The 144,179-nt window shown below is 33.1% G+C and overlaps 8 protein-coding genes across 16 annotated transcripts; 4 read left to right on the top strand and 4 right to left on the bottom strand.

The window, feature by feature from the left end:
- Window positions 1–4,029: 4,029 nt before the first annotated feature.
- LOC133676310 (protein SOB FIVE-LIKE 1-like) lies at window positions 4,030–5,177 on the bottom strand. Its single transcript, XM_062097967.1, has 2 exons — window positions 4,780–5,177; window positions 4,030–4,676 (listed from the first exon to the last, which is right to left on the bottom strand). The coding sequence occupies exon 2, from the start codon at window positions 4,672–4,674 to the stop codon at window positions 4,240–4,242; it is 435 nt and encodes a 144-aa protein (XP_061953951.1). The 5' UTR covers window positions 4,675–4,676; window positions 4,780–5,177; the 3' UTR covers window positions 4,030–4,239.
- Window positions 5,178–37,423: 32,246 nt separating this feature from the next.
- On the top strand, window positions 37,424–43,262 carry LOC133675525 (ASC1-like protein). 3 transcript variants are annotated; one of them, XM_062096934.1, is made up of 6 exons: window positions 37,425–37,729; window positions 38,103–38,332; window positions 38,506–38,661; window positions 38,954–39,139; window positions 40,485–40,669; window positions 42,890–43,262. In XM_062096934.1, the coding sequence occupies exons 1-6, from the start codon at window positions 37,592–37,594 to the stop codon at window positions 42,919–42,921; spliced, it is 927 nt and encodes a 308-aa protein (XP_061952918.1). In that variant the 5' UTR covers window positions 37,425–37,591; the 3' UTR covers window positions 42,922–43,262. The 3 variants fall into 3 exon arrangements, with proteins under 3 accessions (XP_061952917.1, XP_061952918.1, XP_061952919.1); XM_062096933.1 differs by lacking the exon at window positions 42,890–43,262 and having other exon boundaries at window positions 37,424–37,729; window positions 40,485–41,226; XM_062096935.1 differs by lacking the exon at window positions 42,890–43,262 and having other exon boundaries at window positions 37,592–37,729; window positions 38,084–38,332; window positions 40,485–41,226.
- Window positions 43,263–49,358: 6,096 nt separating this feature from the next.
- On the bottom strand, window positions 49,359–53,454 carry LOC133675126 (uncharacterized). The gene is made up of 6 exons (XM_062096404.1): window positions 53,083–53,454; window positions 52,164–52,306; window positions 51,330–51,473; window positions 50,983–51,168; window positions 50,458–50,582; window positions 49,359–49,922 (listed from the first exon to the last, which is right to left on the bottom strand). Exons 1-6 carry the CDS (start codon window positions 53,309–53,311, stop codon window positions 49,697–49,699), a joined length of 1,053 nt encoding a protein of 350 aa, XP_061952388.1. The 5' UTR covers window positions 53,312–53,454; the 3' UTR covers window positions 49,359–49,696.
- Window positions 53,455–64,386: 10,932 nt separating this feature from the next.
- On the bottom strand, window positions 64,387–70,410 carry LOC133676198 (agmatine deiminase). Of its 3 annotated transcripts, none has more exons than XM_062097812.1 (11): window positions 70,258–70,410; window positions 70,055–70,150; window positions 69,333–69,446; window positions 69,140–69,229; window positions 68,933–69,017; window positions 68,379–68,434; window positions 68,190–68,268; window positions 67,476–67,610; window positions 66,292–66,524; window positions 65,202–65,360; window positions 64,387–64,697 (listed from the first exon to the last, which is right to left on the bottom strand). In XM_062097812.1, exons 2-11 carry the CDS (start codon window positions 70,142–70,144, stop codon window positions 64,596–64,598), a joined length of 1,143 nt encoding a protein of 380 aa, XP_061953796.1. In that variant the 5' UTR covers window positions 70,145–70,150; window positions 70,258–70,410; the 3' UTR covers window positions 64,387–64,595. The 3 variants fall into 3 exon arrangements, with proteins under 3 accessions (XP_061953796.1, XP_061953795.1, XP_061953797.1); XM_062097811.1 differs by having other exon boundaries at window positions 70,242–70,400; XM_062097813.1 differs by having other exon boundaries at window positions 70,312–70,330.
- Window positions 70,411–80,077: 9,667 nt separating this feature from the next.
- On the top strand, window positions 80,078–93,070 carry LOC133675810 (inorganic pyrophosphatase TTM1-like). Of its 4 annotated transcripts, none has more exons than XM_062097300.1 (12): window positions 80,091–80,519; window positions 80,864–81,208; window positions 82,815–82,929; window positions 83,235–83,430; window positions 83,578–83,691; window positions 83,798–83,971; window positions 84,957–85,151; window positions 90,257–90,379; window positions 90,446–90,558; window positions 90,933–91,053; window positions 91,489–91,761; window positions 92,695–93,070. In XM_062097300.1, exons 2-12 carry the CDS (start codon window positions 80,869–80,871, stop codon window positions 92,902–92,904), a joined length of 1,974 nt encoding a protein of 657 aa, XP_061953284.1. In that variant the 5' UTR covers window positions 80,091–80,519; window positions 80,864–80,868; the 3' UTR covers window positions 92,905–93,070. The 4 variants fall into 4 exon arrangements, 2 of the variants coding, with proteins under 2 accessions (XP_061953284.1, XP_061953283.1); XM_062097299.1 differs by having other exon boundaries at window positions 80,095–80,519; window positions 90,930–91,053; XR_009835503.1 differs by lacking the exon at window positions 92,695–93,070 and having other exon boundaries at window positions 80,078–80,519; window positions 90,446–90,581; window positions 90,930–91,053; window positions 91,489–91,712.
- Window positions 93,071–93,893: 823 nt separating this feature from the next.
- Window positions 93,894–97,072, bottom strand: LOC133676234 (protein MIS12 homolog). Of its 2 annotated transcripts, none has more exons than XM_062097871.1 (7): window positions 96,603–97,072; window positions 96,469–96,526; window positions 96,261–96,380; window positions 95,642–95,734; window positions 95,404–95,542; window positions 94,401–94,538; window positions 93,894–94,293 (listed from the first exon to the last, which is right to left on the bottom strand). In XM_062097871.1, exons 1-7 carry the CDS (start codon window positions 96,722–96,724, stop codon window positions 94,232–94,234), a joined length of 732 nt encoding a protein of 243 aa, XP_061953855.1. In that variant the 5' UTR covers window positions 96,725–97,072; the 3' UTR covers window positions 93,894–94,231. The 2 variants fall into 2 exon arrangements, with proteins under 2 accessions (XP_061953855.1, XP_061953854.1); XM_062097870.1 differs by having other exon boundaries at window positions 95,642–95,737; window positions 96,603–97,071.
- Window positions 97,073–104,717: 7,645 nt separating this feature from the next.
- On the top strand, window positions 104,718–107,933 carry LOC133675063 (plant cysteine oxidase 3-like). Its single transcript, XM_062096337.1, has 5 exons — window positions 104,718–105,033; window positions 105,410–105,558; window positions 105,934–106,096; window positions 107,259–107,459; window positions 107,638–107,933. The coding sequence occupies exons 1-5, from the start codon at window positions 104,805–104,807 to the stop codon at window positions 107,763–107,765; spliced, it is 870 nt and encodes a 289-aa protein (XP_061952321.1). The 5' UTR covers window positions 104,718–104,804; the 3' UTR covers window positions 107,766–107,933.
- A 28,639-nt stretch (window positions 107,934–136,572) lies between these two features.
- Window positions 136,573–137,666, top strand: LOC133676050 (tetraspanin-8-like). The gene is made up of 2 exons (XM_062097618.1): window positions 136,573–137,085; window positions 137,355–137,666. Exons 1-2 carry the CDS (start codon window positions 136,573–136,575, stop codon window positions 137,664–137,666), a joined length of 825 nt encoding a protein of 274 aa, XP_061953602.1.
- Window positions 137,667–144,179: the final 6,513 nt, after the last annotated feature.

The following is a 144,179-nucleotide window of genomic DNA, read 5'->3' on the forward strand; positions in this document are numbered from 1 at the left end:
AAGGAACACACCCTTTAGAAAAACTTTTATGCCTTACTAGACATAAGCTTTTCCAAATTGAAGCAATTTATGAAAAATCGCATACGGGTTAAAAATGTCAGTTTGCTACAATATGGATCTTCTTTTATTTACAAGGACAACCGATGTGAATGACCTTCAAAGTAAAGTAATCAGAGTAGTCAAAGAAAACATCTTAGTGCCACTTCCAAGATATGTTTCCTCCAAAGAACCTCTCCTATACCTATCACTTAAATCACCTTAAGATGTATAATTCTTGATAAGAATAGAAGTTTCTTGAATATGAATGACATATTAAAAATGAATTTTTATTTTTTTGAGGTGATGGATGAAGGTCCATCAACACTTATCATATGAAAGTACAATTCTCCTAGGAGAGGATGGACTTGGTCTCCCTAGTGCTATTTGCGCCACTTTTCAAGGGATGAACATGGTCTCCCCAGTGCTATATGCACCCCTCTCTAAGGGACATACTTGGTCTCCCTAGTACTATACGTACCACTCTTCAAGTGATGGACATGGTCTCCCTAGGACAACAATCTCACTCTCCAAGGGATGTATTAAATCTCTCCCTGATACAATAACAACAACGTCCAATCACCACTCGGGGCTCTCATGCCCTGAAAAAAAAAATGATCATGATGACCACTCTTCAGTGGAGGGTTCTTCAGCCCCATGGAGCTGGGAAAACAATGGGCTCCCACTCTCTAAAGAACTTATAATCACTTAGAAATTTCTAAGTATAGGTTCATCCTCTTTAGGTTCCATACAATAACTTAGAAATTTTTATAAATGATAGGCATGGTACCCTCAATCTCTTAGAATTTTTCTAAATATAGATTCTTGATATTTTTTTTATCTGAAAGAATTTCTTTCAGTTTAGATTTTATACGAGCAAAACTCACCTTCTTACCCGAAATGATATTGCAAAGACTGGAGGCTATTAATGAACCAAGATTTTATTAGTATATTTTTATATATTTTTTTCAAAAAAATACCGGATAAAAAAAACATAAAGGTATAATTTATTGCATTTTCGGGCGTGTTGGACTGGCATGCATCAACACTAAATGCGCTCCAATGAATGCGCCCTAGGTCTGGAGTTGCCAGATATAAATGTTCCTAGACTAGTAGCTACTGCTAGGTGCATCAGCTTGACCTGACATTGCCAGACTAACGAGTTGGGTATGGCACGCGACTTCTGAGGGTGTTGAGCCCGAGGATTTTCTACCATCGTGCCTCAAGCATGGTCAGATTCATTACACCCGTGGATTCAAATATAATACCTGAATCTAATGCCATCAAAGTCTATAGATTTTTACTTCAAATTTAGATGAATTATTTCTCAACAAATAAGCTTAATTAAATAAGTCTCCACTCCACCAACACCATTAGGTGTATTAAAGTATCTCATGGCCTTCTGTGTCTCCATCTTTTAGCTGGATAAATTGAGTGGAATACAACTCATAATACAACTTAAAATATCACAAATGTGAAATTACACTTAATCCTTTCCTCTTCACAAAAGAACAAGACTGAACTATAAATATACTATAAAACCTTACAAATAAAAGTTTATAATTTTTATTTTCTACTGCATGTATATTTAAGAGCATCTCTCTCTAGAATATTATTGTATATTTTCTCTCTAAAAAGACACTTACTTAAGCATTTGAGAGTCCACACATCCACCAAAAGGAAATTTTTGCAGGTACTAATCACAAGTTATCTTAGCCTACCAAGCACCAAGTACAAACTATCAATCACTTTGACTAAGGAGAATAGATGAGATTGTTAGAATCAATTGATTAACTGATTATCTAATCTGAGACTCATGTTCCTAAACCACTTGTATTTTTGGACATCATCACATATATTTGATTTATTGGAGGTCTAGGGTATTAGTCAAAAACAAAATAGCTTTATTCCCTAATATATACTTATACTATTCTCACTCATTTAATTAGTTATTTCAACATTTGACAAATTCATTGAAAATTATAAATAATAATATATTTGTTTTCTATATGTGTGTGTGTGTGTTGGATAGAAAATGCTAACCTAATTGGTCATCTCCCTTAATCAAATGATTTGAATGGGCTATTTATTTTTTAAACTAGTTTTTAGTACATACAAGTAACTTCAAATTTCCATGTCTTTTAATTAATTAACTTGGTAATAGATCTATTATTTTTAGACAAAAATAATAAAGATAAAAAATTGTTTGGTTGACAAGATAGAGATGAAAACATAAAAATAAATTTATTTTTAGGACAATTTTGGAGTAAATTTATATATTTTTAAAACAAGAGGTACATAGAAAACATGTCTTCATAGACAATATTTTTTTTATTCTTGAAATATCCTTGTAAAAACTCTTAATTTTAAAATTTCTCAATTAAGATATGTTAGAATAAAAATAATTATTATCAGAGTTTTAAAACCCAACTTGAGAGTCGATTTGGGAAAAATCCATGGTCACGGGTCGGGTTGACCTAAATCAGTATAAAATAAAATTTATTATTATTATAGTTTTAAAACCCAATTCAGGGGTAAATCTGAGGCAAGGTCTGGGTCACAAGTCAGGTTGATCGTTGACCCTGTTGACCTAGGTCAGTGTAAGGATAAAAATGATTATTATCATAATTTTAAAATCCGATTTAGGAATTGACCCTATATAAGGCATGAATCACGTGTCGGGAGGGTTACCTAGGGTTGATTAAGATCAATATAAAATAAAAATGGTTATTATCATAAATTTAAAACTTAATTCGGGGTTCAACCTATGATAAGTCCAGAGTCACGAATCAGGAGGGTCAACTCGGGTTGACCTGAGTCAATGTAAGGATGAAAGTTGTTATTATTATAGTTTTAAAACCTGACTTAGAAGTCGACAGGGCAAGATCTAGGTCACAGGTCGGGAGGGTCAACACTTTTTAACCCTGGTCAACTTATGAATAAAAAAAATATTGTTGTCATAGTTTTAAGACCTAACTCGAGAGTCAATTTAAGACAAGGTTCAGGTCATTGGTCGGGAGGGTTAACTTGAATGACTTAAAATTTCTTTAAAAACCAAAGCAACTTTGTTTTGATCGAAAAAATTAAAAAACAAAATCAAAAGGTTCTTGACCCAAGTTTTATCTTAGGTTAACTTGTTTTTTTTGTCTGGTTCAGGTCGAGTTAATCCTTTCTATATTTTATCTTAAACTTGGACTAGTCCAAACTTTGGATCAACCTGTTAAGTTAATCCTGGTTTTATAATTATAGTTATTATATTATTATTAATTTCAACATTCAATATAAACTAAATTAAAAAAAAATCAAATTATTTTTTTAAAATATACAAATTTGACAACAATACATATTTAGAATAAAATAAACTTTTTTATATTTTATTATGTTTTATCATACAACAAAAATCATTACTATCAAATACAGGATTGTCTGTCTCTTTTTCTGTTTTCTTTCTATATCTTCATTGTTTCTGTTTCTTGTATCCGGAGAGAGTAACCAATCTCTACCCTAAAGAATACTCGAACGCTCGCAATCTGACTTCGATAGTGCAGATTAATTCATTTTCCTAGCTTGAACTTTCGTTAGAATGGTAGCCTTGGAGGCCTGACGTCATATGGTACTACTTGCAAGATCTCCTTTATCTAGGGCAAATTTGGCTTGTTTCTTTCACTTCTCTGAGGGTATCTTGAAGCATCTGGGATTATTTTCCTTTCCTCTTAATTGGTTTTGAGATTAGTTGATTTAATTCCCTTTTATAGATTTTAAAACTTGACTACTTGAGAATTATAGACTATGATCATCTACAGAATATCTATTATCTGGAGATGATATCATTTACGTGTATGGACAGCAAAACACACCCACCAAACTTTTAATAACCAAAAGCACATTCTAATACATCAATCACTGGTATGGCATCAATATTTACCAGCAAAATGTAGGAGTATGAGCATCACTGGTATAGCAGCTCATGCAAAGCACATACACAATCATGTCTGTAGCAGTAGAATAAGCTAGTTAATATTATATTTCTTGAAGGATCAAGTACTCTTACACCGAAAGATTCGGAACACATAACATAATCATAAGTAGGAGTTCATCAGATGTATTTTTTTTTCTCACTGATCTACATTTTGAGCCCTTGCATGCTGCCATCCTGCAAAATCAACCAAAAGAGAACCAACACATATCTAGCTAGCTAGCAAGCTATTTCCTTTTGCTCATTAAAAAGGTTTTCCTTACCTTGGAACCACTTTGAGCTGAAGCATTATTAGCTCTTTTTTCCATAAACGCCATTGCCTCTTTCTCTTCCTTTCTCCCACTTTCAGCTTTTTTGTTTTCCTTCGGTTTGTTAGCTTTCATCTCCATTTGATACTTGCCAACGTGCTTATCTTCTTCCTGCTTCAAATGAGCTATGCCATGATGGCTTGGGCCAGAAGAAGCATCAGAAGCCATAGAATCATCACTGTCATCATTGTAACTTTTATTGTCACTTCCACCACCATCAGAACTATCTCCATCGTCACTGTGCTCATCGTCATCACCACCACCATCATCCTGTGTTGGGGAGCCAAGATACATGGTCCACCCAGATTCACTACTGTGACACTCTTCCGCGACAAAGATTTGGGAAGACTCCATTACTGCAAGCAAGAAGTTGAAGAACAGGATGTTTGTGAAGGGTTTGGCCTTGGTGAGAATTAACAGACAGGAGAATCGTGTGTTCTTATATAGGAACTTGAGGACCTGTGTATGTAGACACCTGAAAAGGCCACTTAAGCCTTTTATCTCTCTGACCAAGAACTGCTTTTCAATACAAAGAACAGATATACTCTTCTCATATATATTTTGAAAGCTACACAAATCCACTTTTCTTTAATGGCTAGGATAAATATCACCACCTGGAAATCTAAACACAACCCATTAATTCTCTGACTTGAATCAGCTGAAGACAGCTAGAAGCTGTCAAGGAAAGTGAACTGCATCTTTACAAAAGGCATAAATATCAAAGTTTCTTGAATTTGAAAGGACATGAGTTGTTCACTTGGTCATTGGGTTGCACAAGTGAAGATACAATCCATCTTTACTCCTCTGCGTTTGTCATTAATAAAAAAGGATGCTTTAAATGCAAAGGGCAGATTGGCTCAGTCCACAAAACTAGAGAGAATATATATATATATATATATATCTGCAAGACTCGATGTTTTAAAAGCTAAATAGCTAGAGGAGTACCTCTTCAGTCTTCACTACCAGCTCATTTAACTCTCACTCCTTTATAATTTTGTCCTGTCATTAAAAAATGAACAGGCTTTTACCTGTGTAAAAATTGCAAACAAGCCAACTGTGAGTTAGGTTTTAGATAAAGCTATATGAGAGGAACTTGTCAAAATAGCTTTCTGCTTCTACAATCCTGTCCTCCAATATGCTGGCGCCTGTCCCCTGCGCAAAGCAGGATTAAGTCTTTGGTATGAGAGGTACTGCGTGCATATATATATATAGTCCAGTTATTAGCTCCTCGATAGACACATTTCTAACTCTGTCTTATAAGTTAAACAATTTGGTATCAGTAACTTGTATCTCTCCCCGCGTCAATGGAATATGTTTTTCAGCTTGTTAGAAGTGATATCTAATGAAACAATATCGGACTAGATTGGTAGAAACTCAAGGAGATCCATTAATATTTCTGCTGGGAAGTTAACGAAATCTTTGGGCTCAATTTGAATGGTCATTCCCTTGTACATTAATGTTTCAATTTCTTTTTTCCCTGGAAAGTACTGCTTTGTATAAAATAATAGTGATCAGACAGATAACTTCCAGAATTTACTTCTGCATTAATTCATTTCTGAAAATGAATTTTGTAAGATTGGAATGACCCTTTGAATGGTCATGGTGTATTTACTGAGCTTTCATGGGTTTGGTAAGGAAATCTGTCCTCCTTACTGGGGTGGGTTCAGTTTATACTCTTGCTGTACAGCATATTCATTGTGAGAGACCCATGATATATTTTATTTACTGCAATGTAAAATTACTCCTTGCCATGATCGTAGTATAGTCTTCATAGCTTCATCATTAACGATTTGACTCTTGCTTCTTTAATGATCATTGTAATGCAAATCAAGTAAAATTCAACAAAGTGATCATCTGATGCCACTTTTCCATCCCTTTTTACTAAAATTATATATATGGCCTTGCAATTCTACCAGGCAAAGCCATACCTATCAGGAAAATACATAAAAAAAGGGTCTCGTTTTGCAAGGAGCACATGCTGCGCTCCTTGGGCACTCGTGGATTTGATGACCGAACACCGAGTAAGATGAAGAACATCTGGTTACTGCTACAACTACGTGTTTGTCACTGCTAACCCTAGATAAAAACAAGGAAACAAATGTGGTTAATTCGCGGTGATGATTGACTAGCCCGTCGATGGGTCCTCCATGTTTTAGAGGTTAAAGAAACAAAAAGAACTTGAAGAGTTCAAATCCAGTAGGTCTGGGCACCCCATGTCCCCATACTCGAAAGCATGATTTTGATGGTTCCCCACTTATAATTAGTCTGTGACTTAATATATGGTATTACCAGACAGCTTTGGCCCATGAATTATTCTTGCTTGCTTGTCCTGATCTTTTCGAATTCGCACCTTCATTCAGCTGCTCATCTCTCTGGCCCCCACGTGAGGATTGAAAGTATGCATGGTTTATTACAAATGGGGAAATCCTTTCTAGGATGGAGATCTTATAATTCTCATTACTTTTAGTTTTTACCATGAAGACGACGAGCGTGTGCATTCCAAAAAGAAAAAGAGAAAGATGCTGTTTATTCCCGCTTTCTGTTCAAAAACCCGAGTGTTTCTGTATTTTAAAAAGTATTTTTTAAAAAAAATAAATTTTTATTTTATTTCTTTTGTTTTAAATTAATTTTTTTAAAATGTTTTTAGATAGTTTAGATGTAATATGTTATGAAAAATAGATTTTAAAAAATATAAAATATTATTTTAATATATTTTAAAATAAAAAAATATATATATATATATGCATGTGCTTGGCTAATTTATTATTCCCAGAAACTCAGCCGGCAACAAAGCACCCGCATGCTTAATTAGACAAGTACAAAGCTTGTAATTTTCAAACACTCCATCCGTCCTCAGAGGAAGGTTGTGGGATTAATTTGAAGGGGGCGGCCGGTCGCCCTTTCTCCGATTGGTAAATTATGTGACTTTTATCCTATTGTGGGCTCTCGATCTAACTATAACTTCATCGACTGCCTAAATCAGGCAAAATTGCACTCACTTGTAAGTTGACTACCAATTGTCAAATATGCCTAAGAAACAAAACAAAATAATTTCTCTTAAAAATCAAAATTTCCCATGATGTTTGAGAAAAAAAATTATAACGACCGAGTTTTTTATTTCCTATAAATTTTTATTTTTAACTCTTCAACATTGAAAAAATAATTGTTGAGAAAGTTTGATATTTTCTTTTACTTTTGGAACTTGTAATTTTTTTTTCTTTAAAGTTTTGAAAAATCTTAATTATTGTTGAGTTGTTTTGAAATTTTTTAGTTGTTTGATAAATCAATCTTTTGACTAATATTATATTTGTTCAATTCTTAAAAAAAGGTTAAAAAAAGTTATGGTTCATTATTTTCTAATTGTTTTGTTAAATATTTTTAACATTTTGACTCTTTCACAATTTAAGATTTTCTAAATTATATGTTTTTTAAGAAAAATAAATAATTAAATTTTTAACAAAATTATTGTCCGACAATTTTTTTGATTTTTTTGAGTAATTTGAACTTTTTTTAATCCATAGAAATTTAAAAAGTTTAGTGCCCGGGTATTGTTAGAATTTTTTATTTTTTAAAGTTTTGAGAATTTATTTTTTTTAAAAAAAAAAATTTAATCCTCAAACATTTTCAAAAATATATTTTAAAAACATACACTTTTCAAAAACCCTAATTTGTAATCTTGTTACAATGTAATGTATTTTAGTTTAATGGAACTGAATTGACTAAAGTTTTCAAACACATTAAAATTTGACCAAATTTTTTTTTTAGAAGCATATTTGTTGAATTGAAGCAAATACATGGATGATTTTGAGGTTTTTTCAACTAATAAAACTTATTTAATTAAATAGATTTGAAAATAAATATTGCAAATAATACAGGGAAAAAGTTTAAAATCTTCAAAAAGAAAAGAAAAAGAAAAGCCAACCTCATATTTAGAACAAAATGGTCACAATAATTGTCCACTTACCAGACACACACATACACAAACACACACACACACACACATAAATTATATGCAAAAATATAATTAAAAGTTTTTTTCTAAGATAAATAGTTATGGGTGTATTTGCTATTATTATAGAATGAATATATGAGATTTCATTGGACTTGAAATCCACAACTGTGGAGTGCTTCAAGGCGCCCCTTTCTTGGCTAAAATAACTATTTATTGTTTTATTGCAGTAGATGTTGTATTAGTATAATTAACAATACGTAAATAAAAAATAAAAAGTATCAATTGTATTAATATTCACATTGTAAAGTCCTTATTTTCCACATCCAACTTATATTGGATTTGAATTTTAAGTTTATGTGCAATTTTGTCTATATAACGTTATAAAGAGGTTATCCAATAGATAGAGATCATGACCAATTCTGTACCAACAATTTATTCACAAACTTTATGCAATTTACAAGTTTTTGTTTATTTATCATTTTTTTATTTATATCTCTTTACAATTTGTTTTTTACTTTTATTGCTTCATTTCTTTGCATTTTTATTTATTTTATTGCTTTTGGCATTACCCTCATCTTTCTTTCTATTTACTTGTTAAAGTCACAAGGTTACTATACTTGTCTCCCCTCGAAATTAAGTTCTTAATTATATTTCTCTTTGTTGGGAGGAAGAACCAAATAACATGTAGTATATTGATTGAAGAATCAATGATCGATCAACAAATTATTAACTGACAAATCAACAAATTATTGTCTAATGGGATTAATTTGTTAAAACAACAATAGAATAGCTAGTGATTAGTGATTAGTCATCAAGTCATCAACCCAACGATTGAGGTCATCTCCTAGCCATGAGGAGGCCAAAAATAACTCACAAATATATATAGAGGTCTATAGAGTAGCCTCCATCAGACATGCCATTAGATGACTTTTCATCATCTAATTCCTCATATCAATATAGAATTGCATTAGGAGATAATAGTAATTTCCACATACAATCCATAAACTCTTCCATCTCTTCCAACAACATAACCTCCACTCAAGTCTAATAAGTATGTTAATGTTTTATAGCTTTGAAACAACCACTTGGTTATAACTTTTAGAGGTCAGATGGTGTAGTCAAATGGTCATAGCCAGTTTGGACTAAACTCAAATCAGTTACAATTAGCACCTGCGTGTCTTTTTATTTGAATTTAAGTATATCTAATACTTATTTGAGGAATATTGAATTAAAGATGGAAAATACAATCAACACAACTTATCATAATAATATTATACTAGTCAATAATATCATAGACATTATAACATATCAACTAACTCAAATTCCAAGCTCAATAAAGTCGATTAAGTACTCTTTTTTTAATCCATATACATAAGGGCAAGTCTAAGGATATATACTGTAATAATGAGAACTCAAATTAAAATGTTTGGAAGTTCTCAACCTAAGCCTAGGTATCACATTCCTACATAACATGCATCATAATAGGCTTAGTTTGATTTGATCATGATCGATCATGAGATACCACCTACTCCATAAGTGTATGGTTAGACTTATGACAATTAAATGACACAACAACCTTATCTACAACCACCATAACCTTTAATCGAGCAATTTAGTGCTCCATAAGCTGTAATTCAACAATGAAATCTTAATCTTTCTATGCCCTAAGTATTAGTTGTTAACTAACAAATAAGAGGAATAATTGATAAGCTTGAGTTAAAACAATGCTTAAGAGAGATGAGTTTAGAAGTTGGACGATGCGAACCCTATGGATATAATAACCTAGAAACCCACAATCAAATTGCCTTTCCAGGAAAGCTAAATTCAGGCTTGTGATTGATCTTGACACAACGATAACCTGTACCGTGGCACCGAGACTATATGTAACCAAACTCCTACCTAATTCCTATAAGAGACATGAACAAGAAGTATAATAGATGCCACTGTTGCGATGTCGCGGTCGCACAAATTAATTACCCTAGCTTCAAACACAACACACAAGATAGTATAGAGCAAGCAAGGGGTCGATCCCACGAGGAAGATTCAAGTTAGATTTTTATGCTAGATGATATGTAATTTGGGGGGGGTTTGGACGTTATCTAGGCTAAAGCAAAAGAAAATAAAAAATTATCAAACTAAATTTAATAAAATCAGAAAATTATCAAGAGAACAAACCTTGGTCACAAGCACACATCCACCTACAGAAATCAGAACTGATCATGGAAATGAAACATCAATTTATATTCTGAATATTTATCTCTTCTTAACATTGGTTAGTTAACGGATCCGCCGTATAACTAGCCCTAACCATCAAACAACCACAGTGTCCGCACTAGTAATTTAATTCAATGGCAGCCTTAAGAACTAGATAAGTTGATTAATCAAGAAAACATAACTATCCGCAGTCTATGTTTGATTTGATTGAATGTTCTCCCTAAGATTAATAACGTAGATTCGCCACAATTATTAAACTCAGTTGCTTCACAAGTTCATATACCACAACTCCGGTTTTGATATCAAACTTAACAATAGATTGTCTACAATAATAACTTAGAGTCCGCTCTAGCAATTAAAATAAACAATCATAGGAAATATAAGCATAGGAGAACAAACATATTCATCATATAAACTGAAAAGAAAAGGTAAAATAAATCTCACAGTTCTTGAAATCTGAAGGTTTCCGTGTCCTTGCAACCAAGAAAAAGTGTTTAGTCTTGCATGTTTGTTGAACAACTAATCAAAAAGAAGGAAGAATGCATAATTTAGGGTTTCTTAGAGGAAGGGGGCGTTTTTCTCTCGTTGGTTGGCTGCCCCACTTCTCTTCTCTCATTCTTTTTATATCCTAGGAAACCCTAGGTCTCTATTTTACAAAATAGTCCTCCATTAAGTAGACTGTTTACATTTAAGTACTTCAATAACTATTTTCCTAAAAAAGAAGAAATAGCCTTGCATGAAATCTTCAAGCTTTGACTTAGAGGAGCTAAATTTCTGAAATAAAAACTTGGATATCAGTTTAGATGCTTCGGAACGTAATTTGGACTCGTTTCTTCACGAAACCTGTTTGCTGGCAGAATTCAGATGTCATCTTTGAAAAATCATATCTCCCTCATATGACATCGTTTTTGGCTGAAATTTTGAGAGTTTATATAACTTTTAGTCATGAATCCAACAAAATTGAGTTTGCATCAATTGGACTTCTGTAGCTCTATATATTCAAGTTGGAATGGCCGAAGGTCAACACTGGCAGATTGCGAGATTTGACTTTGAAGGCTGCGATTTCCATGCTCTTCCTTATTTTATTTTCTTGCCTTAGATGTCCAGAAAGGTATGGATGTTACCTTTTTAATTCCACTGGAATAACTTCATTTCAACCTCTAGAGCTCACGCTCTGCACAAAACATCGACTGAAGGTCAAATCTGCCAATTATCTCCAATTTACTCCTTTTTGCATCTTTCATCCAAAAGTCCCTTCAAAACATAAAAAAAAAATATCAAGACATTTTATATATAAAACATAGGCAAAACACTAGTTAAATGTGGGTGAAACTATTGAATAATATGGTTGCATCAGCCACAAAGCTTGATTAATTCTTTGATAAGTCATAGTAGTTTAATGAAGAATAAAAAAGTATAAGAAAAACATAACACACATAATAATTGCTTAAATCAAGGTTTATCTCTAAAAAAACCTAAATACAAGCTAAATAACCATATTTATAATAGATAAAAACATTCTAAAAAATATTGAAAAAATAATAAAAAGAGCTATAAATAAAATAGAAAAAGAATTATAAAGCAACTAGAAAACTAATGCAATTCTCTCACAGTAGCTTCTGGACCTTATTACAAATCCTTTCTTATGTTGATTGCCCTAAAATCTTAACCCAATAGACCTATAGAAACCTTTGGTAAAATTCCAGCTCAATCCAATGCTCAGATAAAATATTATGCTTGTTATAGTAAAACTGTATATTAAAAAAAATAAACATCCAATTGCCAAAATTAATTAGTCCATGAAGTAGCTAGATTAGGCCCCTCTTGTGCTTGAATTAAATTGACTAAGGTCTGATATTCATTTATTGATGTTACCTCTTTGAAATCCATTTTGACTTAAATATTTTAAATAAACATATTAAATGCATCTTTGAGCTTATTTGCCATTAATCTTGTAATTGGCCTAATTGTAACTCTCAATATATATTTTGGTGTAATTTGAATCGTATATTTAGACATATAACCAAACTTATATATAATCATCTATACCTTAAATGGATTGATAGGCTACATCCAATTCCTGAAGAAATCAAGATAGCTAACTCTAAATAATTTTTTGAAGAGGATAATCAATCAACAAGGGAACACATTACTAAGTTTACTAATCATTGTAATGATGATGTTGTTAATACCTTTGTGAAATAAAATTACTTGGTTCATAACTAACTAAGACTACCTTTCATTAGTTCTTTATATTGCCACCTAATTAGGAAGAATTCAAGACTTATTTTCATAAGTATTTTTATAGATGTGAGCTTTTGATAACACTGGTTTACTTAGCTAGGATATTCCAATATCTAGAACAATCCATATAAAGTTATGCCTTTCATTTCAGAAGTTTAAAAACCAAGTGCACTCCAACCATAATGGAGTAGGAATGCATTAAATTAATTTTACAAAGAATGCAATATATATATATATATATATATATATATATATATATATATATATAAAGGTTTGTAGAAACTAAATATTAAGATATCTATATTCTTATAAGTGATGTTGCTCGATATGAAAAGACACTAGCAAGACAAAAAAAAAATCCACTTAGAGGAATATACTTAGCTTGCTACTTAAACAAGGTAGCAATGATTCATTTTATGGCTGATTTAAACTTTGAGAAGGATTTTGAAGTTTAAAAATAATTAATATCAATCCCAAAACTCAAAAGGCATCGCTATATTAAGAAAGACAAAATGAGGCTAACAAGACTATTGATAAAGAAATAAAAGTGGTCAGAAAAAACTAATGGAAATAAAAAATACATATTCAACGTTAAGAGAGTTAAAAAGAGATATATGATCATTTGATACGAGGACAAATCAATCTCTAGGGAAATCACATTGTTGTTGAAAAAAATAAAGGAGAAGAAATATTATAAGTGATATAACTTATGAATAGATGATATTAATAATTATGTCATCTTTAAAAATCAAATCTAAAAAGGCATTAGAAGCAAGTCGCATTCGCTTATTGGATAAGATAATTAAGTTAGGTAACAACCCCTTACTTAAAGTAATAATAGTAATAACTACTCCTAAATCAAATGGACTTATTGGTAAAGGAGAAATACAATAGACAATTTGATCAACCTTGATAAAGGTTGGAGTTGGTCACTAATGTTACCACAAGTAAGAGATATATCGATCATGATAAGACTAAATGATTGGCACTAAAAGATCATGTAAAATCACTTTATAAAATATACAGGTACTCTACTTATCATTTGATCATACATAAGAGAGAAATATTTGAAGATAAAATTGAATATATTAGCACATATCAAAAGTAAAAAAAAAAAAATAAGGCCAATTGACAATGAATGAAATAAACTTTAACCACAACATTAGTCATCCAAACTTAGAGATGAAAAATTATCTAGTGATCACCAGCATCTCTTAAACATTAAAAACTGATGAAAACAAAGTCAGCTAACCAAAACTGGATTTAAAAGGATGTATTCTTTGAACATACAAATATGAAAGGATTATGTTAAATCTTACAATATACCAAATAAATAGGTTTTGTAATTAGAAAAGACTAGTCAATAATAAATAGCAACAAACATTTATTAGATTACTAACATGTGATATTAATGATCTACCACACATATGATTAATGCTATATTGGATTAAGGTAAATCTAGTATGGAAATAGTTATACAACACTACCTAATAGTTGATTTATGTAAGGACATACCAATTTTATATAAAAATAAATACCTTGGTAAAAAGGGTGGTGAAGGTTCCAAGTCAAACACCATCTTCATCCATTCAACAACTTAAGAGGCAGATTTTAAACAATCTTTTAGAAAAGTGGAAAAAGGCGATCACAAAAATGATAAGGAAATCTAAATAAGCCAATCAACACAAGAAAAAAAAGGAAGCTAAAATAATGTTTAATCATGGGAAAAAATAGAAACATGAAAAAGTCATTCAAAGAACAATAGCTAAAGAATTAAAGCTAAAAAGATAGGCAATACAACGATGACCTAAAATTATACCACTCAAGTAACATACTCAAAATATCTCCTTGATCATTCAAAGAGAATAAAAGGGGGCATTCATGTTTAAAGAATCGAGAAAGTTACCCTAATAAGAAGAAAGCATCAAATTGTTGCAATTATGGTGAAAATTAAACAAAACAACAATTTATCTAAACTAACCTTTCAAAGCCTAAATAAGGTTTAATTGGTATCTTCATAAATGAAGATACATAACTTTAAATAGAAAATGACCTTATGTATGATGATGACACTTTCTTATATTAAAAAATCATAGAAGAATTGATCTCTAAAGCTATACCATTAGACCCAGGAATTTTTAGAGAGAGAAGGTATAAAGAGAGTTTAAAGAGAGAATGATGTTATTGGAGCCATAATGCCTCCAACCATTATTAGATTTAGCTCATTTTCATATATGTTATTCATCTCACTATGCGCTACAATCTAATCAAATGGATCTCAATTTTGATTATTTAGCAAGGGGTTATTGCCCTTGTGACATTTTAGGTTATTAGGGGAGATTTTTCTTGTTAAAAAAAATCTCCTCATTGGCTTTTTTTATAGAATATAATTTTTGGATTTGGCCAAGATTTCTATCGTGTTCTCATTGCCCTGTTTCTTGTTACTGAATGGTAGAAATCAGATTTGAAGTTTCGATTGAAACTCCTTTCTTCTTGAACAAAGGTTGTCTACATTAATGTTGTCTAACATCGTAAAGGCCATCTCTCTACAATCAACCATTGGATTTAGATAAAACATCTTCTAAGGCAACCCCCATACCCTCCTCATACCACCCAAAACAACTTGAAATTAAAACCCCCATTACCCCCACAAAAAACCTATAACACCACCACGGTGTCTAAAACCACCAACACAAACAACTCCACCCCTAACACCATTAACCAACTAAAAGGCTCTTGGGTTGATAAAGTAAGAGTATCAAACTCCACAACTCAATCTAAGATTGCATCATTCTCAATACAAACCATTGGTATAATTTTAAAATCTTGAACCATACAATTGATGAGAGCACATCATGATGGAACCATTGTATGGTGGGATTTTTTCTGACTTCAGCCTTGAGAGTGTCATGACGACCTAACAAGGCTTTATGATTTTTCAGTTTAAGAGTGAAGATGAAATTCATCTGGTTATAAAGAAAGGTTTGTGGATGTTTGAGGGGAAAAACATTGTTCTTCAACCATGACACCCTTATTTTATCTTAAATAAGAACAAATTCTTCGAGGTTCTAGTTTGGATTCGCCTTTAGGGATTATTGTTTCCTATATGGAATGAAATAGGGCTTGGAATAGCTGTGAGTATATTAGGGTGACCATTGTCATGTGATGAGCAAACCCTTAACAACACCTATCTCGATTATGCTTGAGTTTGTATTGAGCTAGATGCTTTGTTGCCATTGGTTCATAGTCTCCAGCTGAGATGTAGGTTGTCTTTAGAAGCCATCATGATTTTGGTTAACTATGAGTGGAAACCGAGAGTTTATAATTCTTGCAAAGTATTTGGACACTCATGCAAGGCTTTGATTGAGATTATAAAATTACATGTTAATAATATGCTTAAGATCATGAATAGAAATGATTATTTAATGACATGTAACTCACAAATTAATATTATAGTAGTTGCTTCAACTTTGCCAAGGACTGTAGTTACTCCTAAGACAGTAGCCTTAGATAACATTACCCCATGAACTAGTTAAGTGGTTGAAGAATCCTAGGAACCAGCCAACCAGTTATACATAATAGTAGCCTCGATTGCCAATGCCTTAGGAATTGATCGACTAGACTAGGAGTCAATTGATCAGTTCTCTCAGAAAGCAATTTTAGAAGTTGTTAAACCTACTAACTTGATCCTTGTTGTTGGGAAGGACATATTGGATGATGAATGTGGGTCAATTTATGACTTGAATACTAATATCTCACATTTAAAAAGGGACAAACTAATTTTGCTTACAAATGCTTAGTGTAAAAGCTCGGCTTCATATGATAAAACAAGGTTTTCAAAGACTTCTCCTCCTCCTCTTGTTACTAGAAAAGGAAAAAAAAAGGAAGGGGAAAAGTGTCTAAGGACCATTGATTATGCTCTTTTATTATGTCTCCACTTTCTATTTTTATGTTTGGTTGTTGGAATATTTGGGGTCTTAATGGTAAAAAAAAAAAAAATACCAGTAAAGGTTTGGATAAATAAATACAGACTTACCTTTGTTGGTCATCTTAAAACTAAGATTGCTTATAGCCAAATAGGGAGAGTTGATACAGCTATTAATCCTTCATCATGATAGTTCTTTCTAATGTTTTAAATTCTATTAATTGTTATATTCTTGTTAGTTGGGATTCAAAGGTGTATAATTGTCTACTTTCTTTACTTAAATGGATAACTTATGAGGTGTCTAGTTTGGTTGATAGGTGCTCTTTTGTTGTCACTTTTATGTATGGCCTTAATACACTTGCTTAGTTTCATGATCTATGGCATTATTTTAAATGTAACTTTATTGCATTTTAGTCTAGAACGTGACTTATTTTGGGAGACTTTAATGCTATTTTAAGCTCTTCTAATAAATATAGGGGTGGTTCTACCTAGCATGGTTACATGAATGATTTTGGTAGTTGTGTGCATGTAATAGAACTGGTTAAAGTTTTTTTTATTTTGGTTTGAGGTTCACTTGGCATAATAGCTGACAAGCCAGCGACACTATCTTTGAGAGGCTAGATTGGATATTTGGTAGCTCATGTTAGCTCTCTAACTAGCTAACTACTCGCTCTGAGTTTGTGTCTAGGGACTTCCCTGATCATAGTGCCTTGTTTGTTCAATTTGGTTATACCTTTTCTTAGGTAAAAGCTCTTTTTAAGTTGAATTTGTGAGTTATAGGGATGATTTTCCAGCTATAGTTATAGATGTTTGTCAGGTTCTTATTGATGGTAACCTAATGGTTAAGTTCACTAAGCTTTTGGGTATGCTTAAACCTAAGTTGAAGAGCTTACATCGACATAACACTAACCACATCTTTAGTCATGTTGTTGAGGAAAAGGCCTAATGGACTGTAGTATAAGTTCTCCTTGATGTCTCTTGACACTCTGAAAGGTATCTGGGCTATATGAATTTGTGGGTTATATGGCTTCTGAAAAGGAGCTTACTGAGTTCCTTCAATAGTGTGAGGATGAGGAAACCTTTTATAAGCAAGGATCACGTGTGTAGTGGCTCACTTTGGGTGACATAAACATTAAATTCTTCCCACGTAACTCTTTTTCATAGGTAGGTTAGGAATATGATACATGGTCTAATAATAAGACAAGGATTCAGTTAACTGAGCAGAAAGATTTGGGTTAGTTAGTAGCTGGATACTTTTAGATACTTATTTCAGCTCCTTCAACTTCCTGCACTGATGATACAAGCCATATTCCTCCTGACATGATTTTTTCTTTGGAGTCTTTTATCACAGATGATGAGATTAGGGTTGCCTTACTCTCTATTCTGGATAACAAGGCTCCTGGTTTGGATGAATATACTTCATTATGATTAAAAAATGTTAGGAGATTATTGGTGGTGACTTCATTACAGCAGTGAGGTTTTTCTTTGACACATGACTCTCTTAGATGTATTAATGCTACCAGGATAGCTTTAGTTTCTAAAATTGAGAATCTTGTTAGTATGAATGATTTTAGGCTTGTCTCTTACTACAATGTTATGGATAAGTGCATATTTAAAGTCATTATCAGTAGGTTGAAGATGATCCTACCACATGTTATAGGCCCATCTCAAACTTCTTTTGTGTCTAGTGCTAGATATCATATGCCATTTTATTAACCCAAGACTTATACAAAATTATCATTTAACAGTTCCTATGCCTAGATGCTCCTTGAAGATAGACATAAGGAAAGTTTTTGATATTTTTAGTTAAGAGTATATCTTTTTAGGTTTGAGAGCCATTGGGGTTCCTAGTTCCATGGTTAAATGGATTAAAGTCTGCATGTCTACAACATATTTCTTGGAGGCAATAAATGGAGAATTAGATGGTTTCATCCCATCTTACTAGAGTATTCAATAGGGTGACCTTTTGTCCCCGTATCATTTTGTCTTGGTTGTATAGGTTCTTAATGGCATTCTTAGATAAGCCTCATAGGGTTCTAGATTCTAGTTCTATTAAAGGTGTCAACAAAATATGATCACTCACATTTGCTTTACTGATGACCTTATGATTTTGTATTAGGTGAATATGGACTTGGTTGGTATTGTGATAGGGGCCATAAATGATCTTTCAAGATTATTGGGATTGGTCACTAATTCATAAAATAGCCATATTTTTTTGATGGGTGTTGATAATGAGATGAGGTCTTCTCTATAAGCTTATTTGGTTTTTAGACTAGGTTTCTTACCAATCAGGTATCTTAGTGTTCCTCTGATCACCACTCATTTGAAACATAATGACTGTTTGCTTTTGGTTGAACGGATTATCTCAAGGATCAAACTATGGACCTTGAAATCTCTTACTTATGTTTGTTGTCTCCAACTGATAAAATAGTTTTATTCTCCATTAAGTTATATTGGTCTACCATGTTTATTCTACCAAGCTCAGTCATCTAGAGGATTGGAGGTATCTTAGTTGCATTTCTTTGGAAGGGTTCATCCTTATCCCACTTAGAGGCAAAGCTACTTGGGCCTCATTTTGTTATTCTCCTAAAGAGGGTGGTCTGGGGATTAAAGGGATCAAACCATGGAATAAAATAGCTATTCTAAAACATTTATGGAGACTCTTCTTTAATAGATCCTAGAGGAAGATTCTCCTTAGTTGGGATTAGTGCAAAGGAATGTTTATCTATTACGTTGGTGATGGAACAACTACCATTCTTTGGTTGGATTATTTATTGTTGGATAGTTAGCAGATCTATGACCTTTTGCCTTTTAGGGTTCTCTTTTACATAAGGTTGCCTTAGGATGTAAAAGTTTCGAACATCATTGAGAATGATACCTGGGCTTTTCCTTTGAGTAATTAGGACCTTTAGCCTATTTGGGACTATGTTCTTTTCCTCCCTATTATGCCTTACCGGATCACTATATTTGGAAGAGTCATTTATTAGGAAGATTTTTTATTAACTCAAATAAGGATTTTTTTTATATATAGATTTGAGACATACAGGCTCTATGCATTATCTCATCTAATTTCCATATCACATCCTGAGACATTCACTTATTTTATGGCTTGCTACTTTGGGTCATTTTCATACCATAAATAGACTACATGTTTATCAAATCATCACCTCCTCGGTATGTATCTTTTACAGGTTCCATGTTGAGACACATGACCATATGTTCTTTTAGTGTATTTTCTCAGCTTTGGTATGGGGTGCTATTATGAACAGGACCATTTTCAGGTGGCCTACTATAACATGGCAACATTTGCTTCAATGGTTATCTTTGTACCTCAGGAAAAAGATTAAGTTCTTACATTACTTGCCTAGTTAGTCCTCTCAACCATGATTTACTTCATCTAGTATGAGAGGAAAAACCGAGTCTTTTATCAGATTTATTAACCTCACCAGAATGGTAGTGAGGAGATCTTTTAGCTTGTCCAGTCCTGCTTAGTAGATTTGGAATCCATTTGGCATTTTCCAGTGTCATAAGATTTTTTGTTTTAGCTATTATTTGGGTTCTACATAAGAGGTTTGTTGTTATTTGTAGAACTGGTCGATAGGTTCTGGAGTTTCCAGGAATCAGTTACCATTTCCTAGACTCTTTAGAATAACCAATCAATTGATTTTAGGGTTTCTAAATATCAGTTAACTAGTTCAACTATGGTTCCAATGTTGTTTTTTATTTTTTTACTCTTTTAACTTTTGGGCATTTCTTTAGCTTTTGCTATTTTTTTTTATGCCCTTAGGTCCTTTGACTCTTAGTAATGAATCTTTGTATTTTTCATGGGGTATGCCCCTTATATTCTATTCAATTATTCTCTTTAATGTAATTTACATTTATAAAAAAAAATATCCCTATAAAAACTAAACATCTTGGATGTAAAAAGGTCCTGCCACATTATTAAATTTATATAAGCGCGCACAAACACACATATATATAATGAAATAAAATTGAGATCATAGTACAATCCATATAATTAACTTATATACTATGTCTCATACCTTTTTTACAAATTATCTATCGTTCAATATGAATTCCTTTAATCGTTTTAAATCTTGTTAGATATTCTTGATTATCCATATTTGGATATTATTAATATCAATTAAATTTTCTACGTGATTCTGACTTAATTTCAAATACCATTGACTTTCATTATTTTTATGTAAAAACTCTTGGCCATCCTAATTTGGATGTCATTAGCCTTTGCTAATCTTATCAAATTTTCCTGATCATCCCAACTTGGACATTATTGGCTGAAGCTAATTTTATCAAACATTCCCGACCATCCCAACTTGGATTCCATTAGCCGAAGCAAATCCTATTAAATATTCTGGTCATCCCAACTTGGATGCCATTAGTCAAAGCTAATCTTGTTAAATATTCTCGGTCATCCTTATATGGATGCCATTAGTTAAGCTAATCTTGTCAAATATTCCTAGACATCCTAATATGGATACCATTGGTAAGCTAATCTTGTCAAATATTCTCAGTCATCATAATATAGATGTCATTAGTATGAGTGAGCAAAAAAATAAAAAAACCAAGAAAACTGGAAAAAAAATAACCGAATTGTGAAAAAAACATATTATAATTTTTAAAAAACAAACCGGTTTGGTTTCGGTTTTATAAGCTTGAAACCAACAAAACTGAACAAAAAATACAAAAAATACAAAAAACAATCGAGCCAAACCAAAGCGAACCGGAACCGGTCTGTTTGAACCGGTTTTTGTTCTAAAATAACCGAACCAAAACCGGTCGATTTGAACCGGTTTTGATTTAAAAAAAATGATTTGGTTACTTTTTTTGATAAAAACTGAACCGAACCAATAATGATCACCCCTAGTCATTAACTGAAACTAATCTTATTTAATACTAAATTACTTTTCAGAATTACATTGCTTTCAAAAATAAAACATCATAATTTTGTCAATTTAAATAAGAGGTAAGTCACCAACCTGCTCCTCCTATATTGTAGTCTCTTTTAATAGAACGTCCAATACATGTCCTTCTTTCTGATTTATAAAGAAGCTTTTAGTTTATGTTTTGTTAAAGTCATTTTCTACAATAAATTTGTTTTCACTTCTTGTACATCTATTTTTTTTTCCCTATACTTGTCAATTTGCTTTGTCACAGTATACACACATATACAAGGTATATTTTCAAGCTTAGTGTATTAATGCTCAACTATTTCTTTATTCATAACATTAGTCTTTATTTCTATAAGTGGCACATATATAATGTATATGGTTCGTAATTATACATTCCAATGATTCCTGCATTTATAATAGTAGCTTACACAAAGGCTAATATATAAAAAAAATCACATATTGGATTCTTTTCCCTAATTTTCTCCTTTTTGGTCGTACCTTACGTCTTTTAATATGGACATGATATACTTGCTTTTCACATTTATTGTCATATAATTATGTTAGTGTGATCTTTTACACCATCATCCTTTAATTATTATTAGCATCATTAATTGATTCTAAAATGTCAAGGTGTATTTGATATCACCATTAATGTCTCTCTTTTCCAAGTCCAAGCATGGACTTCAATTAATGATTCTTCATCATGTCTTTTTTCTTATGCTTAACATGCCTTATACTTTTCCATTACATATCTCTTAATGAATTATAACATGTACATCATCATTAACAAAATTCTCTGATCTCTTAAGTTTTGTTCCAAGAAAAATAATTTTTTAACAGAGGATATTCATCATCATTGAATATATTCACAAACGCCTATAAGAACCATTTTCTTTCATATTTCTTTATCTGGGCCGAAATATAAGCAATTATTAAACAAAGTTTTATCTTTTATATATTCTTAACCATGTATAATTATCAATCACCAATTAAATTCCTCTAATTGTTCAAGTCATTTTTCATTATTATTACCTTTTGTTTAAACTATCTATTTACATAACACATAGCTATCAATACATACACATAATCCATTTTCTTCTAATGTTCTCTAAGAGTGGCTGAAACTCAATCTTGATGCAACATCTATTCTTTTTTTTTATTTATTTAATAGAGTCAAATCCTCATTCACATCAAAATAACACAATATATTTCACACTTTTCAAGCAACATAGCCACACATAAATATAAGCAATATAAATTTAAGATCATGGCGAGTTTCTTAACTATTAATATCATCAAAATAATGGGTAAGGAGTTAAATCATCAATAATATGCCTAAACACACATGGAACAACTTTCTTCTTCATTTTTTTTTTGGCCGAATAGGTGAGGTTTGATTTCACTCTCAAATCTTCATGGATACTAATGTTATTTTTCTAAGTTACTCTCTCTCTCTCTCCCTCTCTCTATTTTTTCTAATCATGCAAATTCTTCATTTCCCCTAAAATGATTCAAGAACCATAACAAAAGAAATCTGAAATTTCTGAAAATTACTTACAATTTCTATTTAGAAGAAGCCTAATGTAACTCTAACTTGCATTTTTATCTCCCCTTGACACCTCTTCATGTTTTTCTTCTTCATTTCTCTCACTTCTCTTGTTCTTCTCCTATTATACACCAACAAGTCTTTTCTCTTCTTTTGGTGTAAGCTCAAGTATTTATTTTAAGGCTTTTAACTCTTTTCTCTTATTGTTTTCTCTTTTTAGAGGTGGAAAAGTGGCATGCATGACTAATTTGGTGAGGGTAGTTCTAAGAGAAGTTGAAGATGATATAGGTTTTTCTCCCCCTTCCAACCATCGATTGTTTTCTTTAAGAGAGGATTGACTTTTATTTTTTTAGTCATTTACCTTGTCGCACCAGACATCGCAACGACCTTAAAAATATGGTGTCTTGATGGAAAAGGAACAGATATCTGGCATCTTGTTTTTTTAGAGAAATGTCTTATTTAAGGAGTCGCCACCTAGTATTACTAGGAACCCTAACTGGTCAACAGAGATTCTATGGTTCGGGACTGGTTGTGGCTATAGAAGGTATTAACACCCCTAGCGCACCCTACCTGAGGTAAGCTGCATTGCTGGTTTTGTCTTAAGTTGTTAAAAGTTTGTTGGTTTATACTTTGATGGTTTGCTTATGATATTCCTGACTCTGGCATCAGTAATTGTCCCTTGTTTAAGCCCCTGGTTTAAACTGTAATTGCCCCCTGCATTTCTGCGCCATTTTCAAGCTAGTCCTTGGATTTTAATATTTGTAATTTTGACCCCAATTAAACCCCAAACTTAATATTTCTTCAATTAAGTCCCTGAAAAAATTAATTCCATTAAATCCAAGTCCAATTAAGTCCTAAACTTATCAATTCATCAATTAAGCTCTTGATTTTGTCAATAAAACTAATCCAAAGTTTAATTAAATCCCAAAACTTCCAATCATGTTGCCATTAACCCCAAATATTAATTCATTCTTCATTTATTTCATTTTCATTTGTTTTTCACCATCATTTTTTCATTTTTTTAATAATTTTTTCAGTAAATAATAATAATAATAGTAATAACAATAATTAAAATAAAAGGGTAAAAAATTGGGTTACGACAGTTGCCATCTCTTTATAATATTTACTATGCAAAGATATTAGAAAATTTTGTTTTCTCTTGGCTTTGTGTAGTAAATTTATAAAGAAAAGTAGATACAAAACGAACATTTGTTTTTTTTCTATTTTTTTAGTCTTGAAAACTTTGAAAATAGTAGATTGACATATGACCTTTACAGAGAGATGTTGAAATCAAGAAATAAATCATATAGAAGGTGACCTTTTTTTTTTTAAATGGTCAAATTGTTTTGGGTGACCTGCCCGAGGATAAAAGAACGCAAAGGGTTTCGCGAGTGGTCTAATTGTTCCAGGTGACCTGCCCAATGAAGAATAAAACACGAAAAGGGTTTCGTGAGTGGTCTTATTATTCCAAGCGACCTGCCCGATAGGAAGAAGAAATGCGAAGGATTTCGCGAGTGGTCTAATTGTTCCAGGCAACCTGCCCGATGAAGAATAAAACATGAAAAGGGTTTCGTGAGTGGTCTAATTGTTCCAGGCGACATGCTCGATAGGAAGAATAAAACGCAAAAAGGGCTTCGCGAGTGGTCTAATTGTTCCAGGCGACTTGCCCGATGAAGAATAAAACACGAAAAGGGTTTCGCAAAGGGTCTAATTGTTCCAGGCGACCTGCCTGATAGGAAGAAGAAACGCAAAGGATTTCACGAGTGGTCTAATCTTCTAGACGACCTGCCCGATAGGAAGAATAAAACGCGAAAAGGGTTTCGCGAGTGGTCTAATTGTTCTAGGCGACCTGCTCGATGAAGAATAAAATGCAAAAAGGGTTTCGCGAGTGGTTTAATTGTTCCAGGCGACCTACCTAATAGGAAGAATAAAATGCGAAAAGGGTTTCATGAATGGTCTAATTGTTCTAGGCGACTTGCCCGATGAAGAATAAAACGCGAAAAGGGTTTCACGAGTGGTCTAATTGTTTTAGGTGACCTACTCGATGAAGAAAAAAATGAGGATTTTTTTTTTACAAATACAAAGAAAGGGTCTCATTAGTGTCTTATCCTCAAGATGAGAGCTCAAATAAGCACTTGAAAGTAAGAAGATGGCTCAAAGGCGCACTCGAAAGAAAGTAAGGACTCAAAACGTACTTAAAAGGAGGTGAGGGCTCGAAAGCACACTCAAAAGGAGATGAGGGCTCGAAGGCGCACTCGAAAAGAGATAAGGGCTTAAAGGAGCTCTCAAAAAGGGAGGTAGGGTTAGGAAACACACTACCTCGGGAATGGAAAATGAAAAGTGGTGGAAAAATACAGAGATTTTTTCAGGTGGCCTAATTCTCATGGACAGCATGCCCAAGAATTTCAATCTTGGCCATTTCAAGGTGGCCTTCCATTTCATAGATCCCGACAAAAATTTGCAAAACTTATTGCCTAGTGTTTCAAAGTTTAGATGATATGCATGCATCTTTACCTGTTTTGAAATATAGGCCCCTCATTTCTTCTTGATTTTCTTGTTGCTTTGATTGATGAGAACTTGCTATCTGTGATTTTGGTCATCTTCATCGTTTGGCTTTTAGTCCACTCGAGCTGGCCCATGTAAGTCTTTTTCCAGATTTGTTTACACAACTCAGCCTTCATGATGCTTATCATGTCCCACTATCTTGCTAGAAATTTTCTATCTCATCGTATAATTTGAGAGGATCATTCATTACCCAGTCTCACTACTACAAACCATTCGGTGTCACTTGCTAAAAGAATCAAAATGCCCCATTGTCTTGTTGTAGGAAATGTTCCTCTCTTTTTCCTAGAAGGGATTGATTTTTCTTAAACACAATGTTGCTCCCTTGTACTGATCATTGCCCCCAAGTGTGCTCTGTCAACGACTTAGACAAATAATGGTTTTAAAAGACCATTCTCTCATTTCTCTTCTTTTCATTTTGGTGAAGGAATATGGGTCGAGAATAAAGCTTGAAGTCTTGATCTTGCATTTTGAAAACAAAAATTATTTCGATGTGAGTCTAAAACAATTTGCTTTTGAAATCTTGCAACTCCTTAGTTATTTTCTTTCTTGGAAAAGAGATTATTTGCTCTCATGTTTAGCAATGAGGTGACTTTCTATTTTTATGAGTCTTCAAAGTGAAGGGCTTGAAGAAAAGCTTGAGGTTTGGTTTGAGAAAAACTTGTCTCTTTTTGAACACTCATTTTTATCAGCATGAATAATAATGAATAGTTTGTTCTTAATGTCATGAATCTTATGAAAAGGTATTCTTTGCATTTTGAGAGCATTGTTTATTGTTCTAGGTTGCTTGCTTGCTTGATTAGAAAAGATTTTTACAGGCACATAATGTAGGCTGTGGTTTTTGGCTACGAAAGAAAAGGAATCATAAGGCTCAAAGAGTGTTTCAGGTTTTCAAAGACTAAGGACCACTATCAACAGTTTGACTCTTGATGTCGTTCATCTTTTCTTTTACCGCTCTTCTTTGATTTGTAATTTTTCTTTTTTTCTCTTGCTTTTCTAAGGCATACTCACGTTTTCTCAGATGTCACTTTTTTTTGTGATTTGGGCATACCCTACAGCATTTAAGTTTCTTGAGCTCTTATGCTTTTTCAGCTTTCTCACGACTTTTTTTTCTTTTCTCATTGAAATTTTCTCTTGCCCCCCCAGTGTGGGGTGCGATCCTAGTCGGGAATTTTTTTCATGAAAGAAAAATTATTCAGGCTCAGAAAAGGATCGCAAGGGATGCACTTATTTCATAACGTGAAAGGAATAACAAAGATGACCTTTTCTCATTTCAAGCGCAAGCAGCTATGATTAATAAACTTTGACCTCATCCAGTGTGATGGTTTGGTCTTTATAAAGATGCATTTTATGAGTCATGAGTAACAAGTTCACTACATATCGTTATTCATACATTTAAAAACACATAATTCAAGAGTCATAGGGTAAGGGTGCTTATTCATTTCTTTTTTCTTTTTTATCCAATATTCTTTGGTTTATAATTTAGTCACCTCAATGATGGAGTTGCTTGATTCATGCGTCATTCTACAAGTAGAATGTCAAAATTATTATTTTGAATAAACATCAAATTATTTTTTTAAATCAAAATGCCAGATCAAATTTTCAAAACTTCAATAGGGAAACTGTTTTTGGTCAAAGAGATGAGCGTCTATGAGATCATGCGAGGCTTCAAAAGTATATTTGTGAGTTCTTATAAGAAAACTCTTTTGGAAAAAGAATAGAGTTTGATCATAAACACGATTGAATAACAAACTCATTATTTCATTGAAACTTTGGAAAAGAAGTTCAACAACAAAGAACTTATGCCAACATTTTGGGCTATAAATACTAGCATGGTAACACATAAAGGGGCTAAACATTTAGCGATCATTGATTGGAATTCCTAGAATTTTTCAATCATTCATTCTCCTTGACAAGGGTATCTTTTCAGCAGTTAGTTGAAGCCATATGCAGACCATTCTTGGCCTAATACCACCATAGCTTTTTCTTCAAGATAATTGATTTCTAGAAGTCGGTGTAAAGAAATTAGTTATAGGAAGGGTAGGTGCCTTGGCAACCAACTTCAGTGTCCTTCCTTTTTCAGCTAAAACTATCTTCGCAATCGGGTCAGCAATCTTACCTATCCCAATGGCTTGTTCAATCCTCTCAGCTATAACAACCAGGTCAGTGAAATGTTGTGCAAATCTTCTGACCAGGTATTCAAAGTACGGGGCCTTGAAAGTGTTGACAAACAAGTTGAGCATCTCCTTTTCTAACAAAAGAGGGTTAACGTGTACGGCAGCCTCACACCACCTTTGAGTGTATTCTTTTATGGACTTTTTGTTGTTCTTTTTCGTAGCTTGTAAGCTTGACCTATCAGGGCCCACATCCATATTGAACTTATATTGCCTAATAAAGGCATCAACTAAGTCCTTCCACTTTTTTATCTTGGTATTGTCCAACCACATATACCAAGTAAGGGTAACATCACTCAAATTGTTTTGAAAGAAGTGAATCAAAAGTTTCTCGTTATAGACCACCTCAGCCATTTTGTTGCAGTACGCCTTGAGATGAGTTACAGGGCATTGAGTTCCTGTATATTTAACGAATTCTAACACCCTAAACTTCTTAGGAATGACTATGTTAGGTACCAAACACATCTCGGTAGCTTTCACTAGGTCACATAAATGGTTTCCCTCAACTGCCCTTACCCTCTCTTTTAGGGCAGTCTATTTTTCCAGACTCTCTTTTTTTTATCATCTTGTCCTTTTGAGATTCCTTCTCTATAGAATCAAAGGTAGATGAAATTCTCATGGGGTATGCTGGTTGGAAATGCATGACTTGTTGAAATTCAGAGGACACCCCATTTGCCCCCAGATTTTGTGGATCGAAATGAGTTACAGGCATAAGTTTAGGTTGAGCTATAAGTGTTGTTTTTCTGGATTTAGATCTCAAAACCTGTTCAAGTAAACTGGTAAGCTTTGTGACTTCTTCTCTTAGACTTTCCAACTCTTTTGGTGTTGAGCTTCCAATTGAGCTCTTTTTTCATTTTTCATTTATCTTTTTCTCAAACGAGTGTTATAGGTGGGTTTCAATGAGAAACCTATATTTCAACCTGCTAAATATAAATCATGCAATTATACAAAAATGTTGAAAAAAATGCGTATGAAATGCGGACTCACCCTTCATGGGATGACAACCTAATAGGAAGATCTTAATTGTTGAGTGCATCAAGGGGTTGGTCATTATCTAGTTTCAAAGGGTCTCTCGCATGCTCAATGATCATCATTTAAAGGTCGATATGAGGCTTACAAGTAGTGTGAAGATAGAGGCCCTGAGTAATATCAGTTTGGCATATCAACCACTTCCAAGTAAACAATCAAGCGAGAGTTGGATGGTTTCACAAGTCTTACCCAGGCTAAAGCCATTAGGGTACCGCTACTTTCCCACTTATCCTAGATTGTAAAGTGTGTGCTCTCAAAATGATGCATGGAAATATAATCAAGGATGCATGTTAAAGTAGTAAATGCAGGAAAAATAAAAAAATAAACATAACAAACAAGATAGCAATAATAAAACAAAAGGTTAAATCCATTATGTCACCCGACATCGTGGTGACCTTAAAAATATGGTGTCTTGATGGAAAAAGAACAGACTCCACCTAGTATTATGGTCACTAGGAACCCTAACTAGTCAACAGAGATTCTATGGTACGGGACTGGTTGTGGCTAGAGAAGGTATTAGCACCCCTAGCGCATCCTACCTGAGGTAAGCTGCATTGCTAGTTTTGTCTTAAGTTGCTAAAAGTTTGTTGGTTTATGCTATGATGGTTTGCTTGTGATATTCCTAACTCTGGCGTCAATGAATATTCAACTACGAATATTTCTAACTTTGGCGTTGGAAAATATTACGTAGCTAGAAAACAATAAATTTAAATCAATATTTTTATTCCTGACTCTAGCGTCAGTAAATAAACCAATAAAATAAATTTATATTATTTTTATTCATGCATACACATATTTTTTTATGTTATTATTTTTTTTGGGCTGAGTCCAGCTCAGCTTATGTGGGCTGGGCTGGACCCTGCTAGCACGACTTAGTCACTGGCCCAAGCCAGTGACCTAGCTGAGCCAAGCAACACACGTGCGTTAATCCACGTGTGTTGCTGCACATTCACTTACACAATGCAAAATACTAATTAACTGAAACAATGTGAGAGAGGAGAAAAGGGTTGCTTACCTGGTCTGCTGAAGGTGATGAAGATGATGGTGAAACTCTGGTTGGCCGACACTACCTCCTCTCCTCCATTCCTTCTTCTTTCTTTCTGTTCTTGAGTGTTTTCCTTCACTTCTAACTCTGTTCGTCGCCCCGGTTATTGAAATGAAGGGACGAGGATGATGATGAAATGCTGGTTCTTTTCTGTATACCTTGTTTTTTGGGTTTCAACCTCTGTTTCCTCCGGTTCCCTTTTCCAGTTCTTCCCTCTATTCCCCCCCTTTTTTTTATCTGGTCACTCTCTAAATACTATGTTTATCCCCTGTTTTTCTTCATCTTTTCTCTTTTTTTTTTTTAATTTGTATGTTATGCTTGAATTCTGGGACTAAACCAAAGCTGGGTTTAGCTCTTTGTGTCTCCGCGGTTCCCCCTTTGTTTTCTTCTTCCTCTCCTTTGTTTTTTTCTCTCTGTCTCTCTCTGCCTAGCCTCTGTTTTTTTCAATGCTCCTCTATTTTTATAGAGCTCGACCGGTGGTAACAGACGGTATGCAGGGGGTCGACAACCATTAAAACACCCATAACCGAAGCAAACGAATGATTACTACTGCAACGTTTCTCAGCTTTTACTGCTGAAAACGGTCTCTAGTTAAAGAAGAAGAAGAAGATGAACAATGTTCTTTCAAACGACGTCGTTTTGAGATATGAGGTGGCTATTTGCGTTTTCACCCGTGAAGTTTTGAAAGTTTTGTAATTAAGTCCCTGGTTTAAACTGTAATTGCCCCCTTACATTTCTGCGCCATTTTCAAGCTAGTTCTTGGATTTTAATTTGAGTTTATTCATATGAGTTTATTCATTTTTATTTTCTCTAGATTCATAGTCATTTATTCAACTTTGCTTTCTTATCCATTTCTTCTCTCTCTCTCTCTCTCTCTCTCTCTAGATTTTACATTCTTCACCTAGTAAGAAATTTCATCCTCAAAATTTAGGTGTCATACTTGGGTCTAAAAATAAGCTGGGATATTTCTTCCATATTTCAGATTCCCTCTTCCATGTTTCTTCTTTAATTTGTGAACTTCACAACATGACTCGTAAGATGAGAATCTTCTTACTTCAAAGTTCTTTTTCACCACACTCGAGTATTTTTACCATTTTCACTTCGAGTATTAAATCTTCTTTCACCTATACAGGTACTCGCGATAGTATTTATATAGGGTCCATTTTCGATTTTCACACTAAGAAGACATAGAATACATTGTGAATTTGGCTAATTGCAAAGGTAGGTCCAACTCATATGTCATAAGTCTGATTCATCTCTATATTTCAAATGGCCCAATGAACCTCGAGGCTAGTTTTTCTTTCATATAAAATCTCAACATATGTTTCTATAGGGCCACCTTCAAAAACACTTTGTCTTTCATACAAAATTCGAGAGGACTTCTTCATGTGTCTACATACTTCTTTTGCCTATCCTAGGCTGCCTTTATTCGATCTTTAATAATCCTTACCTTTTCAGTGGTAACTTGGATTAGTTATGCTTCATACAAATTTTGGTCCCCTATGTTCTCTCAACATATCAGTGTTCTGCACTTTCTACTATATAGGGCCATCCCTATTGTTGCCTGATAGTTGTTATTATACATAAATTCCACTACAGATATGTGTTTCTCATAGTCCCCCCTCTAAATTCCAAGGAACATGCTCTTAATAACTCTTCCAAAATTTGAATAACTCTTTCGGATTGACCATCAGTCCGTGGGTGGGAAAGTAGTGCTTACATTCAGTATCGTTCCCAGGGCATGTTATATGCTTGGCCAGAGACATGACAAACTAAATGTATAGAAGTACCAATCAATATGGAATGGTCCTTCAATAATGATTCTATATATGCCAACCTACACAACCACTAGTAACTATTATGTTTTTCCCAACAATTATGGATATGCCTTTCTTAATGAAGAGTCATATCCAATCATGCAAATCAAGGTTAGAGGTTTGACAGGAAGTGAAAGGTGTTTTACTCTAGAAGAGTTAGAAAGATAAATGAAGGCAAAATGAAATGTAGTAGAAAAACCTGTAAATGATGATAAAGTCAATAAGCCAATAAGCAATGAAGATGTCATTGAACTTATCAAATTGATATAATATCATAATTATAGCATGGTTGACCAACTAAAGAAAACCCCATGTCGGATATCCCTACTCTCTCTTATTTTGTGTTTAAAACCATATAAAAAGGCACTTTATAAGGTTTTAAATGAAACATAAGTTCTTGAGGATATCATATTTGATACCATTAAACATATGGTGGAAAGCATTTAGGCCACCAACTACCTGTTTTCTCTGAAGATGAACTAGGTTTGAAAGGCACTAGACACAACAAGTCGTTGCATGTCATGATTGAGTGTAAAGATTACATCACAACCAAGGTACTGATAAATAATGGCTTAACACTTAATGTGCTTCCAATTCACATTTTAGACCATTTTTGGTTGATACATCACATATGCATACAATCAATATAATGACAAGGGATTATGGTGGTTTACTAAGGCAAGTGATCAGTGATATTGACATATAATATTTTTATAGTTGTCATTGAACCATAACAGTTTCAGGTCACTTTATAAGTTATTAATATTCAGACTTCTAGTAACATATTGTTAGGATAACCTTGGATCTATGTTGTGGGAGCGGTGGCATTATCTTTCCATCAAAGGCTCAAATATGTGCTCAATGGAAGGCTAGTGACCATAAAAGTGGAAGAGGTGCTTTCTATAATAAAGATTATATCACTACCTTATATAAAAGCTGAAAGAAGTTAAGAAGGAGATCTTCATACCTTTGAGGTTGTGAATGTGGATTTTGTTCTTGAGAAAACAATACTTGTTACCCTAAATTTTCCAACCATGTTGTACATTTCATAACAATACTTTACATGAAAAATACCAAGAATTGTTTTTCTTTGATTATTCAATAACCTTTAGCCACTTGATTAATTTCATGCAATCTTTCTATGTTAGAAATAATTCTAATGAAATTTTGCTAGAGTTTCTCCAAAATCTCACATCCTGCAATTGACACATTAACACTTTATACACATTAGATCCAACCCTTCTGGATCACCATATCAATCTTAATACATTAGGCAACCTTAAGCCTACCCTTTTACCCCCATCATCTTTTATCAATCCATATGATAATTGATCATCAGCATAATATATAGCAATAACAATAATAAAACCTTTTGAGCATACATTACAATTTTCAATACACAAAATAAAAGTAATTATTTAGTTAAAATTACACACTTGATAAATCTAGTTCCAAATTACATATGCATTTAGTTTATATTATTCGTTACATAACCAAAAAGGAATTTTTAAAACATTTACGTACAAAGTAGATACCTAATCTATAAACATAAACAAAGAATTTATTACTTATGTCTGGTATACGAGGTACCTAAAACACAATATACATTAACATAAATAAATATTTATATTTCATTAAAAAGTTTATTTTACATATGTATAACCAAGATTCCATTCCAAATATTTCCCTGGCAATAAGCTTGTAATCTTCCACCTTTACATATAGCCAACCATTCAATCCTGATATCAGTACGCCTGGTATCATTATTCACCATCTCGAGGCAAACTAAATTAATATCATTAGCCTCCACCACATGGCAAACTAATCATAATAAATCATGGCATCAGTATTAAATAATATCATTAGTCTCTATTATATGACAAATTAATCATAACAATTCTTGGTATGAGTATCAACTAATACCATCAGTCTCTACTATGTGGTAGACTAATCATAACAATTCTTGGTATCAATACCAACTAATACCACTAGTCTCCACTGTGTGGCAGACTAATCATAACAATTCCTAGTATTAGTACCGATTGATACCATTAGTCTCCACCGCATTGCAATTTTGTTTAGGATTTAATTAATTTTTAATTGGTTTGTGATATATTATTATATGGTTATTGTTGTCTCATGACTCGAAGTCACTAGTTAGGTAGGTTGGCCTATACTTGACTTGCGGTGTGGTACAGGCCAAAAATTGTCTGTTTTGTTTTTGAAAATAAAAAAAGAATTATAGCATAGAGACACATAGACAAGGCCTCTTTTCATGGCCAAGTGTGTGGGTAAGCCAACGCGCCTAGCTTTTTATTATTTTTTTTATCTAATACATTTTCAGTCAAGCTTAAGAAATCATTTTGTTTGTTATTTAAAAGTCTCTTTTTGTTACTTGACTTAAAAAAAAGTGGTATTTAACTTTAAAAAACACACTTTTTTTTTAGCTCTGCACACCACCCTTTTTTTAATAAAAAAACATTTTTGTTGTTTGATATAAAAAAAGTCTCGCACACCTAATTGATGTATAATTAGATGAAAAAGATTTAGATAAAGTATATGATCTAGAATGTGGATTTGGCGGGTTAATCCAAGTCTACTTGAGTGTTTATTAAATCAAATATTTTTATTTCTAGTTTCGTCCTTCAACATTGAGTTGATTGGGAATTGAATATCTTAAATTATTTTGGTTTGTTTTTTTATGAAGTTATCACAGTTTCATTATTGGTGTCGCAAGTTTGGCACGTTAACCTAGGTTGACCTAGATTGATCCAATATGTTGGCCTCTTAATCGTTTTTTTAAGTATAGTCCAATATATTATCATCTTAATATTTACAAAAAAAAAAAATCATCTGAGATGTGTTAGATTTTAAATTCATGATTAATTTTTTTCTTAAACATATTAGTAATGCCTAAACCTATTTTTTTAGTTTTTTTAAAAAAGATTAATATGACGCACGATGTCACATCTAATATCATGGTGACCCATCCTCTTCTTAAAAGAGAAATATTGTTTGGTGTTTAGTGGGGTAAATGTTTGAAACTTATAAAAATAAGTCACTACCTAGTATTATGATCATTATGAATCCTAACTGATCTTCAGAATTCTGAGGTAAATGATTGATTATGCTAAAAAAAAGATATTATCACCCTAAAACATGTTATCTAAGGTAAGCTGCATTAATACTTACATTTTATTTATAATGGTTTGTTGTGCTTAATTTGTTAATAGTCTATCTACATAAATGATATCGAGTCTACTATAATGAGTTAAACCCTTGGTGAATCTCAAGGTTAAATCTATCCAATCTAAGGTCCAAGTTATGTTTTCTACTCCTAAATACTTGGTGAATTGACATATATCTATGAAAACTTATTTGTGATCATAACATGTGATCCATAGTGGTCTATCAAACCATAATAGTGAATAATTGGATGAGTTTTTATTAGGTTTATTGAATCCAACCCAAATTCTAAGAAGAGTTGTTACTAAACTTGTTGTTTATACAATAGTGGCCCATGGATAATGATTGGTTAAGGTTTATTTATTCGATGGTACCAAGGTTTACTCATATTTTTATTTAATGAGGTCTTACATCGCTACCTTAGATATATAAATAGTGACCTTTTTACATGTTCGTTTACTTAAAAGTAGGGTCTAGTTACATTAAGTTATCTTTTTGGAAATGTTTTTACAATGACCTTTTTAGGATTGATTTTTCCTTGTGGTGTGTTATTAACAATCACCTTTTATAATTCAATTTTAGTTTATTACCCTTTATTAGTGTTTATACATATTTGTGCTAATAAGTGGACAAGTTTGTTCAAGAATGATCAAGAACATGTCAAGAACACAAGATGAGATCAAGTATTGATCTTGGTCATATACGCAAAAAACATTTAAACTTGATAATGTATAGGTCTTTTAAAAGACTTACCTTGGTGTGCGGTTTGACTCTACTTATTCAAAAGAAACTATCCTAAAAATGGCATATTCCAAACTCAATAAACAATGATAAAAATATGAGCAATATAATCCCAAAACACTAAAAAACTAACAACCAAAGAAGGAATCCATCACTAGTACCATACTTGAATGCACATTCTTATCATAAAAAAAGGAACTCAAACTACCCAACATACACACATTTAGGAAATAGTAAACTCTCAAAGTAGCTTATGAAAGGTGAGCAAATAAGCTTTTTCTATCTAAATTCAATATGTATTTTTTCAAATTGGATCAGAAAGGGTGAGCCTCCTCAGTCATAAGCCATTCATAACAAAATCCTCACATTTAAAGCATATCAATATAAATTTAATTATCTAAATATTCCCCACGTGATCATATCATTTTTACCAAGCATCAGTATTCACAAACATATAGCCATAACATGCATTCACAAGCATTTAAACTTAAAAATAAAATCATAATAAATAAAAAAGTACAAATATACTTAAACTTGAATGTTGACTAGTCATAGGTATAATCACTCAAGATTTTCGGAAACCCTAAGCCTTATATTTAAATGCTAGAATGAGACCTTACAAGTTGCTTAGAGTCTTGGGGAAACCCAAAACCCTTTTTTTTTAATTAAGATCACAAGGCTAGCATTAACATCGTTAAGGACTACGAACTAAAAATAAACAACTAGGCTATGATAAGCCAGTATGAAAGCCAAAATGTTTTTTTTATAAAAATCAATAGAATAATTATTGAAGACAACAAGGATAACCACTTTCTATTTCTACATAAAGGCTAGCAAAACACATCAAACGACGCCAAACATGTGAAAGAATGACATTCAAGTTGATTAAAGTGATGCCCAAATTAGGCCAAACAATGACGACAACAATGTTAGGTCAAGAGAAGATGAGAAAGAGCACGATTAGGGTTTTTGATCTTGGGGGCTAGGTTTTCTAATCGCTCTTGGAGAAGAAGATAAAGGTCATGTAAGCCTTTTATATCAAGGCTTTGAAATGGAGTCGTTTGACCCTGATAAAATTCAAGTTGGTCATTGAATGCCAGCATCTTTTTGGTTTTAATACCCTTCAAGTTTCAATTGTGCAATATGGCCTAAAGTCGAAGCCAAATCAATAAAAATTCCTAAATGGGTCCTTTGCCATATTTAAATGAAACCCTTTACTTCTTCACTTTTTTAAAATGGTCCCTAGATTTTCAAATCTTATCAATTGAAGTTATAATCAGTTATAAAAATAAAAAATATTCAATTAAATCCTTAATTAAATTAATAAAACTTCTTAAATTTTATCAATTTAATCCTTAGTTTTTTAATTTCTCCCGTTACAACAAACTCAATGTGCCTTTTAAAAGTTTGTGTCGTCAAAACATGAGAAATTTTGATCAATAAAATCTAAAAATAATTTTTGGATTATATTGTTTTTGCTATGTAAAAAAAAAATACATGTTGGGGGTAAAAAGGAGTTATAATACGCGGAATAGTGCCAAATGATATAGTTTAATAATGGAAAAATAAAACAGGTAAGATGCAAAAATTTAATTAAAAGGAGGATATATATAGGGGGACTGAATTGAGGATATTTAATGCTGGTTAAGGGCCTACGTCATTATTTTTGGACTTGGGTTTTTCAATTTTGGGTCAGGTCCAATTGCATCACCCACAGCCACAGTCAAATTCGCTACGAGTCAAAGTTGAGGAGCCAGAGTCAAATTCCAAAGTCAATTATTTTTTGTGCTTCTTTCCAGGAAAACATCACCAGCCAGCCACAGGCAGATATTGGCTAAAGTTTCAAGCAACAATCCAAGATTCTAATCCTCACTATTTCTCTATTTATTATCTCGCTGTCTCTCTAAATTCCATCAAAACATTCAAATGGGTGTTCTGGGAATCAACAACTTGATCGATTGGGAGTCAGAGTCATACCCAGTGGCCACTGACTTCATTGCCATTCCATTATTTGCTGTCTTCTTCTTTTCAGTTAGATTTGTTCTTGACAAATATGTCTTTGAGGTATCATCTTACTACTCCCTTACGTTCTTACTGTTTGTAATGGTGGACTATGTTTTTTCATGCATGTAATCTGAGGTTGAGTAGTTATACTAATGGCTGGCGCCATATCAAATTGTTGTTGTTAATTATTACCATTTATTTACCTGCTGTTGGCTGTTAGTTCTGCTTTTGATTTTGAAAGTGCTTTGGGAGAATGAACCTTTTTGTTTCTTTCATCCTTTGCCTTTTTTATTTTAAGGGCAAATTCATCTTGGATGGAGCAATATTGTTTTTTCAAGTTTTTCATTGTATGCGAAAATATTTATCTTGCCAGTTAGTTATTCCATGGTAAATCAGAAGCGTGACAACAAACAGCTGTTTATTTCTGTTGCAGTGTTCAGCCAGAAGATTTATTTTTGGGAAGGGGCATGTTACAGTGGATGTTGGGAAACATGGAAACCGGAAGAAAGTTAATAAATTCAAAGAGTCCGCATGGAAATGTGTTTATTTTCTTTGTGCTGAGATTTTGGCTCTTTATGTTTCATATGATGAGCCTTGGTTCACTAATACTAAATATTTTTGGGTAGGACCTGGTGATCAAGTTTGGCCTGATCAGAAACTTAAGTGAGCTCTCCAACTATTTAGAAACATCTTTCCTATTATTACTATAGATAGCAGAATTAAGCTAGTTTTAGCATTAGATTTTCCTTCCATCGATTTTGTTAGGTTTACAAGTATACAATTTCATAGTTTCAGATGATCATGCTTAGCTGACTGATTATTCTCTTCGTGCACAGATTCGAATTGAAGGTATTGTACATGTATGCTGGTGGGTTCTATACATACTCTATATTTGCTTTGATTTTTTGGGAAACCAGGCGTTCAGACTTTGGTGTATCCATGGGCCATCACATTGTAACTGTCATTCTCATTGTTCTGTCCTACATACTTAGGTATGTTTCAAAGGGCTTCAACTTCAAATTTGTTTACCACTTCCTATGTTTCAAGAGCATTGATACTGATTATTTATCCAAAAAAATAAAAACAACCCAACAATAATGTAATACTGATTATCAACAGCTACAGTATAAGAGGATCACTCCGTGCAAACACAAATACATCTTTATCCCGGATAAGAACAGAGAAAATGTATAAACAAATTTAACACAATACATCCATCATACTGTCATACTTTTGTGCTAAAGATGCCTGCACGTTGTCTTTACAATCTGCTTCCTCTTGCAGGTTTGGTCGTGTTGGTGCTGTTGTTTTAGCCCTGCATGATGCAACTGATGTGTTCATGGAAATAGCAAAGATGTCAAAATATAGTGGCTACGAATTGATGGCTAGTGTTTTTTTCCTTCTCTTTGTTCTCTTCTGGACCATACTCCGCATCATTTACTACCCATTTTGGATACTTAGGAGCACAAGGTGAGTATCTGGCAAGGCAATAATTTATCAATAGTCATTGGTTTCCTCTTTTCCTTGAAATGACACAGAACTTGAGAAACCATGAGATTCTTATGATGCAGGAGGTCTAATTTGAGAATTTATAAAGATAACCTCAAATGAGAGGACCTCTATAATTTTCTCAAGCCATTTTTATACAAAAAAAATTGAAAGTTTGGATCTAAATTTCTTTTTGATTAGATATCGAAGTATATCTGAGATTTCTACCTATCTACCCTGAGAACACTATCATCCTCTGCATTGCTCCAATTATTTTGTGAGGTTCTTTAGGTGGATAAATAAATACGCTTCATTAGAATTTTTCCCTGTGAGAACTGAGTTAGCAGGAAAAATAGGTAGATTCAGTTATTTGCCATTTCAGCATTGCCTGGCTATTTCTAATATGATATAATGTCGAAGTTTTTGGTGAGACAGTGCAATTATGTATGAACTCTTCACAGTTTTTCTCTTTGTGACCTTGCAACGTAGGCCCTCTCGCATTTTGGTTGGCCAAGTGTTTCTGTTATTATGTGATTGGTTTCACTTTCAGTACCTGTGGGACTTGTTAAATACTCTAAATAGAAGCCGCCAAAACAATCCTGCTGAATTAGGAAAATTTGTAATTGTGCTAATTTCTGAAACATGTCAAGACAGTCTTTTCTTATTCAGCCCACAATCTTGCAACTATAGTTATCTTCTGGCCCTATGATCTTTATCATGAACACTTGTGGACCAATTACCAGAACAGCTCTTTCCTTGTGTTGTTAATGGAGGCATTCATGGCCAGGACATCATGAATCTCATGTCTAATCTTTTCAGTTTGCTTCTTCTAATTCCCTTCACTCACTGCTTCTGTTTCTCAGTACAGTCCAACACCCTCCAATCTCAATATTCTTTCCATTCCAGCAATATAAAACATGTTTTTTGGGCCATAATTTGAACTTTCCATATATTCACCGGCAAAAGAGTTGAGCTTTTTTAACTATAATTTATTAGAGATACAGATACAGCCTCCAACTCTGAACATTCTTTTTGTATAAATATGTCTTAGTAGTGGATTTTGAACTATTATAGCACTGTTAAGGATTGCAGTTGAGAGATAATATTTACTCTAGTAAGCATTTAAATCCAATAGACAGAAAAGAAGGAGAAAAAAAGAGAGAAAAAAGAGTAGAACTCTAGGTGTAAATAGAGTATTAAACAGTGGCAGTTCATTTTTTAACTCCTTATTATTCATTTTATCTTTTCTTATTTTTCTGAGACGAAACATAATGCCTGCCTGTTATTTTTTTTTTCTGGTATTAAGTTTTTGCATACTTCATCACAGCTATGAAATTGTTTCGGCCCTCAACAATGAAAAGCAAATGGTGGATGGATCTATCTATTATTATCTCTTCAACACTCTTCTGTTTTCCTTGCTTGTTCTTCATATTTATTGGTGGATCTTGATGGTTGGGATGGTCATGGCACAAATCCAAGCGGGAGGCCAAGTTAGTGATGATGTTCGTTCAGGTAAGGAGCATGATTTCCAAACACAAATTTGCAGCTTTTTCTATACACAAGCACAAGCGTAAACACAATGAAAGAAAACAAAACTCAATTGATGTAAATGCAGGGTGAAATTTTCATGAAAAAAACAACTAACCTTATCATTGCTTTGCTAATATTATACAGTAAGACTTGCATTTAGCATCTGTTTCTTGCAGTATGTGGGACATAGTAAAAATGTTTGGGATTTGTTGGTTTTTTACCCAAGGAGAGCTTGGGGGAAACAAAAGATGACTGAAGATTGGAATACGTCTGCATTATTAACAGTACTCTCCATTGATTTGTTAGAATTCTATGATGTGATAGGAATGCAGTAGGAATTCTTATTGCAAGTAGAAGCCACCATGCTCAAGCATTTAAGGTTCCTGTGAATGATAACCTAAATGCCTTTTGAATATTCTAGGGTCAAGAATACTTATTGTTCAATGAAAAAAATTGTATTTCTCATTATATATTTATTTTTAACTACATTTTAAACATTTTGTGGGTAGAGAGCCTCTAATACATTGCTTTTTTATTCATGTCATTGAAAAGTTTTATGATTTGATGAACATTATCTATAACCTATTAACTATGTTTACACCTGGAAAAGTGATTTATCCTTATCTTAACCTTATGGGATGCTGATACTCCTTGATTACTTTCCAATACATATAAACTTCTTCTGAGCATGCCCCATAATATTCTATATTGCTAACCATTAAAACATTTTGGAAAATTCACAAACAGTACTTACAAATTGAGTTGCTCGCGCAACGCTGCGGGTATGGATTCAAAGTGTTAGCAATGTTCTTGCGGGCATATTTTTAAAGAAAACAATAGGCGTAAACTCATAACATGACCAAGACGACGCTATTGAAACTTGATCTGATTAAAAATATAATTTAAAGACAATGCTAGTTGATCTTTTTTAAAAAGAATGTCCAAGCTACAAAGAACTTTTTGACAATGTCATTAAACTCGGCATAATGAGTTAACTTTGAAATCTTTTGGCCCGACTCCTTGCCTAGGCTAGGCTTCAAATTAAACCACATGAGAGTTTGCCTTGACGTCACCTAGTCTACTTATAGGGTCCAAAAATAACCTAAACGACCGGTCAAAAGGTGGTTTTCCTTTAAAAAAATTTCAATATGATATTTTTTTTAATAATGAGATATCGACATATTGGATCGATCTAAATCAACCCAGGTTGCTCCACAATCCAAGTCATGAACATGACCATAATGAGCTAACCTGGTTGGGTCATTTTGTCTCTTTTTTTTCCCTTCTCTTTTCTCCTCGATTGGCCTTCATCGAGCTCGGGTGGGACAAAACTTGGGACTGAATTAAAAGAGTTACTAGATAAATAGGGACGAAATTGAACAAAGAGATAAATAATGGATTGTGCATGGAACACACACAAACACATGAGGAAGGCCTTAGTCGAATAGTGGAGGCACATGCAAGCCTCTTCTGAACTGTGATGGATCCTTTTTTGGTGTTGTTGGAATCGTCTCGAGTGGAGCTTCCTTTCATAGCGGCATGTGGTGACGATGTAGCTCCAGTGTGGTTCTTATCCTTTTTTCTTTCTTTCTTTTCCTCTATTTTATCTCCCATAACCTTGGTTTTCATGCATGATTTCTTCTCTTATTCCTTTCAAGGACAAAATGGCTTCATTTTTTTTCCTCATCTTCAATTGTAGTCCTTTTATTTTCAATCTTCTAAAAAACAAAAAATCTGAACTTTTTTTTGTAAAATCGAGTGTCAAAAAATTGGCAGGATTTTTTTATATTCTGTGAAAGACCTACAGGGAGTTCATCGAAACAAACTATTAAGGCTGAATTCTAATAAAATCAATGTGGAAGGATCAAATTGAAAAAAAAAATGCATGACTAAAATAAAAGCAAAAAAATAAAAATAAAATTGCACTGTGTGAATCCACAATGTAATTGAGCATGGGGTTACGGTGGAATGAATGGTGTTTTACCCAACTCTTTTACTATTTTGTTAACGTTAATGTGTGTAGGTCATTTTTCAACGTTTAATGGAAAATTAAATTATGTTCATGTTTGTAGAGATTCTAAGACAAACTGAATTGTTGTGATTACAACTACAACAGAGTTATTTAAGAAAAGTATATGTTCAGAATATCCTAAATTTTTGTTGTTGTATCTTTTTAATAGTGAATGTTTTGCTTATACACAGATTCTGAAGGTGAGGATGACCATGATGATTAATAGAAAGCATAAAACATGCACATGTAGCCAGGTGATCCAGAAACCATATCTTCATCACTTAAATCGTCTGCTCTCTTTGATGGCATTAACAGTGTCTCAGTTCTGCCTTAATGGAGATGGACATCAAGAAAAGACACCTCAACTTTGTCAATAGTACTCTGTTTCCATTTGTAAGTAGGTATTCTGAGTTAGTTTTGGCGATAAACAAGTACATGGATTGAAGGAATTTGTATACTATATTGGGGACACATGAGGGGTTGGTTAGAAATATATAAACTGGCAGATATAGTTGATTTGTGGTTCATGATTTGGTGAATATAAAACATTTTCATGGTTTCTCACCTCACTGAGCATAGGAAATTTGTTAGTGGAAACTTTTAACTGCATGATTCTGTTATTTTTTCTGCTACTTGCAATTGTTCCCTTTTTTTATGGATTGAAGAAAATGAACATGCTGCTTTTCTTTTCTTTTTCATGCCTAACAATCAAGATGCCTAAATTCAATGATAGTTTAGCCATGGGAATTACTTCCTTTTATGCTCACTTTTCTTGTTTACCATGGGAATTGACATATATCCTTGTTAGTATAGCATATGCTTGCAGGAAGTCTGCTTTCCTTTGGAGAATGTCCTTTCAGGATAGTAACATAGTAAAAGGGACATTTCCAAGACAAAAATCCTGGAATGGGATGGATCTTTTCTTCACCTATTTTTATGAAAACACCATTATCTTCATTCTTATCATTTGACAGTCTGAAATATCTTTAGGAATTCAGATGTTTATTTTTTTGGTAAATTAGTGGAAGTTCATAACTTCATATGCAAATGCATTCTAGTCTCTCTTTTTTAAAAAAAAAAAAAAATACTGCATGATCTCATTGGAGCATTTTCAGCTAATCATACTGCATGATCTCTTAGGATAGGAAAGTCAATTTAATTATGTGGCATCTTCGATTCAATCTGTCTGCCTGGTAACAACTATCATGTGGAGACTTTTCTGAGGGAGTCTATTCTGGAATCTTCAATTGAATGAGCAAGCATGGCTTGAACCCCAGAAATTTCAGTCAATGAAAAGGATTCATGTGGTTGGCCCCTACTAGTTTAGGATGAAGGCGTTGTTAATGAGTTGGGTTGGTGCTTGTATAGAGGAATCTTTCATGAAAAGTAAAGATTGAGCAGTGTCCTTGGAGACAATATATATGGATTCTTTTGATGTCCTTTGGAGAATTTATGATGCATTTTGTTTTATAAGAAACGAGAGAGATTACTAAAGAAATGCAATGCGGAGGAAAAGAGAGTTCTTAAGACTGGAAAAAGTAGGAAGCATTCACTATTTGCTAGTGCAGTCAATCAATCATAACGCCAACGCTTTCTTGCCTCTTCGGTGTTATAATGATTTTCTTTTCTTCTTGCTCTCTCTTCCTTGGTTTTTTTTTTTTTTTTTTTTTGGAACTCCTCTCTCCCCGTCCTCTTCATTTTCTTTTCTCGTGTAAGCAAAAAGTTCTCGCCATTATTTGAAACTCAAAAAAACAAAAACAAAAAGGTTTAAAACGTTCCCGTAAAGAAGAAAAGAAGCGAGGTTAGAAACTCACTGGGGAGAGTACATGTGGCACTTTCAACCTTTCTTGATAGAATGGAGACTGTTGTTCATGCAGTCATTTTGGTGGCTTCAGTTGTAACAGCCATCATCACAGTAAAAATAAGAATCTGATGATGAGTGCTTTTGTGAGTGGAAAAAAAGAAGAAAGAGCAGAGCAGCCAATAAGATTGATGAGTAGATACCTCGGATAGAGAGTGAGGTCCAATAACGAGGTGCGACCCTTCCATAGCCTGAAGGATGGGACCAAAAATTCGTAGCTTTCACTTTGGATAAAAAGGAAACTGAGAAGTTTGGACGCATCATCTCTCCTTCCCCGATTCTTTCCGCGTGGTTGGGCTTGCTTTGGTTTATGTGGGGTATCTTTCCCACCAGAAAGATGGAAAGCGCGTTTCTCCTCTCTAAAGCTCCCTGCAATTAAACCTTTTTTCTTGACAAACTATCATTTCTTCATTACAGTAAGATGAGTCAGCTGGAAGGCATGAGAGTAACGAGATATCTGATGTTCACACATGACAATGAGGTGTCAGAATCAGGTCCTTTTGCATCACATTGTCATCCATCAACTGTATCCATAGCTCTACTTAAGCCTTCCCAAGTGTGATACAAAATGTAACACTGTGATGTAGTTAGGTTATACAGTGGTTAGTACAGAAATTGGCATCCTTGGATATTATTCTAGGCCTTAAAGTTGTTTTGAAATTTGGAATCATTGGACATTACACATGGCTACACTGATTAGAAACTGGAAGAACCGACAACTCTTGTTGGGTGCATAGTGTAAAAAAAACATCCTGTGAAAGTTATCCAATGGCTGTGCAGGAAAGGATACTCAGTCAGGATGAATAGGATGAGACTGAGGGCCAACTAAGATCCAAAGAGAAAGGTGGAAAACTCATATGAACCCTCGAGTAATAAATTCAATAGAGGCTGGCGCTTGAGATGCAACTGTGATTTACTCTCCTCCTATCGTAGCTCCTTGTTAGAACTGAGTCTAGGTTTCTTTATACGAGGTTGAGTTCCTTTTTCTGCTTTGTGGACCCTTCCTATCACAATATCTAAGGCATAAAAGTGCAATCAGCTTTTATTAAAGATCGGCAACAAGACTGGATTCTTGTTGTTGACCTCGAGCTTCAGAATATGTAACGATGCTGCTAGTCTTTTTTCTCTCTCTTATGGGGGAAGGGGTTAGGTAGGGTGCATGAAAGAACAACATCAAACTAGAAATATAACATTTGACCACAATACTCCTAAAACCAATTGAGAAATTAGCTCCGGTGGTATTCATCTTCAACGTATATAGAAAGCATAATGGGAAGTACAAAAAGATTTTAATTATGAAATATAGGACCAAGTTTTATTCTCGTTTACCACTAATTGCTTAATCTCAGAAGTAGTCTATGTCAGTTAACTTGCTAGCTCTCATGTCACTAGCTCATTTTCTGTGGCCTGAATGTGATTTTCATTCTCTCATTGTACTTCAGATAGAGATGCGAATTTCATGAGTAACTTCTCAGAGAATTTGTGATATAAGATGGAGATTCAACTAAATTTTAGTAGTGTTATATCATCCTCGAACAAATAAGCAAATGAAAGTGGTGAACCGGAGTTGAACCGGAGTTTAGTGAGAGACATGTCAAAACATTAGAATATGGTTTTATCATAGGCAAAGTTTGTTTATAACAGGTCTTAAAATCAGGCTACCCAACTGAATCCACTCGAGATTATTTATAAATAGGAACCCCTCTGAAGAGCTAAAGTCAATGCATATTCCTCGTATCAAACAATTAAGTGTTCAAGTGATGGTATGATAGATTATTTACATGATATCCATGAGCTTATCAAGAAGACAATCATAGATAACAATGTCTGGTATAAAGCCTTGGCTGATATTCATCATAAGAGAATAGTGTTTGATGTTGGCGATCAGGTATAAGCAGTTCTTACCCATGATAGGTTTCCAGTAGGTGAGTGTAACACGTTTAAGAAGAGGAAAATTAGGTCCTATAAGGTGTTGCAAAACATAAATGACAATGCTTATAGACTTCGTCTTTCTATTCATCTAAAGACTTTTGATGTCTTTAATGTTAAACACTTGACACCTTATCTAAAAGAAGAATAGAACTTGAGGACGAGTTCTTTCCAACCCAGAGAGAATGATGTAGTCGGGCTTGTAAACATGAGCAGTTCTAAGCATTCGAGTGATGATCTGACATTGCTAAATGAGAATCTAGCCCCAACAAACTATATAAATGGCTTAGCAGATGTCTTTATAAACTAGTGGGATAAGTCTAGGTCCAAGAAAATATTTAGAATAGCTAGGACTGGTTAACTTCTTAAAATTACGATAACAGGGGATATGATCATTGGATTGGGCTCAAATATTTATAGGTGATTCTACAAGCAATTTTATTTAGGGCAACCACTATATCACCAAACGAATCATCAAATCTTTCAAAATCATATTTTAAGCGTTGATGCTCTTGATATGATAGTTTTTATTATTTTTCTATGTTTTTTCGGGATTCATGTTTTAATTCGGATATTTTGTTTATTTCCTTTATGTTTTTGAATTCCTAGTTGTTTTCTAGTAGACGTAAGGTTTTTTAACCTATTTAAAGGTTTCATAAACTTCTTAAGAAGACAACTACCATATTTTTTATTTTTTAAAGAATAAAATTATGAATTCAAAGTTCATGTCCACAACTCTCTTCGTTCATTAAATATTCTATTTTTTTCTTGTGATTTTCATATAATTCTTATCTTATATGGCTTTCGCTTGCATCACAAACAACATCAAAAATAGCAATAACAGGAGCAGCTTTACTTCATCTGGGAACATGAAGCTTCTAAAGCTGTTTTCATCAACAAAGTATTCAATGGGTAATTAAAGTTTTATATCAAATTCACTCTTTCTTGAATTGACTTATGTCAAGTTTCATGTTCTTGAATTTGCTCATGTAGCTAATATTTGTTCTTTCTAAGTTTGTAATTTCTACATGTGAGTATGAAAGTCATGATTTGTTCTTTTGTTATCTGAGCTCCTAATAACATCTATATGTGCAAACTTGAACAAAAAATAACTTGAGATTTTCAATTTTTAAGCTTAGGGGTCTATAAGTTCCAAATTAATCCTAATTTTATGTATTTTTTGTTTCATTGAGTAAATCAAACAATATTCTAAAAAAATAACAATAATTTAATAACAACTAAACCTATTAATTTATTTGTTGAAGTCTCGATTCGAGAAAATAAGTGAAATGATATATCTTTTTGTTGTCTTGTTTTCTATGATAGCAATACATGATAAAAATTCTATAACTTGATGATGCAAATAGGCACTTGGTTTCCATGAGAATCAACTACGAATCCCCAAACTTTGATTTTATAAAATTTTAGGTTTAATTGAGCTGAAATTTGTTCAATTTCTAGAAAGCTTTTGCATAGAGATCAAAGGTAGACGAGACAGAAAAAGTGGGATAGGGTTGTCTGTTTTGTTTGTTGTGTTTGTGGATATAATATATATAAGGTTAGCTTGTCATTTCATGTGATGTGAATTTTTTATTGAGCAATGATGTTTTCAGTAATTTATATATAAAAAAAAAAAAAAAACAATGTAAGGTGTAAAATAGGTAATTTTCCCTAATAAAAATCTTGCACCAGCAAACTTGTAAAATCTTGCAGAATAATCTCGGCTACAAGATCTTCCAAGCACAAAAGAGCAGAATTAACATCCATCATCCTTCGTCAGAATTGTTTTCTTCAAGTATTGGTCGTCAGCTGTCAGTTCTTCATGCGATAACTTGTGCCCGCATATCCATGGCATCAACACAAGTGAAGTAGGAGGAGGTAAGCAAACAAGAAGGGAGGTAGTATCAGAAAACGTGTAATATCAAGGAGCTGCAAGAGGTTGTTCTGTATCCTGTGGTTGACATGTTTCAGGTGAGCTGCAAGTAAGCTTTTAAGGTTCTTCGTGCGTCGCTCTCTTCGTTACTTTTTGGAATCTTTTTGCACACCAAAGAAAAGAGTGCTTACTCAACTGGCCAGGCAAATCCTACACCTCGTATCTAACTGGCTCTCCGATGACAGTTAAGGTTTTTGTTTGCAGTTTAACATGGTACAAAAGGGATGACTGTTATACAATTTTCATCTTGCATATTATGGAATGACCTTCAAAGGTAATTATTCTCCTGGTAGAAAAAGCCCTGAGCTGCTGTCAGCTAGCTTGAAGCTTCTTCTCTCTTACCACATTCACTCTCTTTAGGTTGGTTCTGAAACTTACTTGGCTAGTGGGCTAAGAACTCATGATACAGCCGTCTGCTCCGGGTAGAAAAAACTAACCGAACCAGGAGTTGGTATTCTTTGAAAAGATGACCTGGGTTGAACCGAAAACCTATTAAATGAACTTTAGTTGGCGGAGAAAAGGTGAAGAAAGTTGTCTTCAAGAAACTTCGATGGCTACATTAAAGAAAACCAACAGATCAATTTCCAAAGGTTTTATTCAAGTTATAATTTAGAGGATAAAGGGTATTGTGTTCTTCGAAACTCTCTTCAAGAAAGGCTGGTTGCTCTTTAAAAAGCCTTAGTCTCTTCCTTGTCAAACCGTTCTCTTCATCATCATCCTCTTGAAGCCTCTATAACCTCCTTTTTTGTGAATGAAAAAGACAACTCCCTTGCTGGCTGCCGCTTCCTAGCTTAGCCTGAGCAAAACCGATCAAGCCTCGAGATATCCCAAGATTTTGTTTTTGGTTTTTTTCAAGATGGTATCCCAAGAAAGATGCGCTTTGTTGAATAGGCTTATATATATTTGATGATGATCTTGAAAGCCAGATAAGCTAGGATTTGTTTGCTTCATCCATGCTCTGTCACCATTTATTATCCTTGAAATAAAACATTGAATATTTGTGTGCAAAAGACAATCCAGTTCCGTAAATTACAGATTGTAAAACTAAATACAACTGTGACAACGATGCACTAAAATTAAGCCACTGCACAACTGACAAAACTATTGCCAAAAAAAGGAAATCATCTCTCTGTAACCGTTTGAACAAACTGCTACTACTTTGTTCCGCTTCAGTATTTTGAACATCCACCATCACGGGTGTATAGGAAGTTGCTGAGCTGCACAATCATCCGCTGCATTCCCAATGTAATATTTCTTTTGTTCTATATTATTATCTCAATTTGAAAACTTTGAGATCAGCTTGTCAACATGAATTATGATATCATCAATGCGAGGACGAACTGCTGCCTGAGGTTGAAGCATCCATGTCACAAACTGATGAAGAGCTTCTGGGTATGGAGGTTTGGGTCCAGCTGGCCACTTTATCTGTGCATTTACAATGGCCAATTGAAGGCTTCCTCCAGACTCTCCAAGTGCATATTCAAATGGAGATACTCCATACCTGTGGAATCAGCCATAAGAAAAGTCAGAAACATGTAGCTGCAAGTTGAGACATAAATGAGATCTTGCTTCACCTTAGAGGGCAAGGCAACAGATTTTGAATTACAAACAACAGTTAAAAGGAAATGTGAATGTACAAGAATATGAAGTTTTGGAAAACATGATGCACCCAGGAACATGCTTGCAGCAAACACATCGAGACAAAGCATGCATGTGCTCACACTCACACAAAGCATGCATGTGCTCACACTCACACACATGGTAACGCATCTATGAGTTATATATGCAACCATATAAACTAATTTCAATACCATTGTAAATAAGAATTAAGAGGGAAAAAAAAGTCAATAAATACTAAACCTAAAATTATACAAAACAGCAGATGGACTCCATGTTCCTCAATAGTGGGTAAGCACAGGCATATATAAAATCAAACAGTTTTCACTGCAGAAAGTAAGAAGTACACAACACAAGACTAGTTACAAATGATTTCTGATAATAGAATAAAAATTATGACTGAAGCAAACGATTCTTACATTATTGCATATAGTGTGCATCCTAGTGACCAAATATCAGTTCTCTCATCAATGTCTGCATGGCTGGGGCAATCCCACAACTCAGGAGCTCTGAAAGGTGCTGAACAATGCTCAGACGCCCATTCCTACATTATAGCCATCAAAATCTAGTCATGATACAGTGGTGGATGCAAATATCTTACAGAAATCCACATATGCTAAACAAACTAAAAAGTAAAGGTAAAGGCTCCCTTGTGTGGTGATAAATTCATAATCAAATAAACTTCAAGAACATTTTAACTTTTATTATGAAAAATAGATGAAGAAATTGAACAAAACATTCAATCGAATGAAGCTTTAAAGATCACATAAGTATGCACCAAGAAAAAATTGTACAAGTACATAACAAAAACCCATAAAAATATATATTGGTACATGGATGCACTAAGAAGGTTGCTGATAATGATACTGATGAAGAATGAACAGAGAAGAGTAAAAGATTACAATCTGCAAGTATGAAAAGAAATGGAGAATAAAAATGATTACCTGCAACTGTAGTGCCTCTGAGCGAGATCGAATTTGCCTTTTTGCAGGTCGAGCACTCCCAAAATCCATCAATATAGCAAGAGGTGATTTCCCTTGCCTATGTGTTAGGAGAACATTACCAGGTTTGACATCATTGTGTGCGTATGAAGGGTCAAGATTGTGCATATGTTTTAGCCCTGCACAAAGCTGCAGCGGCATTTTTCATAAGTGGGCATAGGACACAGTACATTTGATGCATATCGAAGTTTGATATTAACGCACATGTAAAGATACTACTGCATAACAATCCTGCTTTGAGATCCGAATGTATTGAATTAACAAGAAAATTATATATCATTTCTATTCACCTGTCGAAATATTTGAAGAACATCTGTGGTAGAAAAGAATTCCTTTTTAGCTTTCATAGCAGTGGAGTTGTCCAGTAAGGTTCCATCCAAGTGAACCGGAAATAACAAATAGGCTTCATGGTTCCAAGATCCTTCTTGAGTAGCCTATCCAGTAAAACATAACAGGACAAAAAGAATGTTTAAGTAAAAGGTATGAAAGAAGAGAATTGAAAATAAGTTATTTTCAAGTCTCCTTGTCACTAATTTTGAAGCACAGAATAAAAATCAACCCTAATCTGATCGAATGACACTAAAGGATCTTGGCCTCGTGTTTGGAAAATGGTTAGTGGCTGGAATTTCCCATTTGTTAAAGCAATATAGAAAGTCCAACCCGCATGACATTTGTACATAAATTATTTTCAATTCAACATACAAGTTCCTATTCTTCTGTTAAACAACGTGCTATTACTTCTACACATAGGTTACTAGCTACGAACATGAAGGGGATTCTGCAGTGATAGTTTCACAAATAGAGGGTTCTACGCCTCTGATTGGATAGGAAAACATTGTTGGATTAGAAATCCATGTAGGAGATGCGCACACAGATACAGACACATAGGCATTAAGAAACTTCAACAAAACCCAGAAGCGAAGAAGAGAACATGGGTCCAAGTTCCTTAAAAATCTGACTTGTTACCCAATGAATGCTCTACTCTCAAAAACTTCCCAACCATGATGCAGATAGACAGAATATGTCCATCCAAGAGACTCAGATGAATTAATGACAAACACAACATCAATTTTATAAGAAATCTATCTACAATAATTTGAAAAGGAAGAACTTGCAGTTATTACCTTGACTGCAATAATAGCATGATCAAGAAGCGGAAGCAGATTGGGGTGATTGAATAGTGAAGAAACATGAATCTCTTCCCGCACCAACTCCAACTGCTCATTATTCTGAATAAGAACTTTCTTCATAGCATAAGTTCCATCACCTGCACAGTATTTAAAGTCAGACCAATGGTGTAACTGAATTCATTTCTTTTCCCCAAATGCTAAAAAAAGTTATATGCGCGCGCACACATATTCATCATACAATTCATCATTTTACAGCGAAAGGAGGAAAAAAGCTGAGATGGTACATTTTGAAAGTGTGATAGAGGTTGCTTTTCAAAGTGTTTTTTTTACTCTCGAACGCATCAAAATAATGTTTTTTTTATTTTTTAAAATTCATTTTTGACATTAGCACATTAAAACAATTCAAAAACACTCAAAAAAAATTTAAAAGCATGATTGAGCTGCAATGCCAAACAAGGTCTAATTTAAGAGATCTGATTGAGTTTCAAGATTCAATGTTTTTGCCCCAGATACAAGTAAACTGAACTTTTCAAGGTGCTTACCTCATACAAATTCAAAAACATCATAATTTTAGGATCAGCTAAATAACCTGACCAATGAAACACCGTAAGATTAAATTCAACAACAAAACATTCTAGCTTCCCTCATAAAATCAAGACCATATAATGCATATCCAAATGGCATAATTTACAACAGAAATGTTGTAGATCAGGGATCAATTACAAAACATTACAGCACTAATCACTCAAACACCAAATGATGATGTCCACATAAATGACATCCCATATGCTTTAAGATCCATATTTCAGCAACCACAAGAGAACACGTAAGGAAATATTTAAGAGAAAGGAAATAAATGTCAGTAATAAGATATCGAATCTTTTTTAATTAAGATTTGAGAATGAGAAGGTACCAGAGAGATGGGATTTGTCCTTGACTTTTTTAGAGAGGCCACCAGCAACAGCACCACCACCAGAAGCAGGAGCGGAGGCGTTGACCACCTCCTTGACCAAAAACACATAGGCAAATCCACCTTCACCAAGCTGCCTCACGATCCTGAATCTGTTCTCATTGATCCACACATCTCCCCCTCCGTTAACGGCGTCGTATAATGCATTCAGCCCCGAAAAAGAGCACCCCATCTATCTCTGAACTCTCTCTCTTTCTCTCTTCTGTCTTTCTGTGTGTGTGGAAGAGCGAAGGGGAGCGGATCTTGGACTCTCTCTCTCTCTCTCTCTCTCTCTGGTTTCTTGTTCCCTGTTTGCAGAACGAAATTAATTAATTTTCACTTGCTTAAATGTCTATTTTTTATTTGATTTGATTTCCAAAAATATGAATTTGTCCTCAAACATTTTTTTTATCAATATTTTTGTCAAATATTTTCTTCGAATTGACGTTATTTTATAATAATATTTATAAGAAGTAGGCAAAGAAAATTTTTCTCCCAGGTAAAATAACAACTTTTTATTAAAAATATATATAAAATTTTCTAACATGTATTTTATAAAAAACAAAATTCTTAATTATAAACCATAATATTTATATATATTTAATTAAATAAATTAATATTTAATCAAGAAATAGCTAGTATTAAAATATTTAATCTCACAGTACAGATTAAGCACTCCATTGTATCTAGAACTTTGTTCTATATGGTAAAAAATAAATTCAATCAAATGATTATACCCAATAAAAAAATCATCAATAAAAAAGAATTGATAGATATATAAAGACCAATTATCAATTATCAAGTAACCCAATATGAAATGACAAAACTTTAAAAAAAAAACAAGCGGAAAAAAAAATATAGGTCAATTTGGTTAACCCACTAAACTTATTATCATGGGCACAAATTAGCATGGATTCATGGAGAGGAAAGTGAAAAGAAAAAAAAAAACAAAGATCACTAACCAAAAAATTATATCTTGAATGATAAAATTAGAAAAAAAAAATGAAAAATGATCTAGGAAAGACTAAAGTTAACTAGTGTATACTTTCGAAACTCATGACTGTGGTAATGAGACCGAGACTAACCACATAGAAGATAAACCCAATAATAATGAAGAAAAATTATCAATAAAAAAATGGTTAGCAAAGAAACTAAAAAAATAAAAATAAATAAAAACAATGAAAAAAATCAAGTTAACTTGGGATTGGGATAACACCACATAAAGAAAAGTGAAAGAAAAAAAAACATGAATAACAATTAAAAAAATTAATGTTGAACGACAAAATTAAAGATAAATTAATTTTATAAAAAAAAAACCAAAGAAAACACTAAATGTAACTCAAGTTAACTTTTAAAATTTGTGATCTTGACTATAAAGTTGTGACTAACCTCGTAAAAGAGAGGGAAATAACAAAAAAACAATTATCAACTAAAAAAATAATAAAGGATTAAATTGTAAAGAAAAAAAAAAGCAAGAGAAAAGGCATTCAAAATAAAAACAAAACAAACAACAATAAAAAAATAGAAACTAAATTCAACATAAAAGTAGATTAAAATCAAATACTTAGGCATTAAATTGAAAACAAATTATAATTAATAAAAGGGTAAAATGAAATTAAAAGAATAAGGATCAAAATTTGATATGAAAATCAAATTAAACTTAATGTTACGGATGAAATTGTAAGAAAAAATCAATTTTAAAAATTATCTTAAATCAAACAAATAGCAATGAAAAAAATAAAGACCAAGTTTGAAAGATGAAAAAGTTGAAAATGGTGAAATTGAAAAGGATTTCTAATTTTATAAATTATTCCAAATAAAATAAATAATAACCAAAACAATAGAAACCAAATCTGAAGGGATTAACAATTAAAAGGCCTCTTTAAAATCTTAAAGGTACATACGTGTAAATTGAGTAGGAGAGATAGAAGAAGGGGGGAAAGGTCATTGATGTCAAACTAAATGACCTTTGGCCACATACACCTCCTCGTAGATGCGCGTCGAGACGATTCAAATATCATTGTGCAATGTGATATTTGATCACCAGGTGTCCCCACACACATTGTCCAAATAATGATGGGCTTCCCACGCACTAACAAGTCATCAACAATTTTTTTTAATAATATTTGTATATATTAAATTACATAGTTGCCCTAAACCAACCTGACAATTACAAAAAAGTCTGAGCATAAATTAAAAAATGCCCTTGAACATAAATTATAGGAAATCCAAACCCACGGGCATGCAAGCCATTTTACTATTCATTAAAAATAGCAAAGATAAAAACAACCTTAAACGTAAGCTTTAAATAATTTTGAATATATAGGCATAAAGATCATTTTTCTATGTATCATAAAATGAAAAGATGTCTTTACCCCATTTAAATTTTAGAATGACAAATAGACCATTGTGAAATTACTAAATTACCCCAATATCATCCTTTCTTGGTTATGTTTTCAATGGAAAAATAGGATTTTCACCCTAAAATTCTAAAAAGCCACCAGTTTCATCTATTTTTTTCACTTCAGTACCCTACCTTTTAATTTCATCCTCCCTAACAAATTAACCTAAATTGACCTATAATTTGGTCCAATAAAAACTAAATGAAAAAAAAATGTGAATAGTGTGTCCACAATGTTTTGTAAAGGGATCCACAATGCTTTTTGCACAGGTGATTTCGCACACCTTTTAATATTACTTATAATACTAGATTGGTTCACGTGCTATGTCACAGGCTTATCTGATTTTTATATATATTAAAAAGATGTTTTGGTGTTGTTACTTGTAAAAAAGTAAGAAAAATCTGCAATTCGAATCATAAACCTGTTTTGATCCAATAAGTTGGTTTTATTTAATTGTATGATAAAAAAATACAACAACAATAAATGAACTAGATTAAAAAATAAAGTGATGCTGATGATCTGCACATCAAAATATGCTTGCCAAAAAAAATAAATTATGAAACTCAGTTTTTAAGTAACTCAATGTTGAAGGATTGAATTAAAAAAAATCAAGAAATGACAAAATAAAAGACCTGATTCAACTCAACTTAGCATGTAAAACCTACAATCTGGGTCGCAAGTCCAGGATAAGCCCATAAAAAGCAAATCAAAGAAAATTACAAAGTCAAGTTCCCAACAAACCCAATATACAAGGATAAAATGAAAGGAAAAATCAATTAAAAAAATCATCAACAAACCACCCACCAAACCCTGCGGCATAGGACATCTAAATGGGATAGCCTAATAAAAGGCAAAATGAAAAAACAACATGAACCTTGATTCTAAAAAACAAAACTTAATTTTAAAAGACAACCAAAAAAATATGAGTTCATCCAAGCTAACACACTAAACTCGCGATCCAGGTCACGAGATTATAATAGCCTTGTAAAAAGGAAACTGAAGAAAATCATGAAACTCAATCTCTAACAAATTCAATGTTGATGGATGGAATTGAAAAAGAAAATCAGTGTTGAAAAAGGACCTAAGAAAGAAAGATATTAACTCAGGTTAGCTTTTCAAACCTTTGACCTAAATCATGATATCCAGATTACCCCATAAAACAATCATGAAGCCCAATACTCAACCAATTTAATGTTGAATGATTAAGTCGATAGTAAAAATCAATTTTAAAAAGGACCCACAACAAAAAAAAATAAAAAAAAGACCCAATCTAAAAAAAAAATGAGAGAAGTACTTTGTTGATAGAGCAATGTGAAGTTCAAGGATAATAGAGAGAAAATAGGGATGAGAAGAAAAAAAAAATGGTCCTCTATGCAGAACCAATCGCCACACACATAGCGCCGCTAGAAAGGTCTTACCGAGATGAAGTGAATGCCATCAAAGATGGCGGCATTCTAACATCGAAAGAAGCCACACACACCGCTAAAGTGTGAAGGCTTTCTTTACTCACTGGTACGTGCAATGCCCGCCAACCCATTTTCCATTACCTATCAACTTTAGTCCCTCCAATTATTTTCAATCTCAAACTTGGTCCCTCAAGCCTTAGTTCTTTTAGATAAATAAAATTGAATTTTATTTTGCAAAATAAGCATCAACCAAGCATTGGAAGTTTTTCTTAATATCATAGAATCCTCATATTTAGGCAACTAATAAACTTTATTAAGTCCAATCCTAAAAAAAAAAATCATTTTAAAGGATCAAATAAAAAAAAAAAAAAATTAAGTGACTAAAATTTTTTTGGGGTTGATCTTTCCCTTGCCTATGTGGATTTCAGTCCCTGATTCTTCCAAGAAAAAGGGCTTAATATTTTTGTATTGTTCAAATTTGATCCTTATAGCTTAAATTGTTTTATATTAATACAATTTCATTTAATTTAGCCAAACCAAAAATCAATTGACCGTTGTTTTTCCCCTGACATTGTGAGAACCTTACCCAAAGTCAATTAAATAAAAATATTAAGTCCAATACCAACCCAACCCAACCCGAATTGAAATGAATGAAATTGAAGAACAAAAAAAACTAAAGTGGCAAAAAAAAAATTGATACTATTGCAATCCATAATAATTTTGTTCTGGGTGAACAATAACTTGCCTTAGCGTTTCATTTTTTTATATAACAAGCATAACAAATTTAAAATGTTAATAATATTCATTAATTTCTTCATCAAATTTTATTCAAATATGCATAGATAAGACTTATAATATTAATTGATAGAGAAAGAGGGGGGGGGATTCTTGAAATATTGAGAACCTAATGGATATAATTTATAGATTTAGGATATAATTGATAAGAGATATAAATAGTTTTGGAACTAAATTGAGTGTTTCACTTTCTTTTCTTTTTCTTTTTTTGCTAATTATATTTTTTTATGTCTTCTTGTTTATCTCAGTTTAAGTTTTGGTCTCTCATGCATCTCTTAGAAACAGACAAATGACTTTTGTTATTTGTTGCTTCCAATGAGCATATTTAAAGACTAGAGTGGGAATAAATAATGCTTGGTTGTTCATCAGAAATTGATACTAATATTAATGATGATAACCATAACAAATTAGATTTTATAGTATTAATCTACCAAAGAAACAAAAAAAATCTATTATAATTATAATAACTATATGGTTAAAAAATTGTTTTATTTTAATTCAATTATAATTATGTTTAATTTTGTTTCTTGTGATATAAGAGTAAAATAGAATGTGAAACTCATAAACTCTTATATATAGAAATAGATTCTCATGGTAGTGATAAGAAACATTAATATTTGAAGTAAGGAAGATTGAAAATAAGATTTTTAGTGGTTAAAAATCTCATCTTGATGCTTGAAAACCAATTCAAAAATACCTTAATTACTATAATTTAAAAAATTAATGATTAGAAGAAAATTATTTTAATATTATAGTATTATCAATGGAGGCTCAAACTTATAAATTTTGTCAATTTTACTTCAATGTTAAACAATGTCACTCTTAAGAAATTTCATCCAATTTACCCATGCTTAATAAGTGTTTATATCCTATGTGTGAAATTAAATCATGATATGGCCCAAAACACAAATTTAATGTTAAATAATAACAAATTTCACTTTACTAGACTAGCTTGAATAAAAGGAAGGTTTACAAAATTTAGTATGATTATGTACTAAAATAATTTTTCAAGCATGTAAAGACAACATGCAAATTGGATAAATTCCTTCAACTATAACTAAGATTGAATGGAGCGAAGTATGACCATTTAAAACAAAATTTATAAAATTAAAAGATTTGTAAACATGTGATTAAGGGTTAAATTAATATTTTCTCAAAATAAGTTTATGTTAATTTATAGTATAAATTGCTTGCAAAAGATCTCTCCCAAAATATATTTAAACATCTCTTACCATTGAAATAAAAACAAAAGATTTTGGGAAGGGAGAACTTCACATCATATACATTTTTTTGGACATTATAAGTAAATAAATAAATAAAAAGACAATATGTCAGTTGTAAATGCTAATTTATAAAAAATTAAAATCCATCACGAAAACACTTATACTTTGAAATATAAGTGTTTTCACTGTTAACTTAAGCAATTTAACAATTTTTCAATTTGAGAAAAATTCTTAATTCATTAAAAATCAATCACCATTACAAATAATAACATTAATCATCTATAAATAATTATTCACATCAATCATGACATAATTATAGCATAATTTTATAAAAGTTATCTTAAACCTATCACTATTTATCTTCTCTGCACATGGCCAACCACCTAAAGTCTCTTTAGCCCTATAAGTTTTTCATCAATTCATCATAATGTCCTTCTTTCCATAATCTATAATGTTTCTAAAGACTCAATTTCAAAAAAAATTTCTTTTCCCTTAAATTCATATTAAGAGCCCTAAATCAATTTGCTAGAATCTGAATTAAAATCAAGCAAATTTCATTCAAATCAACATAAACAAGCTCTAAACATCCTATTAAATTGTAAATTGAGTTTTGAATGCTCATCAGCTTAAGTTTTTTCAAATTTGTTTTTAACTCCCCTCCTTTCTTTTCTTCTTTCTCTCTTCAAATCTTTCTTAATGTTAGTATTTTTGTGTTTAATGTTTCTCCAAAACCCACTCTATCACTCAATTTTACCCTTTCTTAAGCATTTAGCATGAGAAAATTGAAAAAAACTTCAAACTTTCCTCCCCTCTCTTTCATGGTTATCCTACTAGTCCCTTAGGGATTTAAGGGAGGGTGAAGATTTTTTTTAATTATAATTTTACCCCACAATTCTTCTAAATTTTCATTTTGGATTTTCTCTTAAACTTCCTTTATTATTTAATACCATTATTTGAACTAACCTAGTCCAAATCCCCCCTTTTCTTCTTCTTCTTCTTTTTTTTTTAAAAAAAAACTTTCAAAATAATCCTTCTTATCATTTATTATTATTATTATTATTAAATTCTTGGGGTTTACATCCTTCCCTTCTTATGAAATTTACCCCTGAAATTTAAATTTCATACCTATCTGACTCCCTTTCCCATGTTTGTTCTTCTATCTAGGAGTTTCTCCATAATACTTTTAGCAAGAGAACCCTTTTATTTTGCAACTCTTTTTTGCTCCGACCTAAAATCTTAACTGGTCTCGTTTCTAGAGTTAAATCCTCCTTGACTTCTATTGGAACTTGAGGCAATACTCGTGAAGGATCTATCTTTGTTTTTTAAAGCAATGACACGTAAAACATATTATGTATCTTGGCCAAATGTGAAGGTAATTCCAATCAATAAGCGACCGACCCAATTCTTTTCATGATCTCAAAGGGGCTCATATATCCTAGAGCTAACTTTCCTTTTATTCTGAAGCGAATAGTGTCCTTCCAATGTGTCATTTTAAAAAATACTTTATCCCCCCACTTGAAATTCGAAAGGCCTTCTTCGGTTGTCTTCATAACTTTTTTGTCTGTCCTGAGCTTCTTTCATTCTCTTTCTAATTATCCTCACTTTATCAGTAATCATTTATACCATTTCTGATCCCTACAATTTCCTTTCACTCACTTCATCCCAGAAGACAATGGTACAATATTTTCTCTCATATAGTGCTTTATATGGGGCCATACCAATAGTAGTTAAAAATCTATTATTGTATGTGAATTTTACTAGTGGTAAAGATCCTCTCAATTTTCTCTAAATTCTAGTATATATGTCCTCAGAAGATCTTCAAGTGTCTGAATGGTCCTTTCAAACTAACCATCTGTTTAAGGATGAAATATAGTACTTAAGTTTAATTTAGTTCCTAAAGCCCGTTATAGACTCGACCATAATCTCGATGTGAACCTTGGATCCTAATCTGATACAATTGACACTAGCACCCCTATGCAATCTAATCACTTCATTTACATATAACCTGGCTAGTTTATCCACTAAATCTGTTATTTTTATTGGTAAAAACAAGGCAAATTTTGTGAGTCTATCCATAATTACCCATGTAGCATCATTACCCTTCTTACCTCTAGGCAATCTTGACATAAAATTCATATTGATATCTTCCCATTTTCATTCCAGAATTGACAACAACTGTAATTTCTCACACAATTAATGTTTGTTATGTGTGTGGAAACTTAAGGGATCATGGAAGTATGGAAACTCCTAGGCTTGAAAGTATAATTGAAAGTAGGAACATTCATAAATATGTTGTGTTATATTTGAACCCAAATTAGTAATATGAAGATGCTAAATTGTTTGTTTGAATGTAAAATTTGTAATAAGGAATTTTTGAATTAGGTGTTTGAATGTGAAATTATAATATTGAAATATTGAATTGTGTGTTGAATGCAAAATAATGTTATGGTAAAATTCAAAAGTGAAAAAAATGGATTCATTGTGTCCATGTTTCTAATGCCTAAAATAGACCAAGATTATGCAAATGTATGCATTGACTTATGTATTTATGTGTTTAGGCTGAATTGATTGTTAAACGAATAATTGATTGTGTATTTGGCTAAACAAAAGTTAATTATTTGAGAGTTGTAGAAGAAACGTCTAGGGTGGAACTCGACTTCTCTAGAGCATATGCCACATAAACTTTAGGTAAGGGTCGCCTTTACCTCTTTGATTAATTAAGTTGTTTATGTAAATGTTGAAATACAAATTGTATATTTATATGTATTATTGGAAACAAATGTTCATCATCAAAATTATGGTATTATGAAAGATAATATTACAAGATCAATGTCGGGTGGAAAATAAATATCATTAGATATTATACCTTTAGGTGGAAAAATGATGTTTTCAAGCAGAATAATGACATTAAATAAGAATACACCCACATGACAATAACATTGTAAACATATGAAATGACCACAATAACAAAATTCGATAACGTTTGACTACAATGATAAAGATTATCTAGTTAATACTTGTATTAGCCTCAATGGTGAAAATTGATAATGTAAATAGTAAGTCGGTTGCAATGACAAAGATTAGTTAGTTTAATTCTCAAAATGGGCACAACAATGAAACTTGATGATGTTGGAAATAAGTGTTGACTGCACCGATAGAAACTAACTAGTTTAATACTTGTTTTAGCTGCAATGGGAAAAATCAATAATGTAAATGGTAAGTTAGCTACAACATCAAAGACTAATTAGTTTAATCCTCTAAATAGGTGCAATAGTGAAACTTGATAATGTTAAAAATAAGTTGACTGCAATGACAATGACTAATTAATTATATGTTAAAGTTGCTTATTTGGATAGAGACTTACTAAAGTCGGCTAATTAGATAGAGATTTGTTTATTTTATATCTTACTCGGTTGTTTAAATAGAGACTAATTAATTATAAGTTACAGTTGATTGTTTGGATGAAGACTTATTGATTATACGTTAAAGTCGGTCATTTGGATAAAGACTTACAAATTATATGCTAAAATCGATTGTTGAGACAGAGACTTGTCTATTTTATATTCTAGTCGGCTGTTTGGATGAAGACTAATTACTTATATATTAAAGTTGGCTCTATAAATGGAGATTAAATGTGTTAAATTAAAATTGGCCATCCTGACAGAGGTTAAGAAATTTAAGTTAAATGGGTTGTGTCAGCTAGGATCTTGTAGAAAATATAGAGTTATCCTTAATAGATGAAACAATATTAAGGACTAATTTTAGCAAAATAGGATTGTTATGGTTGTGTTTATGACTAAAGTTTGACATAGCATATATGTGTAAAGTATGTTTAGATTTTTATATTCATTGTCTCGATTATTATTTATTTCAGGTTCATTGTAGCTACACCGTCTCAAAGATTACACAAAGATTACACGGGTTAGATTGTTTAGTCTTTCTTTTAGATAGATAGAATTTTTTTTAATTTCAATTTTCATGTTATGTAGTTTAACATTGAGTATATATTAAGTGTTAGTATTTTGAAATTTAAGATTAAATAGTAGGATGTATTTCTAATTATTAAAGTTTTCATTGTTCAATATATATATATAATCATTTATATGGTAAATTCACCATAATTATTAAAACCAGACCGGCTCGACATGTCGACCCGATGGCTGGTTTGGTCCGAGTAAGCTACAAGACCAGGGCAAGCAAAAACACGTCAAAACCCGCCGAGTTGACTCGTGACCTGGGCGACCCGACAGAACCTAGTTGAGACCTATTTTTTTTCTCTTTCAAATGTATTTTTTCACTTAGCTAGAGACCTCTTCTTTTTTTTTTAGTTGGTTATTAATCCTTTTCAAAGTTCATTATATAAATACTAGAAAAAAATTGTATTTTTTCAATGTGAGATTTAAAGCCCTTTAGTATATATACTCTATGTTCACGAGAAAAAAAAAATATTTTTTCATTGTGAGATTTGAAATCCTATAATACATATACTTTATATTCATAAGAAAAATGTTAGGTTTTTTTAATGTGAAATAAAAAATCTTCTTGGTTTAAATATTTCAACTTAAAAGATATACTATAAAATATTAAAACTTCAATTTTGTTTTATTTTTTCGGGTTGACCCGGGTTCTTAGCTAGGTCATCTCCAAATCAGGTTTGATAACTATGAAATCCACTAGGGGTATTGATGGTATAAATAAATTGCAATGTCAACTTTAGTTGTTTTTACAGATAATAAAGTGGATTAAAATTTTGGGTACAATCCCGTGCAAGAAAAACCCTATCAAAATCCTAATTGAAATGTATAATATGATTCCTTACATGTTAACTACGTATGCAATAAATACTACAAGTTTTATAAATCAAGATGGAATTGTTTGAATGATTCAAGAGGAAGTAAAATATGAATCAAGCCAGTCCAAAAACAAATACCCCAAAATTTATGGGGGTGTTACAGTTATCTTCACCGAGATCTTTTTCCATTCCCATGATTAGGTGTTTATGCAACCAAAAACATTGCGCAGCTAAAAAAATGTGGTCCTCACGGCGTAGTAACTAGTATTATTTAACTAAGGCATTTTATATATATATATATATATATATAAAAAAACCAATTTGCTGGCAATGCATAGATGGTTCTTGATCGTCCATTTTCATATACATTGCAAGGTCACTAATGTTGGCAGAATCTTAACCCCAAAATTGTCGGCAAATGTTGCACAAGTGCAGATTTTGTGGGAGAAAAAACAGAGTGAATCATGCGTGTGCTAACACTATGGCCTGGACCAGGAATGGATTCATCTGTTCACATGGCTTGTTCAAAAACCGAGTTCAGAGAACTTACACCTGCTAATTTGCACATCTCACATGAATGACAAGATTTATCAACCAACAAGAAGAATGGCGTAGAAATGCAAATTCAACATCTTAATTAGGCAATAATATGATGATTCAAGAAGTCGATTTCTATTTTGTGAATCAAGGTCAAGGCATGCTGTTCTAGGGCATGCATTGCATTAACATCTCTGCCAGATAAATGCCACACGGATCAAATGGAAGATATAAGTTTACCTTTATGGTACATAATTTAATTGTTAGTCTAAGACTATTACCAGCGCAACTCATGCCGGCATTTATGCATAATCAACCATGTTTAACAGTTCGAGGTAGAGAGAGCAGCTGGCTGTTGCTGAGTAATGCAATGTATATTCCCCCCAGCCAACACAATTTCCCTCGCACCTTCGATTCTCACCACCTGAGTTAAGATCATTCAGATTCGCTATGTTAAACATAGGAAACAAAACATATTATAAGTAACCAATGAACACAAAACTGTCTCCTGTGAGTTTCTGTACAACGTTAGCTGTATCAAGTATAGCTTGCTAGTTTAAGATTTTTCTTTATACATGCTTGGTCTTAGGACTGCAGCTTATAAGCATCATTAAATAGTTTTTTACATTGCAGGTTATAATCAGACTCATGTTCCGGGACCATCATACAAGGTAGTAGATTATTTTACCCAAAAATAAAGATCCCCTGCCAAAGTAGTGAACTTCGAAGGAAAAAAATTAGGGGGGGGGGGATCCAGCTTGCAATCAACTACCTGAATTCTACATTAAGATTTTAATACGACCTAGGGGTGAGACAATCCAGCTTGCAAGTCATCATGTCTTTGGAAGTCAATCCGCATGCACTTAGATCACATATCTTGCATATGAAGCTTATAAATATTGATAAATTGAACGGAAGTATTCCTTACTTCATGATTTGGAAAAGCTTGAGAGAGGACACGAACAGCTTCATCATCCCACTTCTGGTCCCCAAACTGTGGAGTGATGATCCCACCATTGGCAATATAGAAGTTTACATAAGATGCAGCAAGTCTGGTACCTGGGAGTCTTGGTTTAGCATTGCAATCCTGTGGCCAAAAACCATTTAAGACCGTGATCCAATAAGAACATGCAATTTTTATTTATATGTTGCTTCATGAGGGCTGGATATCATAGAGGCTGAAGGGTGATTGTAACAACTTTAGGTCTCCAAAAATTGTAGTATGATTACACAGTTGGGGGACCTAGATTTGTGGATAATTATTGCTCCAACTAGGTAAACAGCATCAAAGAAGATTAAAATATCATATATTCAACTCCATTCCATCATTCAGTTTGAGATTTAAACATATCAACAACAAACAAAGAGTTGTCCACAAAATAAGCACTTAAATAAAAAAGAGAAACTAAGATGACATGCACGAAAAGTAAACTAAACCAGTACCAGAAATAAAGGTGCAATCAACCATTTTTCACTATTTTAACCTTTTGGACAATGAAGGAGCATAAAAGTCCAGCAGGTAATTGTTTTAATGCTTTTCCTCTTTCACCTTTTTTGGAATTGTTTTTTTTTTCTTTTGAGTTAATTCCGGCAGTTTCTTGTCAATAAAATTGTGTCTAACCTATTACAAATTTGTTAACAATTTACCCTACAAACATCACAAATTAATGAATAATTCAGAGAAATGTCTGTGTGGATGAATTCTTTCATTGTTATGTTTTCAGCAGACATTTGGGTTGCTGGAAAGTAACAGCTGAGACAGACGAATATACTCATAAAAGCCCCACATGTGGAACATTCAGAAGCAAAGGAACAAGTACGGAATTTCCTTTGAATCTAATTCCTCAATTTAGAAATGAACTGTTTGATGTGGTTCAGGACCTATTTGAAAAGCATTTTCGTGTTAGATAAAACACATAGGAAAGAAAGTATTTCAGTGTTTTACTTGAATATTCTCTAAAAAAAATGTAAAGTAAGAACACTGGCATGAAAATCAAATTTTAGGGCGGTATTCTTACTTGAACAACTCCAGCAGCTTCTTCATCTGTCATATAAAGTGGTCCTGGCACATGAAGTTTGATTATTTCTAATCTCCTACCATTAGCATCACTAGTATTGGAGAGGATTGATAAAGCTTCCATTGATCGTTTGAACTGGGGATCCTTTTCATCATCAGTCCAAGACAACAAAACAACACCAGGCCTCACAAAGCAGCACATATTGTCAATATGACCATTAGTATCATCATCACCTGTTACATCCCATGGTGTTTAGTATCACCTTTTGCAATTTTCGCTACCTTCAGGTACAAATTTATAATTGTAATTATAGTAACAACGATGTTGCAAAATAATCAGAAGAAACTGAAGAAAAGAAACAATATGACATGAAAAGAACAAAAAGGTGTATAAGTGATTATAATGCAAAATAACAACACCACAACAGAGATCATAGACTGTATATTAAAATCTAATCTATCAGAGTCTCATCTGGTAGTTGATGCAGGCTAAAATCAGCCTTCATTAAAAGAATATCAGAGGAAAAGAAAGTGCAGGCATGGAGTAGAGACACAAGCTACAGACTGTTTGGTTACAAGGGCATCATTATGTTTGTTATGTTTTATTGGTTTCATTGTGAGCATCTCATGGAGTTTAGATGATATAAAGTAAAAATGTGTGGATTTTTTTTATCTATTATAAAGGGGTTTTGGAGAACTCAGGTTCATGTGAAGCCAAGGATTCTTCCTCTTCTATTGCTACTGCAGCTTGATCTCTCTGATCGACTCAGTTCAAGGTATTTGTTTTTCAATCTGAATTATAGCAGGTTTACTTGTTCTTGTATTCTGTATATCAGTTTTTCAGCAGTTTATTAGTTGTTTAAATTACTTGTTCTGATTATCCTTATTGCAATAGGTGAGGTTCTAAGTAATTGTTAAGGTCAACCCTTACAATTTTTTGACAAAATGAAAGCAGAAATGCACATCACATGCACTCAAATGTAGGGGCACAGCAAAATATGGTTTTGCAAGGTTATATATTCAAAAGGGAATGCCAATAGATTGCAGGATATGAATTATCATGAAAATCTTCTTTATTTTTATGAAAAAAAAAACAAGAATATGAATTATAGAATAAAACTAAAAATTCAGAAGTATTCAGAGTAAAGAGAGAATATCTGAAGTGGCGTTCATATAATTACATACCATATAATCCATAAGGCAACCAAATAACCTTCTGAACTCCAAGATATGCCTTGAGTTGATCTTCTATCTGTTCTTTGGTCAAATTTGGGTTCCTGTTTTTGTTCAAGAGGCACTCCTCAGTGGTAAGGCATGTCCCTGAAACCAAAACAAAAAAAAAAAGACATACATTAGCAAGACCAAAAGAAAATAAAATTCTACTGATAATTTTGGTTAAAGAGATCCCAAAGCTACTGGAGAAGAGGTCTTTTCCATAATTTTTAAGGCAAACTGCTTTACTGTGAAAATTACTATTAGCTAGATCCACCCCTGGCAATGCAGTGTTGAACTTCTTAATAATGCAAGTTAACTTGACAATATATGATACAACCAAATGATATCCACTCCACAATCAGAGCTGTCAACAGAGTTGAATAGAGAAAATCAAATGAAGCTGTAGCATTATTATATTGCATATCCATGACCCGATACTTCCAACATGAGTGGATTCTAGGTCTACACAAGAACACACCAGAAACAGTCTTACAGAAGAATAGGATATCTTCTTCTAGTGCTGAATCTCCCAAATGATGAAATAGAGAGATCAGGTTAGAAAGTAAAGGGCACCTTTCCATTTCTATCCTGGTTGCAGTACCCTGCCTCCCTCATAGACACACATCAATATATTTCACACACAATTAAATCTCATGCATATTTATAGAGTCCACGGATCAGTACCTTCTCCATCTACATGGATGCTTCCACCTTCAAGAATCATAAAGTGGGGAAACCTTGGAAGTTTTTCCGTTCCTATGATCTGAAAAAACAACATTAATTCAGATCAAAACCCAGAAAACTAATACATGCAAGGTAATTAAAGAAAATAAGATGCACAGAAAGTATATGCAATCTGTTTTACTACACCACCTTCCTTGCCACGAGAAGGTCAAGACTCCAATCCTGGTAACAACCATCATCAACCCCTATAAGTTTCAAGGCCAAATCCTTTCAGAGAAGGTACTCAATAAAGAGTAAAACTTTACCAACAAACAAACATAATAACACCAGGGTGGTTTCTTGATATATGCAATTAAATGATGCTCTGGCACATATTCACATATCTTATCTCAAGGATTTGAAAGCAAAGATGAACATGTTCTACAATTTCAAATTTGATTCCTAATTCAATTCCTAAAACTATCATGAAGTTAGTCATCATTTTCTCAACAAAGGGCTCTAGAAATATCAGTAATCACTAAGGAAGGAAAACCTGTAAGAATTTGGAAGTCAAGATTTTAGAATTGTAATCATCGACAGTAACCTGAATAGCAGTATAACGCATTCATATATAGCAAAACAAGGCATCAGGTTGTTGCACTGTAAAGCACCAACGTTTAAGGATCATGTTGCATCATCTATGAGACGGAATACCCATGATATGTTAATATTTAACATCAAACTTGAATGTTTTAAAATCTTACCTCCCCAACCATTAAAATTCCAATCAATCCCTGCAACGTGTTGCTCGAGGTTACCATGATTTGATCCATTTTTCCTTACAACAAACTTGATAAAGAAACCGAAATTATTCAGGATAAGAAAAAAAAAAGGAACTGAAATATCAAAATAAAACATTAATTGAACAAAACATCATAGAAATGCTAAGAGAGAGAAGTAGAAAAACTCACAGTCGGGCCAATATCACGAAACCAAGAATCATTCATGCTCATCTCAAGAACTCTCACATGTTCTGGTAGCTGACTTCGTGCATTTTCCCACTAAAAGCACAGTCAATCGAATTATTTTTTTTACTCAGTTGAGAACAAATTCAAATCCCATAACAAAAACGTAAGGCGTCAATTTTTTAAAATGTCGAACAACCTGAGCAGAGCTTGCACAGACAGTTACAGGCTCAAACTTTGAAATTGCAATTGCCACTTTGGTGAAAACAAGTTGTGCATGTAATGCACTGTCTCGCCAGTTATCCGGGCGCTCCTGCAAAGCAAACCATAAATACTCGATTCTATAACAGGCTTTAGGAGCTTTTCTCTTTTTTCAAAACAAAAAAGAACGAAAGAAGAGAAGAGAAGAGAAAAAATATCCACAATTACAGCTTGAAAAGTGAGAACCTCATCTGCATTACAACCACAAAAGGTAGGGAAAATCCCAACAAGTAATGGTATGGATCAACAGATTCTCGAATTTCTACAGGAATAAGATAGCTGTTGTGGTTCGTATTACGAAAATTAACACAGTTTATCAAATGATATAAATAAACCTATTCCTCTGCTAAAAGAAAAGAAGACCTTTCTTTCTTTTCTTTTTTTGTAAAAGGGGTCTCAAGAAGAAGCTCAACAACACACTCTGGATGTGAGCATGTCCCAAAAAAAACACGAAACAAAAGAAAACAAACAGTCACTCTACTTAGAATCATGAAGTCGTCCTGCGGGACAGTTGGTTTTCCTATACTGAAGAAAGCCTAGTAATTAGAAAAGAACCTACTTTCAGTCACTGTTAAAGAAAATGATTGATCACAGCACAGTGAACAACACAATATAAAGTGGCAATTAACAAGTAAAGGTTCTAGATGTATCTATACTTACAGGCCAGCCCATCCAAGTCTGTGAGTGGGGCTCCCACTCTGCAGGCATGCTGTATCCATGAACAGCCGGTGCCTCTCCTGTCACTACCATCTCCCTCTATTGCATAGAGAGAGAATTCCGATTTCAGTTAAGTTGAAACAGATTGTAAAACAAAGAATTCTTGGATTTGAAAAAAAAAAAAGAGTACAAAATCCAAAGAGAACTTGAGTGAATTATTCTCGCTTCAGTTCAAGGAAAGGCAAAGGACAGAGAGAGACTGCACTGTGTTGATGTTTTGTTATTGGCTGGCAAGTGAACACAAATACTACCACAGAAACATTAATAATTTAGAAAGATGCCCAGTGACCTGCTCCCACTACTTACAATTAATAATTGTGGTGCTTCAGCTTCTTCTTCTCTTTTAATTAATCTAATTTGGAAAGAAAGAAAAAACCAAAAGTGAGAGTATCAAAGTGTTAAACACGAGAAAACTGCACTGTTAATCTCAAATACGTGAAAAAAGTGGTTCTGAGTTCACCTAATTTTTTTCCTCCATTTCTATCCTTTTTTTTTTTTCATTTTGCTTTTAGTTTAAAATTTTATTTGAGAAATGAGAGAGAAAATACTCGTAAAAAAATGATAAATAAGTGGTTTTTCAAGGTTTATATTATATTTTAATAGTGTTTTCAGATAAAAATAAATTTAAATTAGTTTTTAAAATTTAAAAACTCATACCTTAATTTTTCAATCACTCGAGGTAATTAGAAAGCAAGTTAGTCAAAAAAAAGTTGGTTACTAATACAAGCAACTTGTTGCCCAATTAAAAAAAAATTGACATGTAATCAGTTCTCAAGGAACAAATAAAAAAAACCCTATAGCACGCCCAAGTTTTTTATTAAGGTCATGTGTGTGAGCTTGATTTTATTTTTATTTTTATTAATTTTTTAATTAATTTTTTCTATTTAAATATTGATTTATGCCCTACCTCTTGTTTTTTTAAACAAATTGAATTAGTTTTGTTTTTTAAATAGTGATTGGTGATTTTATATTTTTTTAGTTACATGATACTTCAAAAGATTGGTTCTTTTATATTCTATATGAATTGGTTGTATTTAAATTGAGTCTTTATAAAAATAAAAATTATTTGTTATTAGCAGCAACATTAGTTGCTAAGATAAAATAAGTAAAAACATTTAAAATAAAAAAAATAGTTGGTGTAAGACATTTGCATAGGCATATATTTTTTTTTCAAATAAAAAATAGGGATAATTACAAAAATCTCCTCTAGCTTACTTATTTTTTTTACTTTGTCTCTATTCTTTCAAAAAATACATTTTATATCTAGAGTTTATAAGACATTTTATACTCTCATCTTGAAGTGCCAAGAAAAAATAAAAAATATATATATTGAATTATTTACAGGATTATCATTATATTTCAATTAATGACTAAAAAGCTTTTATATTAAATATTATAATTTTGCTACTATTTTTTTTAAAAAAAAACCCTAGACATCAAATCTTAAATGGACCATCAACTTCACTTAGCAAACCTTCCGGAAACCTTTCATTTTCTAGATGCACCCAAACCAGATCACCTTCTTTGAACTCTATATACTTATAATGCTTATTTGATGTGAGCCTTATAGATATAAAGATTTAGAATTGCACAATCAAAATCAATCATTTTTAAGAAAGTTAAATTCAGGCTTGTGATTAAGACACCGTTTGGCATTGCGTTTGTAATTGTGTTTCATCAAATTTTGAATTTTTTTTTTTGCTAAAATTGAGTGCGGTTTGTACCTTTTGGATCGTTTTAATGTACTGATGTCAAAAATGATTTTTAAAAAATGAAAAAACATCATTGGCATGTATTTCGGCACGAAAAGCTATTTGAAAAGCATTCGCAACCACACTGCCAAACACGCTCTAAAGATGATACAACGATAACCTCTACGAAAGCATCAAGACTATAAAAAAATGTACCTCCACCTAATGCCCATAAAGATACATGAACGAGTAGTATAAAAAATCCATGAAACTTGGTTAATTCTTCGATAAGTCAAAATAACTTCATGAGGAACCAAGGGTAAAAGCAAATTCTCACGCACAAGTTTTATTTCTAAATAATCAATTCATCTTGTTATAATTCAATTTTAACACCATTGGCTTTTGTTTTATTTTTTAGGGGTGGTAAATTTGAAACTAAAAGATCGAGAACTAATTTTGATTGAGTGATTTGTCAAGTTATGGAAAAATTAAAGACTATAATGTATTTTTATTCTTTTCTCGTAATCTTCGGTTTGAAAATGATCATCATGATAATTTTAGTTATTTATTTTCAAATTTGATTTTAAAATCCTAATCAAACTTAAATTTCAAAAGGATAATGAATTCGTTTGGGACTTTAAGTTTTATATGCTCTAAACTCCGGTATTATAAATACAAATCTCAAAGCATAGAAACGAGGGAGGATTTTAGACCAGATACAAAAAGGAAAAATCTATGTACATAGTAGATCTATGTTATAACCCATTTTTGGGTTACTCCCAAATTCATTTTCCTTTTCTTCAAAAAAAAACTGCACGGTGCCGTCTTGAACGGCACTGTGCTGCTTCTTCTCCCTTGCGAATGCAAAGACAGGGGAGAAGAAGATTTTTGAAATGTTTTCTTCTCGCTTTCTCTCTCCACCCCACTTGCCTAAAAATCCCGCATAACCCATACCCACACAACCATACCCTGCAACCATTATGGAAGAAACATGAGACAAACAAAGACCCATACAGACAGAGACCCATGCCCTGCACTTGAACAGGTATGGTGACCCTCTCCCTTGATATTCTATAAATATAAGGGAAGATTACAGGACATAAGGGGGGCCAAAATTTTGGAGAAGGAGAGAAGGAAACGATAAATTTAGGGGGGAGAATTTTTTAAGAAAAGAGGGAAGCAAGCAGGAAAGAAGCAGAAATAGGAAGGGGGAAAGGTTTTGAAAAGAGAAAAGAGGGGTGAACATTTTAAAACAGAGAAGGAAGGAGAGATTTGAGAAAGAACAGAGAGAAGAGGACATTGTTGACAGAGGAAACACACGGGGGAAAAGAAGAATTGCAGCAGCTTACCTCTACTCCTCCCCGTCATCCCCCACAACAACTCCACTAGTCAGCAACCGCCAGTAGCGCCACTGTCAGCCTCCCACCATCTTCCTTCCCTGCTACAACACTAAAAAAGAAAAAAAACAGCAACACTGGTTGCCACAACCACTAAGTCGCGACAACAACTCCTCCGTCGCCAGCAGCGCCACCGTCAACCTCTAACCATCTCCCTCCCCCGCTGCAACACCCTTGAAGAAGAAGGAGTCGACACCTCTGCACAGACAGAAAAACAGCAGCAGACACTGCCCGCCACCGCAGAGAAGAGCCATCATCGCTCTGCCAACAACAGCAGTCGCCATTAGAAATAGAAGAAGAAAGGAGAAGCAACAGACATAAGCGGGGAGAAGAAGAAACACTGAAAAAACAGAAACAGATTAGAACAGAGCAGAAGAAAAAAAACTTAGAGAAGAAGAAGAAAGGCCAATCACCGTCCAAGCCGTTATCCGGTCAGCAACCGCCAGCAGCACGCCTCGAAACCACCGCATGTCCACCCTCTTCCTTCTTCTTTTTCTTCTTCTTCGTTGCATTGTCTCCACTATTCTGTGTGAACAGTGGAGAGTGCTCCACTGTTCACTGGGCCAGACAACCTAAAATAGTGGGCCGGGTCGGCCTGGTCCAAAAAAAAATTAAAATTTTTTTTTTTCAAAAATTTATGATTCTTCCGCGTATTTTTCTACTAAATTTTGCTTAATAATGGTTTGTATTTTTATATCATAAAAATATAAATCCAGTATTAAAATACTCGGTTTTCGTCAAAATATTAAAAAAATATATGTTTTTTGTTTTCATGCATATGACCAAGTCTCTCAAAGCTAAAAAACTCATATTGTATTTTCATACAACAAAGAAAACTTCAAAAAAAAATTGTTTTAGCATGCATTTTGGCTTTAATAACCAGTTTATTAAAGTCATGAGAACTTGGCCAATATTTAAAAAAATCCAAAAAACTATTCTGTTTTGTTTTAATGTCTGGGATTATGAATTTATACATAAAATATATTCTCGATATTCAAAACGTAGTTTTTTTATAGACATTAGAACAGTTATGCTTTACCTGATAAGATAAGGACCTCCTTACCGATGATGACTTTTTTTAAACCGTAGATAGACTAACAATTAGAAATACAATGAAACCTTAGCATTTATTAGATAATTAAACAATGCAGCTTACCTTAGGTAGGGCGTATTTGGGGTGCTAATACCTTTCCTTTACGCAACCAGTCTCCGTACATGATCTCTGAGACCAGTTAGGGTTTCTAGTGACCAAATACTAGGTGGCGACTCCCATCCTATTTTTCCACTAATAAAAGACAAGAATTCCTTGTCTCTCCATATTTTCCAGATACACACACATGAGTATAGAGGATGATCGTCGCGATGCCGTACACGTGCGACAATCTAGATAAAAAAAACAATCCCCCTTTTCTAAAAAAAATAGAGACTTAATAGTTGCCACCACTAAGGAGAGCCTTTTATTCTACTTTTTTTTTCTTTTTCAAACCCAACATTGCATCTCAAAGTCTCCAACATACCCATTAGCAAAAAAGAAAAACAAAAACTATTACCATTGAAAAACCAGAAGAGAAACCCACATAGACCCATCTTCATCTCTCTTTCACTTGAACCATCAACAACATCAGCCAAGCAAGTCCTTCATTTCCCTTTCTCCCACTAGTCTTCTAAGTCATTGTGCCATCAACAACATCTGCCTCACGGCTAGCTCATCCACACCAACCTCCCTTCACCCATAACAACATCATTATCAACCATCGTGAGACACCATTAGTATACACCATTAGTATTGAAAGCCTCAACCCTGCTGCCGAAGACTCCATCATCAATAGCAAGACCCATCTTTCATCTCAAACTGCCAGCCATAATCTTTCCTCTCCTATCCATGAAGCAACATATGACTACCATCAAAGACAATAGCATTTAGTCACCTAAAGAAGAATAAAAATGAGAAGAAAAGGATCTAGTGGAGAGAGTGAAACCAAACAAAATCAGATCTAGAGAAAAGATAAAATTGATTATTTAGTGATTTTCTAGTTTTACAGGTAATAGTGAAGCTCACCACCGGTAGGGGGAGGAAAAGGAGGAAAAGAGCTACCTGATCCAATGATTCTCCCTTTTGGCTGGCAGCAGCGCATGGATTCACATGCCAGTAGTGATGGTAGTGCGTGGGTTTTGCTACTGTTTACGAACATCCAGTGCATCCTAGCAGCTTCTCTGACTCTATAGACCTTGTCTAGAATGTGATATGAAAGTTTTGGATAATTTTGTGTATATGAAATAAATTGTAAATATGTGTAATTGTTATGTGTGTGTTTGTGAATTAGAAAGTGTATGGAAGTGTGATAACTTTTGTTTTTAAAGTATTTTTTGTTTAAAAATACATGAAAATAATATTTTTTTTAAAATTATTTTTGATATCTACATATTAAAATGATATAAAAACAAAAAAAAATAATTTCTAGTGAAATTTTTTTTGAAAAAAAATCATGAAACACAATTTTAAACGTAAAAAGAAACAACCTTTTAGTAAAATAGATGTGTGTTGCAAGATTTTTATTTTTTACATGCGCCAAAACAAATAACATAAAAATAATAATTAAAAAGAAAATAATTTTTAAATTTTTGCATGTGTGTGTTGCATGATTTTTAATTTTTTGCGGGTGTTAAAAAAAATAACATAAAAAAATAAAAATACTATAAAATTAAAATAAAATAATATCTCTTTGAATAATTTAGCATAAAAAAATATTATGGCTAGCATAAAAAAAACAACAAAACAAAGGAGTTATTTTGTGTTTTTAGCATTAAAAAATATATTGTTTTTGCATGTATTTTTTTAGTTTGATAAAGTTTATTAAGCATATTAAAAACTTAGCCTAAAATAAATAGCCATTGGCCTACCTAAAAAAAAAATCAAAATCCATCACTTTTTATTCTTTAAACAATAACAAGGTTTCTAAATAAAAGGGTAAAAGATTATTTTTGCTATTCTCACGGGTCTAATAATTATTTTAGAACTCAAACCTGAGATTGTTCAAGTAAGTAGATTCACGATGAATATTTACCTTATTATTTATTGACGCTAAAGTCAGAAATATCGATCCTGATATTTATTGATACCAGAGTCAAGAATATTCATATCAATATTACTAATACTAGAGTCGAGAATATTATAAACAAAACACAACATACCTTAGCAATTTAAGACAAAATTAGTAGTGCAGTCTGCTTAAAGTAAAATATTTTAGGGGTGATAATATCTACTCTCTAGTATAACCAGTCTCTTGCCATAGAATTTATGAAAACTAGTTAAGGTTCTTAATGACCATAATATTAGGTGGCAACTCTTTAAACAAAACTTTTCTCCTTTAAGAACAAAATGCTAGATAATCCTGTCACAAACTTGTTCATGTAACTTCTTAAGCTGTTTCACCCTTCTTCTTTTTTTGCATCACCATTGAAATTCTAATTTATTGGAAGTAAAATTAGCTCAACAAATTCATCTTATAGGAAAACAAGATCTCAATCTTGAATATTCTTTTTCACCGAACTTCTCAAAAGACTTTCCAAACTCCGATTAGCAACTTCAGTTCGTCCATAAGTTTGTGGATAATAAGTAGTGCTGAATTGAAGATGAGTTTTGTCGAAAGTGTTTGCCAAAAAGTCATGAACTTGGAATCTCAATCTAAAGTTATTATTTTTGAAATACCATGAAATCTAACAATCTTCTTAGTATAAATCAACAACATTGATAGCATCAAGAATATTCATATCAATATTACTAATACTAGAGTCAAGAATATTATAAACAAAACACAACATACCTTAGCAATTTAAGACAAAATTAGTAGTGCAGTCTGCTTAAAGTAAAATATTTTAGGGGTGATAATATCTACTCTCTAGTATAACCAGTCTCTTGCCATAGAATTTATGAAAACTAGTTAAGGTTCTTAATGACCATAATATTAGGTGGCAACTCTTTAAACAAAAATTTTCTCCTTTAAGAACAAAATGCTAGATAATCCTGTCACAAACTTGTTCATGTAACTTCTTAAGCTGTTTCACCCTCTTTTTTTTTGCATCACCATTGAAATTCTAATTTATTGGAAGTAAAATTAGCTCAACAAATTCATCTTATAGGAAAACAAGATCTCAATCTTGAATATTCTTTTTCACCGAACTTCTCAAAAGACTTTCCAAACTCCGATTAGCAACTTCAGTTCGTCCATAAGTTTGTGGATAATAAGTAGTGCTGAATTGAAGATGAGTTTTGTCGAAAGTGTTTGCCAAAAAGTCATGAACTTGGAATCTCAATCTAAAGTTATTATTTTTGAAATACCATGAAATCTAACAATCTTCTTAGTATAAATCAACAACATTGATAGCATCAAGTGTTGATTTTTAAAATTAATTTTTTTTTCATTTCATCCTTAAACATTGATTGTTTGAGAATTGAGCTTTGTTATTTTTTTAGGGGTCATCTCGAATCTCATGTTTAAAAGGTTAACCTAGATTGACATCAATCTTCTTTTAAGACCCTTCAGTTTTACAGTGATTTTCTTTTTTAATTTCATCATTTGGCATTGGATTTGTTGACAATTAGGCTTTGTGATTTTCTTTGTATTCCTTTATGTGGGGTCATTCTGGTATCATGACCTAGATTGTGGGTTTGATAATTTAACTCGGGTTAACTCGAGTCTTCTTTTCGGGTTGTTTTTTAAGATTGATTTTTTTCCGGTTTCCCCTTTAGCATTTAGTTTGTTTGAGAATGGAACTTTATAATTTTTCCTGTTTTGTCTTCTATTAGGTGATACTTTTTACACGATTCAACTCATGGAGTTTGACGAACTTGCTTGAGTTTGTTGGTATTTTTTTTATTCAGTTAACTAATTGATTTTTTTTAAAATATTATCCTTTTATATTTGAATTGCTGGGAATTGAACATCCTAATAAATTATAAAACTTATTATAAAAATTAAGTTTTATAATTTTTTTAACAAATGATTTATTTTTTCAAGTTTTCACGGTGGCTTTTTTTATAAAGTAATTCGGTTCATTTAACATCATTAATTTTCTTACAAAGAAAAAAACTTTACTCTAATTGTTGCCTGGCATAGACCATCTAGTAACTCGCTGTAAAGGACAACATCCATGGAAAAGGAGGTAACTTGAGAGATAGATAGAGAGAGACCAGGAGAGGGAGTTCTCTTTTTGTTTTGTTTTGTTTTTTTTTTTTTACGTTAAACAAAAAGTTGGGAACTGAAAACGGTACGCTCCACTTGTAACAAGGTTTCTAAATAAAAGGGTAAAAGATTATTTTTGCTATTCTCACGGGTCTAATAATTATTTTAGAACTCAAACCTGAGATTGTTCAAGTAAGTAGATTCACGATGAATATTTACCTCATTATTTATTGACGCTAAAGTCAGAAATATCGATCCTGATATTTATTGATACCAGAGTCAAGAATATTCATATCAATATTACTAATACTAGAGTCAAGAATATTATAGACAAATCACAACATACCTTAGCAATTTAAGACAAAATTAGCAGCGCAATCTGCTTAAAGTAAAATATTTTAGTGGTGATAATATTTACTCTTTAGCATAACCAGTTTCTTGCCATAGAATTTCTGAAAACTAGTTAAGGTTTCTAGTGATCATAATGTTAGGTGACAACTCCTTAAATAAGACTTTTCTCCTCTAAGAACAAAATGCTAGATAATCTTGTCACAAACTTGTTCTTGTAACTTCTTAAGCTGTTTCGCCATTTATTTTTGCATCACCATTGAAATTCTAATTTATTGGAAGTAAAATTAGCTCAACAAATTTATCTTATGAGAAAAAAAGATCTCAATCTTGAATATTCTTTTTCACCGAACTTCTCAAAAGACTTTCCAAACTTCGATTAACAACTTCATTCGTCCATAAGTTTGTGGATAATAAGTAGTGCTGAATTGAAGATGAGTTTTGTCGAAAGTATTTGCCAAAAAGTCATGAACTTGGAATCTCAATCTAAAGTTATTATTTTTGAAATACCATGAAATCTAACAATCTTCTTGCAGTATAAATCAACAACATTGGTAGCATCAAGTGTTGATTTTTAGAATTGATTTTTTTTTTGATTTCATCTTTTAATATTAATTATTTGAGAATTGAACTTTGTTATTGTTTTTAGGGGTCATCTCGAATCTCATGTTTAAAAGGTTAACCTAGGTTGACATCGATCTTTTTTTAAGACCCTTTAGTTTTACAGTGATTTTTTTTTTAATTTCATCATTTGGCATTGAGTTTGTTGACAATTAGGCTTTGTAATTTTCTTTGTATTCCTTTATGTGGGGTCATTCTAGCATCATAATCTAGATCGCGAGTTTAACAATTTAACTCGGGTTAACTTGAGTTTTCTTTTCGGGTTGTTTTTTAAGATTGAATTTTTTCTGGTTTTCCCCTTTAGCATTTGGTTTATTTGAGAATTGAGTTTCATAATTTTTCCTGTTTTGTCTTCTATTAGGTGATACTTTTTGCATGATTCAACTCATGGAGTTTGATGAATTTGCTTGAGTTTGTTGGTATTTTTTTTATTCAGTTAACTAATTGATTTTTTTTTAATTTTATCCTTTTATATCTGAATTGTTGGGAATTGAACATCCTATTAAATTATAGAACTTATTATAAAAATTAAGTTTTATAACTTTTTTTAACAAATGATTTATTTTTTCAAGTTGTCACGGTGGCTTTTTTTATAAAGTAATTCGGTTCATTTAACATCATTAATTTTTTTACAAAGAAAAAAACTTTACTCTAATTGTTGCCTGGCATAGACCATCTAGTAACTCGCTGTAAAGGACAACATCCATGGAAAAGGAGGTAACTTGAGAGATAGATAGAGAGAGACCAGGAGAGGGAGTTCTCTTTTTGTTTTGTTTTGTTTTGTTTTTTTTTACGTTAGACAAAAAGTTGGGAACTGAAAACGGTACGCTCCACTTGTAGAGAAAGAAAGGGAAGGAAGGGAAGAGAAGATATCTTTGTGGTTATGATATCAGCAGCAGGACGTTTTATGGTCCACGTCCTATCACTTGCTGGAATCCATCCTCCTAATGAATGAACTAACGATCTCTGTTAATCTCGTCCTTGTTGCCAGCCAGTATAGAACAAGTCCACCGCATGACACTTCCTCCCACCTTCTCTGGTAATCACTCCACTCTTTAACCTAATAGTCCAGAAAAAAGAAGCCCAACAGCTTTAAAGTCCCTGTTCATAGCTCTGAATATCCAATAATCAAGGAATAAAGAAAGAGAGAGACAAAAGCAATATAAAGGTATATACATATATATTGTATTCAGTATTATTTTTACTGATTCTATGTTCACTGCTTACAATGTTTATTCCTTAGAGTTGTAGTTGAAGTTTGATTGCAAATTTAAGCGGATTGTTACCCTGTCAAAAGAACTTTTTATTCAGCATGATCATGACCCTGAAAATGATTTCTTGTAAAGAAGAACGATTTTGCTAAATAAGGGAATTCGGGGTTGCTTCAGAAACTTGTTGTTGTTGATAATGATATTTCTCTGTAGAAATTAGGATGGATGGTATTTTTATTTATTTATGTTTTAAAAGATAATTCGGTTAAATCTAAAATACTGCATGTTGTTTGCGCAACAGAGTAAATGGCTCAAGATACTACTTCTCCGGGTGTTGAGTCACCTAGGCGGCGTTCCGGTCTCTTGAGAGATCAGGTCCAAGCGGTTAAAAAGGACTCTGATCGCTATGAGATTGTTCCAATTGGAGAAACATTGTCGTTTGAGAAAGGTTTCTTTATAGTAATCCGTGCATGCCAGTTGCTTGCCCAAAAGAATGATGGATTAATATTAGTTGGAGTAGCAGGTCCTTCTGGCGCCGGAAAGACTGTGTTCACTGAGAAGGTGCTCAACTTTATGCCCAGTATTGCTGTCATAACCATGGATAACTACAATGATTCAAGTCGAATCATTGATGGAAACTTTGATGGTAAAAATCATTTCTGTCCTTTAGCCTCATTTCAATAACTTCTTCTGGTGGCTCCGTCTATTTTCGCTAATTGAATTTTTAAGGGGGATAGAATGAGTGACTTCCGTTTTGATTACCGACATGCATGGCTGTGTTTGAAAATGTTGTTAGGTGGCCTCTGCTTCTACGCAAAGATGGTTGCAAATGCTTATGTAATTTCAAACATGGTAAAAGGACTGAAAGAGGATAAACTCTTTGTAGAATTTCTTATTGTTAAAATGAGTAATGTCAGTTCTTATGTGTGATCAATAAAGCTAGCATATGTCAGTTGCTAAAATGGATTGATGCCCTGGTAGATGAGTTCTTGGAGAGTCATTACTTGGCTTATACATAGCTGGTCCGATAGCCAAAGAAGCAGGATTATGGTTAGCAAAAAAGAAGAAATGTTGTAAAAAGGGCTTGTAGAAGAGTCAAAGTTTTCGCTCTTGTAGATTTGGTTCTACTACCAAGCGATAGGGGATAGTGATTGGTATTGGTCGTGATTAAAATAAAAAATAGAAAAGTACATGAATGGTTATTAGGACACGAGGAGCTCTAGAGGATAGTTCTTGAATCTAATATAAGATTGGCAAAGTTTAGGACCTTAAGCTCGAAGTACCAGGTGTTTCAAGTGAACATTTGGAGAGCTCAATGAAGAAGTAAATTGAGGTAATTCAGGTAACAGCGTAAATGATCTTATATATAAATTCCAAATGGTGGTGGCTGCATATTGTAGCAAATATGGAATGGCTTTGGCCATATGAGATTGTGGACAATTATGGAAATTAAATTATAAGCTCTAGAAAAACTGATTAGAACTTTAACTATGGTAATATATTTATGGTGAATATGAAAATGCTCTTGAAATTGATTTCTGGTGATGTAGTTTGTGTGTTAACTCAGTTTTGAGTGTTTGTAACCAGAAATAAAAAATAGAACTTAAATTTCAGTGAAAAGTGCTGAAGCTGTTTCCCAAACTATTGCAGTCATGATTATGGCTCACAGTATCACCCCTATGTGACATGTGGTTTTGGCATTTAGGACTTCTGACAATAGTGAATTTTCTTAGAAGTTCGCGGCAAACTAAGTGCATTGTCCTACAGTGCTTTCAAACAAGTGTCCTTCATTTATTCTCTGTTGCCTGACATCCTTTTACTTAAACATCTCAAGGCAGATATCATGCAAGATATCTTTGACGAAGATTTCTTGGTCTAGGTCTCCTACACTTAGAGGAAGCATCATTCTAGTTTGAGTTTAAGGTGTGGAAATATAGTTTCAATCTCATTTAGGTGGTGGAAAATGTAATTTAAGCATCTTGTATCTATGACAATAAACTGCCGGTGCACCAAACACACAATAGAAGGATTTAGTGGGTAGTCTATGAGGTGAATATCCTGCCAATAATAAGGTTAGTTTTTAGTTGTTCATGCAGTTCAAATTCTTATGGTCCTTGCAAATTGTAATGAGAAAATTATTTGTGCATATTTTGTTCATCAGTTTAGGGCTGTTTTTAATCACTGATCCATCAACATAGTGATTAGAGAATGGGGATTCGCAGAATTCTAATGATTGTAATTTTTTGAAACAGACCCACGGTTGACGGATTATAATACACTTCTCGATAATATACATGGTTTAAAAGCAGGGGAACCTGTTCAGGTTCCCATATACGACTTCAAGACTAGCTCTCGCATAGGTTACAGGTTCTGGTTCTCTCTGGCCTGTTTTTGAATATATGAAATTTTTTTTCCTGCATGTCAAGATATCTCTACTTGTTTTACCAACACAAGGAGAGGAGCCCGGGGATGAAATGAATTATGATGCATTCATGGAGGCCCTCATTTTTTTATGATATGCCATCAAGAATGCCAGAACTGCTCATGGGACTTCTAGTTCATGCTTTCTTGCTATGTTCATGAGATCATCATCTCTGTTTTCTCTAATCTTCGCCACTTTTTCGGAAATCTATTTGTTCCTAGTAATAATTTCTCAGCTATGCTTCTAATAGGACTGTAGAAGTCCCTAGCTCCCGCATTGTGATTATTGAAGGCATCTATGCCTTAAGTGAAAGACTGCGACCTTTGTTAGATCTTCGGGTGTCTGTCACTGGTGGTGTTCATTTTGACCTTGTCAAAAGGGTTTTGCGAGATATTCAACGTGCTGGCCAAGAGCCTGAAGAAATAATTCATCAAATCTCAGAAACGGTGATTTGCTGATCCAAGCTAATATATTATCTTGTAGCCTAACTGTGTACTTTTTATCAGGCATTTCCTTGATGTGTTTCCTATGATATCCAAAATCTTTAGATTTTATGGTAATTCTTCTGCACTTATTTATTGTTGGCTCAACAGGTTTATCCCATGTATAAGGCTTTTATTGAGCCAGATCTCCAAACCGCACACATTAAAATCATCAACAAGTTTAATCCTTTCTCGGGGTTTCAGAACCCAACTTACATTTTAAAGGTAAATCTCCGTTTACTTCTTCCTGCCAAATTTATAATGGTTTCTCACGTTAAGAGCCATGGTTACATTCTTGTTTCAACTCTATATCTACTCTCTTTCGCTGCAGTCAACAAGGTCAGTGACAGTTGAACAGATTAAGACCATTCTTTCTGAAGAATACAAGGAAACAAGGGAGGAAACTTATGACATATATCTTCTACCACCTGGTGAAGATCCTGAAGCATGTCAATCATATCTAAGAATGAGAAACAGGGATGGAAAATACAATCTCATGTTTGAGGTTTGGATGATTGCAGATTAGCACCTTCTTAGACAAGTTTTGCAGTTGGAAATTATTTTTATGAAATAGGTCTTTTTACCCCTTCTACACATACAATTAGTTGTCCTACTGCCCATAATTAATTAATTAATCGTGCAGGATATAGACTCCAATCATAGGTCTAGAATCAAGTAATTCTAGGGTATGATTTCAGATTTGTACTGTCATTTTCAAAAAATTGACATTTTTCACTTCTAAGCTTTTGCTGTCTTTGCTTTTCTAGTAATGCCACACCTTATATACTTTGTTGACCATGCTGTTTTCTTGCTATTTCTTTACCCAGCCAGTGCTGATGTGTGAGCTGACCTTTTAGCCCGTGAAAAAAAATTCTGTTATGCTCTTTGAGATTATAGATCCTAGAATTTCTTTGGTCATCCATCATACAATGTTTCTATAATTTAAGAGAGCTGATGCTTTTATTTGGAGTCGTGGAATCTTGTGGTATCTGTCATCTTTCTCTCTCTTGTTTTACGGACTCATATAGGCATCATGAAAATAAGGTATACTCTTTTGACTCGGGCCATTCGTCTTAACAAATGTAATTTGAGAGAATATGGTGCTGTCTTCCATAATATAACTTTTGCAAATAAAGGAAAATTAATACTCTTCATACAATCAATGATTAGGCGATTGCGTATGTTTTGACTGATATACATCAAGAAGAAAATGGAGAAACACTTTCACTTAGGAAGTAGTAATATGAAGAAAAAGTTTCAACAAATCTTAGACAGCCCATGTGGCTGTTTCAAAACTAAAATTAAATAACAAGTGCAGATACACCTCTGAAAAGAGATATACCTGTATATGATAGAAATGCTTTGCTTTTTATTGCTCAATTAAACTTGTTCACTTGCCTAATTTCATTATTAAGATTTTTGCTGAATAGTTTGTGGATACTAAGGGTGCTAAGAAGTTTGGGTTTCTAACCTTTATGCTTCTGTTTCAGGAATGGGTTACAGATAGTCCATTTATAATCTCACCTAGGATAACCTTTGAAGTTAGCGTACGTCTTCTTGGAGGGTTGATGGCATTGGGGTACACAATTGCAACCATCCTGAAAAGAAGCAGTCATATCTTCTGTGATGATAGGGTTTCCATCAAAACTGACTGGCTAGAACAACTTAATCGCCACTATGTTCAGGTACTACATGCTGTTCTCCTTTTATTGCATTCTGTTCTATATTTCCACTTTTTGACATGGATGAACACTCTGTCTATTTGTGCTGTGATTCAATTATTAGCTTTTCTATAGTTGTTTTGCTTTCATGATCTTGCCTGCGTTTCAGTTAGTATCTCTTTTCTTAATAGTTTTCTGTTCTAATCTCTCCAACTTATCTCATAACTTGGCTTAACTAAGCTTTTTAACATAATTTGCTCATTTGAGTTTCAACTTTCTAGCCAGTTGAAAATCCAAGCCGACTGCCACTATTAAAATAGTTGTGTTGATCAACTGACCGCATTACCCCATCGCCTTACTATTACCAGGGTATTTGTGTAATTGCTTAATATATGTCTATATTGTGGGTCTACACAGTAAGGACACACAACACTTTTATCTCTTTCCTCTTCTTTCATTTCTCTCTCCTCATCCTTTCTTCTTCCTCTTCTCCTCCTTTCTCCATTTTCAGTTATTTCAATCTAAGAAAACCAACGTGGTGGTATCAGAGCACTAAGAACACTAACAAAAGTCAACCTTATGCTGACATTAGTGATGACATCGTGTTGATGTTAGATGATGTGCCTTTTCCTGTTTTTGAAAGCTCTTTTACCCAGCAACAAAAGCCATATGGTTTCAACAAAAATGATGTCATTTACTTTGCTTAGCTTGTAGAGAGATTGCTTGATAGAAAGGTATCCACTTTTAAGGATTGCTTTGATCAAGATATTTGGCATTTTTGAAGATATGCTTTGTTACAGAGATAATTTAGGGATTTGATTTGTACTATTTTAGGGATGTTTACTTACCTTGTATAGCATTTAGGTGCTGGAAATCTGCCATTAATTATGTAAAACTTCTATTTATAATGAAGGGAAACCCTATGGAAAGGGCATTCAGACCAATTTTTTCATGCTTAACTGAGTTTTTCTTGGTTTTTAAGGATTAGCAAAAGTCAAGTAGTCTCTTGTAGAGTTGAGATTGATTTTGGTTCAATTGTACTACTTTTAAACATGACAGAAGTAAGTTCAGGGGGAACTTGAAAAATGATATTAGCAAGAGTAATGGAAGTCGAGTTAGAGCTTTTGGTGATAATCCCTCATTTCATATCAGTCCTGTTAAATTAGATGGAATCAATTATCTTGTTTGGTCGCATTTATGCCTATTATTTATCAAAGCCCGAGGATTGTATGATTATATCACAGAAGAACAAGTAAGGCTAGCAACAACTGACCCATCACTTAATCGATGGTATTCGGAAAGCTCATTAGTTATGTCTTGGCACATTAACTCCATGGAGCCTTCTATTGCTTGTGGTTATCTACTCCTTGATTCTGCGTAAAAAATGAAGAGTGTTGCTAATCAGACATACTCTTAACTTGGTAATGATACCTAAGTTTTTGAGCTACGTAATAAGATACATGAGACCAAACAGGGTGGGATGATTGTAGCTTAATATTTTGCAGAACTCAACAGTTTATGGCAGAAGTTGAATTTCTATCAAGATTTTCAAGTTGATTGTCCAGATGATGCAGCTAAATTTCAGAAGTTAGTGGATAAAGAAAGAGTTTATGACTTCTTTGCTGGACTCAATATGGAGTATGATCAAATTAGGGTTTAGGTTCTTGGTAAGATAAGGATCATTTCCCTTCATTAAGACAAACATACTCATATGTTTAAAATAAAGAGAGTAGGAGGAATGTTATGTTACAACATGTGATTCCACATAGATCAACCATGATTGTCCATTGCCTACAACCATGGTGACTGAAATTACAGCTTCAGGTGGAGACTCAAATTCTTCCACTCTTTCTAAAGAGGATTAGACATCTGATGGCCAAGCTTGAATCTCCCTCCAATTTCTCATCCAACTTTGCTCATACAAGTATAAATGTCACTGCTCTAAATAATTCCAATAGCTGATTCTAGTCCATGAGTTATAGATTCAGGAGCAAATGATTACGTGACTAGATCTTCCGAACATTTTTTATCTTATTATCTTATTCAATAATTCCACTCTATGTTTTGTTTCCGAGAAAGGTTTGGTTTAATGAACTCTTACGTTTCTCGTTTTCAATTCTTCATGTTCCCCATTTTTCTAATAATTTGTTTTCTTTTAGTAAAATAACAAAAGATTTAAATTGTAAAGTCTCATTCTTTTCAAATTAATTTGTGTTTAAGGACTTAGAAGACAAGGAAGGTGATTAGCTATGGTAAAGTGGAAGATGACTTGGATCTATTGAATGTGGATTTTGTTAATCTAGTTGGGACAAGTATGGCTAGATATACTCTAAAACTTGATTCTTCAATGACTGCTCAACAATAGTTATATCAATGGGCATAATTGTTTAGGGCATTGTTCTTTTATAGCCTTAAATAGGATCTTTCCAAACATGCCCAAACACTATAATGTGAAAGAACTTATTATATGATGTATGTGAATTTGCAAAGCATACATGTGTTACATATTCATCTATTAATAAGAGAAGCATTATGCCTTTGGCATTGATTATCTAGAGACATTTGCTCTTTTGTAGTTCCTCCTAATGTGTTTGGTTGTGTATGTTTTGTTCGAGATCATCGACAAACAGTTGGAAAATTAGAATCTAAAGCTCAAAAATGTGTATTTATTGGTTAATCTGCCACTAAAAAAGGTTATAAATGTTATCATCCTCCTAGCAGAAAAACATTTGTTAATATGAATGTGACATTTTATGAAAGTGAGGCCTATTTTACCCAGTCATCTCTTCAGGGGGGAGTGGTATAAAGGAAAATCTGACTTTGTCCTTGTCTTCTTCATAGACTTCTAAATTTGATTTAGAAAATGGAAGTGAGGGGGGAGAAAGAAAAAGATAATTCTATAGATGAGGAGAAAGAGATGGGGACTAGAAGTAAAGAAGGAGAAGAAAGATATAATATCTCAAAAGATGGGGAGAAGAAGATCTTGACTTACTCTCGGAGGAAGCCAATAGATAAAGCTATTTTGCATACTCGACCAAGTCAGTAGCCAACTTTCGATTCAATGTCACAATCTTCTCCTTTTGGTATACCTCTTATCACCATTTCTGAGTTTTTTGTTCATAGTTTTGATGCTGATGATCTTCCTTCAAAATTGTATTAAGTATCCTATATGTAATTTTATTTTTTATGACTCTTTTATCTTCTTCGTTTAGAGCCTTTAAATGTTCTTTGTTTTCTACATTAGTTGGACATGCTTGGAAGGAAGCTTTAGGGGAACCAAATTGAAAAACATCTATGGTGGAGGAAATGAATGTGTTGGCAAAGAATGACTCATGGAAGCCTACCACTTTTCCTACTGAGAAGAAACATTAGGATGTAAGTAGGTTTTTGTTGTTAAACAAAAACTTGATGGGCTCAAAGCAAGACTGGTGGTAAAAGGCTTCACTCAAACCTTTGGCATTGATTATCTGGAAAAATTTGCTCCAATAGCAAAAATGATCACTATACAGGTCCTTTTATCTTATGCTGTAAATTTGGGTTGGGATTTACAACAATTAGATGTAAAGAGTGCCTTTTTTGCATGAAGATTTGGAAGAAGTTTACATGGAGGTACCCTTAGTTTTGCTTGCAAAAGGACAGAGAAAAGTTTGTAAATTGAAGAAAGCCTTTTACTGGTTAAAACAACCTCCACGAGCTTGGTTTGATAAATTTAGCAAAATTGTAGTTAGTTTTGGGACAAACAAAGTAATGTAGATCACACTTGGTTCATTAAACATTGTAATGGTAAGACCACGACTCTCATTATATATGTTTGATGATATTGTGGTGACAAGAAATGATTTTGAAGAAATCACCGTGTTGAAGGTTTATCTTGCCCAGAGGTTTGAGATTAAGGGAAAATTATGATAGTTCTTGAGAATCGAACTTGCTTGATCAAATAAGGGCTTCTTCATTTCTCAAAGAAAGTATATCCTTTATTTACTTTCATACTTACAGAGACTGAAATGTTGGGATGCAAACCTATTGATTCTCTTATGGAAACCAACCATCACCACAGAGGATGTATAGGTGAGCTAGTGGACAGAGGGAGATATCAAAGATTAGTTGGGAGGTTGATTTCTCTCTCCCATACTTGTCCAAACATAGCTATTTAGTCAATGTGGTTAGTCAATTTATGCATAATCCTTGCTCACCTCATCTAAATATTGAATATCGCATTCTTAGATATTTGAAGTCAGCTCTTGAAAAAGGACTGTTATTTTCTAATAATTGTCATTTGATGATGGAAGTCCTTATTGAAGTTGACTAGACTAGATTTCCAAATGATAAAAAGTCTACATCTAGATATTACATTTTTATTGGTGGTAATTTAGTTTCATGGAGAAGCAAGAAACAAATAACGGTGGCAAGGTTTGGTGCAGAGGCTGAATATAGGGCTATGACACATAGAGTCTGTGAATTGTTATAGCTTAAAAATCTAATGGAGAAATTGAGAATAACAAGTGATAATCTTGTTTCTTTGTTTTGTGATAACAAAGCTGCCATTAATATTGCTCATAATCTAGTTGAACATGACAAGACAAAGCATATTGAGATTTATAAGTACTTTATCAAGAAGAAAATAAATGATGATGGGACAATTTGTATACCTTTTGTAAACTTTGAAATCAATTAGCTTATATTTTTACTAAGGGTTTTTGTAGTAGGATGTTTCACTCAATTTCCTGCAAGATGGGCATCAAAGACATTTATGTACCATCTTGATGGGGATATTATCAAGGTATTTATGTAATTGCTTACATACTCTATAGTGTGTGTAGGTCTACACAGTAAGACATACAACACGTCTATCTCTTTCCTCTTCTTTCCTCTTTCTCTCTTTCTTTTCTCCTTCTCCGTTCTCTATTTTCAGTTATTTCAATCTAAGATAACCAACGTTTACTCATCATGTTTTCTTTGGCAATAAAATGTTGTAGATTTTGTGCATCAGATAGACAATAACAACTGATTTGTTATGTTGCTTTAGAGATGGAGGTTTTACCTTTCTAGTATACAATCCATTATTATTAGCTTATTGGCTAAATTTTGCAAAGCTTGGATCTAATTAAATCCATGTGGTTCATGGGAAGGTGCAAGGTAAAGAGCGTTTGTACGTTAAATATGTTGCGGAGCAGCTAGGCTTGGATGGCTCATATGTTCCTCGCACATACATAGAACAGATTCAGCTAGAGAAGCTTGTGAATGATGTCATGGTATGATTCTTTCAGCTGAAAATATATTCCGGAGTTGCGCACAATCCTTATCTGATCAATCTGCAGGCATTGCCAGATGATTTGAAGACAAAGCTCAGCATCGACGATGATTTGGTTTCAAGCCCTAAAGAAGCCCTTTCCAGAGCTTCTGCAGACAGGAGAAATAAGTATCTGGGCCGGTATTCTCTACTTCTAGCACATGGTTTGATTTATCTTCCCTCCTAAACAAGAAGACAGTTAAAAGAACAAAATAAATAAATAAACCAAAAGGAAAGACAGGAATATCAAATAGGTAGGCATCTATTTGGGTATTAATCTTGTTCCTTGATCAGATGATTGCTTGAGAATGAAATATCACTCGACTTTCAATTGAACTGTACATGTTTGGAAATTCAACTGTTTATTTCACACACAATCTCACTCACAGAGTAATCAAGAGTCCTAATTTCAAAATTGTGGAAATGGAAGCCATATCTGCAATGCTTTTATTAGGCTAATACTAGCAATCTATGAAACTAACATGGTTCATCTGACAATACATGATGCGCAGCAGTTTGTCACTCTCATATTCAAATCAACGGGAGAAGAATCTGTCCAAGCTGACAAGACTTGCTGTTAATAATAGAAGATTTGATGGAAGAACTGTAGAGTCACCTGCTGCAGTTGCCAACCAGGTGAGTATATTCCTGGCATCAGAGGCATCTAGATAAAAGGCATTATAATGGTCTATTCCCTCGGCATTCTCAGCAGTTATTCAGCTATTGACATAATTGAGAAAATATCAGTGTTGAACTTTCTGTTATTCATTATCTAGAACATAGGAAGATGATTGTTTTAAGTTCTTAAACTTCTTTTAGGTAGTATGTTCCCTAGTTCTAGTTAATAGTTCTTCCTCTTATATGGGTTTGTTATGGTTCGTGGTAAGACAATTCTTGCCAGTCAGATCCAACTTGCTAGAGAATGCACTCTTGTTCCTTCTTTTGATTTTTTCTGACTAGAATGGTTGCCTTTTCTCTCTCATAGTTGTTCTGTTTTCATTACCTGCATCCCTTCTGAATGTAACTTTTATTTTTATTTTAATCATAATTTTATCTTCTGGAATGTTTCAGGGTGTCATTACTCAACTCTCTGAGCAAATTTCCACACTGAATGAGAGGATGGATGAGTTTACATCTCGCATCGAGGAGCTCAATTCCAAGTTTTCCACCAGAAAAGTTTCAGCTAGCCAACAAAATTTGGCTTTGCAGGGCGAACCCTGCAATGGATCTGGACCAACTTCTCTATTTGTTACTGGCTTGGGAAATGGCTCGCTAACTGGATCGATACTGCCAAATTCTTCATCTTCTTCCCAGTTAACTAGGGAGTCTCCACTAATGGAAGAGGTACCGCAACTTTATCTCTTAGAGTTTTTGGCATGAAAAAGAGAGTAAAATCACGAGGTTAACCATAATATGGTGGATGTGTGCAAGGCTAATTTCTACATGATATTCATGAATATGGAACAACCTTGTTCAATAGAACTACAGTAGATATTTCTCCGTCTTTTCTTTTGAGCAAAATATGCTACAATAGTCAGTTTTTTATGTTTTACTTTTGGGTTCAAGTTCTTGAAATTTGTTAAACAACAAAGAAAATAGGTGTAAAATTCTCACTTAGAAATAGTGGAACAACTTAGCATAGTGACATTTTTTTCATTTGAACAGGATAGGCTAGAATAGTAGTGTTTGTATCGTATACTTTTGGAATCAAGTTTTGTAAACCGTCTTAAACATAACAGAAAACGTTTAATTTTTTTGTTGGGAATTGGGAGTAGTGAGGAGAAACTATCCTTGTGTGCTCGGAAAACTACATCAAGGAAATAGTGAAGAGAAACAATCCTTGTGTGCTAGGACGACTAGTTGATGATTTATATGGATTTAACTGGATATAAATTATACCTTCTGGCAATTTTCGAGATTAAAACTCAATATGTTTTTTATTTTCTAATTACCATGTTAACAACACTCTTTGCTAAAGAAATTGATAGACTAAATTCCTTGGATTAGAGGTGTATTAAGCGTCTTTAGCTCTCCCTCTTCATGCTTGAGAATTGGAATAGCAGTTGACATAATGGGGAGTAGGCTTATAAGGGTTTGGGATTATGTTGTCAAAGTGACTTACAATCGATCAGCAGTAGCGTGTTCAGAAATGGTGCGAGTCAACCTCAGCATTGCTTCCATCTGAATCTGCTTTGATTGCCACCACACATTTAACTCCCTGTTCTATTTTCCTTTGAAAACTGTTTTGTTTGATTATTGAAGCCATGGCCTGAACAGGTTCTTCTAATTGCACGGGGACAGCGTCAAATAATGCACCAATTAGATAATTTAACCAATCTTCTGCATGAACACCGGGGAGAGAGGTCTCGTGCAGATACTATAAACAGTACAGCCGACATTGATTCCATCACCTTTCCGCTTATTTTAACTTTAGCAATTGGGGGCTTAGGTGTGCTTCTGTTCAGCAGTATGACCTCCAGAAAATGATTTTTTAGGCAAAGCAGATGTTAGTCTCACCATATGTACTCTTTGTTCACTCCAGTTCTCACCGCAATATAATACTGTATAGGCTTGTTGTTCTTAAGATCATGGCTCACTACTATTTGTGCTCCTAAGGAGGGTTACAGTTCAGAAAGAAGTAATGTTCATATTATTTGTGGGTGTTAGCGAATGCTCGATTATCTCTCATGTTTAGTTTTTATTTGAAACGATGCAAAAGGGGCTTGAAGCCATGCCATCTGAAATTGAGTTAATCAAATAATCTCCCCTCAAACAACTCCATTCCACGTTGTGAGTAGCTGCACTGAAAATTGTCGGGGAAACCACAAGTGTTTTTGCAATGAGAGCGACCACACAAAATCAGACCACCCATTCCTTCATTCCCTGTAATAAATCCCCCCCTCATTTGGAGATTGCGGCACAAAATCTTGTTCTCAAGGTGACTTCAAAGAAATCAAGATCAACAAAGTCAGCTAAAACCCCTCTTCTCTAAATATAAAAGAAGGATCATATGCTAATCACCGATTCCTTCAACCAGTAGCTAATAGACTGTATCCCTTCTTTGAAGTCGGTGTTTCCTCTTACTTCCATCCAAGTTGAAGAGTTGTTTGGTAATATAATAGCAGTTGTTTTTCAAATAATTTTTTGTGTCGAAATATATATCAATGATTTTTTTTATTTTTATAAAATTATTTTTAATATCAACACATCAAAACGATTCAAAATATACAAATCATATTAAATTTTTTTTTACCATATTAAATTTTAACAAAAAAAAATTAAATTTTTTAAGAACACGGTTTGCCCGTGTTCCCAAACAATTTCCAATTAAACAGGTGATGGTGTGAGAGAAAAAATAAAGTGTAAGGTAAAGGAAACTATCAAAGTAAATTTTCCTAATTCAGAAATCAAAAGGTCGTTATCGGTATATATTATAACGTCTAATTGAGAAATCAAATAGAAAAGGATAGAGTAGATAGTTCACAAATCAGATCCCCAACTTGGGACGTTGGATTATACGAATTGGAATCTTCATATCATTGAATTACTGACAGACAACAAACTGGTTGGACCACGTTGTTGTTGTGGGGTGGGGGCTTGGTTGAGGGGCACTACAGTCTCTGGCTAAGACATTTCCACTACCAATTTCCATTCAGAGACAAACACAAGGCCTCCTTGATCCCATTTTGTCCAAAGCTAATTAGAGCACATGGGAAGAGAAATAACTACAGGTTATTATTGAGGATCGGATCATGTTAGCATCACCGGTACACATCACAGTTGCAAGACTGATTGACATCATATGAAGCTCAGATCACATATGCTTTAAATCAGCCATAAATTCTTGAATATCCTCCACTGTTGCATTTGGGAGACCTAGAAAACAAAAGGAAGTATCAGGAAACGCAAACTTCTAATTCATAATGCAATCATATCAAGCTTGCCAAGCACCAAACAACAAAATTGTTGCTAGTTAAGTTTACCCTTCCTGTAATTTGATGCCAATAAATCTCTGTTCGGATCATTAATCCTCCTTGCTCTAATGCATTCTAAGTTTTCCACCCTTCTGGTCCTCAGCTTCTCCATTTTTTCATGAAGTTCGGACATGGTTGACAGCATATCTGCGAGAAGCAATTGTCAATAGCAAATTGCAGAACTAATAAAAATTACAAAATAATTTGTCCTATGAGGAATTTCAGGGATATAAACAGCTAAATGAGCTGAGTTTAAAAATAATTATGTGATCAACTAAGAGCTGTCATAAATCCTTGCATCCATTTACGAAGTTCTTCATTAGTGGCTTTGAAGTTGCTGATAGCACAAGATAAAGCACATTCACAAGGTCTAGCCTCCTAGCACGTTGCAATACACTACAAGGGAAAGGGGAAAAAAGAAGAAAAAAGAGGCATTTATTCTAAAGAGCACTATATCAGGGAAAACTTCTTCACAAGCCAAAGTTGCAGAACTACATAAACTTTCAAGGATTTACAAGCAAAACCCCTCTGCAACCAATTCTGTGTTGGTTCCAAATACATTTTTAAAAGACTGAATATTCTAAAGACATAATTTAGAGGAAAAAATAAAATCAAGGGAAAAATAAAACAGCAGCACTGAATATTCTAAAGACTCAAAAAGTTAGAAAGTGTGTGCATAACACTAAACCTCATAGAACATGAAGCACAGCTCATGATATTCGGAATATCAGTGTGCTATTTAAGGGCTTTGGTTTACGTAAAATGTTGGAAGCAACAGTACCTTAGGCATACATGGAGGTGACACAGAAATGGGAAACAAAATTGACAACAGTGTTCTGTTTCAAAACAGTGGAGATTGTTGCCAACAATAACGACTGCTATGAGCAAACAAAACCACAAGTAACAGAAAACTGGAAAGGTCCACCTCAAACAAAAACTTGCTTTCTGAAAATGTCAAAGCATTGTAAACATGTAATCATCCACATATTTAAGGCTTCAATTCAACAGTTACCTTGATACATGTCTTGCGTGGAGGCTTGGTCATATAATAGCAGGGCCTCACTGACAAGTTCTGCACAATGATCACTTGAAGCGGATTGCCTTTCCAAGGCTTGGAGCTCATGATTCAGCTCAGAAGACTCCTTTCCTACCTGTAGAATATATTTACATAACAAAAACAATCTAGAAACAAACAGAACAGGAAACCACGCGCGGATGGAAGTTTTTGCTCTACAACAAGTTGTTCTTACCATAGTAAGCCTGTTTCTCAAGATATCCAACTGTGCATCCAGATCAGGATCAGAAAGCAAATCTTGACACGTGAAAGTTTCAGCTTGTGATTCCTTCTAGAAACAACATTACAACAGATGTTAGATCCAACTAGATCACCAGGTAAACGCGATTATCATTGCCCTAAACAAGAGAAAGAGATTATGACAAGGAAATACAAGAAGAAACGCAGAAGCGGATCGTTAAAAAACTGATCAATAGCACCTTCCATCTTTCACATTTACTGTGCTGAAATTATGCATCCCATTCGTTGTCATTGTTCCTCATCATGTCCAGTTGATGAACATTCCCCTGTGCCTTTTAAGACTATGTACACTAGGCTAAATTCTATTCAGCCAATTAAGCTGTTGACCAAGTACCTATTTAACCGCGCCTTACCTGACAATATCCTTTGGAACTGACAAGTGTTGAAATGGGGTATGACTAGAAACCTTGCAGCGCAATCCAATAAATGGAAAGTTGACACAACAGAAACTTAAAATCCATGAAAGGTTGGCGATCGTGGAAAGCGAAAAAAGAAACCAAGACAAATATTATGAGGAATGAAGGGCTGCAAGGATTGGTTAAGAGAGAACATACAGTTTGAGGTAAAGAGAAACCCTCAGGAACCGCAAAAACATGGTGAAGACAGTACTTCTCCCACATACCCAACCGCGTATCCAAGTCCGATTGTATCATATCGCGGATGTAAGCAATTCCCTTTTTTATGAAATTCAAATAACATCAGGCTAATAATTAACCTCAGATCCAATAAATTAAGAGAGGAAAAAAAACAAAAAAAAAATACCTCGCTTATAAATTGGGATCTACTAGTGCCGTCAGTTTTCAAAAGGGTTGATGCTTCCCTGTGGGGTGGCAAAAAAACAAGAATAATTAGTAACATGATTAGAGAAAAGAAAGAGAAACGGAAATGGTACTGACTGGTGGAAGAAATGGAAAGCGTCGTCCAGCAAATCGTCGACGGTGTTTAGGGTTTCGTTGATGAAAAGTTGGGGGTTCAGATTTAGGGATTCGAACACTGCCTCGCTTTCACTGCCTTCCATCTTTCAAATTCTATTTTTTTTTTAATAAAAAAAAAAATCCCTTCTCAAGGATGACAACTACAAGTATCCTTACTCTGATACTGTCTCCATTTCCAGGACCTTTTTTTTTTTTTTTTTTAATAGAAACTAGCTGAAGATGGGCAAAAACACTCAATTAATTTGAATATAGAAGTGGAGGGGAAGCCGATGGAGCTTCATTCTCTTACTTTTATTTTAATTTTACCATTACTTCATAGAAATTGATCATGGAAAAGATCAAATCAGAGGTCCCCACTTCTTCTTCTACTAGAGGTCACTGCCTATTAAAAAAGAGACGAGTATAAAGATCAGGATGCGGAGACGGAGGATGCATTATCCGCCTTTATAATCCTCTGAAATATTTCATCTTTATTTATTGTAATAGAGGTTAAGTTTACTACCTGGAATATAATATGTTGGGATAATTTGTACATGGTCACCTCACAAGAAATTAGGTTAGAAAATTTAAAAATTGATTTGATGATTCATTCTTAATAACAGCACCGAAAATTTCCTGACATTTTCTTTACATTTAAATATTTTTTTATTTAAAACTAGTATAATAAAAACAATTATAATATTTTGATGGAAATTCTTAATTTTGCATGATTAGTGTCCATTTAATATTTTTTTGGTGTATCGAAGGGCTAATACAATGTTAAAATTCAGATATATATTAAAATGGAAAAATTTGGCATATACATTAACCAATCTTCAATTAAAATTTATTTGAGTATGTCACTTTTAATTCTATATGTTTGGATTTCTCACTTTTTATTTTTTTTAATGACATAGTGATGAGTTCTACTAATTAAATAAGGATAGGGTTATTATTGTCATAACCTAATTTTGAGTTTATTTAAAATTTCTATTTCTTTTAAAATGAAAAGAAAAAAAAATAAAAAATAAAAAATAAAAAGTGAAAAAGACTAGCAACTAGACAAAAACAGGTTGAGAGAAATTCCAAATGCATGGAGGAACCAAACTAGAGTTTTGGACAAAACTAAAAGCCTATTTGTACCTCCATTATACCCAAGCCTGATGGACAATGCAGATTCAACATCAAATTAAAGGATTATTGGATGAATCTGCATAAAAATTAAAATTGAGGATTCAATTAGACTTTCAACAGGTCAATTGGATTTAATCATATGCCTAATTAAAGAATGAATTAAGTTTAAGAATTAATTTGAGTCAAATTAAAAGAATTAATTAATTGCTCTTCATCGAACAAGACAATGAACGTACCACTTACACCCGGCACATTATACTCCTTCATAGACAAAATAAAAGCTTTTTCATAACCTTGAAGGCATTGCTATAAGAAGCCAAAACTCATGCCCCAACTAGTTAAGCTGGCTATTGTACCTCTTTTGGTGACTTTGTAACACTACAAAGCCTAAGCTTGAGCCTAAATGGATTGCCGGGATTGATTATTGTACATTAATGAGAGAGAATAGTCCAGCTGATAGCCCAAAAAAAAAGGATCCCAATGAAGTTTTAAAAATGAAGGTAAAAAGCCATATAAAAAAAATGAAAGGAGGAGAGAAAAAAAAAGAAGCAAAAAAGTGGTTACCCTTTGAACCCACGTATCCTCACCATTATCACTAAGCTCTTTACCTATCCTCAGACATACAACTACATGGCCACACTTACCATCACTCAAGGAAAGATTTGTAGGAGGCAACATTTTTAAGTAAGGTAAGTTTTCAACTTTTATAAGGAGATGTAGCTTAATGAGCACAACCCCTCCCTTTCCATTATGTTTTCATTGTTATCTTTTGCATTGAATGTTCTTTATGCATTTTCTTAGTTTAAATGCAATGGGTATTTGCTTTTTTATGTTTACCATATCATGTTTTAGTGTGTATATATATATATATATATATATATATGTGTGTGTGTGTGTGTGTGTGTGTGTTTAAGTGTTGTTTAATGTTTAATTTTGTCTCTAAGGTGATAAATATTGGGTTGAGATACATTCTTAACATGTTTTGATTGTTCAAGGTAGTCAATGAAGTCTTTATAGTAGTATATGTTAAAGGTTTAGTTGTTGTCTATTTATGATATTCTTAGACCATTGTTAGAGGTTTGCTTAAGCCAAATGAATGTTTGTTTATGATTAACAATGTGAAAAACAACCTATGAAACTTTGTTGGAATATATTTTTGGCCTACTATAGGACATAGGTTATGCGTGTTTGTTTTGCCTTTGATTCCCTGTTTCATGTTATTTTAATGGTTAAAATAAGTTGTTTTGAGCATGCTTAAGCTTTGGTTGCTAAGTTTTGGTTGCTAAGTTTAGTATGTTCTTCGGGCTCTTATTGTATTTTTTAGGGGTATGGTTACATATCTGTCAATTGAATTTTCTGGGTTTCTGTATTTGTTTTTTAGGCAATGTTCTTGGAAAGAACATTGCCTGAACTACATGATTTGGAATAATTTTGGTTCATTTCTTGGCACTAGCCACTTCACATAATCCCATAAGCCAGTAATCTAAGTTTTTTTTTTTTGCCTCAATAACATGTTGTTCATAATTTTAATCTTAGAGTTTTGGTTTAAACCGAAACCCTCCATAACCAAGTCATGATGTCTTAGTGATAATTGAAGTGAATAAGTGTTAGATTTTAACCCTTGTATGATCTATAATCTCTTTGTGCCCTTGGTTTTGTTATATGTAGTCAATTGTGAGAATTATGTTTTTTGGGTTAACGAAGAACATTCATTGTGTTCTTCATTTTGCGTGTGTGTGATATGTTTTTGTCAAGATATTTTATGTTTTTTCATGTTTTTTTAGTAGAATCTGTTTTTGGATATTTACTTTGTTTTGGGATTGTTTTCGGGTTAAACCAAAGTTTTAAGGTTGCTTCACGGTCAAACCATTGATTTTAGGTCAACCCGATTGGTATGGCTTCGGGTCAATTAAGTTAGGTCTTGTTTGTTTGGCAAGTATTTTGATAAAGGGCTTGTTTTTTCAAATGACATGTTTGACAAACACACCCTTAAGCCTATTTTGACATCTTCATTTGAAAGGAAAATGATTTTTTTTTTGTCAAACAGACCCAAATAAATTTCCAAAATTTCTAAAACTTTCAAGGGTCATTTTAAAATTATTTGTGGGTCCCTTGCATATTTTTCCAATAATTTCACTTAATATCAGGGTTAGAGACTTATACTATAAGATATTGATCCTGTATTAAAAATAGTTGTTTTTTGCTAAAATTAAAAAAAATCCAAACATTTCTAAAATATTTCCTCATTTAAAAAACACAAAAAAATATATTTTATATTGTGTGCATATGGTCAAATTCTAAAATTTTCTTGCATATTTTATACAAAAAATAAAAATTTCATTTTCGTCATATTTTGAAAAATACAAAAAAATAAGTTAATGGGTATCACAAAAGGTTAGCAATTATCCTTTAGGATTTGATCAAAATTTCAAATAAAAACATTTTTTTTAATTTCTTGGGCTTTAAAATTGTTAGGTTTTAATCTAATAAGATATAAATCTCTTTACTGAAGAAGACTTTTCTTAAACCTTGGATAAACTTTTCTAAGCTTTAGAATGACTAGGCTTTAACTTAATGAGATAAGGATCTCCTTACTGAAATGGACTTTTCTCGAACCTTAGATAAACTAACGAATAGAAATACAGCTTATAACAAACAACAATGCAACTTACCATAGGTAGGGTGCACTATGGATGATATATCTTTTCCTTGCACAAATGATCCCCTTACTCAGACTCTCACAAACCATTAGGTTTTCTAGTGACCATAATACTAGATGACGACTCATATTTTCCTTGTTTTGCTGATAAAGGACAAGAATTCATTGTCCTTTACACCTACATCATTCATGACAATCCTGACCCAGAAGGATGATTGTTGCAACGCTGCACATGTATGATAGTTATTGCACCTAACATCGAGACGATCTAGCCCTATTTCCTATGAAAGGGGAAAATGGTCTTTTTATGAGAGAGGGGGAAAGGTCTAAAACTTTATGTAAATGAGTTGTCACATAAGGGTGTTCATTTTCGGTTCAATTCAGTTTTTATTAAAAAAAGTAATCAAACCGATTTTTTTTTAAAAAAACCGAAACCGGTTCAAACCGACCGGTTTCGGTTCGGTTCGGTTCGGTTCTGTTTTTTAGAGAAAAAACCGGTTCAAACCGGTTTGACTCGGTTTTTTCCAGTTTTGCTCGGTTTTTTTCAGTTTGGCTAGGTTTTTTATTCGGTTTTTTTCGGTTTGGGTTTGGTTTGGTTCGGTTTTTTCGGTTCCAGGCTTAAAAAACCGAAACCAAACCGAACCGGTCGGTTTTTTCAAAATTTTAATCGGTTTTTTTTCACTGTTTGGTTTTTTCAGTTATTTTTTTTCCGGTTTTCTCGGTTTAATCGGTTTTTTGGTTTTTTTGAACACCCCTATTGTCACCTAGTATCATAGTCACTGGAAAATCCTAATTAATCAACAAAATTCTAATGTAAGAGATAAGTTATGCTAAAGAAAAGATACTATCACCCAAAAACATTTTACTTGAGGTAAGTTGCATTGTTAGTTTTGCCTTTTATTCTTAATATTTTATATAGTTATACACTCTTCAATTCAATCCATTTTTTATTTTTATCATATCAACTAAATCTAATTTAATTTATTTAGATAGAAATATTAGAAAATTCCTATAAAAATAGGGATATATCATATATGATGAGGTTTTTCCAATGGAATGTTCTAAAATACATAATATTGATTATATAGTTTTCTCTTCTTAGCTGATCATTTAAAATCTTTGGGTTTTTATTTTCCTTTTATTTTTTTATGACCTATATAGTTCATAAAATATATCTTTTAAAGTAAGTTTTTATTTTTATTTTTTTTTGGAATTTTATTTGTGCTAAATAACTATAAGTTAAAGTTATCTTTCATCTTGACTCTTAACTATTTAAAAATGTTTTAAATTTTAAATTATGTTTAGATGCTTGAAATTGTATTTGTATTGCATAATTTAAAGTTAAATTATCTTTAGATTTGAATTGGAATAATGTATGTTAAATTAATATTTTGAATTTTATATATATATATATATATATATATATATATATATATATATATATATATATATAGAGAGAGAGAGAGAGAGAGTACAAGACCTTGTAATGAAACACCAAAATGCTTTGGTACGGAAATTTATCTTTCCAATAAGAAAAACAGAACACCAACTTTTTTTAATTAAGGGCTCATAAGAACAACAATTATTCTTTTATACTAGATCTATCACCAGCCTAAAGTAGAGCTCCATATAAGTCCGAATACTTCTCTAAACTACATAATTCTCCTATTTCTTAGCATCGATCCTTTGATACCAAGAAAATAACAACCATGTAAGACTTCTTCTCATGGATACCACAATGACCATATATTGATCACCTTTTCTTACCATGGCTAGAAAGGCCATTAAATAACTCTTAAATAAATAAATAAAACCTATGAAAAAGGGTTTTTATTAACTCTCCCTTATGTAAATTAATTAGGGGTTTATGGTTGACTAAATAATATTAAACTCATGAAAGTAGGTGGTTGCTTATGTATAAACCCATCATAGTTCTGAATAAATGTTCCCTTTAGTTATTAAAGGGTGGTCCTCACCTTTCACTTGGCACTCTCCTAATGCCCTATATGTGTGACTAAGTATAAAAGATCCTAAAACTAGTATCCTATCCTTAACTAAGGATAGTGCCATCTTTAAATAATCTTTTTTTAAACTCATAGAACTAGAATATCTAAGGTATACACACACCCAACAAAGAAAAAAAAAGATTTATGCTCTTATTGGGTAGGAAATGTCATATGTTTCTTCTCATTCCTTAACATAACACTATATTTAGGGGTATCCACTAGTAGGTTTTCAAATTTACCAATGACAATTTATATAGAGATACAAGAATCTTCACCTTTTAGATATAAGACTCCTATCAAGGCCAAATCATAAAAAAATGGCTTGACAACTTTTTATTTGACTTGGTAGGAATCCTAGACAACTAGATTGCATCAAAATTCACTAGCATTTATATTCTCACTAAAGTGTTGTGTTTTGTTTAACCACCTTATATAATCCATAGTTAGGCACATACTTCTTTTATTTGTTGAGGTTTATGTGATTGTCCTATATAGGAAGTATCATTTTCTCTCTCCTTGTCTAAAGTAAATTGATTGTCTTTATCTTTCATAATTTATTCTTGGTATAGACTAAGACATTCTCCAGTCATGTTTTTAGGAGCATTGTTGATTATTGACCAGTGTGCATGGGGGACATAGTCTAGTAATTTTGGAAGCAGGTGATAAAAAAAAGTTTTTATTGTGTGGAGCTCGAAGATGTTATTTCAGTGTATTGCAGGTAGAAGTAAGCTTAGAGTTCTTTTTTTCTTTCTAGAAATCTTTATTATTTATTGAAAAAGAATTGTGGACTTATTAAAGAAAAAGAAGAAGAAAAAATGGGTATTAATTAATGAATTGATGCATTAATTGCAACCGACTGCTACAATTCTTGAAATCTTAAGCATTGAGTTCGAGCCTAAAAGCCATAAAACATTTTAGCTTGAAATTACTTAATTAGCTAACATGTTAGACAATGAAACATAATCAACATTTCAGAGGAACAATACTCGATTTGTCATGTCATTCATGATCAATTTCTTGATTGATTTTAGCATAAATAACAAGTAAATATTCCTTTATTTATTTTAAAATAAAGAAAATAAGGGGTATTGTTTATACAAAAAAACCAAACCATCCACGTGTCAATTGTTTAAGAACAATAATTTTTCAAACAAATTAGTGAAAAAAGTTAAAGTCAATCATTAGTTAAAAGACTATGACTCCCATTAAATAATTGATCAATCAAGCCTAGCACAAAAAAATACTCTTTAGCAAAATAATTTATGGATATTATAGGTTGATATGAATATATAAAACTGCTAGAAGGATGTGTGCAAATAAAGAAGTATAAATTGTACTAAGATTAAGATTATATAGTCCTTATCTATTGTAGATTATTTGTGAAGGATTATGATTGTATAATAACATTATAAATATGACACTCAATAATTGAGAATGATTTTAAGACCCATAACCCAATATTTTTGCTATTTATTATAGTTTTTGTTTATTATTGTTTATTTCTTTATAGTTTTGATTAACAATCCTTTTCTTTATAGTTTTTATAGTTTTCTTTCTTTAAATTTTTTCTAGTTTATAGTTTTTGCATTGCCCCTCTCTTATTTAAAACCTATTAAAAACAAGTTTAGAACTTTATATTTTGTTTGATTAGGAAGACTGCTATTTTTCTCCATTTGATATTAATTTTTTAATTATAATTTCTTTTTTTTAAAAGAAATTAACAAATAACATATTGATCAATGATTAATAATTGACGGAATGATTGCTGGATCATGAAATTATTTGACATTGAATAATTAATAACTTGTTTTATAAAAAAAAAAATTGAAGTAGAAGTATGTGTATATATAAAATGATGCCACGTAGAATATATAAATTATTTTTTAGTGGATAATATTAAGGCCATCCAAATTAATAATTAATTAAAAATCAAAATAATTAAACTAGTATTATTCTTAAACACAAACTTCTAAATTAGAGCTAATAAAATTTTAATGTCAAAGAAAATCATCTTATAAAAAAATTTGGTTACTATCTATACATATTCTCATTGCTCGTATTTTATCAAACATTATTTCTATCTTTTATTTTTCTTTATGAATTCGATTTAATATTCAATTACATAAAAGATTTTCTTGTCAGCATTTATATTCACCCTTTCCATCATTATATTATATTTTGTTTTGTTAAATTAAATGCATGAGTTAGAATTTTTTTTATCTGTCTAGGATGCGTTGAAGAGAACCAGATCATGATTAAAGACCATATAAATAGTTCATCTCTAGGAATTTCCAAGCCTATATCCATCCCATACCCAAAAAAAAAAAAAGGAAAAGAAAAAAAAGCTGTCACTCTCCAGTTAAAAAAAGAAATTGACGACCAAAAATGTTCTCAAAATTCCGAAACGCAACTGATAAGGCAAGAAAGCTTGCAATAGAACACGAAAATTGCTTACTACCTTTCATTCCCTGTTTCAGAAACCTCATAAACATGGTAGAGCAGCAGAATTCATCTTCTAAAGTTCAAGCTTCATATGAGCTCTGCAGAAAGACCTTTACACCCTCGGGGACACCTCCTTCTTCTAGTGCCATCCAGAAACTCTGCTCTCTTTTGGGTATTTCTCTTTTTCTTCCTTTTTATCTTTTATGTATTTTTTCCTCCTGTTTAGTTGAGTTCTGAAGTGGGTTTTGTGAATTTGTTTTGAAGCTGAAAGTGAAAAGGTGAAGCCTTGTACAATATTTTTTCTTCTTTATTAGTTATCCCTTAAATCTTTATTTGGAATTAGAAAAATCTAACAAATTTGTGGTGTCATGATATAAGGATGAAAGTATGAAATGGCAAACAATAGCAATAGAATTGGAGGAGCCAATACATTATTTTTGCTGTTTGTCACGTCAATATATTGATTCCCAAATTTCCATTATAATCAGAGGAACGAATTGTGATTTCATTATTTAGATTATTACAAAATCTCCTCGCCTGTTGTGCAGACACATGTGGCCCTGCTGATGTAGGGCTTAAAGAGGAAACTCGAGATGATCGAGGGCATGGCATCCTTGGACTTAATCGGTTGAGTAGCGTTGCTCGATGGGCTCAACCAATAACATATGTAGATGTTCATGAATGTGATAGTTTTACAGTGAGCTTTACCTCTTCTCTCTCGATTAGAATTTGTTCTTGTTGGGATAGCTGTGTGCTTCGTCGTTTTTCATTTCGGTTATATATATATATATATATATATATATATATATATATATATATATATATATCAATTCCTTGGCAAAATTTGATAACTATAGTTAAATTAATTTAGGAACATTTCAGTTCTTATAATTGCTTCCTGGCATGTGTTTGTGCTTGCCGATTATCAAAATATTAATTCAGATGTTCTCCTTAATATTGTTTGAGCCTGCATTTTTATTTTAATTATATATTCTGGATTTTAAATCTGAAAGCAGGCAGGAAGTACAGATCAATGTTTAAAGTTTTTGACATGATGATTCTTTCTACGCAGATGTGTATATTCTGCTTTCCTACTTCTTCTGTTATTCCACTCCATGACCATCCTAGCATGACTGTTTTCAGCAAAGTTCTATATGGTTCATTGCATGTCAAAGCTTATGATTGGGTTGAGCCTGCGTGTTACCCAAAAAGCAAGGGGCCTGGTTATCCTGCAGGTTTGCCTTTTGAGAATCTTTTTATCATCTGCCCTGACAGTTTTAGAACTCACAAACTAACATTTAATTCTTTTTTTTCTTGATTATTCCGTAGCCTTCCTCCACTAACCATCAAGAATTGGAATAGTTTGTGCGCTCAAACGGGCTTCAATTCCAAATCATCAACAGTTATTGGAGTACTTTTTTCTTATAACTCTTTAGTTTAGGTCCTGCTTTAATCAATAACTTTACATTATTGAAAGCAAGATCAAATAGAAATGAAAATCCGTGGATTCAAATGCGTTTTCTGTTAGCTGTCCCCTCAATTTACGGAACATACGTAAAAGTTCCTCTATTTCCTTTTATAACCATTGGTTGAAGCGTGTTGATCTTTTAACCCTATAATCTGACCTCATTTTCTCCTGTTTTAGAGATAGAACATTATCCGTCATGCATCACCAATACATGCTCAGATATGTTCATGGTGGTTGGAGTTAGCGTTTTTTCTATTTAACCAAATGCTGAGCAGACTAGTAATGAAATTGTTTGTCCAATATATAGATAATTCTCGCTTGTTCCATGCTCATAATAGAGACAGTTTTTATTCAGAACTACTCTATTTTTCAGACGCAACATGCCTTATTATGTGCATTTGTATGTGTGCAGATATGTAAATATGTATGAATGCATTCATATATGAATCAATGCGTGTATGTATCTATGAGCATATGTGTGTATCTAAGAATTTCTTGGTATAAGTATTTTGGAGAAACCCACTGATGATGTCACTGGTAAGACGGTTGGCCTGTTTGCTAGAATATTCTAGTTTTCCCTTTGAAGCAACCCCTTTATTAGCTAAATTATATGCCATCATTTATGAACTACCCAAATTCAAACCAATTATGAACTACCCACCAAATATATTTAGGCCTTTTAAAATTGCATGATCATGGCTTTGATTATGGGACTGGCTGAACATTGTGGACTACTGTCCCTGCAGTTGTAGCATTCACTAAAATTTGATGGTAGCCATGCCTTATGCTGTTGTCTGGTTTGTTTTGCTTTAGTTTGGTATAAAAAGAGTAAAATAGGTGTCAGTGGCTATAGGGTCTCTATTTTATGGGTTTCAGTGTTCGAAATGAATATAAATAGGTGCAGACTAATGGATGCGTATCTTTGGCAGTAAGGTTGGCAAAGTTGACAGTAGATAAAACTTTAACAGCTCCATGTGAGACGTCAGTATTGTACCCAAAACGTGGTGGGAATCTGCATTGTTTCACTGCAGTCACCCCTTGTGCTGTGCTTGACATTCTTACACCTCCATACAGAGAAGATGCAGGCAGAAAATGTACTTATTACCATGACTATCCTTTTTCCACCTTCTGTAAGTAACCTTTATTTGTTTTCATTATTATCATTACTATCATCCATGCTTTTTCTTTTTTGTCCCTTGCTGCTCTTCTACTATTCTTGCTGCATATATAGGTTGAAGCATGTAACATTCATATTGAATACTTGTTTAACCATGCAACAAAGCTGAATAACTTTTTAACACATTGCAGCTAGAGGAAATGGAGCTGAGATAGATGATGAAAAAATAGATGACCTTGCATGGCTTGCAGAGATAGATACACCTGATGATCTTTATATGCGTCAAGGAGCTTACACAGGACCCGCTGTTCAGGTTTAACTCTCATCATGTTGGATCAATATACATTACCTGTAATTCTCTTCTCATTTCTGTTTTATATCTCGACCCAGTATCATGTAATTGCTGAGTCTAAGTGCAATGTCCAAACTGGAGAGGCGATAGAAATGCTAAAGTTTGAGCTTAATAGATAATTATCTTAATTCCATAGATGAGGATATGTTTCTGTTCTCTCTTTTTCAAGTGCTGCAAACGAGGTGCTTGAACCAATCATTTCATGTAAAGCACTATCTTAAATGTTGATGAAAGGAAGCCCGGAAATGGATATGATTAGCTGGTAGATGGCGTTTTCTAGCATGACATCTTGCCGAAAACTCTTCCTCTTTTGAACTGATTATTGGTCAATTTTATCAGCATTCTGGTGGTTGCTTTACCAGCATTCTATTGATATTGTGATATTCAGTACATCCAATAAAAGAAAAAATCGTTCTTTGGCGAAGGTGCAGTACGGTTCTTTGGCGAGGCCAAAATTTCCATCCTCTACGTTGGAACATAACTTTGAAAGTAAATCTCCCAAGATCTCCAGAAAATGAAGAGAGAGAACAACTACACATGGTTTTCACTTTCTTAAAAACAAAAGGGGTATAATTTGATGCGAACGAGTAAAAATTCTAAAAATCTATACACAAGAAAAAATAACTTGAAAAAGTTAAAATTATATTATAACAAAGAACTCAACACAATAATTATCTAAACTAAGGCACTAAAGTTATTAGATAAATTTTTTTTGAATCTTATGAACATAATGAATTATGAACTGAAAGTATAGGAAGAACACCATAAAATAACAGTATATGAAAAATATCACAAAGAGAAGATCTTTGATAAGTCTAAAAAAAATTTAATGAATAGCTTAAAGTACAAGTAACTTTTCACATACAATACAAACTAAATAACACTATTTATAATAGGTAAAAACATCATAAACAAGACTGATAAAATAATAAAATAGTATTTTTTGTTGAATTCTGAAAACTTGACTTAGTCTAAATATTCTGAATAAGCTCATCGAGTGTTTTTTTAATCTTCCTTATAATTAGCCAAATTAGCATCTCTAATGGATCATTTGATGATGCTTGATGATTCTCATTATTCTCCTTCCTTAAAGGATCCGATCTCAAATATTCACCTACATCAAACAAAGAAAGATCATAAATATTAAAAGTAGCACTAACATCATATTCACTTGAAAGATTCACTTTATATATATTGTCATTGATTTGTTCAAGAACTTGGAATAAACCATCTCCTCTAGGTTGCAACTTAGATCATAGGCTAGAAATCTTTCCTTCATCATATGCACCCAAACCCAATAAACTAGTTAAGAAATAACACGTCTATGATCTTTGTTAGCTTTAGATGCTTATTATTCATTCTTTTTTCTCTATATGTTATCAAACACTCTTATGGAGTGTCGTCATCATCTGTTATTTCTTATTACAATCAAGATTACTTTCATCAACAAGTAAATAAATAAAATCCTAAGAGGTTAGTAGATTAAAACCATAAACAACCTCAAATGGTGAATGATCAGTAGTAAAATACAGGCTTCTATTAAATACAAATTCAATAAATGACAAACAATCCTCCCATCTTTTCAGATTCTTTTGAATGAAAATAAAAAAAAAACTAGTTAAAGTTCCTATTTACTACTTTTATTTGACTATCCATTTATGGATGACACGTAGTAAAAAATAATAACTTAGTTCCCAACTTTCTCCACAAAACCTTTCAAAAGTAGTTAAAAAATTTAATATCACAATAAAAAACAGTGCGTATATGAACACCATAAAGTCATACCATCTCTCTAAAGAATAAATCAATAATGTTGGTTGCATCATTATTTTTATAATATGATATGAAATGTACCATCTTATAAAACCTATCTACAACTATAAAAATAGAATCCTTTAACCTTTTTAACCTAGGTAAATCTAAAACAAAATCTATGGAAATATCTAGCCATGGTTTCTTAGGAACATGTTAGTGAGTATATAAACCATGTGGTAAGACCTTAGATTTAACTTGTCTATATAAAATGCATTTATCACACACTCTTTGCGCATCACATTTCATTCTAGGCCAATGAAAGTGTTTATATAAAACATCTGAAGTCTTTTTAACACCAAAATATCTTACTAACTCACCTTTATGATCTTTATAAACAAGCAATTTAGGCATAAAACTATCAGACATATAATTTATTCTCTTTAAACAAATAACCATCAAGTCTATAAAATTATTAATAGACCGACATTTCACAAGCATCATACATATTAGCAAAACCACTATCATCAGTATACAAATTTTTCACATCCTCAAATTCCAACCACATTCAAAGTAGAAAGAAAAACATACCTCCTAAATAGTGCATTAACCACTACGTTATCCTTACCTTACTTGTACTTAATCACACATGAAAGTCTCAATAAATTCAACCCACTTGGCATGCATTACATTGTCCTTTCAGATGCTTCAATGACTCATGATTTGAATGTATGACAAGCTCTTTCAACCATAAATAATGATGTCAAGTCTGATCCAAAGTCCTTACTAATGCATAAAGCTCATTTTTGTAAGTTGGGTAATTCAAGGCGGCTCTATTAAAGTTTTTGCTAAAATAGACAATTGACCGCTTCTCTTGCATTAAAACAACTTAAATTTCTATTCCTGAGGCATTAAACCCAATCTCAAAAGCTTTATAAAAGTCAGGTTATGCTAATAAATGTGATGAACTTAACCTTTCTTTAAGAAGATTGAATGCATTATCTTGTTCAATACCCTATTTAAAGGCAACTGACTTTTTGATAATTTCATCAAGTGGCGTGGCTAGTGTGTTAAAATCTTTAGCAAATCTCCTATCAAAACTAGCCAAATTATGAAAAATTATTACCCTAGTTATTGACTTAGGTGTTGACCATTCTTGGATGACTTTCACATTTTTCTCATCTATTTCAATACCTTTTGCACTAATAACATTATAAAAAAACACAACTTTTTCAATGCAAAAAGTATATATTTTTTTCCAAATTAGCATATAATGTTTCTTTCCTGAAAAACATTAACCATAAAATGCAAATGCTTAACATGTTCATCCAAACTTTTGCTATAAACTAAGATATCATCAAAATACATAACAATGAATATGCCAACAAATGCATGCAAACCATGATTCATCAATCTCATAAAAATACTAGGTGTATGAAACGACTAAAAAATTGATGTCTTTTCCTAAGTGCAGGAGTGTCAAAGTAATAAATAACCCGGCAAGACTGGGGTCGAACCACAAGGAGGTTACTTGTATAAATTATAAGCAACAATAATACTATAACAATAGTAACAATAATAATAATAATAACAATAGTGATAATAATAATAGTGAAGAAGAAGAGGAAGAAGTTGATGAGAACTTTGAGATGAAAGATTAACGTGAGGATTAAACAATGATAACAACAAATGTCAAGGTTAGAGGATCCACTAATGGTATTTCAAACAAGTATAGTATAAACCCTTATTATTCAATTGGAAACCACACACAAGGAGGTTCCAATCAGATTATAAATTGTTAACATGATTACATTAGCTATCTTATTCGAATAATGCTAATACTTGTAAATGTTTTCAGGCATTCATGATTATAACTTATGTTAACAACAAATCAAGTTCCTTTCATAGCTCAGGTGTCGGTTATACCATACAGTATGGGCTATGAAAGTGCCAAGTATTTGTTGTACCAAGTGTTATACAACATAAATCTAGATTAACCATTTAACAAGTAAAGTATTAAAAGTGAACAAGATAACAAATACAAAGCATGTTTGTATCCAACATTAAGGTCCATGTTAAGTTTATATTATACTTATTCTTACACCATTAGTGTACCCTTTTCACCTTGACATAATTAACTTAGTTAAACATAATGAAAGAAAGAGACATAAATAAACAAGGAAAGGAAAGGAAAAGCATAAGCAAGAAATTAATATAAGCAAAACTTAAGCATTACAAAATATAAAGAGAGAGCAAGAGCATGATCTTGATCTGAAAACCAAGATGCCTAAATACATGGCAAATGCCTCCTTTTATAGGCCAAAATTCGGAACTATTGATTTGTTGACTAATTGATGAGTGGGTGGCCACATCTTGACTTGGTGACAATTCTTATCTTCTTGTCTGCCAAAAACATCATTGATGACGTCATAATTTGAACAAACTTAAATCATGAAAGTTCTAGGCAATTGTCTCATCTGTCCAGGGTAAACATTTGAGATCATTTGGACTTCTAGAACTTGAGATATGGGCTGAACACTGAACAGTGTCTGGGCTGCAGGACAGATTCAGACTTCTTTGTTGTTGCTACAATTTGGACTTGAAAACAGCCTTTTTAAATCTTGGGCTCCACATAAAAGTTGTAGGCCTATGTCTAATCTTTCCATCCATATAAAATGGACCTAAATCGAAGATCTACAACTCCAGATATGACCCAATTACCGAACTGTGTTCCAGTTTGGACTGCACCAGCATCTCGTTGGCCATCTTTTTATCCTTTCAATTTTAGTACTTCAACTCCTCAATCAATTCTTTCATTTATGTGATAGGCCTGCATTTAAGATGAACATTTACCATAAATTAAAGGTATCTTGTATAATTAGATATGTTATTATAAAACATGCTTTAGTTAAAGAGTTATTGATACTTTAAGTGCAAAATGATGATATAAAACCTTGATAAAAATGCACTTTTAAGTACTAATCACACCCCCCAACCAGCTTATTACTAGTCCCTATTAATTAAGGCGTTAAAATAGAAAAACAATTTGCAAATTCCACAAAGCAAGGCATTCATCATTCAACTTCCATTAATCTATCAAGATAAACAAACTCTCATTAAATTTTATATATCTGCTCAATACCTCTTAAACAAAATATTAATAAACCTTCCTTGTTATGTGCTCAATGTATGAAACATAGATGATGGGGTTTTTATTGGAAGAAAACAATATTTTGTTCTAATGTTTAAGGTTAACTTCCTTGGGTTGAGATTATTTTATTTTATTTTACTCTTTTTTTTTTTAATATCTATACATATAACTTAAAACACAATGCATCTTTAACCCATGTAACGAGCTTTCGGCTAATGACTCCTAGACCAGTTGATCTTAGGGCATTAGGTGTTGAGACACCCCTACGAGCTTAGTAACTCGGGTTGCAGATACTGATACGTAGATAGTGCAATGTTTGATTCCCTTAAGCTTTTCTCCTTAACCCATGTAACAAGCTTTGGGCCAATAGCTCCCAAGTCAGTTGACTTTAGGGTATTAGGTGTTAAAACACCCCTTCGGGCTTAATTGCTTAGGTTAGGGAGGCTACGAAACCAAACTTATCTATTTTTTTATTATCATCAATTTTTTTCTCTTTTTTTTGTTTTTTTTTGTTTTTGTTTTTTTTTGTTTTTTTTTGTTTTTTTTTGGAAATTATAGACTATCCCTATCCCTTAGTTGTTACCTTTAACAAAAGAACATAAATAATGTAATAATCCAATGTGCAACCCACAATCATATGTTAAAGTGTGTGTGTGAAAATGAAGGTTTAAGAATATTTGTTAAATGAGTATATGAGCAGAACCAAGTGATAACAATGCGAGAGTTTGTAAACCTGAATATTTCAAGAAGTATTATAATAGGCCTTGTTATGAATATTGCAAATAACCATTAGAAAATATTTACTAAAATGCGTCTCAAGAGTCATTCCCCCTTACTCTGCCATCCTAGTAATAACAGTTTTGCCAAATGGTTTTTAAAAACAAAAACAGTTAGTTGGTTAGTTTTTTTTTTTAATGTCGTCTACTACCCTCTCCCCCCAACCAAAACGATACATTGTCCTCAATGTCCTAAGGTAGAAAGATAGAGTATAGAAGACATTACCTGAAACAACGAACACTGACAATCCTGAAACACACTTAAACAAATATAAGAGATAACAAAACAGAAAAAAAATATTATGCTATTAATAAAACTGAAAGACATAAATTTTTACAAACTCAAACTCAAATCGTAGTTGTGATTGTGGCTCACATCTTCCCTTGGTTTTACGTCCAAGAACGGCTTAAACGCCCTCTATGGGTCAGGGATAGGCTTCCCATCCAGTTTTCTTAAAAACTAGCAAACAGGGTCTTTTTTAGTCAGATTCCCAAGACTAAGTTGATCATGTTCTTTATGGAATTGTGGCCATAAATCATGAATAGCACGATGCACATCTCCACTAGGATGCGTCTCAAGGGTCAACAAAAGATTATCTAAAGACCCCTTACTCAGGCCATCCTTAATGAATTGTATTTTATCTTCACGGTTTATAGATACCATTCCTAAAGAACGACATGTTGCATTACAAGTCCATCTGGCACATCGGTGACAGACTTTCAGTCGTTTTGCACGACGTTTCTTTGCAAAAGTGCTTTTACCTGTTCCAGGCATGTGTGAAATGAAAGAATTGGAGGACTCACCTGATAATCGGACCTTAGCTTCAATCAGCCAGCGAATATCTTCATGAATTCCATGATTCATTAACAACTTCAATCTTGCACACCTAGCACGGTAAATTTTTGTAATTGCAATCTGAGGCAGAGCGGGAAAGTACTTTTTCAATTTTTCAAGAATGGTGTCCATTTTGAAATGAGAATTGGAGAAGAGATTCAAAGAAGAGAGAAAGAGCAAAGAATTGCACAAATATATACAGATATCGGTTATTATGGGAAACTGAAAGAACCGACTGAAGTCACGGAGTACCGTTATCCGCCATTTGACCGGGATGAGAGACTAGCAAAACAAGAGTCACACCAAAAGAAAACACAAAAACAATGTGAGAAAAACAAAATAATCAACCTTTATCTACAGGATCATTCAAACCAATGGATTCATTTTCACTAGGAAAATTATCAAAGTAAGTTTTCAAACGATGTCAATTTCTCTTAGAAACATTGTCATTCTTTGGATTCTCAATATCAAAGGCCCTATAAGGATACACATGTTTCTCAATAAATGGACCGCTCCATCTTGATCTTAACTTTCCAGGAAATAAATGGAGTCGAGAATTATAAAGCAAAACTTTTTGACCAGTATCAACTTTTTGACAATTTTCACAAGTTTTGCAGAATACATGTGTGTCTTTGAACATGGTGGGCCAATAAAATCCATTTTGAAAGATTTTCGCTATGGTCTTTTTTGACGAGAAATGACTCCCACATGCTTTAGAATGACAAAATTTAATGACACTACTTACCTCATTGTCCGCAATGCATCTTTGAAATTTTGATCAGGACAATGTTTGAATAAGTTAGGGTCATCCCAATAAAATTTCTTCACTTCGTTCAAAAACTTACCTTTGTCTTCGGTACTCCAATGAGTTGGCAAGTCTCCTGAGGCAAGGAAATTGATATTTTTAGCAAACCAAGGCATTGGACTAAGAGAATGTAAGGATTTGTCAGGAAAGTAATCATCGGTTGGTGTGATGTCAGATATCGAATCTGTTGTCACTCTTAACAAAAGATTCGCATCAACATTTTCAATGCCTTTTTCATCCGTGATTTCTTCCTGAGAATAAGTCATTTGCAAATCTTCAAATTCATCAAACTCAGTATTACTCAAAGTAGATTCAAATTGATCATAAACCAATTCTTTAATAAAATCTACTTCTTGTAAATCATTATCATCTCTAGGTTGCTTGCAAATGTTGAAAATATTCATCTCCAATGTCATGTTCCCAAATGATAGCTTCATCAGTCCATTCCTACAATTAATCAATGCATTAGAAGTTGCAAGAAATGGACGCCCTAAAATAACAGGAAATGAATTGCATGCTTCAACAGGTTGTGTGTCCAAGACAATAATATCCACAGGATAAATGAACTTATCGACTTGTACTAACACATCTTCAACTATTCCTCTAGGCACTTTTACAGATCTATCGGCAAGTAAAAGAGTTACAGAAGTTGGTTTTAACTCACCTAGATTGAGACTTTGAAAAACTGAATATGGAAGTAAATTCACACTAGCTCCAAGATCAAGTAAGGCTCTTTCAATTTTATGTTCTCCAATAAAGCAAGAAATTGTAGGACAACCAGGGTCTTTATATTTCAAAGCATTAGTGTTCTGAAGAATGACACTTACTTGTTCCACTAAAAAGGCTTTCTTTTTCACATTCAGTTTTCTCTTCACAGTGCACAGATCTTTCAAAAATTTAGCATAAGAAGGAACCTGTTTAATAGCATCCAACAAAGGTATATTGATCCTTACCTGTTTGAAGGTTTCAAAGATTTCAGAGTTGTGATTGACTTTCCTTTGTTTGGTCATGGCATGAGGAAATGGAAGTGCTAGTGGAGAATCAGTCTTTTCTTTGCAATGATCAGATTCAACCTCTTCCTTACCCTCAGAGATTGACTCATCATCATTCTCACAAGGTTCAAGAATAGGTTTTTCAATAACCTTACCACTACGAAGAGTGATGACTGATTTGACCTGATCCATGTGTTGGCTTCCAGAACTACTTGCATTCACATTGTATTGCCCCTTTAGATTTTGTTGTGGTTGAGATGGAAACTTACCTTTCTCTTGGAAACTGAGAGCAGATATCAATTTTGCAAGAGTATCTTTAAAATCTGTCATGCTTTGAGCAAGTTGAGTGTTAATTGCCTCTTGCTTTTCCATAAATGCATGCAATGTTTCCTCAAGATTTCTTCTAGGAGGGGGAGCATAAGGAGGTGCATATCCATGAGAATTTTAGAAATTATGGTGTGCTTGAAATGGTGGCTGTGAAGTTTGAGCATTATTATTCTCACTCTTCCAACTGAAATTTGGATAATTTCTCCAACCAGAGTTATATGTTTGCGAATATGGGTTACGATTGGGCCTTTGAAAACTGTTTAATGCATGGGCTTGTTCATGGAGACATTCTTTAAAAGAAGGCAAGGTTGGACAGTCATTGGTTGAATGTTCGTTGGTTTCACAGATTTGACACACAATATCTTGAACAGATTTTAGTTGACCACTCTTTTTTAATTCTAGTGCCTCAACTTTCCTAGCTAAAGATGCAAACTTGGCTTGGAGGTCATGATCTTCCCTAAGGTTGTACATACCCCCACTGGATGTATGAGGTTGGGTTTTACTTGGTGCCTCATAAGTTCCTGTAGTGTCCCAATTTTGCGTATTTTCAGCTAGCAAGTCTAGGTATTCCATTGCTTCATTAGGGTCTTTATCTTCAAAAGTTCCATTGCACATCAATTCAACCATTTGCCTATCTCTAGGAGTTAACCCTTCATAAAAATGTGAAACTAATCTCCATGTTTCAAAACCATGATGGGGGCAAGTATTAAGCAAGTCTCGATACCTGTCCCAACATTGATAAAACGTTTCTCCTGGTTTTTGAGAGAAAGTAATGATTTGTCTTTTGAAAGAGTTTGTTCTGTGGGATGGAAAAAACTTCTTTAAAAATTGTTGTTGCATTTCATCCCAAGCACGAATGGATCCAGGTCTCAAATTTTGTAGCCATGTTTTAGCTTTATCTTTTAATGAAAAAGGAAAAAGCTTCAATCTAATGGTGTTCATGCTACAATTTGAGTCATTATACGTGTTGCAAACCTCCTCAAATTCCCTTAAATGCAAGTATGGATTTTCTAAATCTAGGCCATGAAAAGATGGTAAAAGTTGAATAATGCCTGTCTTAAAATTAAAATGAGATGCATTAGGAGGAAAAACTATGCATGAGGGTGCACTTGTTCTTGTGGGATTCATGTGGTCTCTAAGTGTTCTAACCCGAATATTCTCATTATTCTCATTATGAAGCGATTGGTTATCTTCTTCGGCCATGTTTTCTGAAAATGATGAGGATACCCTACAAAGTCTACCACTTAATGTACGTGACCAAACTCTCATGCACGTGTAAAAAGAGAATAAAAGGAAGAAGAAAACAAAAGAAAGAGAAACAAAACAAAAGAAACAAAGTTGGATACAAGAAAAGAGAAAAGAGAAAATAAAATAAATACTATAATTTGCACAAGAATTTACCTCCCCGGTAGCGGCGCCAAAATCTTGACACGACTAAAAGATTGATGTCTTTTTCCAAGTGCAGGAGTGTCGAAGTAATAAATAACCCGGCAAGACCGGGGTCGAACCACAGGGAGGTTACTTGTATAAATTATAAGCAACAATAATACTACAACAATAGTAACAATAATAATAGTAATAACAATAGTGATAATAATAATAGTGAAGAAGAAGAGGAAGAAGTTGATGAGAACTTTGAGATGAAAGATTAACGTAAGGATTAAACAATGATAACAACAAATGTCATGGTTAGAGGATCCACTAATGGTATTTCAAACAAGTATAGTATAAACCCTTATTATTCAATTGGAAACCACACACAAGGAGGTTCCAATCAGATTATAAATTGTTAACATGATTACATTAGCTATCTTATTCGAATAATGCTAATACTTGTAAATGTTTTCAGGCATTCATGATTATAACTTATGTTAACAACAAATCAAGTTCCTTTCATAGCTCAGGTGTCGGTTATACCATACAGTATGGGCTATGAAAGTGCCAAGTATTTGTTGTACCAAGTGTTATACAACATAAATCTAGATTAACCATTTAACAAGTAAAGTATTAAAAGTGAACAAGATAACAAATACAAAGCATGTTTGTATCCAACATTAAGGTCCATGTTAAGTTTATATTATACTTATTCTTACACCATTAGTGTACCCTTTTCACCTTGACATAATTAACTTAGTTAAACATAATGAAAGAAAGAGACATAAATAAACAAGGAAAGGAAATGAAAAGCATAAGCAAGAAATTAATATAAGCAAAACTTAAGCATTACAAAATATAAAGAGAGAGCAAAAGCATGATCTTGATCTGAAAACCAAGATGCCTAAATACATGGCAAATGCCTCCTTTTATAGGCCAAAATTCGGAACTATTGATTTGTTGACTAATTGATGAGTGGGTGGCCACATCTTGACTTGGTGACAATTCTTATCTTCTTGTCTGCCAAAAACATCATTGATGACGTCATAATTTGAACAAACTTAAATCATGAAAGTTCTAGGCAATTGTCTCATCTGTCCAGGGTAAACATTTGAGATCATTTGGACTTCTAGAACTCGAGATATGGGCTGAACACTGAACAGTGTCTGGGCTGCAGGACAGATTCAGACTTCTTCGTTGTTGCTACAATTTGGACTTGAAAACAGCCTTTTGAAATCTTGGGCGCCACATGAAAGTTGTAGGTCTATGTCTGATCTTTCCATCCATATAAAATGGACCTAAATCGAAGATCTACAGCTCCAGATATGACCCAATTACCGAACTGTGTTCCAGTTTGGACAGCACCATCATCTCGTTGGCCATCTTTTTGTCCTTTCAATTTTAGTACTTCAACTCCTCAATCAATTCTTTCATTTATGTGATAGGCCTGCATTTAAGATGAACATTTACCATAAATTAAAGGTATCTTGTATAATTAGATATGTTATTATAAAACATGCTTTAGTTAAGGAGTTATTGATACTTTAAGTGCAAAATGATGATATAAAACCTTGATAAAAATGCACTTTTAAGTACTAATCAGTGTAGTTGTAAGATTAAACAACATGACTAACCTTATACAATCCATATTTAGTCTTAAAAACAGTTTTCCATTCATCGCCTTCTTTCATCTTAATATGATAATATCCACTTTTTAAATCAATCTTAGTAAAAATATAAGAACCATATAATTCATATAATATATCATCTAGCTTAGGAATGAGATGTCTATATTTCATTGTAATGTTATTGATAACATGAAAATCAATACACATCCTCAAAGTTCCATCCTTTATAGGCATAAGTAACACTAGAACAACATATGGACTCATGCTTTCCCTTATGTACCCTTTAGACATCAACTTCTTAACTTGCCTTTGAAGTTCCTTTGTCTCATCAAGATTAGTTTGATAGGCTAGTTGGTTAGAAATCACACTTTCAAGTACGAGATCAATTTGATGTTTAATTTCTCTTATCAATGGCAAACCACTAGGAATCTCTTCAAGAAACACGTCTTTGAATTCATATAATAAAGAAACAACAACATTAAGAATATAAGGATCAAGTTTGTTTGTATTAAAATAGGTCTGTTTCTATAAAACTACAAACATAGGTTGGTTAGTATAAAAAACATTCTTGATTTCACTTTTTTTCAATAAAAAACTCTTTTTTTCTTTATTTTCCTTTAACACTCTCTTTTCTCTTACTTTCTTTATTCTCTTACTGATTTTTCTCTCCACCCTCTGCTAAATCTCTAATTTTTTCCCTTTCAGTCGGATTTGACTTTTTTTTATTCTTATAGCTCATGATCAAATTTATATTTTCACTCCTCTTGGCCTTACTTTCCCTTTTCAATATCAATTAGTCCTTGTAGACTTGTTTCGATGATAATGGTATAAATATTATGGATTTTCTATCTTTTATAAAATAATACATATTTCTAAACCCATTATGTACAACCTTCCTGTTAACTACCATGACCTTTCCAATAGTATATGACTCACATTCATAGAAACTACATCATATAAAACTTTATTGTTATATCTCTCAATAAAAAAATGAAACTAAAAGCTATTTATTAACCTTCACTTTCTCACATTCGTTCAACTAAAATTTATAAGGTTTATAATGCTTTGTAATATTCAAATTCAACTTTCTAATAAGCATAAAACTTGCAATATTAGCACAACTTCCACCATATATAATCATACTACATAACTTATTGTTGACATGACATCTAGTATGAGAAATAATATCCCTTTATTGCTTCAAATCATCCTCTTTAACTTCAACATTCAATGTTCTTCTAACCATAAATGATTCTTCCTTAACCAGATACTCTAAATCCTGATCACTAGTATTTTAAATGGCATAATCTCATCATTAGTGTCGTCACTTTCAGTTTTAACCTCCTTATGATCTTATAAAATCATAGCTCTCTTATTTGGATATTGAGAAGCTATATGACCTATTCCCAAACATAAAAATCATTTGATATGATGGTTACGATGTGTTTGAGTATCGTATTTATCTCTAGTGTTGATAGACTTTTTTTTCCCTTTATAGTTTGACCTTAACTCCTCTATTTATTTTGTTTAGGCAGCCCTATCCTTCCTATAACTCGACCTCCATGATTAAAAAAACCTAAACCTTGGACTTATCGTGCACTGCCATTTTATTTAAGTTGTCGTTCCATCTTTGTAACCATATACACCAATGTCTTTTAACTATATATAGTGTTATAACTTCACCGTGTTTGCTATGTCGTGGTTCAACTCATTCAAAAACCTAGCCATAATAGCTTTTCTATCCTCCACCATATTCGCTCAAATTATAGCGATTTTCATCTTTTTATGGTAATCTTATGCACTCCTAAACCACGAAGTTAGACTTTGTAACCTTTGATTTACATCCTGGTATTAATGTTCCAGAAAAAATCTCTTTTTCATGAATGCTTTCATCTTATCACAAGTGTCAATAATCCTCTCATGGTTTTTCCTCCTACTCAAAACAAGTTGATCCTACCAAATTATAGCATAATTGGTAAGCTCAATAACATCAAGATTTACTTTTTTATCCTTTGAATAATGGTGACAAAGGTTGTCAAAAACGCTTTTTTGACACGATACAGAATATACAATATAAACTCGGATCATAAACTCGAATCGTAAAATTATAAGAAAAATATTTTAACTAATTATATATTGACAATTTCAATCAAGTAGTAAAATATAACATGACATAATTAAAATAAAAGTGAAATAAATAATACAAATGTCTAAACACCTTAAAATACATAATTCAAATAAAAATTCATACATGGTTTAAATAATTTAAAAATACAATATAATACAATTATGTCCATAGAATTTTATTAATTAAAAATTAACAAATCTAAAACAAAAAATATGTTCAAGAATCAATATATGCATCAACAAGGATGTCTAGCGTAGAGAGTTGGACAAAATACAAAAAAAAAAAGAGCATACATGTATATAGTTAAATTCCTGATTGAATAAAGTTGAGTGGAGTTAAATAAGTTGCTAAAACCCTTATTGAATCAACCTGATTTTATTGTGTTAATATTTTATATGGTTAAATTAGAAATTCAATTCTAAATTAAACTTTCAAGTCATCACATAATGAAATGTAAAATAAACTTTCAATCACATACTGTGGAGTGGAGTGTCGGGGGACTCGGATAAAGAGGCAGTAAATTTTTAAACTTATGTCAAACTCGTAAAATTGGTTTGATTTTACCGACTTTGGTCGATTTTGATCAAGTTTGACTGATTTTGATCGAGTTCGAGTTTCTAACCTGATTTTACATGTTATATATATGTTGACTTGTAAAATCATATGATTTTACGAGTCAACTCGCAATTTTGACAACAATGATGGTGACCATTAGATATCAACTCAACCTTTTTCTCCTACTCACCAAAGTCTCTTGACTTAGTCCATTGAACTCCTTTTAGTGGGTGTTTGTTTACGCGGTAGCTTTAGCTTTTAAAGCAAACCACGTAAACCAGGCATTTGGTAACATGTAAATAGCAGTTTATTGTTTGGTGGGTCCCATAATTTTTTGCATCAAACCAGCGTTTTGCACAAGCAGCTGGGAGCTACTTCTCTTATAATTCACATGGGCACTGTTCATCATGCTAGGTGAATTTTTTTTGGCACTATTCACGCAAGTAAAATTTATTGGACCGCGTCCGACCTGGTAAAAAGAAATTTAATTTTTTTAAAATTGTGTATTACTCAAAAAAATAATGTTAATAACACTACATAAATTAGAAGAACATTGCATGATGACGTAGCATTTGTGGAATTTGATCGCAATTCCAATTCTGTTTCTGATGATATTTTACCTGATTTTATGGCACGCTAAAAAAACCATGGAAACTATAGTCCTTATCAGATGAATTTCATACGTGATGAAATTGTAGATTATTTAATGGAATAATAAAAAGTATTTGATATAAAATATTATTTATTTAATAATGTAATAATAGTAGTTAAATCTACAATATTTAAATTAAAAACCATGAATATATATATATATATATATATATATATATATATATATATTATTTTGTAACCTTAATTTGAAAAACATATTTAACCAAACACATTAAACTACTTTTTATTCAACCTCAATTTCAACCACAGTTTTAACCAAACATAAATAAATACCAAATCAACCTCAATCAAAAGTACTTTTTATAAAACAATTTTTTTCAAACCACAACCACATCAGCTACCACAATACCAAACACACTGACACTCCTAATGGATCATTTGATGTCGAAGTCAGGATTGCAACAGGAATGTACGACCAACTTACAATTCAGGTTTTTCATTGTCATGAAAGCTGAATTTCAAGAGACAAGGGGTTGCCCAATCAAAACCCTTCACTAGAACTAAAGCCAAACTACCTAAAACCAAGGTTGATGTCTCCACTAGTTCTAATAATAAATATGATACTCAGCCTAAACATATTTGTGATATTAAATATTTTAAGTGTTTGGGCTTGAGCATTATGCATTAAAGTGTCTAAACAAGATAATAATGGTTACTAGAGACATGTAGTTCAAATGTGATAGATCTGATTGTGAAGACATGCCACCATTAAAGGATTGTACTAATAAGGAGGTTGCATACCCAATTGAGGGTGGGGTTTTGGTTATAAGGCATACAATTCAAGTTCAATTCAAGGAGGATGATATTGATTAAAAAAGGGAGAATATCTTTTATACACGTTGCCATGTATAAAACAAGATGTGTAGTTTGATTATATATACTGGAAGTTGTCCTGATAGCTAGCTATCACTACCCTTATTAATAAACTAAAATTATGTACTATTAAATATCATAGACCTTATAGATTGCAATAGTTGAATAATTGTAGTGAGGTGAAAGTGAATAAACAAGTCTTGGTTTTGTTTTTTATTGGGAAGTATATTGATAAGGTTCCATGTGATGTGATTTCAATGTATGTAAATCACATCTTGTTGGGGAGACCATGACGGTTTGATAGGAAGGCAACACATGATGAGGTTATAGATAATTATATTATTGTAAAAGATAGTAAAACCATCCCTCGTGTACCTTTTACTCCCAAATAGGTGTATAATGATCAAATAAACTTGAAACTGGAACATGATGACGTGGGTAAAGAAAATCAAAGTGAGGAACAAGGTGAGAGAAGACTATTAGATTTAGCCATAATCGAAACTTCTTCCATTGCCCAAAACCATTTGGCCAATAACTTAAACCATTTAACCACTTCTAAAACAAACCCAAATCTGGCCGATAGTGGAGGCAAGACCCGAAGAGTGAAGAAAGTAAATGAGTGCAGTGTGAATTGTGTGGAAAAACTAAAGAAACAACCTGAATTTTATGCTAAAAAGGATGAGGTTAAATTCACCTATTAATTAAACCAACCGATAATCCTACTTGTTTACAAGAAAGTTTATTTTAATACTAACAAACTTGACTCTTCTATTCCTAGTATTGCTATATCTTTGTTATGGAATTTTGAGCATGGTATAAGACGATGAAATTCAGATTTTAGCTTAATTTGTTATATTGTGTAGCTTTACACCAACAAACATAATTCTCGATCTGATTGTTAGATTAAACTAACGTTTTTCCAGAAGTTTTCAAATATTTTTTTTTATTTTGGGTTAAAATTTCAGGACAATCAATTTTTTTTAAGGCTTTCTAATAAAACGTATAAGTTATTGTTCATATTTTGCTATGTATTTCTTGATGAGATCCATAGTGGTTTGCCACTTATAAAGGATGCAATTAATAACAATATGGTAAATGTTAGACTTGATGGAAATAAAAAAGTACTGGTTATGAAAGCATTTTTTAAGAAGGTATGACAATATGTTGAGAAAAAAGAATGAAAAGTATATATTTCAAGCAAACAAAAGATGAAAAAGGGTTGTCTTTGAACCAAAAGATTGAGTTTGGGTGCATATGCATAAAAAGAGGTTTCCTAGATGTAGAAAATCAAAGTTAATACTTAGAAGAGATAGTTCATTCAAATTCCTTGAAGGAGTCAGTGCCAACAAAGTGGATTTATAAGGTGAGTATAATGTTAGTACTATATTCAAAGTTTCTAATTTTTATTTGTTTGATGTTAGTGATGATTCAAGGTAGAATGCTTTTGAGAAGAGAGAAGATGATGCGATCCTGGTTAGTCTATTCTAAGGCCTAAAATGGATCCAAACAGAAAAGACATTGTTTCCTTAAGAGTTATGGATTCCATTCACTAAAAGAAGTCCTTATTGCTATTAGGAACTTATATGACAACCTTTGGGTTATTTATTTTACAAGGATTCCATATCAAACATGAAAAATTAATTGTTAGAAATTAATTCTTATTTTACAAGGTATCAAACTTTAGTTTAACAAGAATTCTTCAACAATTATTTCTCTTGAGTATTTTTCACCATCATATGTGGTAAATGGTGAAAATAATTTTAGACTATTATTTTATTATTTCTAAATCTTATTTTAATTTAATTAGTTTAGGTTTTATTTAAATTAGGTGCATGTCTGACTCATTAGCATTAGGTTTTCTATTTTATTTTTCAGAGTATAAATACTCTTTGTAAGGTGAAAATATTAAGACTGATAATACTATTGCTGCTAAATTTATTCAGCTTATGTGAGTGAGATTCTTATATTTTTTAGTTTTCAAACGAACTAAATTGACTTATCGAAGATTAACTGGCTTCGTGGCGTCTTCTTTATACTTTTCATTCATGATTTGGTATTAACAGGGTAGGGGTTTGTTTTTTATTCACACTCTTATCAAACTTCTTTTGCTTTTTTGAGATTCATTGTCAATCTCGTAATGGGTTGCGTGGTAGTGATCATGAGGTTCGTATCATGAGACCTCTCATTCCTAGATTTAAGGATGTTGGTGGGTATGCTTGTATGATATGTAATGATTGGGCTTTGAGTAATAGGAATGTAGACTTAACTACCAAGTTAGAGGTTAGACATACCTTCTATATCAAGTTTGATTTAATTACTGCAGTTAAGCAATGTTATATAAAGATTTCATTACAATACAATGTGCAATTTTCAACTACAACTTATGTATAATTACATTGTATGCATGAATCAACATGTTTATGGTATTTGTGCGAGGGATATCACAAGAATTCTAATTTATTTGAGATGTAAAAATTGAAATAGCACACCACACAAGTATTAGTTCAATGGTTATTTAATCCCACTATCATATTGACCCATATTTTATCGATAATATGATTTTGATCATTGTTAAAGCTAATATAAGTATTAAAATTACAACCATTTAAGCTATTATATATAGCAATTTTTTGTATGATGTCTCATATAAAAAAGCGTGGGTAGCTAAACAGAAATAAAAAGTTTGGGTAGCTAAATAGAAAGTATTGGAGTAGATGTTTGGTTCACATGAGAAGTCCTTTTAAATGTTGTTTAGATTTCTATTGGCTCTTAAGGAATCAAATCCAGGTGCAATTATCGAGCAAGATCACAAATTAAATTAATAATGGTAATAGAGCAATATTTAGGAGAGTATTCTAAGCATTTAAAGCGTAATTCAAGGGTTTCAATACTGTCGTCTATTGATAAGTATTGATGACATTCACTTTTATAGGAATTACAAGGCAAATGTGTTGATTGGAGTTGTTTATAACAAGAATAATAGGGTTTTTTCCATTGTGTCATGCTTTGGTCCAAGAAGAGACGAACAATAACTGGACATGGTTCTTAGATTTGCTTAGTTGACATGCACGAATATGGTTTGAGCCAATTAGTTGTCATTGTTATTGTTCGTGATACTTTATTAGTAACTTCAACAACAGGTTCAAAGTTGTGGCTTTGAAGAAAATGTTGAAAAAAATGTGTAACAAACCTTTAAAAAGGGTTGATATATTTTATGCTGATATGATTGAGATAGATGAAAAAAAAAAAGAATAGCTAGAAGTTGAACCTAAAAAAATATAACACTCTCATATTATAGTGGTCATTAATTGTTATGACAATTTAACAACTAATTTGTTAGAGGTTTTTAGTATGAAAGGTTTTCTTGGCTTGCCCATAATGGCTATATTGTAAATGATGTTTTATAGGTCAAACAAATATTTGTTGAGTGCATACACAAGGTTGAAGATTTCATAAGAACACGACACCACTAAACAGTTTTACCGACGGACTAATTCCGTCGGTGAAAGGAATGAACTCCGTTGGTGAAATAATTACCGACAGCCACACCGATGGAATACGTTCGTCGGTATAATAGTCATTGGTAACTCCCATTTCCATCGCTAATTTTGTCGCAAATAAAAAAAACACCCACCAACGGTCTTACAGACGGATATGCGAGCGCTAAAAAAAAAATTTCCCGCGGGAACATTACTGACGGAATAAATCCGTCTGCAATTTCAATGGTAATTACCGATGGCCTATCCGTCAGTAATTATGGCATCGGTAGTAATTGTTTGGCAACTCTTTGTGAAATACCGACAGATAAAATCCGTCGGTATATCCATCGGTATGTATTTAAAATATATATAAAAAATAATTTATTAATAGTGAAAAACCTTAATAAACAAATAAAATTGGATTAAACATTAAAAATATAAAAGTAATGTTAAATAATATTCATCCAAATATTCATTAAAAATTTAATGTGTTTAAAAAACAAAATTAAACTAGAATAGGGGTAGAGCTGGAGGAGGAGGAGGCTAGTTGTTCTCGGGACCATATGGCCAAAAAGGAGGTGCACAAGTATCTCACCCATCTTTGATCTCATCTCCATGACTATTTGACGGAGCTCATCATAATTCGTCGAGAGTTGTTGATATTGTTGTTTCAACGCAATGAACTCCTCAGACTGGGTGTTCGATACTGATGGAGAGCTTCCAACGGTTGAGACACTACGAGCCGAACGCAAGTTTTCAACCGTAGTGTTGGAGAGCCCGTAGACCCAATTTTTATCGGGTCCACCAGACGATCCCACCTCCATCCATAAATCTGGATCGAAATTTGGATGGGTCGACAGATTGTCCCCATATCTCTCCCTCAATCGGCTATTATAGGTCTCCTGAAAATTCCGTCGGTAAAAAAATCATCAAATGCAATTCAAGATGCAATTCAAGAAAATAATAATTTACAAAATAAAATGAATGAACGAACATACCACGAAGTGTTGAGCACGGTTGTCCACGAACTGCTGCACCCCCTTTTGGCGGTCTTGACTCCGCACATGCGTCTCAACAAACAGCTCCATTGGACTCGGTTCACGTCCAAGAGACGCAACCTGTAAGGAAAAAATAGGTTGAAAGTTAAATATATTATAAGGAACGACAAATGAATTAACGATATATTTCATTAAAATTAATCTTACCATCCACTTTGCATATGCGCTGAATGGGACGGATCCGCCAGTGTGCGTGGTCACCAAACCATGAATTTGCCAGTTCCGGTTGTCGGCGCCGGACTGTGAGTGTCGTAAGAACCGCTCTGAGGTCACGTGCTCAATATATGCCGTCCATATTTCCCCCGAGATGAATGGCGGTTTGAATTCCTGCCAAACCGCCACCTCATTCCATCCTTCAAGACCATTATCCATCTCATGTCTTTTTGATTTTTTTAGGTGTCGTACCAAAAATCACGCAACGTTCTTCTATAGTAACAAATTAAAATTTAAAACATAAAATTATGAAACAAAAATAAATATTATTTTCAATGTTACCTAGTTGCTGCGTGATTCTCCCATACCCTCCTCACAACATTGTTGTCCGCCCTATCCCACTCAAATTTGTTCTCTGTATATAAATAATTCATATAAAATAAAAATAGTACAAGATATAAAATTATAAAAATTATTTATTAAAAATAAGTTAGAAATTAAAAATTAACACCGACCTGAAATCGCTTAAACCATGCATCGATATTAGGTTTCCACTCAGGATGTCTGGAAACCTAGCTCCATTGAAACAATGGAATCTCCATCGACGATTTAAACGCCAATGTTATAGTCCTTGCAGCCTCAATGTTTGTGAACCTGAAATTAGATAAAAGTAGTAATATTAATTAGTTGTTCATAAATTATGTTATAATTATATATAAAAAAGACTAAAACCTAAACAAACTTACATTGAGAGGTCATCCTTCCATTGTGCCTGGTACTTGCAGGTGAATTGACCCCGCTGTGAAGGCACACTGCTTATGCGCTGTGAAACCGCGCTAGAAGAGGCAGCATCACAAGTTGGCGTAGATTCCTCGCCGTGATCAGCACCTAAGGATATGTCCTCCTTGCTGCTAGAAGAACTAGCTGCAACCGTTTTCTGACGACGTGCTGTAGATTTCATTCTACGCATCTACACAAATTTATACGAATAATTACATAATTAACTTCGATTATTTTAAAAAATAATCGACAGAGTCTCCCCTATACTGGGGGGTCCCAAGTTATCGACAAAATCATATTACACTTCCAATTTTATTTCACATCCCGATCCAATCATTCTGGATCTCAACCCAACTCATCATCATCAACACAACATTTTATTCAATAACATCATATATTGATATTCAAGTAAAAGAATCAATTTCAACTTGATATTACATTTCAAGTTTTAGGAGACAAGACTCTTAATTTATAAATAATTACATGGTCAAAAGCAAAAGGTAACTAAATTAATATCATTCCTAATACGATCGACCCTAATGGACATCAAAATAGAAATTAACGTGAACACATAAATATAAAAATGTAATAACAAGCAATAACAATGACATGTAAACAATAATATCCTAAAATTAAGATAAACTAATTAAATTTAATTCTATATTTCAATTAACATTTAAAACATAAATTCAACAATAACAATTATAGCAATACAAACAATAATATCCTAAATTAAGATAAACTAATTAAATGTAATTCTATATATATAAATTAACATTTTTAACATAAATTCAACAATAACAATTATAACAATACAAACAATAATATCCTAAATTAAGATAAACTAATTAAATGTAATTATATATATATATAAATTAACATTTTTAACATAAATTCAACAATAACAATTATAGCAATACCAACAATAATATCATAAAATTAATAAATAAAATGAAAAAACTAAAAAGCACTATACAAAACAACATAAACACAAAACAAACAATACACAAAACTAAAAAATACTATATCAATTCAAAATAAATTTGGGAATAAAAAATGCTTACCTTAATAGTGTGTTGAATTTAAGATTTTATCTACAAACAATACACAAAACAAAGAACAAAAAACAATAATCATAATTAAAATAAAAAAAAACAAAGATAAAGAAAAAAGAATACATACCTTTTAAAACTACCACCAAACCAATAAAATCCCGTAAATTTGCCAAATATTAATCGAGAGGAGAAGAGAAACGGAGAAAAGAGAAACGGAGCCAGAGAAAAAAATGAACCAAATGGGGGGGTTTTATATAGCAATTTTTCCAACGGTATTACCAAGGGACATTAATTGTTGTCAGTGGCATTAAATTCCGTCGGTAATACCGTCGGCAATTAATTGAAATGCACACCAATTTTTTTTGAAAATCCCACCAGACTTTTTGATCCGTCGGTATTTGTGCAGACGGACACATGTCAGACATGCGTGCATTTCGGGATGTGCGTCAATCCATCGGTATTTTATGTCGGTAAAGCCGTCGGTGACCCCATCGGTGAAAGTGGCACAATCCCGTAAATTTTTTTCAACTCTCTGTGAAATACCGACGGGTTAATGTCCGCCGGTGAGTCCTTCGGTGAAAGTGGCATAATCCCGTAAATGTTTTTCAACTCTTTGTGAAATACCGATCGGTTAATATCCATCGGTATACCTGTCGGTGAAACCGTAAATTTTTCTTATTTTTTTTATGTAACCCTGTCACAAAATCTTGAATTGCAATCATACAGCACACACAACACAATAACAAGGGCTGACAATTAAAGAAGAATAAATATTTCATGTTTCAAATCATTACATTATAAAATAAGGCTTTATAACATGTTTAGTTAGTAGGAATTTTCATCTTCGTCCTCTATTGAATTTTTATCATCAGATTCATTGCACTCTTCAATTTCGTTATCATCTTCTTCAACAAAATTCTTTTTTCCACTAGTAGAGCTTAGAACAACATTCAACTCCTCTGTGTCAACATCAACAAGACAATCGTTGAAAACACGAAAATTTAAATTTTCTTCTAAGTCAATCGACGGAGCAACTCGGTATGGTTCAACCAACTCACTAGCTTGAAAGACTTCATCTATCACACTTGTGTCTTCATTCTCATCCTGAACAACCTCGACATGACCCTTGGGTTTTGTTTTTAAAACGGATAACCAATCAACTCTTAATCGGTCTTTTCTAAAGGAAGGGGTATATGTGTAATAAACTTGTTGGCATTCCTTTGCGAAAACAAAGATGTCGTTTACATTGCGGTGTCTAGCTTTTGAGTTGATTTCAACGAGACCATAGTGAGGATCTACTCTGATTCCTCTGTCAGTTGTGTCATACCAATAGCATTTGAATAAAAACACTATATTTTGCTCGCTATGATATTGCAGTTCGATGACCTCTTCCAATCTACCATAGTAGTCAATTTCAAACTCACTAGAAGTCAATCCCTTAATACAAACACCATTGTTGTATGTCTTTCTTCCATGCCCGTATTCTTCAGTATGAAAGACATATCCATTGACAAAATACCCGTTATAGCACTTGACTTTTCTTTCAAGGCCCAGACATAGTAAAGACAATGAAATAGTAGCACTACCTCCCATTTGATAAACCTAGCTTGTAAATTAAATACAACAATAATCAATAAACAGATATTATGTAACATTGAATACAATTAATTACATTGCAAGAGATAATGAGTTTGTGATAGGACTTACATGTGTTCTAAACCATATGGCAAATTGTTCATCTTGTAATTGAAAGATCTGGGATTCGGTCAGCTGTGAGTTATTGGACAGTAAGTATCGTCGATGTTGCCTGCAAGGTTGTTCCAAATTATATAAGTGTATGGCATCAAAAAACATAAATAGTACACTCTTGACAAAATTTAAGTCGAACATCTACTTACATAATAAAAGGTCTCAGCTCATCACAGTTAAATAGGACATAATTATGTGCTTGTCTGAACTCTATTTCAGACAAATATCTTCCCCTCACGACATTTTTAGTTGTGGGTCGTCTAGGATTGGAGAATATTGACAAGTTCCCACTTGAAGGCACTTCACCACCATCATCATGCCGTGGAATACGGTTTATCCCCGTTCTCAAATGAGGTTCGAAATAGGATGAGATAAATGTTGAGATTTTCTCAACAATATAGGCCTTACATATTGACGCCTCAACATGCGCCTTGTTCTTAACCTTTTTTTTTTAAGATTGAACAAGTACCTGTATATATATATATATATATATCAATTAAAAACATTAAAATAAAAATAAAAACATTTAATTATAAATTACATAGCTCATGTAATATCTAACCTCTCGAATGGATACATCCATTTGTACTGGACTAGCCCTCCAACTTTTACCTCAAATGATAAATGTACGGGTAGATGCTCCATTAAGTCAAAAAATGATGGAGGGAATATCATCTCAAGTTTGCATATTGTCTTGACGATATTCTTTTCAAGCCTTTCAATGTGATCAACATTCAACTTGTTAGAGCATATATCTCTGAAGAAATGACTGATCTCCGTTAGTGCATCCCATATTCCATTTGGCAACAAATCACGAAAAGCTAATGGGATGAGTGTTTGCATAAACACATAGCAGTCATGACTCTTCATTCAATATAATCTGCATTCCTTCGTATTAACCAACCTTGAGATGTTCGAGGCATGTCCATCAGGGAAATGCAGACTCTTAAGCCATTTATAGACTAGTAGTTGTGCGTTTTTCTCTAGCACGAAGCTTGCTCTTGGTTTTGTGACCTGTGACCCATCACTAACCAACTCCATACTTTTACGGTTACAGAACAATGCTACATCCAATTTAGCCTTGATATTGTCCTTTGTCTTCCCCTTCACATCCATGACGGTGTTGAAAATGTTCTCAAACACGTTCTTTTCAATGTGCATGACGTCAAGGGTATGGCGGAGAAGATTGGTCTTCCAATAAGAAAGCTCCCAAAACATACTTTGCTTCACCCACTTATGGGTCAAACCAAAACCAGGAAACTTCTGCTTACCTGATTGGAGACCAAACACAATGTCACCGTACTCTGACACAACATCAAACAATTCTTCATCGGAAAGACGCGGGGGTGCAACATCATTTTCAACTCTGCCAACAAAAAAATCCTTTCTATTCTTTCTATACCTGTGGTTCTGTGGCAAGAAACGATGGTGACAGTAAAAAAAAGAATCTTTACCCCTGTTTGTTAGTGTGAATGCCTTGTTGTTCGCCATACAGTATGGAGATGCTAGCTTTCCATGCGTGCTCCAACCAAAAACCATTCCATAAGCTGGGAAATCATTTATAGTCCACATCAAAGCCGCTCTCATAACAAAATTTTGTTTCCTCAAGATGTCATAAGTCAAAGCTCTAGAGGACCACAACTGCGTCAACTCATCAATCAACGGACGAAGAAAAACATCTATATTCCACCCCGGACTGCTCGGACCTGGTATGACCATAGATAAAAACATGAACTTCGGCCTCATACACATCCCCGGTGGAAAGTTATAAACCGTCAGTATGACCGGCCAACAAGAATAAGGAGCAGCAAATGACCCGAATGGGTTGAATCCGTCTATACACAACCCAAGACACACGTTCCTTGATTCATCTGAAAAGTGAGGATGCATACTGTTAAAGTGTTTCCAGGCTTCACCGTTAGAAAGATGAACCATCACTCCATCAACCGCATGGTGTGATTGGTGCCATGTCATGTGATCAGTAGTCCTTGGTGACATGAATAACCTCTGCAATCTAGGTGTGATTGAGAAGTATCTAAGTTTTTTATATGCCACGAGAGTCTTCCCTCTACCAGTCATGCACTCGGTCATCTCAGCATTTTCAAGGTAGTATAACATGCAGAAGTTAGGGCATATATCAATTTTCTGGTATCCTAAACCGAGGGGTTTCATCATGGACTTGGCAGCATAGAAGTTCTCTTTCAGCCTGTTCCCTTCAGGTAAAATGCTTCTCGCCCATTCAATAATCTTGTCATAACTGGCCTCACTCAACCCGTGATCTGACTTGATGGTGAACACCTGTGCTATAGCTGATAATTTACTGTGGTTCGTGCAACCATCCCATAATGGTTCGTCAGAATCTGTCAACAGATCAAAAAACCTTGCTGCATCTGCATTAGGTTCTTCTTATACGATTGGACATTCCCTGACATTACCTTCACTCATTCTCATTGCATCTATAACCATATACCTGTAAGGATTACTGTTCTCATTTCCAACTTCATGCATGTTGCTAGCAATAGAAGTTGACCCAACCACCTGTTCTTCCATGCTCTGATCAGGAACAAATAGTTCTCTGTGAGCATACAAATACAGGTAATCCTCCATAAACCTTTTGGTTAGAAGATGCATCGTTACAACATTTTGATGCAGAAACTTTAAATTTTTACACTTCCTGCATGGACACCTAATACCGCCATCAGTAAAATTCCTCGAAATAGATGTTGCGAAATTAATAAAACCCTGGACACCGTTACAATATTCCATCCTTCGCAATCCTTGGGGTGACTCCCGATACATCCATGAACGATCATCCATGACTTCTATTAAACCTCTATAAAACATAACAAAAATATTGGTTTTCTCCGACATTATCCAACAAACTAAAACAACACTTATGTTAAATATTCATTATCAATTATCAACTATCAACGTTCATACATACAAATTTATACATATATAAATTTATAGAAATCACAACTTCGAAATAGAATTGATAACAATTAAACAAGACTCGTTAAACAAGCTATTAATTATTTATTTCATCACAACAACACATTTAATTCGGTGTAATTCAAAATAAATTTCAACAATTTATAAACAAATATAATTTGACAAAATCTAAAACAAACTATAACAACTACAAAATTATACATTCATACTACAAGTTTCTTTCACAAATAACAATTAAACAAGTACAAACGTTAACAAAATATATATACTAAAACAATAAAATTCACAATTAAATATTAAAACTAAAAAGGATAGATTTTCTTACAAACAAATGATAAAATCTACAAGAAACAGATATTGTGACCACGTATAAGATATAAAAAACTTGAGTGCTCGTGTTGAGAATAGTGGAGAGTTGGGATGGGTGTTTGGCTGCAGTTTGGGAGGGGAGAGGTAGGATGGGAAAGAAGAAGAAGGAGAAATAGAGGAAGAGAGTGTTGGTAGATTGGTGGGTATATAATGGTTTTTTTCGATGGAATCACCAACGGAAGTAATCCGTCGGTGATTCTATCGGTGATTCCGTCGGTGACAGTGCCACGTCACTGTACTGCTATCTCAGTTTGAATCCCTCGGTCATTCCGTCAGTAAAATCGTCTGATGTCACCACGCCGTTGCATATTTCCAGACAAACTGTATACCCCGTCGGCGAAATGGTCGGTATATACCGACAGAAATATTCCATTGGTATATACCGACCGTTTCGCCGACGGATCTATGCCATCGGTATATACCGACAGATTTTGAGACGGAATTATTTCTGTCGGTAATAATTACCGACATAAATAATTCTATCGGTAATTCCATTGGTTTTCTCTGGTTTTCTGGTAGTGGAAGTGATGTCCTGGCATTCACAAGTACTTAATGAAGTACTAACTGTTGATAAAAAAATAAAAAATATATTTCCCAAGCCTATTTAATTTTGAAATTAGCTTATTTAAAGTTGAGACTCATGTTGATAGTTAAAGAGAGGTGCGACAAACAATTAACTTTAAAAAATGAAGCTTCACTTTGATAAAAAATGAAGCTTCACTATATTTACTTCTCATTGCATATTGCACCTGCAAACACTTGAGTTTGAATAATTTGTCAAACCCTTTATTTTGTAGATAGGTCATGTATGTATTTGTGTATGAAACTGAATTATTTTGGGTATTTTTTTTCCTAATGTACTATTTAAAAAATAAAACATCCACGTTGTTTATGTACTAGGAATAAGTCAAGAAGTTACAATACACCTTAAAAAGAAGAAGAAGAAAGCGCAAAATGTTGGTTTCAAGTAATCCTCGGATTACTGGAATTAATTCGAAATTCAAACTCACCTTAATCTCTAACCACTTGGAAGTTAATTAGGACTCTAATCCATTCCATCAAGGCTAACACTTGTAAGATTCCTAGTAGTATCTAACTCCTCTTTCCCAAGAAAGTATTATCTTAAAGTAACCGTTTTTCACGTACGCAGAAAAAAAAGGATTAAAGTCCAAATCCCATACAAGTTTAGAACCCTAATTAATTTCCTGCCTTGTTCCGTCTCTTCTATCCATATAAGTAAAGACTAGTCTGCATGCATAGCATTCTTCTCTTTTTGTTACATTGCCTTCTAGGTTTATATATACATACATATATTTAAAAGTAAATCACAACAAATTGAAACCTCACCAAGAACAAGAGATTAACCACACAATGGCTCGCATTAGCAATGGTGTCTTTACATTTATAAACTCGTTGATCTTGATCTTAGGCCTTGTCTCTATCGCCGCTTCTGCTTATCTAATGATGCATCACTCTTCCTCCTTGTGTCAAAAAGCCCTACAACTCCCCTTATTTATATTGGGCGTCTCTTTATTTGTGGTGTCATTGCTAGGGCTAATGGGATCACTCTGTGAGAAGACTTTTTGGATCAAGATTCATTCTTGCTTCAACTTTTTGTTGATTGTTGGGCTCATATGTTTCACTGTTTTTGCATTCATTGTCACAAATAAGGGTGCAGGCAAGGCCTTGTCAAGGATAGGGTACAGGGAGTACAGGCTCGGAGATTACTCAAATTGGTTGAAGAATCACTTTGTGAATCAGAATAACTGGGATGAGATCAGGAGTTGTTTGATGGACGCTCATGTTTGCCAGAGTCTTGATATTCATTCTGATGTTAATCAACAGGTTGCGGATTTTTACAAGACCAAATTGTCTCCTGTACAGGTACTATCTATTCTCTTTTGATCAATATTTTACATCTAAATATATATGAGATTCATGAATCGATAATATTCCAACTCTTACCGTTTTGAGTTTGAATATTGTTTAGTTGGTACATATGATTTTCTTCTCTTTCGCTAGCAGCTGCTTGTAAATCTTGATTTCGGTAGAAACGTCCACTGTGTCTAATGCAACAATTCTTGCGTTGGTAAAGACATCGTCGAGGCTGTTGCATGCAAAACATAATTTGTTTGAATTTTTTATGTTTTTAGTCTGGTTGCTGCAAGCCCCCAGCAGACTGTGGATTCGAATATAAGAATGCAACATTCTGGATAGTGCCCGAGTCTGGCCCAGCAGTGCAAGACTCTGACTGTACCACATGGAACAATAACCAAAACAAGCATTGCTACGACTGCAATTCATGTAAAGCTGGATTTCTCGCCAACATTAAGAAAGAATGGAGGATTTTGGCCATCGTCCTCATCTTTATCACCGTTTTTCTCATCATCTTATACTCCCTTGGTTGCTGTGCCATCAGGAGCATCCATCAATCCCATTCCAAATACTCCAAATTTGGTCCTTAAGCTTCTTTAGTCATTACTCTAGTTTCTAACTAGATTTGTTTAGCTTTCTTGGAATCTAGTGCAACGATTTATGCGCTGATGGCTTAATTAAATTTTAACTAGTCCATGATGATGTAACTTGAATTATTCTTGTTTGGTGCATTGCATTTGACTTTCATCATTATGTATTCTGGATTCCTAGACTCAAATAATATTTCTTCCTAATTTAGAAAAATATTTGTTATTTTTCTCATGAATTTTATTCAGGTGAGTTTCTTTGAACATCCTCAGCATTGCTTGCATTAATTCTACATCTTCATGCAGCACACTAACCCCCAACTCTCTCCCTCTCATCTTCTCATCCACAACTGAAGCCAAGACACCGCCCTCCACCACACCATTTCATCACCAATCTCAACTTCCTAACACACATCAGCAACACTTACTTCTTCCGGGGCACAATTGTTACAATCAAGATGAGAATTGTATAATGCCTAGCTGATCAGGCATTTGTGTTTTTTATTGGAATCTAAGTTGACTGGTTCTCTAAAAAATTCCCTTCGATTTTCCAGGTCCACTGGACTTGTAGCTCTGGGATTTCATGATAATGAATTTGAACCAATAACTTTTCCACATTTTTTTAAGGGGATCTGAAAGCCTCACCAGCATAACGCACATTTCCAAGTTCCTCTTCAATGCGCAGAAGCTGCATGCAAATCGAAACCCGCCAATAAAGTGATGAACATAGATTTGAACAAATGAAATAAACAGACTATTTTTTTTTTTTTGCAGAAAGTAACAGGGAATAGACAATATTGCTGATCTAAGAAAGATTTTAGAGACGCACGATATTCTTAGGAGAAGGAAAAGAAAATAGTTAGCTTCTGAGTTAGCAGAAAAGGCCCACCTGTGGACAAGATTATTCTTTGTTGTATCCACTTGTGGGTGTTCTAACATTAAAATTTCAGTCCATCAGGAAGGTTTTATAAAGTAGGCTGCATTAGATCACCCAATCAAGCCAAATATCAGAAAATGGCTCTAATTGTAATCAACTTGATCTAACTAGCTGCCTTTTCAGCCCTCTCCTGATACAAATGTGGACGTCTGCATGTGTGTGTGAGAGAGGTCTGTGTGTTATCTAGTTTCTAGAGGTAGAAAAAGCATTATACTTGAAAATATGGATGCTACAAGCAAATGGTGGGAAGGCGTTGAAGAAATAAGAGAGACAAGAGGAGAGCGGCATCTGCAGCAATATTTGGAAGGGAAATGAACAGGTAAACTATAAGAAGTTGCAGTTTTTACCTGATTATACTTGGCCAACAGCTCACTTTTGCAAGGAGCTCCGGTCTTAATCTGTGCATTAGAACATGTACAGTCAATTCCATAAGATCAAAGAAAATGCAGTTCATCAGTTTATTTGCCCAAGTCTACGGAGTTGAGTCAACAAACCTGTCCATTGGCCAGCCCAACAGACATGTCAGCTATGAGATAATCCTCAGTTTCACCACTTCGGTGGCTGACCATCACACCCCAACCTGCAGCTTTGGAGTCGAATACTGCCCTAATAGATCCAGTCACTGTACCTATCTGGGTGACCCGCCAGTCAATAAATCAAGATTAGCTAATTTAATTACACAGTCAGTATGGAAGATATTTACTTCACGTTTCATTTTCCGAGAGCAGGAAAAAAAAAAAAAAAACTCAGTTATGGTCATAGCTCAAGAGTTGTGTAAATTAACCTGTTATTTTTTATTAACTTTTATTCAAGCCAATATTGTTTTCAACAAATTTTTTTAAAAGAACAAAACCGTATTTTTTTATAAAAAATTAAAAAATAATCATATCTCACTAAAATTTTGATCAAGTCGTTTAGGTTACAGATTAACTGATTGAACCACTTGGTTTAACCAATTTAACTATATTAATAATTCAAATCGAATCTAGGTCAAGTGTAGACCCTGGGTTGGTGGTGGGTCAACCTCTTAAGTCAAGTTTTCAAAATAATGATTTATCTTAAAAATATTTTTTTATATATATACACTAAAAAATTAATATTTTTTTTTAAATTAACCTTAAAATCTCATCAACTCTAAAAAATGAGAATAAGCAAACTAACTGCCATGTCGGTGAAACTTGTTTTTTTTTTTTTGGATGTTGAACTTCAACCTCTTTTTTGTAGTACCTTATTTCTTTTCTTCCAAGTGCATTTCAAGTTCTCACTTTTGACACTTTTAGAAGGTTGATCATTTATTGATCTGATAAATCCATAATCTTTCATCTTTTCTTCTTCATAAGCTTACTATCTAAAATTTCTTACGAGATTTTTTGTTGTAAGCATTATAAAGAGAGAAACAACTGTCATAACCTAATTTTGGATCCCCCCCCAATTGTCCTTTTATTTTAAAAACAAAAATGAAAATAAAAAGCAGCAAAAAAATGAAAAATGAAAATGAAAAAAGATTGACAACTTGTTAAGAGCAGGCTGAGAAGGGTTTTAAATGCATGGAGGAATCAAGCTGGAATTTTGAACAAAATCAGGAGCCTAATTGTACCTTATTATACCCAAGATTGAAATACAATGCAGATTCACGATTAAATTAAATTATTACTGGAGAAATTTGCATAAAAATTAAGTCTGAAGACTTAATTAGACTTTTAATAAGTCAATTTGATTTAATCATGCGCCTAATTAAAGATCTAATTAAGGTTAAGAATTAATTTGGGTCAAATTAAAAGAGTTAATTAAGTGTAAGGATTTAATTATACTTTTAATGGGTCAGATTAATTTTATTAGCGACTTATTTAGTGAAACAATAAGTTTGAAAGCTTAATTTGAGCTTAATTTAGGAGACTGAAATTTTAAAAGACCATATTTATTTTTTCCAAGCTCAATTGGGTGAGATAAGGCATAAAATTACAAGAAATTAGAAGTTTGAAGGTCAATTGAGGGTTATATTGAAGAATTTTGAAACCAATGATCACTTTGTAAAAAACCCAGAAATTTGAGGGTCCAATCAAAGAATGTCAATGGTGGAATCCAAAAGATTAGGGTTGATTGAGTGCTCCATTACAAATTTCCAAAGATATAAGGACCAAATTAAAAAAATATCATAATTTCACTATTTATTGTCTTCTTCCTATTAAAACAAGAGAAAAAGATGACCATGTGTCCACCTTTCGGCCCTAATTTCTCCCTTACCCCTTCATCATACCATACATATTTTATGTCAAATTATACCCTGGTATTTGTTCTTCACTCTAAGACAAATTTCAACTCTAATTGCACAAAAAACAATTGTATATTCTCTACCAAAAACAATACCATGTATTGTTCTGTATGCAAAAACAGTCTTGGTCCTCCCTTTGTCAATTGTAGAAAAGAACAGTTTGTGGCGCTGATAAATGGGGAATCCAAGAGAAGAAGTAGTAGTTTCAAACCTTATAAAAATTTCTCCCACCACTAGCATTATTAAAACACAATAGTAGGGAGTAGAGACAAACCTGGGCTAAAAAAAAAGAGCAGACATCAACTTTTAATATAGCAGAGCTCCCTATTTTCTTTTGAAGGACAAGTGCACGGGGGTGATTCTAATAAAAAAAATCTTATAGCAATGGTGTCTACACCTTCTCGACATCCATGGTGACTTTTTCATAAAAAATTGTTGCTTATGTTCATGAATGAACATCAATCGATGGGTGGCATAAATGTCTTGGACATCACTCACTCAAAATTGTTCATCATCTTGTTTATAATTTTTCCCTTCCAGTCACTTCAATAAAATTAATTTTGTTATATAGTTTATATCCCATCAATAAAGCACATCAACTACCTTTTTGTGCCACTAGTCTTCAAAGTCATGCTCTACTAGAACTAATTTATACAAGTGTTTAGGGACCAGGTAGTTATACTGGCATTAATGAATCTTCACTACCAGAAATTCGCTCAATAGCAACGGATTTACCGACGGAATAGTTCTGTTGATAATTTGAGGTCGAAGTTACCGACGAAAACTTTTCCATACGTAATTCATTCGGTAACTACCGACGGACAATGTCCATCGGTAGGTACTGTCCGTCGGTAGGTACCTATTGAATTACGGACGGAGAACATTTCGAATTAAAAAAAAGGTGGGTCACTGACGTGGAGGTTTTGGCGGGGTTATTTTTATCGACGGAATCGCCGACATATTTAAAACGGCAGCCCGTACAATAACGTGACCAGTTCGCTGTTTAAAATGCCGACGAAATCACTGAGGGATTTGAAATGGCAGATCCGTACGTTGACGTGTAGATTTTTCTATCGTAATCACTGATGGAAAATCCGTTGGTGAAACCGTCGGAAAAAGTTAATATATATCCTCTCTGCCGACCCTCTCCTCCCTCTATTTCTCCTTCTTTTTCCTAATCCCAACTCTTCCCATCTGCAAACAACCACCCCCCTCCCCCTAAACAAAAATCTCCCTCATCTCAGCACAACAAGTTATATTTCTTGAAGTTTTGTGGTCACAACATTAGTGTTCTGATTTACCAACAGATTTTATCAATTTTTGTAATTAATTCTATCTTTTTAAATTTTAACATTTAATTAAATGTCAATTTTATTGTTTTTTTAGTATATGTATTTTGTTAGTAGATGTACATGTTTTATTGTTATTTCTCAAACAAACTTGTAGTATATGAATGTATAATTCTATACCTGTTATGGTTAATTTGTTTTAGATTTTGTAAGATTGTATTTGTTTGTTAAATTGTTAAAACTTTATGGAACTACCAAATTACATATGTTGTTTTGAAATAATTAATAGCTTGCTTAATGGGTCCGTTTAAAGTTTTATCAATGGTATTGCGGAGTGGTAATTTCTGTAAATTTATATATATTAATTTTTATGGAAGTTGATAAATGATAATGAATATTTAATATTTATAAGAAGTTGTGATTGGTTTGTTGGATAATCTCGAGTTAAAGTAATATTTTTGCAAGTTTATTTACCTAACTTCGTTAATTAATACATGATCTCATCATAATTTTATAGAGTTTCGATATAAGTCATGGATGATCGTTCATGGATGTATCGAGATTCACCCCAAGGATTGCAGATGATTGATTATTGTAATGAGATTTAGGGTTTTATTAATTTCACAACATCTATTCCCAGAAATTTTACTGGAGGTGGTATTAGGTGTCCATGCAGGAAGTGTCAAAATAAAAAAATCTACATCCAGATGTTGTAATGATGCATCTTCTACACAAAGAGTTTATGGAGAATTACCAGTATTGGTATGCACATGGAAAAGTATTTGTTAGTAAGAGGAGAATGGGAGAAATGGTGGTTGAGTCTACTTTTAGTGCTAGCAATGTGCATGAAGTGGCAAATGACAACATTAATCCTTACAGAAATATGGTTATGGATGCAATGAGAATGAATCAAGGTAATGTCAGTCAATGTCCAATCATAGAAGAAGAACCCAATGCAAATGCAACTAGGTTTTTTGATTTGTTGAAAGATTCTGACGAACCATTATGGGATGGCTGCACGAACCATAGTAACTTATCGGCCATAGCATAGGTGTTCACCATCAAGTCATATCACGGGTTGAGTGAGGCCAGGTATGACAAGATTATTGAATGGGCAAGAAGCATTTTACCTGAAGGGAACAAGCTGAAAGAGAACTTCTATGCTGCGAAGTCCATGATGAAACCCCTCAGTTTAAGATACCAGAAAATTGATATATGCCCTAACTTCTGCATGTTATACTACCTTGAAAATGATGAGATGACCGAGTGCATGACATGCAGGCATTCCCGTTACAAACCTAAAACTGGTAGGGGAAAGACTCTAGTGGCATATAAAAAACTTAGATACTTCCCGATCACACCTAGATTGCAGAGGTTATTCATGTCATTAAGGACTGCTGAGCACATGACATGGCACCAAGCACATGATGCGGTTGATGGAGTGATGGTGCATCCTTCTGATGGCGAAGCGTGGAAACTCTTTAATAGTGTACATTATCACTTTTCAGCTAAATCAAGGAATGTACGTCTTGGGTTGTGTACTCATAGTTTATAACTTGCCATTTGCTGCTCCTTATTCTTGTTGGCCGGTCATACTCATAGTTTATAACTTGCCATCGGGAATGTGTATGAGGCTAGAGTTCATGTTTTTATCTACTGTCATACCCGGTCCAAGTAGCCCGGGGCGGAATATAGATTTTTGTCTTCAACCATTGATTGATGAGTTGGCGCAGTTGTGGTCCTCCGGAACTCTGACTTATGATATATTGAGAAAACAAAATTTCCTTATGAGGGCGGCTTTGATGTGGACTATCAATGATTTTCCAGTTTATGGAATGCTTTCTGGTTGGAGAACGCATGGGAAACTCGCATGTCCATACTACATGCAAAACAACAAGGCATTCATGCTTGCAAACGGGGGTAAAGCTTTTTTTTTACTGTCACCGTCGCTTTTTGCCACTTAATCACATGTACAAAAAGAACAGAAAAGATTTCTTTATTGGCAGAGTTGAAAAAGA

Source organism: Populus nigra, chromosome 16 (assembly GCF_951802175.1).
Source record: "Populus nigra chromosome 16, ddPopNigr1.1, whole genome shotgun sequence".
Lineage (NCBI taxonomy): Eukaryota > Viridiplantae > Streptophyta > Magnoliopsida > Malpighiales > Salicaceae > Populus > Populus nigra.

Coding starts and splice junctions, on each gene's coding strand:
- LOC133676310 (XM_062097967.1), bottom strand. CDS start 4,674: ATGGAGTCTTCCCAAATCTTTGTCGCGGAAGAGTGTCACAGTAGTGAA.
- LOC133675525 (XM_062096933.1), top strand. CDS start 37,592: ATGGGTGTTCTGGGAATCAACAACTTGATCGATTGGGAGTCAGAGTCA. Junction 37,730..38,102: donor TTGACAAATATGTCTTTGAG/GTATCATCTTAC, acceptor TTTCTGTTGCAG/TGTTCAGCCAGAAGATTTAT. Junction 38,333..38,505: donor TGGCCTGATCAGAAACTTAA/GTGAGCTCTCCA, acceptor CTTCGTGCACAG/ATTCGAATTGAAGGTATTGT.
- LOC133675126 (XM_062096404.1), bottom strand. CDS start 53,311: ATGGGGTGCTCTTTTTCGGGGCTGAATGCATTATACGACGCCGTTAAC. Junction 52,307..53,082: donor GGACAAATCCCATCTCTCTG/GTACCTTCTCAT, acceptor AATACTGTGCAG/GTGATGGAACTTATGCTATG. Junction 50,583..50,982: donor CAGAGGCACTACAGTTGCAG/GTAATCATTTTT, acceptor GCTATAATGTAG/GAATGGGCGTCTGAGCATTG.
- LOC133676198 (XM_062097812.1), bottom strand. CDS start 70,144: ATGGTAGTGACAGGAGAGGCACCGGCTGTTCATGGATACAGCATGCCT. Junction 69,230..69,332: donor TCTGTGCAAGCTCTGCTCAG/GTTGTTCGACAT, acceptor CTGTGCTTTTAG/TGGGAAAATGCACGAAGTCA. Junction 69,018..69,139: donor TTCGTGATATTGGCCCGACT/GTGAGTTTTTCT, acceptor TTCTTTATCAAG/TTTGTTGTAAGGAAAAATGG.
- LOC133675810 (XM_062097299.1), top strand. CDS start 80,869: ATGGCTCAAGATACTACTTCTCCGGGTGTTGAGTCACCTAGGCGGCGT. Junction 81,209..82,814: donor CATTGATGGAAACTTTGATG/GTAAAAATCATT, acceptor TTTTTGAAACAG/ACCCACGGTTGACGGATTAT. Junction 83,692..83,797: donor ACCCAACTTACATTTTAAAG/GTAAATCTCCGT, acceptor CTTTCGCTGCAG/TCAACAAGGTCAGTGACAGT.
- LOC133676234 (XM_062097870.1), bottom strand. CDS start 96,724: ATGGAAGGCAGTGAAAGCGAGGCAGTGTTCGAATCCCTAAATCTGAAC. Junction 94,539..95,403: donor CACGCAAGACATGTATCAAG/GTAACTGTTGAA, acceptor TGCTTCTCGCAG/ATATGCTGTCAACCATGTCC. Junction 94,294..94,400: donor GGCATCAAATTACAGGAAGG/GTAAACTTAACT, acceptor TTTGTTTTCTAG/GTCTCCCAAATGCAACAGTG.
- LOC133675063 (XM_062096337.1), top strand. CDS start 104,805: ATGTTCTCAAAATTCCGAAACGCAACTGATAAGGCAAGAAAGCTTGCA. Junction 105,559..105,933: donor ATGAATGTGATAGTTTTACA/GTGAGCTTTACC, acceptor CTTTCTACGCAG/ATGTGTATATTCTGCTTTCC. Junction 106,097..107,258: donor GGGGCCTGGTTATCCTGCAG/GTTTGCCTTTTG, acceptor TATCTTTGGCAG/TAAGGTTGGCAAAGTTGACA.
- LOC133676050 (XM_062097618.1), top strand. CDS start 136,573: ATGGCTCGCATTAGCAATGGTGTCTTTACATTTATAAACTCGTTGATC. Junction 137,086..137,354: donor CCAAATTGTCTCCTGTACAG/GTACTATCTATT, acceptor TTATGTTTTTAG/TCTGGTTGCTGCAAGCCCCC.